This window comes from Podarcis tiliguerta (assembly GCF_965153285.1).
Source record: "Podarcis tiliguerta genome assembly, chromosome: 8".
Taxonomy (NCBI): domain Eukaryota; kingdom Metazoa; phylum Chordata; class Lepidosauria; order Squamata; family Lacertidae; genus Podarcis; species Podarcis tiliguerta.
In genome coordinates, this window is record NC_139541.1 from 26,352,092 (window position 1) to 26,496,270 (window position 144,179).

The 144,179-nt window shown below is 45.3% G+C and overlaps 1 protein-coding gene across 5 annotated transcripts; it reads right to left on the minus strand.

The window, feature by feature from the left end:
• Positions 1-2,026: 2,026 nt before the first annotated feature.
• AJAP1 (adherens junctions associated protein 1) lies at positions 2,027-120,699 on the minus strand. 5 transcript variants are annotated; one of them, XM_083452226.1, is made up of 6 exons: positions 119,923-120,699; positions 73,403-74,139; positions 31,265-31,352; positions 23,788-24,030; positions 6,939-7,049; positions 2,027-2,524 (listed from the first exon to the last, which is right to left on the minus strand). In XM_083452226.1, the coding sequence occupies exons 1-6, from the start codon at positions 119,949-119,951 to the stop codon at positions 2,503-2,505; spliced, it is 1,230 nt and encodes a 409-aa protein (XP_083308352.1). In that variant the 5' UTR covers positions 119,952-120,699; the 3' UTR covers positions 2,027-2,502. The 5 variants fall into 5 exon arrangements, with proteins under 5 accessions (XP_083308352.1, XP_083308354.1, XP_083308353.1 ...); XM_083452228.1 differs by lacking the exon at positions 6,939-7,049 and adding an exon at positions 18,818-18,949 and having other exon boundaries at positions 119,923-120,696; XM_083452227.1 differs by lacking the exon at positions 119,923-120,699 and adding an exon at positions 119,198-119,290.
• Positions 120,700-144,179: the final 23,480 nt, after the last annotated feature.

Sequence of the window (144,179 nt, forward strand, 5' to 3'; positions counted from 1 at the left end):
TCATCGGAACACAAATGCACAGAAAACTTGCATAGGTTAATTTATATGTATAGATGCAAAAGAAAAGTTTCTGAGCAAATTAAGGTGATGGATGGCTGAGTGCTTACGAACACGCTCTTTGCAACTCAGCATACCTCCTCTCAAATACTACTCATATCCAAGTAATTTTTAAAATAAAAGCATCTTTTTGAAAGGGTCAGGATATCTGTGGCCCAGTGCAAAATGCTTGGGCCACTTCCTAATCATGTTCATAGTTTAAGAAGGAAAGTAGAGAACCTTAGCATTTTTCCTTGGCTTGCATGTACTGCTCTTGGTAGTAGTGTATGATATGGTCCGATCAGTCTGTGTTCTGACTCAGAGTAAGTCTTCCTCCAAGCATTTCCTGTTTTATGGTTGTGTAGACTTTTCATCGTAGTCTCATTCTGAAGATCGAGTGGTGCCCGTGGAAATTCTCCCTCCTACATAACTCTTACAGGAGTCTTCTTCTGAATTTTGTATTTATTGTTTATTACTTATGGAAAAGTGGTTCCCACCTTTCTCCAAAGCTGCTCAAGGCAGCTTACAAAAATTAAAATCAACAATACAATCAATAATAAACTATCTTAGAAACATTTTTTAATAAAAAAAGAAAGAAACCCAGTAACAGCAGCCCAATAAAACAGTTTCAGCAGGAGTTTTTTTTTAAAAGGAGAAAAGAAATAACACAGTGTTAAAAACACAGGGGAGGACACAAGGTGGACCCTATCTGGTGCCTAAGAGAGAGGGATGATGGCTCCAAGTGATAACTTGCCTAGGAAGCGTATTCCACAATCACAGAGCCACCACACAAGAAGACTCTCTCTCAGGTAAGTGAGCTACTTAACCTCTGTAGGACAAGGAGATCCTTATTTGATTATTTGAGCTGATAGGCAGGTTCAAGTGGAAGGAGAAGACCTTCACCTATCCCAGCCCACCAAAAACAACTAGAGGCTTTGGAAGTCAATACAAGGACTTTGAATTGTCCTCAGAAACAAAAACCAGCAAACTGGTGAGGTAAGCACTCATCATGTTCTGGTCCAGTTGATGTTCCCAAACACCTTTCAAAGCCCCTCCTCCCCCATACAACACATTGGCTTATTTTCCTTTGCTTTTGGTCACCTGGCATACACTAGCCTTTCTCCATGAAGTTCTGAATGTGCAGATAGTAATGTAGTTTTCAAGCATCTTTTCCCACACTGGCTCATCTGCCATGGATCTCTTGTGTGTTGACAGAAGGTTCTGAAGCAAATGCAAAGATGACCACCAGAACTTCACACATCAGATCTATTGGCCATTGTCATTGCCTTGAGTGAACTTGAGGGGCTGTTTCTGAACATGGCCCCCACGCTCTCCTGTGGATGTGCATTGCAGGGGAAGATTTCTGTCTTTCAAGAATGTGGCGCCACCATTGCTGACCTTCTCATCAAGGGATCCTCAATAAGATTAAAGGAACCCCAGGGAACACAGTCTGACAACCTTAACCATGTCTACTCAAAAGTACATCTCTTTAAAATCAATGTGACTTACTCCCTGTTAAGAATTTTTAGCATTGCATCCTGAAACCTATAGGCATGGAGAAATGTCATAGCCTGAATTGGTTCCTTCTGCACACTGAAACACTCTGTGTTCACACGGGATCCACTTTTGTTAAATTCTTTTGTTAAATTCTAAGAGCTGTAATCAACATGGATTATTCAGAGAACGCTCAATTGCCTTTTCCCAACCCCGGGATTGTTGTTGTTGTTGTTGTTAAATTAGTTCTCTTGTAGAAATGGGCTTTGAAATGCAGGTGTCAGCATGTATGTTTGTGAAAACTAAATTTCTGAAGTAGAAAACATCCATTTATTTAAGTTCATATATACTAAGCGTGTCAAACGGAATCATATTTATAACCCACAACACCCATTTCTTTGATGGTATTAATTATTTTTTTAGAAAAAAACAACAACCCAGAACATTTAAGATTTTTTTTCCAAAAATTTGCTACAGTACAAAAAGTGTTTGTGTTTATATATATATATATATATTATATGTATAGTAACCAGAAATACTGACTTTATTAGAAGAGATATTCCTCACCCTTGCTTTCACTATATATTTTTTTTCTTTTTGACATGTATTCCGCCCTGCGTCACCTTCTGAAGACGTTTCCCCCAGGCGAATCATGGCACATTATGGTATTATTGGCACAGGTTCAAAAATAGAGTCACAGTCCACACATGTCCCAGACTGAAGCCATGACTCTGTTTGGCTGGCTTCCATCTTCTTTCTTCCATCTTTGCTTGCAAGTTTATTCTCTCCCCACCCCAGACCCCACCCACGACCATCTTCTCCCATGAAAAATAATGCACTCCTCGAAAATTCAATCACTCGTAGGGTCAAATCCCTTTTTTATTATATAAAAATATATTTGGCTGTTCTTTGAGTCTTCCATCAGTAAACACAAATGGTAGGTATAGGTAACCCATTCCTTTTTTTTTTTTTTTACAGGTTCACCAATGGAATCCTGTTAAGGACAAAAAGAAAATATTAAAATTAGCAGCATCCCACAATGATCTACAGTTTTTTTGGGTTTTTTATTTTTTTAGTATTAGCCATGCATTAATTTTCAGTGGCTATCACCTTCCTTACAGCTTATTTTCGCCTTTAATTAAATTGACCAAATTTAGAGAAAATCAACAAAAACTCAAATAAAACAGTAGCCATGCACATAAGGACCCTCCGCAGACCAAATATACAACCATCCAATGTAAAATGTAATTTTATTTCCTCTTTAAATAAAAACAGAACACGAGAGAGAGTCTAACCAAGACATGCTGAAATCAGATCCGTTGGAACCAAAGCTACATAAATTAATTGATTCCATGGGGTTTAAATCTGAGCATGACTTGACATTAGATCACACCCAATGAAAATAATAATTTTTCTAGCCTGGTTAAGGTAGGTAACAATATGTACAGAAGCTTGAAGAAATACTTTTCAAATTATGGTTGTGGTTGTGTTGGTTCTGTATCACCCCTTTCTGCCACAGGAGCCCAGGGAGACTCACAGCATGCAAAAAAAAAAAAAAAAAAAAAACCCCTATAGCACCATATGGAAATATTGAACTGTTTGGGACCCTTCACACAGATCTTGAAAGCCTGGACAAGCAAACACATCTTTGACTGACAATGAAAAACTGTCACTGTGGGAGGGAGTTCCACAATTGGTGCACTGCCACCAAGAAGACCCTCATTTAAAACATAAGAACTCATTTGAAGTCCCTCATTGAAAACATGAGGGCCTCCTGGATCAGGCCACTATCCCATCTACTCCAGCTTCATGTTTTCACAGTGGCCAACAAGATGCCTCCTCTGGGAAACCCTCAGGTAAGAGCTGAGGACAAGAGCACTTCTCTCTCCCTTCCTGTGGCTCCCAGAAATGGGTAGAGTGGTACCTCAGGTTACATATGCTTCAGATTACATACTCTTCAGGTTACAGACTCCGCTAACACCTAGAAATAGTGCTTCAGGTTAAGAACTTTGCTTCAGGTTGAGAACAGAAATCGTGCTCCGGCGGCGCAGCGGCAGCAGGAGGCCCCATTAGCTAAAGTGGTGCTTCAGTTTAAGAACAGTTTCAGGTTAAGTACGGACCTCCGGAACGAATTAAGTACTTAACCCGAGGTACCACTGTATTCAGAAGCATTGCTGTTTTGGACAGTGGAGGCAGAACATAGCCATCATAGCTAGTAGCACAAGAGCCAATTCCTGGGGGCAGAGTTCCCTTTCCCCCCACAAATAAAATATTTGAGAGGGCCAGGCCTCCCCAAAGTTGATGGGCTGCATCATGTGATCGATTATGCGGGGTGGGGCTTACCTGCCCCTTCCCCAATATTTTATTCAAGTTGGCACCCCTGGCTAGTTGCCTTTCATAGCCTTCTCCTCTTCAGGAGTTTATCTAATCCTCATTTAGAGCCATCTGAGTTGCTGGCCATCATTGCCTCCAGCAGGAGGTTAGTTCCACAGTTTATCTATGTGCTGTGAGGAGAAGGACTTTCTTTTCTCAGTCCTGCATCTTCCCACATTCAACTTCTTTGGATGTCATGAGTTATAATGCTATGTTAGAGGGACAAATTTGTGCCGCGCCCCACTTTCTCCATGCCTTGCATAATTTTATAATCTTCCATTGTGTCACCTCTTACTCGTCTTTTCTCCGAATTAAGAAGCCTCAAAATGCTGCAGCCTTTCTTCACAGGGAAGTCGCTCCACAATACCTGTCGCCATGGTGACTGCCGTGCCCCCACGCACCCTCAGACACAGACACACAGACACACAACTCCCCTGTATCACCTTCTCTCTTTGTAAGGTGACCGCCCTGAGCTGGGTTTCTGTGGGGTACATCTAACATTCCCTTTGTTCCTTCCCCCCCCCCCGAGATACTATATACAGTGGTACCTCAGGTTACAGACGCTTCAGGTTACAGACTCAGCTAACCGAGAACTAGTACATCGGGTTAAGAACTTTGCTTCAGGATGAGAACAGAAATAGTGCAGCGGTGGTGCAGCAGCAGCAGGAGGCCCCATTAGCTAAAGTGGTGCTTCAGGTTAAGAACAGTTTTAGGTTAAGAACGGACCTCCAGAATGAATTAAGTTCTTAACCTGAGGTAACACTGTACCTGAATATTTCCCACATCTAATGTAGCCATTCAAGGGGCATGTGGTGTAAGGCAATGATCTATCAGGGCAGAAATAATAAATATAGGTCTCTATGATCACATACTGCAGGGTTTCCCAAATTTGGGACTCTAGCTGATTTTGGACTACAACTCCCATCATCCCTAGCTAGCAGGACCAGTGGCCAGGGATTATGGGAACTGTAGTCCAAAAGCAGCTAGAGAGCCAAGTTTGGGAAACCCTGACATACTGGACAGAAGCATATGATTTACGTTTTGAGTTATCCTATCTGTTACTTTGTCTCATGTGGCTAATAAAAATGCAGACCCGATTCTATTGAAAACAAACCTCTTGCCATCCAAACTCTCTCTCCATCTCCAGCTCTAACTCCCACTCCAGCTACCACTCACTCCTAAAGTAAACTGACTCCCTAAACTGTCTCCCACCAGCATTCAAACTCACTTTCAAACTCTCATTCAATCACCATTCACTTCCAATATAACATGCACGCTCTTTCTCCCCCTTGCAACCTAACAGATACTTTAAATCACATTTATGGTACTTTAATTACACCAGGAGCTGTTCTCCTACTTGCTGTGTTCACCAACCTTCCCCCCCATTTCTCCTGAATTAACCCCTAGAGCTTCCACTTGCCACCCCAGGCAACTAATAAGCTTCCTTTTCACCTTCCTAACCCCATTTCCACATGCAAATCTAGGATTGTGATGTGGCACTACTAATCCTCCAGTGGGGGCTGTGTGATGACAGCCTTGCATTTTTATGTATATAGGAAGATATACACACAATATTGTTTACATAAACACCAGAACATCACAGTGATACCCATCAGTGGAACTCCAAGCAGGGTCACCCCAGCAGATCTCAGGGCACAGCTTGGCATAATAATAATAATAATAATAATAATAATAATAATTATTATTATTATTTATTATTATTTATACCCCGCCCATCTGGCTGGGTTTTCCCAGCCACTCTGGGTGGCTTCCAACAAAAGATTAAAAATACATTAAAAACATCAGTCATTAAAAACTCCCTTAAACAGGGCTTCAGATGTCTTCTAAACATCAGATAGTTGTTTATTTCTTTGACATCTGATGGGAGGGCGTTCCACAGGGTGGGCACCACTTCCGAGAAAGCCCTCTGCCTGGTTCCCTGTAACTTCGCTTCTCGCAGTGAGGGAACCACCAGAAGGCCCTCGGCGCTGGACCTCAGTGTCCAGGTTGAATGATGGGGGTGGAGACGCTCCTGGTAGGTATTAGGGAGCAATGTCACCAGCCCACACTCACTTAAGTTAACCAGTTATGGCCTATCAAAAAACAAAAACTGAATAACAACTACATACAAAGACAATCCCAAAACCAATTCTCTTCCGATACATAAAAGAGCTTCCCTAGACCAGATGAGACTACAAGTTCCTCAATCGCTCTCCTACAAGCCGTGGGATGTGAGACCACACTTTCCCTCCCCACCAACCCTGTGCTAGTACCCCACCTCCAACACAGCTAGACATCCAAGTGTGCATGAGGAATAATGTTCAGTTGCGGCATGCATGCATTCAACCCTACAGACTTACAAGCCAGCTTGCCTAGTCAATTTCCTCGACAAAATCAAGAAACCAACATTGTAATTAGAACCTCCACCCACTGGATTTTATGCCCTAATATCTAGTTCAGACTTGATGGGCTTGTGTGGATATCTGATGGTATCAGAGGTGAGGAGAGGGGGCTAGGTTGGCTGATGTTGGGGTTAGGCAATCAAGCAATATATCATTTCTTATTATCTAGTCACCTGGGAAAGTTCCTTTTCATCTCAGGCTACCAACAAGTGATATTGTAAAAGCTATCTAATTTTAGTGCCGCATTGAAACATCTCCTGCATTTTTGACTATTGGTCATCAATTAATGAGAAAAGAACTTAAAACAAAAATACAGCACTTGATTGCAATGAAAAACCAAACCAAACCTCAAAGCTGTTTGCAAACAGAATAAAGCAATGAAATTATCAATAAAAACTGTTAAATTTAAAACATGTCAAAATACTAATTAAAATTAACTAAAATAGATTGAAAGAATATGTCAACATTCTACGTATCTGAGTGGGCTTGCCTAAAAAATGTTTTGAGTAGGTGCTGAAAAAAGTACGCTGAAGGTGCCTGCCTGATTTTAATGAATAGAATTGCATTCTATAAGCAGGTGGAACATTTCAATGACATTCTCATGAATGAGGTGCTGGGTTTTTTGTTACTTACCTTATTTTTGAGGTGGTCGAGGGGTGTTTTGTGAAGGTCCTTCCATTTGCTCCACAAACCATCTCATCAGCGCTCTGCAATTTGCACCCTCCCTGGTTTCCCATGCTCAGCCTAGGGGAAGACATCATGAGGTCACTCCTCCGGCTGGGCTTTTTTTTTTTCAGATCAGGAAGTGTGGGCAGTCGGGGAAGCTGCAGAGTGCTGGAGAAATGTTGACTGCGGGATGGAGGGGAACCCCCACATACCACCTTCAGCCACCTTGGAAAGCTAAGGTAAGCTCCAAACCCCATACCCTGGTAAATTCTTCAAACAGATCTAGAGCACCCCAAGAACAAGATGGGGTCTAGCAACATTTTGGAAGACAGATTCCCAAACAGATCATAGAATCATCGAATTGTAGGATTGGAAGGGACCTCAAGGATCATCTAGCCCAACGCCCTGCAATGCAGGAATCCTTGGCAGGTGGCCAACCATCCTCTGTTTAGAAACCTCCAATGAAGGACAGTCCACCACCATCCAAGGTAGTCTATTCTGTGAAACTGCTCTTACCATCAAAAAGTTCTTCCTAATGTTTAGTTGGAATCTCTTTCCTTGCAATTTGAATCCATTGGTTCGGGACCTACCCTCAGCAGCAGCAGAAAGCAAACTTGTTCCATCTTCCATGCGGCAGCCTTATAGATATTTGAAGATGGGCATCACATCTTCTCTTCCCCAGCCTAAACATACTCAACTCCCTCAGCCATTCCCCAAAAGGCTTCATTTCCATAGCTCTTGAACATCTTGGTGCCACTGGTTTAATTATTGCTTTGGTTAGAGTTGAGGCATTAGCCTGGAAAATACCTATGGATCCCTTCCAAATATGTAATCCTGCATATGTGAGGCTTAGTATCTGGTAGGAGAAACCTGCTGAACCAACCCAACCAGTACCTTTGTTGTGGTAATAACTTGGCCGGCTAGTTAAGTCCTGCCACGTACATGTCCAAAGAGGTTGCCATAGAGACACATGAGTGAGCCTTTTCCTATCTCACCCGGCTGGATGCCACATTATCTGGAGATGCTCAGGTTGTATACATGTATACAGGTTGCATACATGAGTAAGTAAAACCGCACACATATATATCATTACAGCCTCCTCTGACTTTCATTCCAAGAAAACCAAACCCTGGGGAAAGGGCTGGCATTTCTGGAACCTCTTTCCACTTGGGGATTGGAATGTGTGCAGCATTATGATGGATAGGAAACACAGAAGCTATACTCACTGAAGGGGTTGAGGCATAAAATGCATCTTGGCGGTTCTAGGGGTTCAAAGAAGCAAGGAGGGCAACATTTAAAATATGACATCCCTGCTCATTTGCACTGTGGTTTTGATGGGGAAAGGAGAGAGAGAAGGGGAAGCACTGTGAACATTTTATAAATAGGGAAGCGGGGGCAGGAGGGGAATAACAAATGCTGCCACCTTGCAGTGATGCAGAATTAAGAAAGACAGGGGATTTCCCCATTGAGGCATCAGGTCTGTTGCTGGGAGAACAGGAGGCTGAACTAGATAATAAAGAAGAGCCTGCTGGATCAGGCTAATGACCCATCCAGTCCAGCATCATGTTCTCACAGTGGCCAGTCAGATGCACCAATGGGAAGTCTGAAAACAGGATCTGAGAATTATTATTATTATTATTATTATTATTATTATTATTATTATTATTACCCTGCCCATCCAGCTGGGTTTCACCAGCCACTTGGGGTGGCACCCAACAGATTAAATACAAAACAAAACATCAAATATTAAAAACTTCCCTAAACAGGACTGCCTTCAGATGTCTTCTAAAAGTCAGATAGTTGTTTATTTCCTTGACATCTGATGGGAGGGCGTTCCACAGGGCGGGCGCCACCACCGAGAAGGCCCTCTGCCTGGTTCCCTGTAACCTCACTTCTCACAGTGAGGGAACCACCAGAAGGCCCTTGGAACTGGACCTCAGTGAACAATGGGAGTGGAGACGCTCCTTCAGGTATACTGAGCCAAGGCCGTTTAGGGCTTTAAAGGTCAGCACCAGCACTTTGAATTGTAGCCTTCTCCCCTACAGTGGTTTCCTGCAACTCACATTCAGATGCATGACTTCCTCTGAACATGGAAAAAAAGCCATCTTTGCTAGTAGCCACCAATAGCCGTACCCTGCATGGATTTGTCAAATCCTCTTTTAAAGCCATTACTGCCTCCCGTGGGAGCAAGTGCCATGGTTTAACTACGTGCTGCATGAAGAATCATAGAACCATAGGATTGCAGAATCGTAAGGGGTCTCAAGGAACTAGTCCAACCCTCTGCAATACAGGAACCACGGCTAAAGAATCCCTGACACATGGCCATCCAACCTCTGCTTAAAAACCTCCAGTGAAGGAGATTCCACCATCTTTCAAGGTGGTCCACTCCACCATTACTCTGTTATCACCAGGTTGGGCCCTGCTTTCCTTTGAGGACTTTATTTGACGTGTCCTGAATCTTCCAACAGATGGGCCTTTGGTCTGATCCAGCAAGACTAACTGCTTATGTTCTTATTGATGCAACTTATTGACATTATGCTATGATTTGACTCAGCTGAAAACTACAATGATGAAGCTGCTCTGAAAGCTCAGCTTGTAGTGCTGTATTTGCGGTCAGGGCTGGCCCACCCATGAGGCAAGTTGAGGCAGTGGCCCCTCCAGACAGCTGGGAGGGACAGGAGATCCAGCCTCCAAGGAGAGCATCGCTCACTGCCTCCTATGCTTGACAGCCACTGCCACTTCCTCCACTGAACATCCATGCAGCACCAGGTGGCAGGGGATGCATGGCAGCAGAGGGCACATAGTGGTGGTTGCAGAAACAAGGGCAGCGTTTTCTCTTTTGCTTCCAGCAGCAAAAAGTCCTGGGCATTCCTGTCTGCAGTGGCCTCTTGTAATGCCCCAGTAAGCATCCTTTGATTCAAAATGTCCAAAGCATGAACCAGCCCTCATGAATGCGACCTCCTCGCCAGAGGAAGGGAAGCAGCAGCACATGGCCCCGATCCTGTTCTGAGGTGTTCACCTCTCCTCCTCCTGACCACTTAGCCCACAAGTGTGCAATCTGGGTGCGGGTGAGAGAGAGGAGAGGTCTCTAGTATCACTACACATTTAATTTAGATTAAGGGACGCGTTAGCAAAACCGTAAATCATCATTAGAGTTACATCTATTGAGGATTAGCCGACATGCAGGAGATAAGTACCATGTATTGCAGCTAAACTTTAATTACATTTAAAGTTAATTGCTGTTTGTGCAATGGCTAGCAGGCTAGACTCAAAAGGGGCACACCCCTCTCTCAACACTGCCATTCATATCTCTTTTTTGAGGGGGAGGTTTAGAAAGAGCTCTGTTCATGGTTGTGCTGGAGGTCCTTTTCTCACAACCTGCTTCGTGGCCTTTATTGAGAGCCAATGGGGTGTAGTGGTTAAGGTGTTGGACTCGGGAGATCAAGGTCCCGAACCTCTCATCCTAACCTACCTCATAGGGTTGTGGGAAATGAATGAGGAGGGGGAGGACCATGTATCCATCACATTGAGCTCCTTGGGGAGGGGGGAGGGATAGAAATGCAACAATTAAATAAACAAACCAGGGAGCAATGACCTTGCCAGGTTACCAACCATAAAGCAAACATACAACAGGAAGCCAGACCCTGGAGCTAAAATGATTCAGAGAGAAGTGGATGAAGCAAAATTGTACATTTCTCCATCTCAGCCTTTGCCAGTCTGGTGGCCTCCAGATCTTCTGTGCTACAACCCCTTGGTTGACAGGAGTTGTAGTCTGGAACCTTGTGGGGGGCGGGGAAGCAAAGGCTAGCTGATTGAAGCATATTTCATTTATAACCAAAAAAGACACTATAGTAGACTTGTAGCTTAAAATCATGGAGATGGGTTGGATGGGTGAAAGGTCCCACAGATTGTCTCCAGGCTCGCCTCTTATTCCCACCTCCATGCCAGTTCATCTCTCGGGATCTGATGGGTTCCATCCTATCCCCATTCCCTTCAGAATAAAGCTACATCATCAAGATGAAAATTCTAAGTACAAATGGGAACCACAAACCACTGGGATGGACACTGCTACCAGCAAGTTGAGGAAAAAAATGCTCCCCAACATTGAAAACAACTGAAAAGCTCCAAGTTGGGAGGGGGGTGTCTGAAGGAATTATAGAACCATAGAATTGTAGCATTGGAAGGGATCCCCAAGGATCCTCCAGTTCAACCCCCTGAAACGCAGGAATCACAACTAAAGAATTTCTGACTGGTGGCCATCCACACTCTGTTGAAAAGCTTCTAATGAAGGAGAGTCAATCAACTTCTGAGGGAATCTGTTCCACTGTCGAACAGCTCTTACCTCAGAAGTTCTTCCTAATGTTTAATGCTGGAGGAGACTCTTGAGGGTCCCATGGACTGCAAGAAGATCAAACCTATCAGGAAATCGGCCCTGAGTGCTCACTGGAAGGACAGATCCTGAAGCTGAGGCTCCAATACTTTGGCCACCTCATGAGAAGAGAAGCCTCCTTGGAAAAGACCCTGATGCCGGGAAAGATTGAGGGCACAAGGAGAAGGGGACAACAGAGGACGAGATGGTTGGACAGTGTTCTCAATGCTAAGAACATGAGTTTGACCAAGCTGCAGGAGGCAGTGGAAGACAGGAGTGCCTGGTGTGCTCTGGTCCATGGGGTCACGAAGAGTCGGACCCGACTAAACAACTAAACAACAATAACAACAAATGTTTATCTGGAATCTCCTTTCTTATCATTTGAATCCATTGGTTCAATCCTTTGGGACAGTGGAAGACAAGCAACCCCTGCTCCAATATGGAGTCCTCTCCTACCTCACGTTGACTTTCCAGTTCCCCAAATCATGCTGTGATCTGAAATCTTAATTAACAGGCTTCTTCCTGATACTTAATCTCCAGCCCCACCACCAGCGCAACACAGTTCTCTGACTGCCCCCCAAGACGAGATGAGCTACTTTACGTGGACTAATACTAAAAAAGCTTTTGTTGGCATCAGGCAGAATCAGGCCAGGACACCAGGTACCTCCAGCTTGCACAGTAACAGTAACCCAGCCTGATGCTGCGGCTTATATCACTGTGCAATGCCAAATTGGAACCCCCTTGGAACATCCCCTATACCACAAGCTGTCCTGCACACACACACACACACACACACGTAACAATTTGATCTTAGCTGAACCACCAGATCTGGTTTCTCAGCACTGTGCAGACACTAATAAGCGCTGCAGAATGAAGCTACAGAGACAGAGACGTGTCAGTAGCAACCTGTATATTTATTACGCTCTTAACAGCTTTTCTCCATGGCCTCAATTTGCAAACTAGGTCACTCCTTGATGTGGAATCTTCTGTGACTTCAATTTGGTGCCTTCTTAGTCAAAGGAAGAGGAGCAAGAGTCCCTGGGATGGCAGCCAAGCAGATATTCACAACTGGAGGCCCAAAGGACTTATGTGGGCTCTTTTATGCTTCTTGAGGATTTTTTTTTTATCACCTCTTCTCATCCAAATTACGGTTCTCAGGGAGCACCTCCTCCCATAAGCATCTCTCTCTGTTTCCTTAGAAAGTGAAATGAGGTCTTGTTGCATTTCTTCTTCTTATTTCTTGGGGGCACTTACAGCCCATCTTTCCGGGTGAAAATTAAAACACCCAAGGCAGAGAAAACGGCTGGTAAGGTGGGGGAGGAAAGTTGCTCTGGGACTTATTTCAGAGCAGGAACGGTGCTGTCATCAGCTGGGGAAGGAGAATTGGGAGGGGGGAATCAAAGGCTGGGAACATCTTTCCTTTCCTTTGATGTGCTTCCTGCTTCATGCTGATAGTTCAAATGGTTGCATTTTTTGGCAGGGTTGCTAGCATTTCTAATGAAAAGCTAATGGTTGCCTTTCAGCTCACACTGAAACCTCAATAGGTTTGCTTGGAATTATGCTTGGTCCGGTGCATCGGTGAAAATGCAAAATGTCAGCCGAAGAAGAAGAAGAAGAAGAAGAAGAAGAAGAAGAAGAAGAAGAAGAAGAAACTTGTGCAAAAGGAAAAAAGTAATGTAAACTATTATTTCTACTGGTAAGCTCCACCTAGAGAACCTGAATAAATTTAAGGAGTCTTTCCAATTTCTCCAGAGAATTCCCTTTTCTACATGGCTCTAATTCAGGGTTCAGGCATAAGGTTTTAATAAGAATAGAGTTAGTGCTTAGTTGAACTGACTGTTTAGAGGAGGGATTTTTGGTGGCATTGAAAAGTGACCACTTCCCCATTTTATCATTTCTTGGCAATTTTGCAAAACGGTGCCCTCACTTGCCATTTACACTACCTTCACTTGCAATCTCACCCACTCTGTCCCAGGGGCTGGAATAATACACACTTCCATATCAATATATTATAAATATTATTAAAGAGCTAATTTCCCTTGTATAGAAATGTTGCAGACTTCACAGAGCATGTCCATCGACTTTTGAAGGATGTAAGCAATACTCGGGGGTTCTTTTCTTTTCTTGTTTTCCCCTGGAACTACACAGAATAATATTTTATAGGTCCAGAGCTGTATTTGGTTTTTTGCTGTAAGATCTTGCCGATTTAACCAAGGGTTTCTTCTCAGGAAGGATATTGGAGAGAATGTTAATAACTAACAACAGATGGACTACAGGGTTCCCACAGGGTCCAAAGTTCCAGGAGGATTTGATTGGCTGAATTGTTCTTCAAGATGCAGCATTGATGGGCTGGTTATAATAATCTATAATAATTTACAGAATATGTGGAGGTGGTTCTCAGGGTACAGAAGGGACTTCTGAACCAGATGCCTGCTACACACCTGTTTGTTTGTTTTTAATGCCACGTAAGAAGCAGAACAATGTTCAGTTATTTAATGGTTTTTAGTACAAGGAAAGGGGCCTTTGGGATTTCTCCACCTTCCTGTTCAGGTGGGACAACATTTGCTGTTACAGCTCAGCAACAAAACATATTGGGCTGTCCCTGCTGGTAGTAGGCGAATGGCAGCTAGTTCAGCAAAAGTAAGGTCTCTCCCACCCCCCACCCCCTTCCCCTGCTCTGTCTTGGAGCCTTACACCAAGCCAGCTCATTGGTCCATCTTCATGTGTTCCCAACCTGGTGTACCTGACAGGCACCATGATGCCTTCAAAGGCCTTCCTTGATGTCCCCTGGTTGAACCATACTCTGCAGCTTTCATTCTTTTCTTTTCTTAAAAAAAGAGATTTCTAGCATTTTTAGAACCGGCAATATGAGCCCAAATGTACAGTCAGCATTTTGTGTGAGACACTGGCCAGCTCAACCATTTCAGTGTTTTACTTTGGCCCTCCACCCACAAATATTGCCTCCCACTGGGGGGGAAAAGAAAATATCTGGAAAAGATTTCTGCAGACACCGTAGCTGAAGATGCCTTCGGCATGCCAAACATGGCCCTCCCCCTAACAGGTGTACTGAGATTGTTGTTGTTGTTGTTTAGTCGTTTAGTCGTGTCCGACTCTTCGTGACCCCATGGACCAGAGCACGCCAGGCACTCCTGTCTTCGTACTGAGATAGATGTATTGATGGTCTGACTTCGTACCAGGCAGCTTTCTAGGCCCCATCCTCATCCTGAGCCTCTGACAATCTCATATTTCATCTCAGCAGCCCCCGAAATAGCTGTGTGGAGCAGCTTCAGCGGAGGCCGTTAACTTTTTATTCTCTTTTCTGTTCTAATCTAATTACCTTTTTGTAATGCTCAGTGGCTGGGCATGATGTTAAACGGGCAATTCCGAGCAAGTCACAGTTAGCGAAGGCTGGAAAATTTCATTTAGGGGAGATCCGTGATTCATTATGATGGTACGGGGAGGGGGCAGATTCGAGACTGACCAATTAATTTGCTCGACTGCTTGGCTGAAAACTGGCCTGGCTACCCTACAGTGAAATGGCGGGTTATGTCTAATAGCTTTTCCCTTCCCGCTGCAGTCTACAAGGCCACCTTCAAAGGAACAACATGAAAGACACCGCAGATACTAAAGGAGAAGGAGGGGGGGAATGGCTGTAACATTTCTAGTATCATCAGACCTCAGTGGGAATTCGGAATCATAAGAACAAAGAAAAAAAAGAAGAACACAAGAAAAGCCCTGCTGGAAAGGCCAATGGTCCATCTAGTTCCAGCATCTTGTTCTCACAATGACCCACCAGATGCCCAAATAGGAAACCTGAAAGCAGGACCTGAGCACAAGAGCCCTCTCTCCTCCTGTGATTTCCACCAACAGGTGCAGTGGTACCTTGGTTTACGAACTTAATCCGTTCCAGAAGTCCATTCTTAAACCAAAGCATTCTTAAACCAAGGCATGCTTTCCCACAGCAGTGGGGGACTCAATTTACAAATGGAACACACTCAACAGGAAGAGGAACATGTTCTGCTTCCAAGGCAAAGTTCACAAACCAAAACACCTACTTCAGGGTTTGCAGCGTTCTTAATCCAAGTTGTTCATAAACTAAGTTGTTCTTAAACCAAGGTACCACTGTATTCAGAAGCGTTATTGCCTATGACACGTATTCAGAGGCAGAGCAGAGCCATCCTGGCTGGCAGCCACCCATAGCCCTCTCCTCCATGAATTTGTCTAACACTCTTTTAAAAACCATCTAGGCTGGCGGCCGTTGCGTCTTCCTGCAGGAGTGAGTTCCATATTTTAACTATGTGCTGCATGGAGGAGCACAAATCTGTCCTCAATCTTCTGACACTCAGCTTCCTTGGATGTCCACAAGTTGTACTGTTGCTACCCATTTTCTCCATACCATGCATTGTTTTACAAATTCCGATCATGTCCCCTCTTACTCTCCTTTACTCTAAACTAAGCTTCCAAGCCTTGCCGCTCCACCTTGACCAAGCCAGAACATCAGCACATCTGTCACAGAATATACCTTTGGAGGAGGACTGTGCCCTAAGCAGTAGCAAAAGGGACAAATGGAGATCACATGAATGGATCTGTACCACCATGGTGCCCACTACTGAAAGAGAACTCACAGTGGTGAAGACACCACCCCCGCATAGCTATCAACTTTCAGATTTGAAAATAAGGGATCAGCAGCCTCACCTGTCCCGGGGACAGTCTACAGAATATCTAACAATCCGGGATAGCAGTGGGAAGCAGCGGGAAACGGTGCTGGAATAAGGGAATTTCCCGCAAAAAAAGGGAAGGTTGACGGCTATGCACCCCCAGCACAACCTTTGCATAACCACACACACACAAATTCACTCATACTCATGCAACCCTATGGTGGCCACACCCTGTGTGTCTCATTGACACTGACTGCCATGACCCCATTACTGCTATTCCCCAGGCATCTCCCCAGGCAGGTCTTCAAACCTTATGCTGCACACATGTGCTATTTGGTATGAACCCAAGTGATGATCATAGAATCGTAGAACTGTATACTTGGAAGGGACCCCAAGTGCCATCCAGTCCAACCTCCTACAATACAGGAATCACAGCTGAAGAATCCCTGAGAGCTGGCCATCCAAACTCTCCTTAAAAACCTCGGTCAAAGGACAGACCACCACCTTCCAAGGGAGTCTATTCCACTCTCAAACAGCTCTTACCGCCAGCAAATTCTTCCCAATGTTTAGCTAGGATCTCATTTCTTGCCATTTGAATCCATTGGTTGGGGTCCTTCCCTCCAGAGCAGCCAGAAACAAGCTCGTCCCACCTTCCATGTGAAAGTCCTTCAGATATGTGAAGGTGGTTATCAGAAGGGTGAGGGCACACAGCACACAGCCCCCTGGGTAGGATGCCTGCAGAGAACACTCACAGCCTTGCTGTGAGAAGACCCACCTAAGCTGGGTTTACTTTCTCCTGGAAGATGCAGCTGGTGATGCAGAGGTAGAGCCTAGATTTTTGTGTGTGGGGTTTCCTTGCCTGGTCTCCTGCCTTCCTGATGCCCTGCTCCCTGACAGTCATGGACCATTCATTCCAACCCTTGGAAATTCATGGCTGTCTGAACCCGACTCATCCAACACCCAAGTCCCTCTGCATAGACCTGATTTATTGATTGAGTCGGGTGGACAGCCGTCCTATATGCCCACCCAAAATGTCACTGGGTATGTGTGGATACACCCCCACCAGGTCCATGCAGCGCTTGTCTGAGGTCCAAGGTGGAGGTCTTGTTAGAATAAAGTTATAAACTCAAGCAAAAAAGCAGCCAGTCCCTGTTGAGGGCCTCCACCTGGCTTAGCCCTCTGAGGCCTGGGGCAAGTGTACCCAACTGCACCCCATCCCTGCACGGGCCTGCAACCCACCTCGCTAGGATCTCCTACATCCAGTTCCTTTTGTCTTCAAATGGATATACTGTGGGGTGAGGCAGAATAAATTGCAATGAGCTTTTATTTTTAGAATGAAACCAGTTTCTCCAGAAGTGCTTTTCATGAGCAAAAAATAAAAATACACAGTAGGTTGAGATTGTGTTTGGGAGCGGGAAAGGACTCGGTTTCCATGGATTCTAGAATAAAATGTCATTCGTACACAGCCTGCAATTCCTTTCCTCTGAAATGATGCTCTTGAAGGCACATAAGGAATGGGAGGCAGCAAAAGCAAACTGTGGGTGGGTGTATCCCTGGGTAATGGAACCACTGGAAGACCAGAAAAGTTCTCCCACTTCTTTCGATGCTTCAGAGGCTTTAGCCAAGTTAACCCCTTGCATATGTGCCTTCCCCTACTTTGCTGTGCTGTAAATCACAGCATGCAAAAACAGAATAGTTTTCTCACCTTGCCTAAGAAACCTTGCCACAGTTTTCTGTCTCTGGTTCACCACAAGACCGAGACACCTGAACAACTATCATTATGGATGGAGAAATGAGTTTGAAGATAAAGTTTAATGGTTGGTTGGTTGGTTGGTTTTGTGGGTGGGGTAAACTTTGTACCCCCTAAACTCCAGTTTTGCTCCAAATTTCCTACTGGATGATGCTGTGAACCACCCTGAGATCTACGGATGAAGGGGGTATACAAATTAATTAATCTCTAAAAGAAGCTGAATTATTTGTGGAAGGAAGGGCAAATTTTGGAAGGTGATTTTGCAAAACAAAACAAAACAAAAACCAATGCCTTTTTTTTCCCCTCCTCTGACTCACCCCCCTCTTCCTCTCCATCAATCTAATTGAAGGACTGAGGACCTGTAGTCCTTCAGATTTCGCTGCAATACAGCCCTCATCACCCCTGAACATGGGCTACGTTGGTTATCCAACAGAAGTAGAGTTCCTCAACATCCTCCCACCATCCCTGTTTGAATTTAGACCATGTGCTTTTGAGATGCCTGTACAATATTGTTACCCATCCTAAGCACCAAATAAAAAGGCATGTGTGTGTTCTATTACAGAAGTGGCAAAACACCAGACCCTCTCCTTGTTTCTTTACTAGACATTTTTTATAACTAAATGTTTAGGAATCCTGACTTGTAATCAATTATTACAAAACAATCTGAAGCAATAACATCAGGTAAGGAAATGAAAGCAACTCATTACAATAATTTAAATTCATCTGAAACATGCTTAACGTTAGTTGTTCCAATGCCACCTCTGCATGCAAGCAATTTCAGCCCTGCTGTGATAAGCGCCTTGCGTAACTGCGATAATCTAAAACAGATTAAAAACAAAGGTTCGATAGATTAATGTAGCAGCAAATGTTTGGCGTTTGCAGAGCAAAAGTCGTGCTCGCTTTCTCTCTTTTTCTTTTTCTGTGTAAACTAGCAAGGCATTTTAATTAAAAGCATCGGGGAGCTCCCTTCGATCACAGCAGGGGTGCAATTGGAAAGTGTGGGAGGGATTTCACTGGGCGGACAGATTGGTGATTTGGGAATAAAAATGGCGGAAGAGAAGGTACGTACCAGGAAATGGACACATGGCGTCTGCCCTGCCCCCAGGAAATAAAACAGACTTCGGCTGGTCAACAGGAGATTTCAAACCATTTCTCAGACACAAAGGCCACAGGGATTAGATGCCGATCGGAGGAGGAGGGTCTGCAGCAAGCAGAAAAATCGACTGGCACGTGGCAATGTGTAACACACAGCAAGTAAATCTAGCTACGTCTGCAGCCCAAAATCAGCCTTTTCTTTTCATATTTTGAGTGGGGACAATAATTTCAAAACGATGCTTTGGATGGTTGTATTGGCTTCTGCGGGTGTTCCAAGAGGAAAGTGGAGGTTTTTTTGAAGGTGTGGGGGGAAAACCCACCCCAGATTAAAACAAACAAAATCCCCAGTCAGTATTGGTATCCCATGTCGAAGGATAAAAGGTAAAGGGACCCCTGACCATTAGGTCCAGTCACGGACGACTCTGGGGTTGCAGCGCTGATCTCTCTTTATTGGCCAAGGGAGCCAGCGTACAGCTTCCGGGTCATGTGGCCAGCATGACTAAGCCGCTTCTGGCGAACCAGAGCAGCACACGGAAACACCATTTACCTTCCCGCCGGGGTGGTACCTATTTATCTATTTGCACTTTGACGTGCTTTCGAACTGCTAGGTTGGCAGGAGCAGGGACCGAGCAACGGGAGCTCACCCCGTCGCAGGGCTTTGAACTGCTGACCTTCTGATCAGCAAGCCCTAGGCTCTGTGGTTTAGACCATAGCGCCACCCGTGTTCCCTCTGTTGAAGGATACAGAGGCTCTAATAGGCATATTAATAACCATATAGGGCTTATAAGGGCAACTGACGCCTCGATCCCTACACTGAGATGTCTCAGATAGAGGGGAAAGAGTCATATTTGTATCTTATGTTGTGGTTTTGTGCTTTTCCAATGAGCTTTGCAGACACAGTCATAGGCTGTTTAAGATGCCTGCTTGATACCAGGCCAATGGCTTTTGGCCATGCAAAAAACTGAAAAGTTGTACCCTCTGATTTCCTCTGTAAAAAAATTGCAAGACCAGCAATTTTGCCAAATCTGAAAGAATTGAGCAGAGACCAATAATTCCCAACAAAGCACCACCTTTAGACAAAAATCATATTCTCTCTCCCCCCCCCCCCGCTTTTTTAAAGATAGAAATAAACCGCAATGAACCCTTTCCAGCCAATGCACACCTGCCAGGGAAGAATACAGAAAGAGGAGCATAAAAATGGAAAGGCACCTGTAGGAAACGGTTCTCCACAGTTCACAGGTACAACAGGAAAACACAGACACACAGACACATAGGTACGCCCTTCACCCCCACTTCCCCAAAACTGCCACTCTATGGCTCCCCACGCATTGGTTGGCTGCGGCTCATATTCCAACATCACAAAGACAGGCACACAATGAAATGGTTGAAAAATCCTTGCCAATCTTCTGCCCACCAGGAAGCCCACATCTTGGCACTTCAGCTAGTGTCCACAACACCCACACAGATTTCCACAAGAGTATTCCCACCCATAGATTGCAACTTATCCCACCCCCCAATTCCTGGGGACCCTGCAGAATCTGAGTGGTGTCCCCTTTCCCTATTTAAGTTCAGTTCTAAATTTGGACCAACAGGGACGAAGCAGTGGTGTGGAGATTTCTCAGAATCTTAATTGGGTTTAGTAGATGAAGTTCAAGCATGCTTCAAGTATGCAGCAAATGTTTGGTTGGAAATCTTTGCACTGATCATCAGCAAGACTCTTCTAAAGCCAAATAAGAAGAAGAGTTTGGATTTGATATCCCGCCTTTCACTCCCCTTCAGGAGTCTCAAAGCGGCTAACATTCTCCTTTCCCTTCCTCCCCCACAACAAACACTCTGTGAGGTGAGTGGGGCTGATCGTAGCATCGTTGGATGTACTCCAATTGCATTGGGACTTGTGGGATACTACAATATCTGTGGACAGGCAGGCAAGGTTGAACTTAAAATTGCCTTTGTGACATAGCCATCAGTTCCCAATAATCAGGTTACATTCATAACATTAAATTCTGGATGCAGTGGGCATTTTTTGCCTGGGAAGTAAGATGATTGAGAAACTTTTCCTATGTGAAATGGGAGTTGACCATGGAAGCATGGCAACAGCATGAAAAAGGCAGCATGCAGATTGGGCAAAAAAAAAAAAAATCAAGGAGTGGCTGAACAACACAGGATCATGTTTGCTGGCTGTGGCTTTAGTGGGATGGTCAAAGGGAATCAAAAAGATATAGAGAGAACATATAGAGTCTGGGTGGGTTTCAGTTCCATCAAGCAAGAATTCGATGAGTGGGATAGGACACACAACTTGGCAAAATTAAGTTGTCCAAGGGAGGCTTCCAGAGGAGCAAGGGCAACACTCATCTGCCTGGAGTCCTCCAGATGTTGATCACCTCCTGAGCCTAAGTCTAACAACATTTGGATGGAATTGGGTTGGGAAGGGTGCTTTATATCTATATATCGGGGTGGGGAACCTGTGGTCCTCCAGATGTTGTAGGATGTAGGTCCCCTTCAGCCCCAAGAACATGGCCAATGTTCAGAGATTGTGGGGATTATAGCCCACCAACATCTGGGTGTACGTGTGTGCACGTTAGTCTAGATATTTACAATTCTTAGAAAGTCCTCATAAGTGTTGATATAAGAATTGAACAGGAGTTCCATTCCTGCCCCCAAAACTTGCTTTTGGTAGTAGCATCAACAACAATGGCATGGGACTGCCTCCCCCAGCCTAGGACCCTCCAAATGTTTGGACTACAATTCCCATCATCCCAGACCATTGGCTGTGCTAGCTGGGACTGGTGGGAGCTGGAGTCCACCCATTTCTGTAAACGCCAAGATGGGGAAGGCTGAGTTTATGCCTCTCCTAGCAATCATCCACCTCTCCTGTGGGAGGGAGGGGATTCACAATGGATAGTATGATTCCAATGTCAAACACACACACACACACACACACACACACACAAACATTGACAAAACCCTCAGAGTTGCATGCAGTTGGCCCCTAAGCAACTGAGAGTATATTTCATCATGGCTGCTTTGCTGGTCATTCAATCAGATGCACTCAACAGATTACAGGCTTCTGAGAAAATGCTTAACATTTCACACTTATGGGGCAGTATTCAACCAAGTCCTACACAGATTCAGTGAACTTAAATTACCCATGTCTATTAACTTCAGTGAGTCTACTCTGAGCAGGATTAGTGTTGAATACTACACTCGGTGTCTATCTTGCCCTCCCATATTCAGTGTGATGAAATCTCAAGCTGGACAAAAGAATCCCCATCCCACAATTTCACATTAACCACAGTGCTTACAAAACTTCACTTCACATTAAGTAGAACCAGTAGAACAAATATTGTGTGTGGGAGACAGAGGAGGAGTTGTGGGTGTGTGGGTGTGTGGGTGTATTTGTGTGTGTGTTGGGTTGTCCCAGAGATCCTTTTCAAACTGAGAAAACAATAGTTGCAGAACGTCCTGCAAACAGGACTATTTCAGACAATAAATTTTGATGTCACGTTGGAGGAACACACCACAAAGTGATTCCCTCACCCCTCAATCTTCAAACTGAAAAATTATCTTATTATAGTTTCTCCAGGTTTTTTATTCCCCTTCTCATCCCATCATAGAGGTTGGAATGTAGAGAAGTGGTTTAATAGATAAGGAGTGAATAGTGACCACCATCGCTTGACACTCACTCAGAAAACTAGTCACCAAAGGGTTGTCAGTTGTTTGGATTCACCCTGAGTTACACTGAATGGAACATGAAGTTGGGAAGAGAGATCTATGATCAGCTTTCTGGTTCAGTCCCTGGACAGATTAACGTAGGGCAACTCTTCCTGGCAGACTATGACACACAGATTGGTTGCCTCTCTGTTTTACAATGGGGGGCATTGAGCTGTTGTCACATCTAATACAGACACACATTGAAATCTTTGCTCTAGTGTTGAGAATTTCAACATGTATCTGGCTCAGGGCATATAGGATAAAACTGTTGTTCGGGGTGTACATATATTAGCCAGCGTGGTGCCCTCCAGAAGTTGCTGGAAATCACCTCCCATCATCCCCCCTTGACCATTAGCCATGCTGGCTGGAAGTGTTGGGAGTTTTAGTCAGTGGAGACTGGAAACGGGGAGAGTGGAAGGCGAGGAGGCCAACACTGGGAGGAACCAGAGCTAATGGCAGGCAGAGCCCGAACTAATGATAAGTAGATAGTCACTAAGGTGTAGTGGTTACAGTGTCAAGCTAAGAATTTGAAACCAGGGTTCAAATCCCCACACTCAGCCATGATGCTCCCTGGGTGACCTGGGCCAGTCCCTGCCTCTTAGCCTAACCTAATTCATGGGGTTCTTGTGAGGATAAAAGAAAAAGGACTACATGCACCACCTTGAGGTCCTTGGAAGAAAGGTGGGACACAAATGCAATAGTTAAATAATAACTATCGTGCCGCCGCCTCCCTGCTGAGTTCTGTAAAGGCAACACTCAGACTTAGAAGGAGGGAAATGTCGGCCGGTGCATGGGCTGGATGCAGTTAAGAAGGCAGGTGGTGAATGGCTGAGGGTAAGATGGGGTTGGTGAGGAAGTGCCCCATTCTCCTTAATGGGCCTACCTCTACTGGTTGAAGTCCAGCAAAAACTGGAGGGCTCCACAATGGCTACCACTGGTGTACACAGAGGTGGGTGTGGTCCTTTTCAGTCAAGGTATGAGTGTAAATATATAGGGGAAACATTCAATTCTATCTGGACCCCTGCTTTTGCCAGCTTTTCTAAGTTTCCCTCCAGAGGGAAATGCGACGATGTGGAAGGAGGCACTTAACAGTTTTACCTTACTTGTGCTTGTGTGGGAGAGACAGACAGACAGAAAGAAAGAGAGACTCTATTTTGCTCATGATGTCAACCACCAAATCCAATATCCACTAAATGCAAATGGATGAGTCCGAAGGAGCTTTTGCTTCCTTACCTATTTCCATTGAAGGATGTTTTATAATCCCCTGGGGGAAGTATTGTCTCCTCTGCGTAGACCGGCACTGGCGTCCTCACACATTCATGGGAACACTGTAGCGTCTCATTGTAGGCCGTGAATATATCCAGGTTGCTAGGGACTCTGGCTGGGGTGAAGTCCGTCAGATTCTGACAACTCTCTTCCTGCTGGTTGATTTTACGCTGGTGGCTGTTCCTCCTCGTGTTCCCACTCTGGGCACAACTGCAGGTGGAAGAGAAGAGATTTTGAAAAAAAGGGAATGGTGTGGTCCACCAGGAATGCGGCTCGGACACATTTTACCACATCGTAACAACTAAGCTTCAAGGGATGCGGGTGGTGCTGTGGGTTAAACCACAGAGCCAAGGGCTTGCCGATCAGAAGGTAGATAGTTCGAATCCCCGCGATGGGGTGAGTTCCCATTGCTCGGTCCCTGCTCCTGCCAACCTAGCAGTTTGAAAGCACGTCAAAGTGCAAATGAATAAAAAAGTACCACTCCTGCGGGAAGGTAAATGGCATTTCCGTGCACTGCTCTGGTTTGCCAGAAGCGACTTAGTCATGCTGTCCACATGACCCGGAAGCTGTACGCCAGCTCCCTCGACCAGTATAGCAAGATGAGTGCTGCAACCCCAGAGTCGTCCGCAACTGGACCTAATGGTCAGGGGTCCCTTTACCTTTAACAACTAAGGTATTATATTCAAGAGAGTAAGCAGTGCTCCATGTTTGGGTAGGCAAAAAAAGGACCATTTGCAATGTGACTCTCAATGAGACTTTGCAAAAAGCACAATAATTCTTCATCTCTCTTTCTCTCTCTCTCTCTCTCTCTCTATATATATATTTCGCCCATGGGGCTATGCATTGTGATGGCCACCACCTTCGATGGCTTTAAAAGAGGTTGGGAGAGAAGGATAACAATGGTGACCAGCCATGGTGGCTTTGCTCTGCCTCCAAGCTCAGAGGCACTAATGCTTATGAATATCAGTTTCTGGAAACCAGAGGGGGGGTTTTACTCAGGCTTGGGTCCAGCTTGCAGGTTTCCCACAAGTATCTGGAAGGTCACTGCGAGAAAAAGATGCTCCGGAGGGTAGGACCCGAATCAATGGATTCAAGTTACTACAAAATAAGTTCCAACTAAACATTAGGAAGAACTTATTGATTGGAAGAGATGTTTGACAGTGGAATGGACTCCTTTCTTGTGGTTAGAGCGGTTCAACAGTGGAACCTTTTCTCTCGGAAGGTGGTGAACTCTCTCCTACATTGGATATTTTTTAAGCAGAGGTTGGGTGGCCATCTGACAGGGATTCTTTAGCTGAGATTCATTCTATTACTAGGCGACCATTGGCCTGATCCAGAATGCTTTCCTTATGTTCTCATAAGGAATTACTTGTGTTACATGTTCAGTAAAGGAGACCCTCAGAACACCAGACCATTTGACTGAAAAGCAAACTCCCTTTAAAGTTGTCAAGGGAGTTCAGGTCCTAGTTCGTCAACTGGCTCCTCCAGTTAGAACCTTAACATTGTAGAGGTGGGAGGGACTCTAGGGGTCATCCCCTCCAATCCACCGCAATGCAGGAATCAAATCTCCAGACAGCCACAATGTTTAATAAGTGACCTTGGGCCAGTCATAATGCACTACTGTAAGTTAGTTGGAGGAAAAGGTGGATTAAAAACAAAATCTAAATAAATAAGGAAGAAAGATACCAGTTATGAAAGAACAGCAACTTGGATTCCTGAGAGAGAAAACTCTATTATCTCCTGCTAATTATACCTGCAATTTCAAATTTAATTATTATCCTCCAGTATCTGAGTAACGTTGGCCTCTACCAAGTGATCAGGTTTCAGAACTATTTTTTGTGTGTATGTATTTATCTAGCATAATCAAATTTGAATTTTAAATGGAGGCCTTAATAAGGAAGGGAAAAATCACAGGCCTGAAGTGCGCAGGGAAGAAAGCACCGTGGATTTCGTATGCACCAGGATCTTTCAGAATGCAGGATACATCCTGCCACTCATGATGAACTCAAAGTCTGCCCCTTTTAAAAAAAATTGGGAGGCAATTACCGTAACTCCCCTTTGTTATTATTCATTATGCTTTACCCTGGCTTGCTTGGCATTGCATTGCATTTCACTCTTCCTGTTTTCTGGTGGGAAAATATCTAAAAATTTGGAAAAATCTAAAATTACTTCCACAGCATACACCAAAGTTTGATTTCTTCCACTTATCTCCCTGCACCCTGCATCGTGCTAGTGAAGCATCCCTAAAATAGTGTCAAAAAGCAGTCATTGTGTTCACACATATACACAGAGATGGGCTTTCCTGAAAATTTAAATGTGAATTAAATAATAATATTTTTGCATACATTTGAGTCACATCGTATACTGGGGTTACATTCCAAGGATAGTGCACATATGAAAAAATTGCATGCAGCCCAAATTACCCTTTTCTGGCTGGCAGGTGTGGGGAAGCCCCATGGGGAGACCTTTTTCGGTGTCTCTGCTGCTTCCCCTCACTCCTCCACCTGTGAGTGAATGGTAGAAGGGAGGAGGAGGAGGGAGGAAAGCAAAGAGAGGAAGGCAGACATGTCCCAAAAGGGCCAAAGGAAAAGGCTGGAATGGCTCCTGGAATGGAGTTGCAACAGAGTTTGCATAGTTGAAATTGCATAAGTTCAATGTGCGTTAGATGTGACTCAACTGTACTGCTTTATTGCCCAAAGTGGTTTACAAGTATAAAACCAATTACTAAAATAAACGAGCAAGCAAGCAAATAAACAAACAAATTTAAATCCCCAACGAAACATGGATTTCCCCCCATTTTCTGTCTCACTCCTTGATTTGGCCAAGAAGAGAATTGTTGTTACTAGCTTTGCTAAAATGGCAAACAAATCTTGCACGTTAACTACGCTATTATATGCATTATCATTCCTAATATTATAGCATATTTTTTATATACACACCCACTCGCCAGATTTTCTAAGATAAACAACGCGTAAACAGATTCACAAAACAAACAACGCTAATTACTTTGCACAAATACCTCTGTGTATCCATAGCTGTAAAATCATGTTGCAGAATTAAAGTGACTTATGGGACTTAATCACTTAATATATAGATATAAATATAGATATAGTTGCATATAATGTTGCATGTAATGTTCCATAAAATTGGATACATTACATAATCAGATACTACATAAAACCAGTTCTCGGTCAAACTGAAGCTTCTAACTGCATTCAGCTGACCTACTACATTCCAAGCACTGATTCTTAAAAAATTATATTCCACTCTCCCTCCACGATGCTTGCGCAGGGTGTGTGGAAATGGTTTTCCCTCTCCACATTTTATCCTCCTAACACTCCTGCAAGGTAGATTAGTAAAGGTAAAGGGACCCCTGACCATTAGGTCCAGTCATGGCCAACTCTGAGGTTATGGAACTCATCTCACTTTATCGGCCAAGGGAGCCGGCATACAGCTTCCGTCATGTGGCCAGCAGGACTAAGCCGCTTCTGGCAAACCAGAGCAGCGCACGAAAACACCATTTACCTTCCCACCGGAGCAGTACCTATTTATCTACTTGCACTTTGACGTGCTTTCGTACTGCTAGGTTGGCAGGAGCAGGGACCGAGCAACGGGAGCTCACCCCGTCATGGGGATTCGAACCGCTGACCTTCTGATCGGCAAGCCCTAGGCTCTGTGGTTTAGACCCCATGCAAGGTAGATTATTATGAGCTATTTGGTGGCAGCCAATCCTGTGTGAGTAGCCTTCCACTCTTGCAGTGCACCTTACCCTTCCTGTTTTCTCCCCCATCCAGAATCTTCTCCAAACAGATATCCAAACCTCCGGTGCAGAATATGAGATTGTAGGCAGGAGGCTGCATGGGAAAGGTGAGCAGACCCTCCAAGTCTCCCTATTTTCCAGGGACGTCCCTGATTTAGTGAAGCCGTCCCAGTTTCTGAATTGTTTTATTGTGTTTTTATATAGGTTGGAAGCTGCCCAGAGTGGCTGGGGCAACCCAGTAAGATGTATGGGGCATAAATAGTGAAATTAACATTACGGAGTGGGATGTCCCTGTTTTCATCAGAGAAACACTGGAGGGCATGGGAGAGGAGTGGGGAGTTACACTTTGCAAGCAGGGGTCTGTTGCATGAGCAGAGTGACAGCATTGGATATGAGTCCTAGTGACTGACCCAAGTTAGCTTCATGGCTGAGAAGGATTTGATCTGTAGAATCATAAAACTATAGAGGTGGGCTGAACTCCAAAGGTCATCGAGCCCAACCCTCTGTGATGCAGGAATCACAGCTAAGGAATCCCTGACAGGTGGCCATCCAACCTCTCTTTAAAAACTTCCAATGAAGGAGAGTCCACCACCTTTCAAGAGAGAACATCCCACTGGTGAACAGCTTTCACCACCAGAAAGTTCTTCCTAATGTTTAATCGGGATCACCTTTGTTGTAATTTGAATTCAGTAGTTTGGGTTCAACCTTCCGGAGCAGCAGCAAACAAGCTTGCTCCATCCTGCATATGGAAGCCCTTCAGTTATGTGCAGATGGCTCTCATATCACCTCTCAGTCTTCTCTTCTCCAGGCTAAACATCCCCATCTCCTTCAAGCATTCCTCATAAGGCTCGGTTTCCAGGCCCTTGTTCATCTTGGTTGCCCTCCTCTGCACACCTTCCAGCTTGTTCATCTTCTTCTTAAACTGTGGGGCCCAAAATTCAGGCCTCAGGGAACTTATATGTGGCAATGTTCTAAGAACACAAAGCGACGTTTTAATTCAGTTGGTTGGTTGTTTTTTCCTGCTGCTGCTTTCCTTATAACACCCAAGTAGGATTTGAGCTCACAGATGCCTTTGATTTGGAAGATGGTTTTGGCGAAAATGCTGGCATGTTTCACCCCGGGAATTCTCCTTAATCCCTTTTGACAAGCCCAATGGGGGCAGATGGGGCAATGGAGAGCGATCTTCCTGGATGACTTTTCCAATTTACTTGCAGTCTCTTCATCTGATTCAGCCCCCATCACTTGAGGTGAGTGTCAGAACAACCGGGACAAATTATGCCACGGAATGCCACAGGTTTGAAGCTATTAGGGAAACATATTTTTCAAGCAGGGAAGAGGCCTGGGAGCAGCCTTCGAGAGAAGGAAAGCTGCACAACCGTCTAACTCCTTTCTTTCTCCCAGAGGTGCATCACATTATTAGAGTGAGTAAGGCTGACCTCAAAGTAGGTCAGATTGACTAGGAAAATAGGTAACGGCAGCAGTGCCTGGAGCTAAGACGTAACCCATTTTACTATATGCATAGTGGATGTCAGAGAAGAAAGGCCTGCAAATGAGGCTGGATGAAAACAAAAAAGCTTGGAGATGTGAGGCATGTAAAACAGCCTAGTCCTTGCAAGGCATTTAGGTGGAGGGGGGCTCTCTGCTTGAGTGCGGTCGCTTCCATTAAATGATTGGGGAAATGCATAAATAAATAAATATTTAAAAACTGAGTACATTTTCCCTGAACTCATTAGAAGCTCAGAGGAGACTGAATTTTGCAAAAAGAAAGATGGGGCAATTGTAACAGAAATATAGGGCAAAGCAGCAAGGGAGGGAGGATAATCTGTCCTTGGAGGATGCTGCCCCCTGTGTCTCTGCATGAGTCACCGCTCTGGTCTTGCTTCTTCCCAAACAGGAAATGAGTCATTTTGCCTCCAGCATTGAATCAGGCACATATGGATATTTTGCTCCACCCCAGTGAGGAGGTGCCATAAAAAAAAGATTGCTCTTAGGGAAAGAAGATTGACACACACCTTGTTCCTGACACAGGGCGTTGCCCTTTACATTTCTAGCTACTGTAGCTCCTCCATGGGTCCCTTTGCCCGTCTGCATTCCTGTCATGTGCCATCCTCCCTCATATTTTTGTAATGATGAGCAAGCCTCCTGGTGCAGCAGGGCTTTTGCCAGCGCTCCAAGACAAGGCCAGCTGTGTTACTATGTCTGCTTTGCCCAAAATAATAGACCTCATAGAACCGTAGAGTTGGAAGAGGTCACTAGGCAGTGGGGTTTTTTTTTTGGGGGGGGGGGAGAAGGCTTAGCTAGTCCAACACCCTGCAAGGTGGAAATCACAGCTAAGGAATCCCTGACAGATGTCCACCCAAACTCTGTTTAAAAACCTTCAATAAAAAAGAAGAAGAGGAGGAGGAGTTTGGACTTGATATCCCACCTTTCACTCCCCTTAAGGAGTATCAAAGCGGCTAACAATCTCCTTTCCCTTCATCCCTCACAACAAACACTCTGTGAGGTGAGTGGGGCTGAGAGACATCAGAGAAGTGTGACTAGCCCAAGGTCACTCAGCAGATGCATGTGGAGGAGCGGGGAAGCAAACCCAGTTCACCAGATTACGAGTCCACTGCTCCTAACCACTACACCACGCTGGCTCCCAGCTGGTGGTAAAGGAGAGTTCACCACCTTTCCACTACTCTTACTATCAGAAAGTTCTTGCTAACACACATACAAACAGCCCCCTCACCACCACAAACACCCACCCTTCCTCCCCACTCCTGCATGGCAGTAGGGAGAGTCCATCCTTCCCACCACACTGCCCAGCATATCAGCTCTGGGAACAGTGGTCAAGGAGGAGGCATGCAGTGGGTTCTCAGTGTCTTAGTCTGTAACAATCTCCCCATCAGCTGCTCTGCCCAGTTAATTGGCACTGAGGACAGCTGAGGAGCGTTCCCATCTGAGGACTTCAGTCAATCATCTGTGCAGTGGGGAGTGTAGAATGGGTCGTGGAGGCCACCCTGAAGTCACTCAAGGGCTGCATGAGGTCTACATCCCTCAGATCACACATATGGGTCTTCAGGAAATCAAATCAAAGGGAGGAACGTGTTCTGACCACCCAAACAGAGGAGGAGTCCACCCCACAATTCCATGCAGGTTGATGCTGAAGGGTGATCAAAGACTAGGAGACTAGAAAGCAAATCAATGACTTAGCAGAGAAATAATGAAGAAACCGTGGCCTGGTCCAGATTTTTGCATTGTCTCTTAAGAAAATCAGATGGGCCTGCTGGATCAGGTGAATGGCCCATCTAGTCCAGCATCCTGTTCTCATAGTGGCCAACCAGAGGAAGCGCACCATCATGACCCAAGCACAAAAGCACTCTCCCCTCCCTCATTTTCCTGCAACTGCAATACAGAAGCATTACTGTGTGTGACAGTAGAAGTAGGATATGACCATCATAGCTAGTAGCCTTTGATACCTTTGTCCTCCATGAATTTGTCCAATCCTCTTTGAAAGCCTTCTTAGTCTTCTTCAAATTAAACAGCCCAAGTCTCATCAAATTTTATTCACGGGACTTGCTTTGCATACCACTGGCTAAGGTTCAGGTTGCGATTGAATTGCTAATAGCCCAGTATCCTGCTACACAGTTCCCTCCTTTCAACCCACATACAGGCCAAACTCATGTGGTGGAAGATCCTTACCAATTTTTTAAGACGAGCGTCGTTATCAGAGCAGCAATGACCATGATGAGGGAGACGGTGATGGTGATAATCTGATGGACGGCCAGACCTGTAGAGGAAATAAAAATAAAGGGAGAATGGAGATGTATACTGGAAGCAAAAGAAATCTTGAATATGCAGTGAGTGAACCAACCCTCCCCTCTACAAGCACCTAGACCCAAGTGGGAAGGGATGTCCAAGCTTCTACTTGGGCCATCAACAGTGGAGGCTGGTCCATTGTGGTGACACCAGCCTGTCTGTCCTCATGAAAATGGGGCATTTTAAAGGTGGGAGAGGTTGGTTTTTGTCTCTTGTTTTATTTCATAATGATAATTTTTTAACTTATTATTCTAAGTTCTTATCTACCCTTCATCCTAAGGTCCCACAGTGGGTTAAAAAAATTCAAAATACGTCATTGAAGTATAATTTGTTACTTATTTATTTATCTAACATTCTTATCATGCCTTTCTCGCAAGCTGGGATTCAATGTGGCTTCCACCATTTATTTTCTGCTGCTAATGAGGAACGGCCAAAGGAGCTGTTTAGCCTGGAGAAATGAAGACTGGTAGATGATATGAGAGCTATCTTCAGATAGCTAAAGGGCCATGCCATGGAAGATGGAAAAAGCTTCTTTTCTGCTGCTGCAGTGCAGGGTCTGAACCAGTGGAATAAAAAAAAAAAATGAAATCACAGCTAAGCATTAAGAATAACTTTCTGGCAGTAAGAGCTGTTTGACAATGGAATAGATGGCCTTTGGAGGGTGATGGCTCTTCTTCATGAGAGGTATTTAAGCAGGGGTTGGATAGCCATCTGCCTTGAGCTGTGATTCCTGCAATGCTGTGGGCTGGACTGGATGACACTAGGGGTCCATTTGAACTCTGCAGGTCTATGATTCTATTTTAAAACATCATTATAAAATGCAAAAATTATATACAGTGGTACTCAGCATCATCTGCACCTTCGTTTCCAAAGGCGTGTCTGAACAGGAGGGTCTTAGCCTACCAGTCGAAGGAAAACCAAAGAAGACTTAATTCTAGTTTTAGTTTGATCCTGAGCCCCCAAGTGTTGCTTTGTGGCATAAACACATCATCTGTGCTTCTGTTTGTAATGGACCCAGTGAGTTCAAACCCTGCATCCAGCCTTGCTAGGGCATGGGGGTTATAGGTGTACTGTCTATGGGGGCATAGACCTTGTCCTCTACAAATTGTTCCAAGAGGGATTCTTCATAGATGAGTATAGACAGAGGGTCCCATGTTGTTGTTTAGTCGTTTAGTCGTGTCCAACTCTTTGTGACCCCATGAACCAGAGCACGCCAGGCCCTCCTGTCTTCCACTGCCTCCCGCAGTTTGGTCAGACTCATATATTTTTAAAAAACTTATTTATTGATATTAATTCATAGCTATACAAAAATACAAACCCATTACAAAGTATCTTTTTTTATATAATATTCTAAGATAAAATGGCCGCTTAGTCTAAAAAAGAAGAAAGTCAAAAAGAAAGAAAGAAAGAAAGAAAGAAAGAAAGAAAGAAAGAAAGGAGAGAAAAGGAAAACCCTCCTTTGGCAGTGCGTCCCAGACTTGATTCCCCCACATTTCGTAAGAAGGAGAAATCCAAGACAGGGTTAGCTCAGAGGAAGCAGGTATCACACTTTGCAGCTTCAAACCAGTCACCCTCTGCAGCTGATGGCTGTTGTGACATGCCTTAACTTCCGAGGATATTTCCTGTGCCATTCAGGCAGAGAAGTGTCATAATAGAGAGCAGCTATTTTGCTACTTGTGTCTTTCTTTGTCTTGCTGCAGAGGGCCACCGTCGGCAAGAGTCATTCATGTTGATTAACTCCTCTCTGGGCCATCAGCGATACTATATGATCAGCTTAACACAGACAATTGGAGCAATCTCAGTCCCAGAGAGCACTAGAGCATTGCCCAATCTTCTACTGCTTAGGTTTTCAGGTAGAAGCTAGCCATTTCAGCTGGATCAAATTGTTACCCACCCCTCAAAAATCTATTCCTCTTCACTGCCATTATTTCCTCTCTCTTTTTCAGACGATACTTATTTTATTTATTTACTGCATTTATATACCAACCCATTTCTCCAAGGAGCTCAAGGTGACATATACCCCTCATTTAATTCCCACAACAACCCTGTGAGGTAGGTTAGGCTGAGAGGCAGTGAGCAGCCCCCAAGGTCAACCAGTGAGCTTCATGGCTGAGTGGGGATTTGAACCCTGATCTCTCCTGGTCCTAGACCAATGCACTGCAACACTCAAAAATAAGACAGCTGTAAGCTGCCTTCTCTCAAGCTCAAACTTGGGACCTTCAGATTATGAGACTGATGCACTGCCTCCTGTGCACAACTTTTATGGCTGCTTCTTATGCCTTCTTGCATTAGTCACATTGATAGTTCCACCCGCTTGGCCATCATAACACTGTATAGTCAACTGGAGCTGCCTGCATTATGACATACTGAAGGCAAGTGAGGGCAATGGTTTAGGGTAATTGGGGGCCATGGTGAGTGATGTCAATCTCAGTATACCACCTTTTTTTCTCTTCTTGCAATGTGTGCTGGGGAAAAGTCACTGAAGAAAGGAAGTGTTGTTTGCAACTGATGTAAATGTTCTTTTGGTTGTAACTGATCACTCCCTGTCCTGTTACACAGGTGCAGAAGAGAGTGAAAGGAAGGGTCAGCAGCAGTGATTAATTGTAAGAAGCCCACAATCAGGATCCAAGTGCAAGAGCACTCCAGTATATCTGAAGGAGCGTCTCCACCCCTATCGTTCTCCCCGGAGACTGAGGTCCATCTCTGAGGACCTTCTGGTGGTTCCCTCACTGCGAGAAGCCAAGTTACAGGGAACCAGGCAGAGGGCCTTCTTGGTAGTGGCACCCACCCTGTGGCACGCCCTCCCCCCAGATGTCAAAGAAAACAACAACTACCAGACTTTTAGAAGACATCTGAAGGCAGCCCTGTTTAGGGAAGCTTTTAATGTTTAACAGACCACTGTATTTTAATATTTTGTTGGAAGCCACCCAGAGTGGCTGGGGAAACCCAGCCAGATGGGTGGGGTATAAATAATATATTAGTAGTAGTAGTAGTAGTAGTAGTAGTATCATCCTTTTCTGTGGTTTCCAGCAACTGGTTATCATAAGTATACAGCCTCCAGCCAAAGTATCATCACCATGTCTAGTAGCCACTGATAGCCTTTATGTCCTTGAATTGGTCTAATGACTTTCTGTAATAACCGTTTGTCTAAACGATGATTTGTCTAAATGACTCAGGCTCCAAATACCCGAGAGACCTCCTCCTTTCCCACAGAGCCTCCCAAGTGCTAAGATTGGCAGAGGGGGCCCTCTTGGTAGCTCTTCAACCATCAGAAGCTCAGGGTGATGATGGCTCAGGAGAGGTATGTCTGGCACCTTTGTAATTCAGCTTTCAGCAAATGCTGAAGATGCACCTGAGATGGATATCTCTAGGACCCTTGGGAGGTGGTGGACTATCCTTCACAGAAAGTTTCCAAACAGAGGTTGGATAGCCATCTTTCAAAGCTCCTTTAGCTGTGACGCCTGTATTAAAAGGGGGTTGGACTCAATGAACCTTGTGATCCCTTCCAATTCCATGATTCTGTGACCCACCTTATTTCTTTTAATTTTGTAACTGTTTTTAATATGGTATAATATTGTGTTTTTATATCCGTGCTGTGTTTTAATTGCTGTGACCTGCCCTGGGATCTTAGGGTGAATGGTGGATTATAAACTGTAACAAGAAGAGGAAGAAGAGGAAAAACCATAGAGTTGCCCGGATAGCTCAGTCAGTTGAGCACATGACATATAATCTCAAAGTTGTGAGTTTGAGCCCCACATTGGGCAAAAGATTCTTGCATTACAGGAAATGGATTAGATGTCCCTTGTGGTCCCTTTCAACTATAATTCTATGATAGGATACCTAATAATAAGTTGCCAACAGCCCTGGCAATGACTAATACCTACACCACCTAGCAATTGGGTGATGTTGGTAGTAGTAGCTGAGATCCCTGCAAATGCCAGCAAGCAGAGATGCCTCTTAGGAAGCACCATGGTCCCTTCTGCCAAGATGCATCACAAGTATCAATCAAAGGCTCAGAGATGCGGATGCTGGCAATCTCATATAATAAAAGCCAAGGTCACCTTTGTTAGCGTGAGTCACTGAGATGACTGCTGCCAAGCTGTTTGGGTAATGATAGCTGCAACTGACTCTTTATTTTCTTGCTCTCCTTCAAGTTGTTTTGTTAGGTCGGGTAGTCTAGAGGAATAACAGGCGACTCAGACACGTACAGAACATAACACTGCTAGGAATGGGGCTCCAGAGAAGGTAACTACAGTCAGGGGCTACGAGAGCAGAACCACTGACCACCAGAGAATTTGCCAAGGCCATCAGAGCTCCCTAGCTATCAGGGAAGAAAAAAAATAATAATTTGGGGGGGGTAGGATTTTCAAGGGGGTTGCTAGGACTTTTCAGCACAAAGCTCAGTATTTTCAGCAAAAAAGTTCTGGATTCGGACCTCTGATCCAGATTAGGGAACATTTCAGTTCTCTCAGTTTTTCATCTCTACAGCCTTAAATTTACTTCTTCATATTTCTGCAGCCATTTGTGAAATTTCTTTAAAAAAAAAAAAAAAAATCCTCCCGAAAATTCATTGGTGCAAATTTCTCCTAATGAACAGATTTTTTTTGTGTCTGAATTCTGTTTTGACAAACTGGCAGATTTTTGCAAGTGATATAGTGCATTTTGAAAGTTGTTTTTCACAGATACAGTGGTACCTAGGGTTACAGACACTTCAGGTTACATACACTTCAGGTTACATACACTTCAGGTTACAGACTCCGCTAACCCAGAAATTGTACCTCGGGTTAAGAACTTTGCTTCAGGATGAGAACAGAAATCGTGCTCCGGTGGTGCGGCAGCAGCGGGAGGCCCCATTAGCTAAAGTGGTACCTCAGGTTAAGAACAGTTTCAGGTTAAGAATGGACCTCCAGAACGAATTAAGTTCTTAACCTGAGGTGCCACTGTTTCTCCATTGGTACGAATGCTTTCCCCTAATATATGCATTTTTTCAGACATTATTTGGTTGGCACACGGCATTGCAAAATTAAGATACATGCAGGTTTTGAAGGATGGCTGTGCTTCGGTTCTCATGCTGTTTTGGAAAGCACAAAGTTAGTAAAATTACCTTTCAATGCAAACTGGATAGCTCAGAAGCAGAGGCAGTAATGCTTCTGAATACCAGTACCTGGAAGCCACAAGAGGGGAAGAGTGCTCTTGTGCTTGAATCATGCTTGCAGGCTTCCCAACACAGTGGCCACTGTAAGAACAGGATGCTAGACTTCTTATGCTTTTAGTCATGACACCGCTCCCTGAGCCCACCCAGTTACCACATTTTTTTATATTGCTATGATGATTTAGTGATAGTTCCTTTTTAAAGTTCTTTAAAAACTTAGTTGTAAATCACCTAGAGCAGGCACGTCCAACTCCCAAGAGACTGCAATCTACTCCCAGTATAAAAACACTGCTGCTGAGCTTTTTTTAGGGAGGAGAAAGCCTATATTTGGGGGGGGCAAAGTTGTTGAGCTTTTAGAGGGGAGTCACTCACCTAATACAGCATCGCTACTGTAAACAACCAGACTGCAGAACTCGCCACCACAAATAGAAAAAGATTAATGCCCATTTGACGCAACACTGAAACATGGAGAAAGTGCCAGGGGGGGGGCAGAGCCTTTCACTGCTTTTCTTTTCTTTCACAGCAATCGCTGTTGGGCATCCCTGACCTAGAGATTGCCCTATATAAAGCAACTATATAACTAGCACTAATACAAAATTCTACTCCGAGCAGAATCAGTTAAATAAATGGAATTCACCAACATGCCCGGTAACATTCACTAACATTCTGTCATTCTATGATTCTATGAACATGTCCATTAATTTCAATTCTTCTCCTCCGCTTTGAACTTGGTTGGATAGTACTCAACAACAACAACATCATCAACAACAATAACAACACTTCCATAAACAGGAGCAGCATACCAGATGCTGTGGACAAGCAAAAGTGACAACTTCTGTCTTCATATTCTACTTGTGAACTTCCTAGACACATCTGCTGCCCGCTGTTTGGAGCAGGTTACTAGGACTGAATGACAAGATGTGGCAGATTGACTGGGGTCCCACTATCAAATATAATTGTTGGTCTCTCATCAACATTTTGATAGCCTCTCCTCTCTTCCTCTCCCTTCTGGAAACACATACATTAATATATTTTTTACAGCAGCACACTTTGCCTTTTTATCGCTTTAATTGAACATAATGCCAGGCGCAGCCAGCCAGATCAGCAACTGTCCATAAAATCCTCTATTTGTTTCCAAAGCTGAGGGAGGAATGACACGTTCCATCTCAGCCTCATGCCTTTAAAGTCTGGCAGCTGCCTATGCCAGTCTCAGCCAGGAGGGAACAATTTGCAAGATTGGAGTTTTGAGCAAAAGGAGAGTGTTTAACTCTATCCTCCGCAACTCCCTCCAGCCCTATATTTACATTGCAAATCCCTTCTGGGTGGAAAACATTTGGAAGGTGGAGGGTAGGATTTGCAGAAGGGGTAATGGCAGACAGGAGAAGGGTCTCTCCACAGCAAATTGCACCCTCCTTGCTCAGTTTTCTCAGATGGTTTTAAAAGCACAAAGCAGAAATCCAAGGTGTGGTTTTGCGCTACTACAGGGCACGGGGCTCCCAACTCCCATCAGCTCTTGCCAGCATGGCGATTGGTCAGGGAATGATGGGAAATGTAGTCCAAAAACATCTGGTAGTCCAACATGCGGTGGACCACAAGCTGAGCACCTTACCAGTAGTAGTTACTCTCCTGCAATAGACATCTGGTTGGCCATTGTGAGAACAGGACGTTGGGCTAGATAAGCCTTTGGCCAGATCCAGCAGAGCTCTTCTGGTATTCCTAAGGTTCAGTTTTGGAAAGGGGGCTTATAATGGCAGTGAGGGGCTGCTCACACTAAGGAAAAACCCTGCTGGATCACGCTTAATGATTATTTAGTCTAGCATCCTGTTCTCTCAGTGGCCAACCAGATGCCTCTTCTGGGAAGCCCACAAGCAAGACCCGAATACAAGAGCACTCTCCCCACCAGTAATTGGGACTCAGAAGCATTGCTGCCTCCTCCCCCTAAGCCACCAGTTGTGTTGATGGCCTCAGTGACATATTCACAGCAGTGGAAGTCTGGCTGGTGTCACTCATTCTCCCCTGAATGCCTCTAGAAGGGATAGTAGAAGGGATAGCATTACCCTCTTCTTCCTTCCAGAACTACTGAAGGAGTCAAACTGCAGCCCAACTGCAGCCTTGGCCCCTCTGTATCAGATACTGATTTGGGAGTGGGGTTTGTGGTTTGCCCTCATAATATGGCCTTAAAATCAGTAAGAGAAAGAACAGAGGTGGCGGGGGGAGGGGGGGTGATGTGTTTGCAAACCATATCCCCGCAGTGGCTCCCGGTGCAGTACAGGGTCAGGTTTAAGGTGCTGGTTTTGACCTTTAAAGCCCTATGCGGCCTAGGACCCATGTACCTATGGGACCACCTCTCCTGGTATGCCCCGCAGAGGAACTTAAGGTCCACAAATAGCAACACTTTGGAGGTCCCGAGCCTCAAGGAGGTTAGATTGGTTTCAACTAGGGCCAGGGCCTTTTCAGCACTGGCCCCAACGTGATGGAATGCTCTGTTCACAAGAGACTAGGGCCCTGCAGGACTTGACATCTTTCCGCGGGGCCTGCAAGACAGAGCTGTTCCGCCTGGCCTTTGGTTTGGACTCGGTCTGACCCTGATGTTTCCCTCCCTTTATGGTTTTGATCTATGGGCTACTTTTAAAATGAGGCTGCATTTTAAGTTGCATTTTAACCTGTATTTTAAATTGGTTTTTTCCCCCTATTATGTTTTTACTGTAATTTTACTGGTGTTGGCTGCCCTGAGCCTGGCTCTGGCCAGGGAGGGCGGGGTATAAATAAAATGTATTATTATTATTATAAGAAGAAGAAAACATAAGGCAGCTCTAGAGAATGCAAATGTGTGTCTTTTAAGAGAAGGCGTGCAGTTCTGGAAGACATGGAAATGCAGCTTGGCCATTTTGCTATGAGGGCTGGCTTGGGTGTCCCGATGGCTTTGCTCAGCCTCCATGCTTGGAGGCAGTAATGCTTCTGAATGCCAGTTGCTGGAAACAGCAGGAGGGGAGAGAGCTCTTTTGCTTGAATCCTGCTTCTAGGTTACCCATATGGTTGGCCACTGTGAGAACAGGGTGCTGGACTAAATGGGTCATTAGCCTGATCCAGCAGGCTCTTCTTATGTTCTTTCATGGCCATGCCTCCGGCTGCTTGGGATAATTGTTGCTTTAATGCTCTCCCTTTAATGAGATATGGCATTTGCCGCTGTTCCACCAAAAGGCCTTCCCCCTGGGAACTGCTGCCCAGGAGCTTGAAAGAGTCGCAGTGGGGAAGATATTGCCTTTCAGCTTCCAAACGGGTGTCCATTTTCCTTCCAGCTCTCAAAGCAACCTAGCAATTTCCTCAAGCTTTCCTCAGTCCATGGAGACTTTAATGAACCACTGAGATAACCACTCTCCTCCTGCTGCCAGGCTGCATTAAAACCCCAGTCGGCTAGCAGCTGGACCCTAACTTAGCTTGGAGGTGTTTCTCTGTTTACAGATGAGGCTCTTCCGCTCTTGCACTCCTGGGAGTAAATTAAACCAGGAGATTTGACACAGCTTTGAGCCTGGCATGTACCACGAAAGGCTGCATAAAAAGCAAAAAGGTGTTTCAGAAGTTCTGAGCGTTAACAAGATTTACCTTGAGACATTACTCGTCACTTTGAGAGCTGGAAGCATAACTGCAGCATCAATTTGCCTGCCCTGGAGTTCCAGGGACCTCTCGCCACCACCATCATCTGTATTAAGAACATAAGAAGAGGTCTCCTGGATCAGCTCAGTAGCCCATCTAGTCCAGTACCCTGTTCTCACAGCTGCCAACCAGATCGCTTTAGGTAGGGTTGCCATATTTCAAATAGCAAAAGCAAAATCCCTGACACCCGCTAAGGTGTTGAGCTGTTGTTTTTAGGAAGATACCAAGATGGTTGAGCTCCCCCCCAAAACCTACCCCCCCAATAGTGACATTAAACTTTTGGAGCTGTTTTCACTGCTTTTCCCATTGTACAGTGGTACCTCGGGTTAAGTACTTAATTCATTCCGGAGGTCCGTACTTAACCTGAAACTGTTCTTAAGCTGGAGTACCACTTTAGCTAATGGAACCTCCTGCTGCTGCCACGCCGCCAGAGCACGATTTCTGTTCTCATCCTGAAGCAAAGTTCTTAACCTGAAGCACTATTTCTAGGTGTTAGCGGAGTCTGTAACCTGAAGCATATGTAACCTGAAGCATATGTAACCCAAGGTACCACTGTATTGCCATACATCCGGGTTTTCCCTGACGTTTTGCGGATTCGGCAAATTCCCCCCAACAGTTTTTACACTCGAAAACCAGGACATGTCAAAACCAGGACGTATGGCAAGCCTAGCTGTAGGAAACCCACAAATAGGACCTGTGTACAAGGCCATTCTCCCCGGCTGTGGTTTCCAGCAACTGAAATTCAGAAGCCTTCCTGTCTCCGACCACAGAGGCAGAGCATGGCCATCAATAGAATTCTCCTCCATTAATTTGTCCAATCCTCTTTTGAAAGCATTCAATTTGTACCCACCCAGTTCTACACCATGACCCCAAGCACTGGGCCAAACTTTCTGCTGAGCTCTCAATCTGACACCTCCTAATCAGAAGCAGTTATGGAAAACAAACACCCCTGCTTGTGTTTCCATCACACACCCCTGACTTCTACCTCTCCCACCAGCACTATCCAATGACTGAATGTACTCTGCTGTGTTAGGTCAATGAGGTGCTGCAATGGAGTGACCTGCTGCCCACACTAAGCCTCTAGTTTAGCTTTTGAAGAGCTGCTCCATTTACAGGATGTTGACACCTTTTTCAGTTAGGTGCTGTCCACACTGGGTTAGACAGGGACCACTTAAGAATAAATTCTACCCCTGGCATCTCCAGGTAGTGCTGGGAAAGACTCATCTGCAGAACCGAGGAGAGCTACTGCCACTCAGTGCAGGCAGCGCTAAGCTAGATGGATCAATGGTTTGACTTATTACAAGGCAGCTTCCTGTATTCTAGGCTGCTGAATTAGTCTGCTCTTTCCACCTCTTAGGAAGTTCCATCCTATTGGTTGGTGTAATGAGTTTGTGATTTGCATTACACTGAGGACTTATCCACACTTACTTTCCCTCTGCTCTTGCTAGGCATGGTCCATGCTTTAAAGCTCCATGTCTGAGCACCCCCCTTTTTGTGTGTGTGTGTTCCAGAGCTTTCCCTGCAAAAAAGACACTCTTTAAAGCTCAATCGGAGCAAACAGCAATCCATGGACACTTAGCTTTTAAGCACAGACTCGTGCCTGGGAACAGCGGGGCAAAGGTTAAGTGTGGATAAGCCCTTAGTCAGATCACTGGTCCTTTTAGCTCTTTCCCTACACTATACTCTCCACACCGACTTGCAGTGGCTCTTCTGGCTTTTGGACAAAAGACCCTCTCAGCCCTACCTGGAGACATAAAGTAAAGGTAAAGGGACCCCTGACCATTAGGTCCAGTAGTGGCCGACTCTGGGGTTGCGGCGCTCATCTCGCTTTACTGGCTGAGGGAGCTGGCGTACAGCTTCCGGGTCATGTGGCCAGCATGACTAAGCCGATTCTGGCGAACCAGAGCAGCACACGGAAACGCCGTTTACCTTCCCACTGGAGCGGTACCTATTTTTTTACTTGCACCGATGTGCTTTTGAACTGCTAGGTTGACAGGAGCTGGGACCGAACAATGGGAGCTCACCCCGTCACAGGGATTCGAACCGCCGGCCTTCTGATCGGCAAGTCCTAGGCTCTGTGGTTTAACCCACAGCGCCACCCGTGTCCCTACCTGGAGACACAGAATCATATACTTGTAGAGTTGGAAGGGATCCTGAGGATCGCCTAATCCAACCCCCTGGAATTGAGGAACATGCAGTTGCCTCACACAAGGTTCAAACTTTTAGCCTTGGTATTATCAGCATCATGCTCTAACCCAACTGAGTTGTCCAGGCTGAGTGATGGAACCTGGGATCTTCTGCACGCAAGGCAGATGCACCATCACTAAGCTATGGATGCTCCTAACAAGACACAGGAGGCTACTTTGTACCAAGTCATCTAGCTCAGTAATGTCTGCACTGACAGGCAGCTGCTCTCCAGGATTCCAACTAGCTGCTTCTTCCTGGCCCGTGCTTGGAGATGTCAGGAGGAGAACATGATACCGTCTGCATGCAAAGCACGGGCTCTATCTCTCAGTAACAGCCCTTCCTGTTGCTGCTCCAAGCTCTAAAAGAAAAGAGGCTGAAGGTACCCATGATCTTCATTTATGGGAGTGAAAAATATTGCTTCTTCATACTCTCAGGTCAGTGTTCTGATCCCAGAAATAGGTTATTGTGAATTTCCAATAAAATGAAACAACACTACACAAGTTGTTGTAGCAATTCAGCCTATTGGGCGATGAATGGATGGCTTCAAACTCCAGGTGAGACATCACAATTCTGAATCATAGAGAGAGAGAGGCAGTAAAAGAGAAGAATGGTCCACAAATACCTACTAACCTTAATGATCAGTGCGGGAAGCCTTGCTTGTGATTTCCCCACCAGTGATAGTTCATCATCTTCTCTTTTAATGCCTGAGATAGGAACATAGCTGTCAACTTTTCCCTTTGCTTGCAAGGAATCCTATTCGGAATAAGGGAATTTCCCCTTAAAAAATGGGAAATGTTGACAGCTATGGATAGGAATGTCTCAGTGGGTGTTCAGATAGGAAACTCCCTCCCTTGGGAAGTGTGACTGAACCCCCACCTTGATGGTTTTAGGCAGCAGTTAAGAACATCTATCTTCAACCAGGCGTGTGCATGTGTGGTTAAAAAAAAAAGTTGAGTTTCATTGTATTATGGTATGTTGGGGACTACTCTGGCTTCCACTGAGATCAGACTCATCATTATCATAAAGAGGAAAGTTTTAATCTATTCCTTTTCTTACGCTATTTTCACACCATGTATTTTGCGATTCCACTTTAAACTACATGGCTTCCCCCACAGAATTCTGGGAGCAGTAGTTAGTTAAGGGTGTTGAGAACTCTTAGGATATCCCAGGCATAGACAAACTCAGCCCTCCAGATGTTTTGGGACTACAACTCCCATAATCCCTAGCTAACAGTACCAGTGGTCAGGGATGATGGGAGTTGTAGTCCCAAACATCTGGAAGGCTGTTTGCCTATGCCTGGGATATCCCCATTCCCCTCCAAGAGCAGCAATCACATACCCTCCAATATTCCTAAGGGAAAATAGGAACATTTGTCACTCTCCCTCCACTGACCCTCCTTGACCCGTTTTTGGTGTTCCCCTCTGCCCCACAGAGTGAGTACCATCACCAATACACCAGCGGGACACAGCACACACACCCTCCACCATCCTGGAGGGAAAAAACCTTTAATCCTTATTGTATTGTATTGTAGATTTACCAAAAGAAAAATACACACCAATACATAACTTTTATAAAGGGGCAAGATTAGACGCAGATGCACAAAGCATTTAAAAATAAAAACAAATCGAGACTTTTTGTGTGCTCGGCTCAACTCCCCCTTTCCTTCTGTCCAGGGTGGCCTTGCCGTCTGCCCCTCAAAACCTGTGTGTCACATGAGGCTGGGCCTTGGCAGCAGCCGGCTCTCCTATTCCTCTCCCACTCTTCAGCAGTCGCTATCAAATTTCTCTTTTACAGGGAGAACATTCAAACAGGAAATCATCCCAGGTGAAGAGATAGCTTTGCTGGACATTTAGCTTGGTTCTCTCACCAGGGTACCACAGATCCCCATATCGCTTCTTACACTTATCTATCTTCTGGGTGATGCTTCCATTGGAAATCCACACACACCCCAATTTCCCAAGCAGTTATGGAATTCGCTGTTCAGGGGTCTTCAGAGTGATGGAGGCAGAGCCAGGCATCAATCTATTAGGGGCTGGTCTAAGCTGGCAGCATTAAATGGTCTCCATGTCCACTGTGGAGAAGTATTAGTCAAACTCTAATGATTTACTGTCACTCTCGGTTATGACCCTGGCACCATAATAAAACATCCCTCCTTATGTCCCCTGAGCTTCACGACTTAACAGCCTGACACTGTAGAACAGGGGTCAGGCCCAGGGGCTTAGTGTGGCCCTCCAGGCATTTTTATCTGGCCCTCAGAGACCTCTACAGGCCACACCCTGCCTCCCAAGACTATGCCCTTTGTGCCCTCCTCAGATGCTTTGATCTGACTGGAATGTGCCCTTGAAGTGTGGCAATTCCCCCATGTATCTGAGGGGGTGCCATCAGCTGGGCACATATCAACACATGGGGTGGGATTGTCTAGGGATTGTTCTTCCTGAAGCTGAGTTGGAATCTCCCTTCTTCATTCGAGACCGAAGCCAAACCTTCTAACAACCACCACCCTCCACCTTATTCCCTGACCTACCACTTGCCAGAGGCAAAACAAAACAAAACAACACACACACACACACACACACACAATAAATATAGGGAGTTTCACAAGTAATCATGGGTTGGACTTGATGGTCCTTGGGGTCGCATCTAACTCTACAATTCTACGACTTTACATTGAGTGAATCATACATCTTTTACTTACTCCTATTTCTACAAGAGTTATGAACTCTGTCCTGCTTCATTCCGCCCCCCCCCCAAAAAAGAGGATTCCTGCATCAAATTGACAAGGGTGATAAAAGTAATGGAGACTTTGGAGCAACTTTTACAAGGCATTTCTTTCCCCTCTTAAAAAGGACCATCAAACTCACAATTTAGTGTCTCAGCCAAGGGAGGGATTTTGTGGAGGCGAATCCACTAAGAATGAGGATGGGGAAAAAATGGTTATTTCAAGTCCTCTGACACTTTCGGAGTTCCAAAAAAAATCATCCCTACTAAAAACCATGATGTGAAGTCCAGATGAAAAATAGCCTTCTTGAGTTGGGGCTATTCAGATGGTCATTAGCTGAAGGGAGGGGGAGAGAACCTTACAGCATTCTTCCCAAAGCTAGTGCCTTTCGGATGTTTTGGACTATGACTCCCATCATCTGCAGCCATCATGGGCATTTTGGACTACAGCTCTCATCAACCCTCAACCAGCATGGCCAATAACTAGGGTGATCGAGTGGGCACTTGTTTTAGAAGGGATGCCTGACACCCTCTCTAGGGCTGTGTACACATGATGCTTTCCCGTAACGTATGAATTTTTGGTTATACGACCGCATTACAGCATTTGGAGGAGGACACACTTGAAAAGACAGCTGTGTTTTACTCTGTCCAGGAAGTGCAAATTGGTAGGTCTGCATTAACAGAATCATAGAATTGTAGAGTTGGAAGGGATCCCAAGGGTCATCTAGTCCAGTCTGAAGATGGTCACCTCTGTCTTCCCTAGAAACTAAATGAATTACTCTCCCATCCATAATCTTGAGTCATCAGTATCTCCACCAATATGAAACAGGGATAGACAAAGCATATTCTTTCCACCTGATGTCACTTTTGCAAACATGCATTCTTATGACCATTTCATCTCATTTCTTCATTCATCTGCAAATTTTATAAAAAACAAACAAACACCAAATGTGGATTTAAATTGCGAAGTTCAGTCACAAGCTGACCTGAATTTAAACACACATTTTAAAACACATTCTAATCTCTCTCTCAGGTCAGCCTGCAGCAGAATGAACAATGGATGGATTCCTCACAAAGCTCAATGTACAAATATATTTTTAAAAATGAAAATGAAAGAAGAAAGAAAATGGTATGCAGTATTTTTATGAGCAATGACAGAACATCGCTCACTCAGAATTGGCTTGGTAATTGTTCCAGGAAGTGTAGATTGGATTAGTTTGTATCAGATCTCACAAGGACTAAATTCCTCCAAAAAAAATCGCACCCCCAAACCCTGATGTACAAATGCATTTTTAAAAAGAAAGACAAATTTATACATTATTTTTATTACCAACTACTGGACACCCCTTACTCAGAATTGACTTGGTAATTAATTGCTTTTGCTTCTAGAGTTTGGGGGGGGGAGTCTACATTTTTTTTTTTAGAAATGTCTTCCAGCTAAGGGAGTATACACTGATGGTGTAGCAGCTGTGGACTTTATTGTATCTCCACCACAACCACCCCACCACTGCCTGTAAGAGATGTCCACTTGGAAATGCACCCACTATTATCTTATCTAATGAAATGTGTTTTCCTGCAGCCTCCCCCAACTCTGTGCCCTCTGGATTTTATGAATGACAAATCCCATTATCCCTGACCATTGGCAATATCTTCTGGTACTGCTGGAAGCAGTCGTCCGAAACATTTGGATGGCACCAGATTGAGAAAAGCTGCTTTAGAATACGCCTTCATAACGTCATGCCAAAAGGATGTTTCTGTCCTTAAAAGCTCAGCTCTGTTTCTTTAATTTTTTTTTCCTGAATCAAAATCTGTCAGAATGAGTTTCAACAAGGCAAAGCTTCAACCACTGAGTTGGAAATGGCATTACATTCTTCCATATGTCGCCCTCTTGAGCTGAGACATCTATGGGCTAAAGAATGATACATCAGCAAGCATTATTGCATAAGCAATCAGATACATATACTGCATGGGCCTTCAGATAGGATAGTTCAGATAGTTCAGACTATTCAGATAGTTTTAGCTTCCGCTCTGAGTTGCTAGCAGAAGCAACAAATCCTAGAGGGTCTGCTTGATCAGGCCAACAGCCCATCTACTCCAGCATTCTATTGCCACAGTAGCTAAACAGATGCCTCAATGGGAAACCCACAAATAGGAACTGAACCCAAGAACCATCTCCCTTCCTGTGGTTTCCAGCAACTGGGATTCAGAAGTATTATTGCCTTTGACAATCGAGGCAGAGCACAGCCGTCATGGCTAGTAGTCATCAATAGTTGAGTCCTCCATGAATTTGTCCAATCTGCTTTGAAAAATATCTGGGTTGGTGGCCATCACTGCTTCCTGTGGGAGTGAGCTCCATAATTTAACTGTGCACTGTGTCAAGAAGTACTTTCTTTTATGTGTCCTGAATTCAGTTTTATTGCGTGTCAATGAGTTATAACGTTATGAGAAAGAGAGAAAAACTTTATTCTATCCACTTTCTTCATGCCATGCATCATTTTATGAACTCAGAACTATCGTAGAATCAGAAGAGAATCATGAGGGTCATTTAGTCCAGCCCCCTACAATGCAGGACTCTTTTTGCCTAATGTGGGGCTCAAACCCATGAACTCGAGATTAAGAGTCTCATGCTCTACCAACAGCTATTCTGTGGGCTCTAACTTGTTTCTCTTGAGTGTCATTTCTCTAAATTAAAAAGTCCCAAGTGATGCAACCTTTCTTCATAAGGGAGCCAATTCATTCCCTTGGTGGGGGAGGAGGAAGAGGAAGTCAATTTACTTCTTATCAGCATTAAGGAATTATGCGGCATCCATAAGGCAGTCGGAACCTGGACGGAGTCATCTGGAGTTGTATCCAACATTACTCTTACTTAGAGTAGGTTCACTGAAATCAAGCAACATGACTAAAGAAAAAGAAATTCACTTCAGTTGGACTACTTTGAGTAAAACTTCATTGGCTTCAAACAACAGGTTTATGACGTGATGTTGTCATTTCTGCAGAAACCACCCAAATCACCTCCAACTCTTGTTGGGAGCAAGTTGCTCACTTGGAGCTCTCCGAGGTGCTAAACCAACTAACCTGCCTTGTTCTGTAGCCTCTACCATGGGAGCAGAACAGGGCAGGCCCTTGTAACTATACAACAAAACAGATCACTTGGCTCACAGCTAGTGGTGTTGCTAGGTATTTAAAAGATTTAGTCTATGGGCTCATCCACTTAAGACTTGAATTGGTAATTCTGCTCCTACTCAGAACAGAAATTCACGGGTATGACTTTGTTCGGCAGAGTGGTGGAAAAGAAGTTGTATAGATGAATGTGGAAATTTATTGTTTGTTGTTTAAAGTGGAAATTTAATAAAAATGTATTGGGGGGGGAGAAAGAAATTCATGGGTATGACTAATGTAGGTCCACAATGTGTAGAACTTGCAAAAATAAATGTTGTAGAATGAATGCCAGATAATTCCCCATACAAATTATGCCAGATAAACTCGTCATTATTTGCACCCCACCCACGATCACCCTAAATCAATCCTATTCAAACCATTTAGCTTTAATTAATTTCCCAACAGAACCTGGTCCAAATTAATTTAATCCCATTACTCCCAAATCATCCCCAGATAAAGCCGTTTTAAATTAATTTAATCTCTCAAATTAGTACCCTGTTCAGTAACCCAGATAACCCTCCCAATCCAACTTTCCCCAAACCCTTTCCCCACCCAGAAACACTCAGAAAATTATTCTTGGCCCATGCCCCATAATCCCACCCTGGCAATATCCCAAAGGCCCACAGATGATGGAATGGAGAATGGAACATCCTCCAAGAATACAGAAGTCACCCATTACTGGTTTGGACAATTGAGGTTAATGGTGTGAGCTGGTGGAAAGAGGGATAATTAAGTAACTAATTCTGAGGGGCTTAGTAATGGGAGAGAGTGCTTAATTGCATGTTAATTACCCAGGCAGCCAATTGCCTCAGGAAATTACACAGAGCAAAGTGTATCATCACCAGTACACCACAAGGATGAAACTGCTAAACTGAGGTTCACACAGACTTGGATTAGAGGAAGTGCCATCAACATTGCCCTGATAATCACAGAGGGAGAAGAGAAACACTCTCCATCTACCTGTCAAACCTGATGGAGCTCATGCAATTTTCTAGGGTGATGGCAGGATGTGGGGGCTAAAAGATTCATTCAAGAGTTAAAGACTTCCCATGCAACAGTGAGCAATTGTACTTTTAAAAAAAAAAACTGGAAACAATCTCCAGCGGTTTATGCTATATCATGACATATTTACAGCAGAAGTTTATAAGAAAGAGAGTGAGAGTGATGTATGAAGGGAATGGGATGGGAGATGAATTATTGTAGAATCATAGAATTGTAGAGTTGGAAGGGGCCCCAAGGACCATTTCGTCCAATCAGCTACAATGCAGGAATCACAGCTACAAAATCTAGAAGAGAGAGCCATCCAAACTCTGTTGAAAAACCTCCAATGAAAGAGGGTCCAGCACCTTCTGAGTGAGTCTGTTCCAGTGCTGAACTTTTCTTACTATCCAAAAGTTCTTCTTAATGTTTAGCCAGAACATCTCTCTTGTCAACTGAATACATTGGTTTTGATCAGGGTTTCCCAAACTTGGGTCTTCAGCTGTATTTTTGGACTACAACTCTCATCATCCCTAGCTAGCAGGACCAGTGGTCATGGACTATGGGAATTGTAGTCCAAAACAGCTGGAGACCCAAGTTTGGAAACCCTTGTTTAGATCCTACCCTCTGGGGCTGCATAAAACAAGCTTGCTCCATCTTTCTTACCGATCAACGTGCAGGAAACAGAGAGGAAGAGGGGGATTTGGTCCATATATATAATCCACACCTGTTGATAAAGATGTGTATATGCTAATAGGAACATAAGGAGAGCTCTGCTGGGTCAGACCAAGGATGGCCCATCTAGTCCAGCATCTGGTTCTCACAGTGGCCAACGAAATGTTTGTGGGAAACCAGCAAGCAGGAACCGAGCAAAAGAGCAACTCACTCCCCCTGTGGTTTCCAGCAACTGGTACTGAGTAGCATTACTGCCTCTAACCATGGAGGCAGATCATAGCCATCATGGCCAGTAGCCACTGTTATCCTTCATGAATCTGTGTGATCCTCTTCCAAAGCCATCAATGTTGGTGGCCATCCCTAGCTCTCATGGGACAGAGTTGCACAGTTTAACAATGTGCTGCATGAAGGACTTTCTTTTATGTGTCCTGAATCACACAACATTCAGCTTCATTGGATATCCATGAGAAAAGGGAGAAAAGCTTTTCTTTATCCACTTTCTCCATAGCATGCCTCATTTTGTAAACTTCTATCACATCAGCTATTGCTTGTCTTTTCTCTAAACTACAATGCTGCAACTGTTCCTCATAGGGAAACCACTCCATCCTCTTGACCATATTGGCTGCTCTTTTTTGAACCTTTACTAACTCACACTGACCAACCAGATGCCTCTGGGAAGCCCCCAAGCAGATCATGAGGGCAACAGCAGACTCACCACTTACGGTCCTCAGCCGCAAGTATTCAGAGTTATAGTTAGCAGCCATTGGTATGCTGATCCTCCATGGATTTCTTTAAACCCCTTTGAAATCTGCATCCTATGTGGAATTGCCAGTTTTTGATAACACCCCAAAAAGACTGGTCTGAATCTGGAATGGTTGGGTCTGGGTTAGGGATAATCGAATAGGTTGAAATAAAAGCAAATATTCACACCATCTAGTGCAGTTGTTTTTCCAGGAAAGATATCCAGATCAATGAAATGGTTAATTTCCACCTGAAAATCAAAACCCTGAGCATTTTTAAGCATAGCTCCATTTCCTACCCTTCAGGGCATCTCAGCTCCATTGACTTTGAAGCCTGCATTGATATTGGAGGGGAGAGGGGCACGATCACCACTGGCATGATTAATTTCTGATGAAAATTGATTTGGGACCGAGTTTTTCGCTGAGCTGTGGCCATAAAATCTGATGTTGCAACTGCAGGAAGCAGAATTTCCTAATTAAAAACAAAGAAAACTTCTGTTCCCTCAAGGGCCTCTCTTGCAAAAGTGTTGGGTTAGGAAAACTGTATTTTGGTCTTTTCCCCACAATAAAATGATGTGAGCTCCAAAGCTTTCATCCTGATGTTTTACATGGAGCAGAACCTCTCTTAAAAAGATCCACTGCTCACCGGTTAGGGATACAGAATAAATTTGATCCATTTTGCATTTAAAAGCAAACGTTCCTAATTTGTACCTTCTGAAATAAGGCGTAAACTGAAAGACATGCATCCTCACATTTCTGCAGAAGTGCAAAAACAAAATTCTTTAGCAGGAGACGGGGAGGGAGCTTAACAAATCTCGCTATTCAATGTGAGGTTCAATAAACCTAAGATTGTTTGGGTTCCAGAGGCAGCTGTCAGCCCTTGCAAACTATGTACCTGAGGAGATTAATGGTACATCTTTATGGACCCTTCCCATCTTCCTGCCCAAACTCCATTCCTCCTATTCTCCTTTCCCCTTCTTGGATGCCCAAAACATACTAACCAAGCTCCGAATGAGAGAGTAAAAGTTCATCTCCACCAGAGCAGAGTCCAGGTCTCCGATTGCCTCCAGAAGAATGTAATTGACTCTAACAGAAGATGTCAAAATAATCAGAAAGGTTACATTTGAAAGAGCAGGTGCTTCAGGGACCTCTGAGCTTTGCAATGTTTGAACAAATTCATTGTGTGTTCGACAGAGTCTCTCCAGGCCTCTCTTCCTTCTTCACCCAGACTCTTTTCCTACATTTTACTTGCTTTAGACAAGTCATTTTCAAGCTATCTTATAGAGAACCTCCGTTAGAAGTTCCTTTGTCATATAGGGTGGTGCTGCACAACCATTCCCTGCAAGGCTGAACTTGCATAGGAGCACGAGGAAACTGCCTTACACTGAGTCATACTGTTGTTGTTGTTTAGTCGTTCAGTCGTGTCCGACTCTTCGTGACCCCATGGACACCAGGCACTCCTGTCTTCCACTGCCACCCGCAGTTTGGTCAGATTCATGTTTGTAGCTTCGAGAACACTGTCTAACCATCTCGTCCTCTGTCGTCCCCTTCTCCTTGTGCCCTCCATCTTTCCCAACATCAGGGTCTTTTCCAGTGAGTCTTCTCTTCTCATGAGGTGACCAAAGTATTGGAGCCTCAGCTTCAGGATCTGTCCTTCCAGTGAGCACTCAGGGCTGATTTCCTTAAGAATGGATGCGTTTGATCTTCTTGCAGTCCATGGGACTCTCAAGAGTCTCCTCCAGCACCATAATTCAAAAGCGTCAATTCTTCGGCGATCAGCCTTCTTTATGGTCCATCTCTCACTTCCATACATCACTACTGGGAAAACCATAGCTTTTACTATACGGACCTTTGTTGGCAAGGTGATGTCTCTACTTTTTAAAATGCTGTCTAGGTTTGTCATTGCTTTCCTCCCAAAAAGCAGGTGTCTCTTAATTTCGTGGCTGCTGTCACCATCTGCAGTGATCATGGAGCCCAAGAAAGTAAAATCTCTCACTGCCTCCATTTCCTCCCCTTCTATTTACCAGGAGGTGATGGGACCAGTGGCCATGATCTTCGGTTTTTTTATGTTGAGCTTCAGACCATATTTTGCGCTCTCCTCTTTCACCCTCAATAAAAGGTTTTTTAATTCCTCCTCACTTTCTGCCATCAAGGTTGTGTCAGACTGTTAGTTGTGTCAGACTGTTAGTATTCTCTATCCGGACAGCCAGGAGCTCTCCAGCTTTTCAGCCAGAGAGGTCATTCCCCAGTCCTACCTGGAGATACCAGATGCCTTCTGCATGCAAAGAATGTGCTCCACCACTGAGCTATTGTCTTTCATCTAAAAATAAATTAAGATTCCAGTCCTCATTGTATATTTGTTGGATATGGCTAGGTTGAGAATTGCCCCAGGATGGAGAAATCTGTCAGATTTTTCCATTCTCATTTGGTTTCAGAAGGTCCTGCATATTGCAATTTCAGAAAAGCTGACTAATTAGATGCATGTTTCATGACTCACAGCCAAGCCAATGGACTACACCATCACACAGTGGGTGTGTATTAATACTCAACTTTATTTGGTACTGATATCCACTATTAATAGCCCTCACTGTTCCTGTGCAAACAATAATTCTACTTTCTTATCTGGCTTTAGATTAAACCTCTTCATATTCTGATGCCATAGCCAACCATGTACTATTGCTCTATAACAGCAAGTCACCACCTGGCTCTGTTTTTGTTTTGTTGTAAATTATTTTGACTACTTAATAAAGATAAAGGTAAAGGTAAAGGTACCCCTGCCCGTATGGACCAGTCTTGACAGACTCTAGGGTTGTGCGCCCATCTCACTTAAGAGGCTGAGGGCCAGCGCTGTCCGGAGACACTTCCGGGTCACGTGGCCAGCGTGACAAAGCTGCATCTGGCGAGGCAGCGCAGCACACGGAAACGCTGTTTACCTTCCCGCTAGTAAGCAGTCCCTATTTATCTACTTGCACCCGAGGGTGCTTTCAAACTGCTAGGTTTGCAGGCGCTGGGACCGAACGACGGGAGCGCACCCTGCTGCGGGGATTCGAACCGCCGACCTTTCAATCGGCAAGCCCTAGGCGCTGAGGCTTTTACCCACAGCGCCACCAGCGTCCCACTTAATAAAGATATATATATATATAATTCCAGTGCTCATGGTTCAGATAAAAGGATGAAGAGTCCAGCATCTAGTCCAGCATCCTGTTTTCACAATGCCTGTGAGAAAGCAGCAAGCAGGACTTGAGCACAAGAGCCCTCTCCCCTCCAGTGGTTTCCATCAACTGGCATAGCGAAGCATCACTGGCTCCAACTGTGGAGCCAGAGCACAGCCATCATGAAAGCAGCCATCAGTGGTCCTCTCCTCCATGAATTGGTCTGAGCCATCCAAACTGATGGCCATCCCTGCTTCCTGTGTGGCCGTGAGTTCCACATTTTAACTATGTTGCTGCATGAAGAAATTCTTTTATCCATATTGAATTGTTAACAGGTAGCAGATCAAAGAATTGTAGCGTTGGGTGGGACCCAAAAGACCATCTAATCTACCGCACTGCAATGCAGAAATAAATGGTTCGATTAAATCACTTGCAAAGTGATGCATGTTGGAGCAAAAAGCTCTTAATTTCACATACACACTCATGGGGTCTATTAACATAAATCAGCATTTCAGCTCAAGAGTGGGTGAAGCTGCTCTTGCAAAAGAGGAATTGACTTTTCTCTTCAGAGGAGCGAGCATGCCGGTGAAATTTGCTAGTTTGCAAATAAGCAGGTGCCTTTCCGGCGCTTTCCTCTCCCATAGCAAGGTGACCCTGTCAAGGCTCCCTCCACCCGATTTCCCACAACTTGAGGATGGGGGGGGGGGTCACGAAGCAATGCAACGGCCCCTTCTCTCAGCTGACATGGTCAAGCCCCACTGGGCACCCTGTCATGCGGCAAAGACCTCGACATATAGATCCTCGGGAGAAAAAGTCCCTACCTGGAGGTAAATCAAGGGGAAAATGAGTCAGTTGACCAGTCAATAAAAGACCCGCTCTTTTACAGCTAACTCAAGCATGAAAAGAGCTATCTTAAGCCTCTGATAGAGGTTTCAATCAGTGCAGAATGCAGCCTCTTAAAACTAGAAGAATCAATAGGCTTTTCTAACCGGCATGGAAAAAGGAGTTTGTCTTCCTCTCCTCTTTTTTCTTCTTCTTTTCTGCCGCTCAAGTATTGATGGGCGAGAGCAAACGAACAAGCTTTCGCTTGTCACTTTTAATACATGCAACAGTTTAAGGGAGTGCCATGGAGGTGACTTCCAAGAGCCATGTGTCAACACCCCCCATAGAGTTAAGCCTTGGGGATGCAGATTCCATTTGGAGTAAACCTGCAATGCTTTCAGCTTCCCCCATCACCACCTCAGGCTTAACTTCTTCTTTCTTGTTCTTCATAACTTTAAGTGCTGGAGCTTCCTTTTTCTTAACTTTGAGACTCTGTGATGGCTAAATATACGTTCATACGCAGAACAGCTCTGCCTGCCAGGAGCAGTAAACATTGTGTTTCTACATTTTTTCAACAAGACTGTTTTTGCACTCTGCTACTACACACACACACACACACACACCAAACTGCAACACACTCAGCCTAGGGGTGGAGGATAAATTTGTACAGGTTGCAATTTATTGCAAACAGATCTAAGGCACACTTCAAAAACTAAGTGAACCAAAGCACAGCTCTCCTTCAAAATTCACATTTCTCTGAATTTTTGATACAGTTCTCCAACCCAAAAGTTCTTCCAGGGACTCCTGCTCAACAGTCCCGGGTGTCATTAGCAGTCAGCTTTAAGCCATGAAACTGACCAACTTGTATTCTGCTCCTCCAGAGGAGAAGCCTTGAACCAATGGATTCAAATTACAAGAAAGGAAATTCGGGCTAAATATTAGGAAGAGCTTTCTGATGGGAAGAGCTGTTTGACAGTGGAATGGACCCCCTTGGTGTTCTCTCCTTCACTGGTGGTTTTGAAACAGAGGTTGTATGGCTATCTGCCAGGGATTCCTCAGGTGTGATTCCTGCATCACAGGGATTTTTGTTTTGCTAGATGACCCTTTGGGCCCCCTCCAACTCTAAAATTCTATTATTATTATTATTATTATTATTATTATTATTATTATTATTATTATACCCCCTATACCCAGAGGTCTCAGGACATTTCACGAAATGAGGCACTTGCATCCAGATATTTGACTCCAACTCCCAATCGTCACTGACCAATGACTATGCTGGCTGGGACCAATGGGACTTGGGAGTCCATTATCTACAGCTGGGGTGGGAAACTCTTCAACCATCCAGATATTCCTGAACCACAACACTCACGATAAATTCAATAAACAACAACAACCATTACTAACTACTGGCCGTGCTAGCTGATGGGACTTGGAGCATGACAACATCTGGGGGGCCACAGATGTTCTCCATTCCTTGGCTAGGGTTTCCTCTCAAGGGACAATCCTTTCTGTGATCCCACCTTCACTTCTGTTCCACTCTCCTCTAGCCAGCACCTGATTTCAGCACATTTCAGGACTGATTATGTCAATTAGCAGCAACACCTGTGCTGGCTTCTACCAAGCCTAATCAGCCTAGGCAGACGGTCTTCCCAGGCCTGACCATTATTTTTCCCTTTGCCCAACGGGTGTGTGCGAGAAACAGATGACTCCCTGCTGCTCTTATTAATAGCAATAATCATACCAGGACACCAAGAGATCACTCCTGACCTGATTCTCCCCTCCCCTCTCTCCGCCATTCCAAGGCAGCAGATCTTAAGCAGATCATTTGCTGTGAGCAGCCCAGGTTTTGCAAGAAATCCACAAATAGGTTCCAAAAACCGCAGGACATTCTTCTTCTCTGACAACACAGCGGAATGTTCATTAGTTCCCTCACACACTGTAAAGCACACACACACAACTGAATAAAGTTATATTCCTGAATGAGCTTGCGGGTGATGCCATTAGCACACCAGGTGGTCACAACATGACAGGGGAAGCAAGCTATGCACCTGGTCTTGGGGTTTTGTTTTGGTTTTTTGAGAAATGAAATGTACAAACCTGCACCTGCATCTATTCTACCAACCCTCTCCAATTAGTCGCCATGGACTGCTATCCATCATAGAATCATAGAATCATAGAGTTGGAAGAGACCACAAGGGCCATCGAGTCCAACCCCCCGCCAAGCAGGAAACACCATCAGAGCACTCCTGACATATGGTTGTCAAGCCTCTGCTTAAAGACCTCCAAAGAAGGAGACTCCACCACACTCCTTGGCAGCAAATTCCACTGTCGAACAGCTCTTACTGTCAGGAAGTTCTTCCTAATGTTTAGGTGGAATCTTCTTTCTTGTAGTTTGGATCCATTGCTCCGTGTCCGCTTCTCTGGAGCAGCAGAAAACAACCTTTCTCCCTCCTCTATGTGACATCCTTTTATATATTTGAACATGGCTATCATATCCCCCCTTAACCTCCTCTTCTCCAGGCTAAACATGCCCAGCTCCCTTAGCCGTTCCTCATAAGGCATCGTTTCCAGGCCTTTGACCATTTTTGTTGCCCTCCTCTGGACACATTCCAGTTTGTCAGTGTCCTTCTTGAACTGTGGCGCCCAGAACTAGACACAGTACTCCAGGTGAGGTCTGACCAGAGCAGAATACATCAGCCCCTTTAGTCCAGGAAAAGGAAGGTGACGGACACATGTGTTCGGCTCTAGCTTCCACTGCATATGTCTGCCTGTATTTCCACCTTGAGACCCTAAGATTGGTCCTGCAGCTGGATGAGGCCAAAGGGTGCCAACCTAGAACAACATCCTTCTCTCACAGTGGCCAGCCAGATCCCCCGAGTTCAAAAGCAGGACCTGAGCACAAGTGGAGGGCAGGTAGTCCAGCATCCTGTTTTCAGAGTGGCCAATCTGATGCCCCAGCAGGAAGCTTGTGAGAAGTGCTTGAAAGTAAATTTGATGCTGAGCAGGCACTTCCATTGACAAGGACATAGAGACACCAGTGCCAACAGGAGCAAACCTTACACATGCCCAACCCATTGGTGGAAGTGCCTGTTTGCTTGCCTAGAAAAGAGATACCTCTCAATGGCTATACTAAGGCTTGTGCCTGCCTCACTCTTCAAAGAAAGAGGTAGGAGGGTTGGAGCTTGCTGGATCAACAACTTATCTCATGCTTAACAATGAAATTCATCTGCATTTCTTCAACAAATTACAAATTTCTTTTTAAATAATGCTTGTTAAAATTATTCAGCGTCAAATTGTTCCTAATAAACCTTTTTCTGTGTAGTTTGAATAATCTATACATTTCTGCAGTAAATGTCCTCATTATATAATGCATTTTTGTATGTTGTTTTCACTAATAGATTGATTTTTATGCACGTTCCCCCCCTAATATAGCTGCATCTTTAAAAGCTTTCTTCGGTTGAATAACTGCATTGAAAAATTCAGATATGTGCAGATTTTGAAGGATGGCTGTGTTTCAGTTCTCATTTTGTTTCAGGAAGTGTGACTTGGCTTTGAGTGGAAAATGCATCAAATTCCTCCCCTCCCCTCTCCCTCTCCCTAAGGCAAAGTGTTGACTCCTGGCAGGTCCAGGCTGGCAGATTGTGCAAACAGAAATGGAGATGTTGCTGCATTCCATGTGAGCTTTGCCTCTTGCCCCAGTTACCCTTGCAGAAATCGAATAAGGATGCTCAGTTTCTTGACTACCCCTCCTCTGGTATCGGTGCCTTTCTCAGACACCCTGCTGCAGAATTTCCTAACCTGGTGCTATCTGTATGTTGTTGGACTTCAACTCCCAGAATCCATGTCCCTTGGCCATGTTGCCTGGGCCTGAGGCAGCCCTGGGGGTTATGAGGTTGGAAGAAGCTGCCCTACCCTTCCCAGTTACCAGCATGCCTATCACAGCCCAAAGCTAATGTTCTACTATGCCATACTGCTCAGAAAACCCTTTTATCTCTGAGACGTTACAATAAGAAAAAATAAAGAATCATTCCATCATTTCACATGTTAAAAGATAAATATCCTAACAGAGAGGTGAGGCAGCTTTTCTCAGCTTCACAAGCAAGCTTCTGGGGGCCAAAGGCCTATACAGTAGTACCTCAGGTTACATACACTTCAGGTTACAGATTCCGCTAACCCAGAAATATTACCTCGTGTTAAGAACTTTGCTTCAGGATGAGAACAGAAATCGTGCAGTGGCGGTGCGGCGGCAGCAGGAGGCCCCATTAGCTAAAGTGGTGCTTCAGGTTAAGAACAGTTTCAAGTTAAGAACAGACCTCCAGAACGAATTAAGTTCTTAACCCAAGGTACCACTGTAGTAGGTGGGGCCATAGGCAACACAGAGAGTGGACCCAGAGTCAAAAGTAGGCAGAGCAATCAATGCAACTTTTGCTGTTACACAGCAAGGCAGATTTCAGCTACTGGAAGCCAGAGATTTACACACACACACTTCTATCTTCCATGGACACTTTCCAGCCACGAAAAAGCACTTAGTGGGGGTGCAATGCAAGGCTTATTGGGTATGGCCTGGGCCAAGAGGTGTAGCCTTAGAGAGAATCCCAGAGGCCAAGGAGAGAAGATTGGAGGGTTGCATTTGGCCCTTGGGGTGCATGTTCCCCTCCGCCCGTTTCAAAACAGCCAAAAATACATGTCCTAAATAAACACAGTTCTCTTTAAATTGAAGAAGACGAACACAACAAATCGTACTATTCAGCCGACCAGATTAAGAGGGACCGACAAGTCTCCATTTCCGAGCATCTGGTGTCTCCACGCGGAACGCAAAGCCTCCTGCACCAAATGAGAGCATCTTGTGGGATGCGCACAGCTGTCACCTCACACTTAGAGCCTCGAGATCCGCAGCCTGAGATTCGCTCTGCAACTTCAGATCAACTTAATATGAAGCTGGCTGAAGGGACTTCAGAAATTGCAGGACTCCTGGTATAATGGGTTTCATCTCTCTTTGCTTTCTTTTGCAAATTATTGAGCACACTCTGCTTTGCAGCACCTTGCCTTTCGTGATTCGATGCTTTTTCATAGGATTTCATAAGTGTTCGCAGAAACTTTCACGTGCGTCTTGCATCATGAATTTGGGCCACATAACTGATGACATCTTTTGATTTATGTAATTTTACATCATTTTAATATACAGTAGGCCCGCAACTGATACGGGGATTGCAACTAAAGCCAAAAACATGTAAAGTCATAATCCATTGGGTTCAGTGGTGGATGGAAATGCCAGACATTTTTCCTGGAACCCCACCCCTTTCCCACTCCTCTTTTTTTTTTTTTAAAGTCATGCTTATAAAGCTGAATGTGCATAAGTTAAATGCACGTAAGTTGCAGGCTTATTGTGCACAAATGATAGGGGTGTATGCAGAATGGAGATTACTTGTGTAAAGTGAAGCTAACATAGCAAGATTTATTATTGCCTAAAAGGGGGTTAAAAATAACATTAAATAATATGGTCCAGGGCATCATAATCCTGCAAATGCTCATAGAATTTTACTCTATGTGCATTCACTTTGTTGAGGACCTGAAATGACAAATTATGTAACATTTTGTAGGTACCTAAATAATTCAGATTTTGCTCACATCCCTAGATAGGATTATCCATGGAAATTCTAGGACCATAAAGATGGTCTGTTTAACTGGATGGGTAACCTTCAGACTCAACCTCCCTTGCCATTGTCTGTTCTTAGACCTGAGTCAAAATTACTCACTTTTTTGGGGGGGAGGGGGGCTGCAGCAGGAACAATTAGGGATGGGAGGATCTGTCAATTTCAGATTCGTGTCCCCCCCCCACTCATTAGTTCTTCACATATCAGTTCTTTCCATATCAGTTTGCAATTTTATCTTATATTACTAATATTAATATTATTTTAAAAAACAAGTCCTCATGGAAGTTAATCAGGACTTTTGTGTGACGTTCAGTGGCTTTTGACCCCATTTGGCCATGGCATCTTTCTGAAGAGGCTGTCTGAATTGCAGGTGGGTAGCACTGCCTTGCCGTGGCTCCAGTCCTACTCGGATGGTTGTTTTCAAAGGGTGATGTTTGGGGAGCATCATTCCACCCTGTGGAGCCTTCCATGCAGGGTTCCTCATGGTTCAATTTTATCCCCAATGCTGCTTAGCATATGCATGAAACTGCTGAGTTGGGCCATCCAGAGTTTTAGAGTACATTGTCAGAAATATGCTGATGACACACAGCTCTGCTTCTCCTTTACATCTGCAAGTGTAGCACTGGACCATTGCAATGGACTGGATGAGAGCCAATCAACTGAAGCTCAATCCAAATAAGACAGAGGGACTATTAGTGGGTGGTTCCTTAGGCCAGATGGATGGGAGGTGGCCTGATCTTGATGTGGTCTGAAGGAGCGGGTACACAACTTGGGGATCCATTACTGTCACTTGAGGTTCAGCTGGTCTCAAGGGTGTGGAGTTCTTTCCATTTGGCTGGCAGCCCAGCTGCACCCCTATCTGGACAGGGGTGGCCTAACTTCTGCTGCCAAGGCTCTGGTAAGCTCTAGGTTAATTACTGCAATGTGTTCTGTGTGTGGCTGCCTCTGAAGACAGTTTGGAAACTTCAGCTGGTGCAGAATTCAGCGGCTAGGTTGCTCACCGGGGCAAGATGGTTTGAGCAAACAACACTGATCCTGGCCCAACTGCACTGACCACAGGAGCCAACTCCTAGGGGCCAAGGGGACTTACCCCCCCAAAAAAAATTGAGGGGGGGGCAGGCCATCCCAAAATTGATGGGCATTGCCATTCACATGGTGCATGTGCACTGCATCATGTGATCGATTATGCATGGTGGGGCTTACCTGGGCTTCCCCAATGTTTTATTCAAATTGGCACCCCTGGCACTGACTGCCGATTAGTTTCAGAATCCAAATGTGCTTTATAGAGTGTAAAGGAAATGTTTCAGATAAAGGATCAAAAGGAAAAGTCTTTGTCCTTCCCTGGCACCTGAAATTTCCCCTTTAACAGGTTTCCTTTGACTTTGATTTTAATTAGATGTGCCACACTCCCCGCTCCATCTCTGGTGCTGTAGTGGCACCAATGTCATCAACCAGCTCTCGGTGGAATTTTGTGAATGTCAGCAACTGAATGCACCAAAGGTTCAGTCTTGACAAGGACGAAAGAGGCAGGAGAGGCGTCCTTGGGAGCAGTGTCTAGGCAACGTGGCAATGCACAAAGCCAGCCTCCATCCAGTTCTGCTTTGTAGGTTTTATCCGATCGCACGTAGGGAGAAAAATATGGATTACTGTGAAGATCAAAAAGCATGCATAAGAACATGAGAAAAGCCTGCTGGATCAGGCCAATGACCCATCTAGTACAGCATCCTGTTCTCCCAGTGGCCAACCAGCTGCCTCTTCTGGGAAACCTGCAAGAGCAACTATCCCCCCCCCCCCCGTAGCTTCCAGTAACTGATATTCAGAGGTATTGCTGCCTTCAACTGTGGAAACAGAGCACAGCTGTCATGACTCGCAGCCATCAATAGCCCATTTCTCCATGAATTTGTCCAGTCCTCTTTTGTACACCCAAGCTGGTGGTCTTCACTACCTCCTGTCCATTTGAAAACAAAACCACACTTAGTTGTCCAGAATATCTTACAATAGGGTCACCAATACTGCTTGAAAATAGAACAGTTCCTGAGTACTCACTGGAAGGACAGATCGTGAAGCTGAGGCTCCAATACTTTGGCCACCTCATGAGAAGAGAAGACTCCCTGGAAAAGACCCTGATGTTGGGAAAGGAGAAGGGGACAACAGAGGACGAGATGGTTGGATAGTGTTCTCAAAGCTACCAGCATGAGTTTGACCAAACTGCGGGAGGCAGTGGAAGACAGGAGTGCCTGGCGTGCTCTGGTCCATGGGGTCACGAAGAGTCGGACACGACCAAACGGCTAAACAAGTGTTGGGATATGAGTACTACGCACCTGCGAACAAGCAGCTGGATGTTTACATCACATGATGAAGCTGACCGTGGGACAGGAAGTTCCAGGGAATTCACAGGAATTTGTTCTTTGTGTAACATGAGACTTTCCTGTTGCTTGTGTGAAGGAAGTCTGAGTGCAGTTGCTCAGAGAAGTCTAAGTGAACGGACATGTTTTTGTACAGTTGTACAGTTAGAAATAAACTAGAGATGAAATAGACTTTCTGACTATCTTCTTTCTCCTGCTGGTATGCAAGGAAGAAGGGGGTGTGCACCTTTCACGCAGGGAGGTGTCGCCTATCAAGATCTCCCTGGACTGCCGGGATGCCAGCCAGGGTAGATCACCGGCAAACAAGCCCCTGGAGCCTGGGAGAGGGGTCAGCCTCTCCCGAGGGGGCTAGTTTTCCAACAACAAGTACCTGGAGATGAGGGACCATATCTCAGCTCAGCCATGAAGCTAACTGGCTGATTTCAGACAGGTTATTTTCACCCACCCCTACCTACCTCACAGGACTGTTGGGAGGAAAGTATGCATTAAACCCTATGTAGCCCACTCCTCTGAAGAAAGGGGATGTATACTTTCCTGAGATCTTAAGCGCATTCATGTGTTATTATTTCCCCCTGACCATAAACAATGATACTGATCAATACTGGCCAGTTGATACTGGCCTGGTGCCCACATGCTGAAAATCAATAACTGCTGGGATCTGTGAACAGCTGCCCCTTGTGGCAAATATAATGCCATGAAAAACCTTAGTTTCAGATATTTGCTTATGAAGTCTGAGCTGGCAGTGAATGAGCCGGAATGAGACCTTGCGGGTGCAGTGGATAACCTGATGAAGATGTCAACCCAGCGTGCAGCAACTGTGAAAACGGCAAATTCCATGCAAGGGAGCACTAGGAAAGGCATAAGACTGCTGATATCACCAGGCAGTTAAAATGATCCATGATACAATCTCACCTGGAATACTGGCCTCGAAAAGGATATTGTAGAGTTGGGAAAGGTTCAGAAAAGAGCAACCAAAATGATCAAGGGGATGGAGAGACTCCCAGGCAAGGAAAGGTTGCAGTGTTTTGGGACTTTATAGTTTAGAGAAAAAGTGAGTGAGAGGCGACACGATTGAAGTTTATAAAATGATGCATGCCATTGAGAAAGCAGATAGGGAAAAGTTTATTTTCTCCCTCTCTTATAACAATAGAGTCAGAGATGACTTACACAGCACAGGAGAGGAACGAGAATCTGAGCAATTCAGCATTGCTCTTCCCTATCTGCAATCCGGCAAATTAACTCTGATCATCTCCTTCTGATGTCAGCAAGCGGGAAAGGAGTCTGCTCAGGGCCAATCTGCATGCCACTGCAATTAGCGGCAGTCAGTCGATGATGGTTCGAGCATTGCATTGCTGTGGTTTCCTCCCCTCCCCTCGTGACTCAGACCTGTCAGATGTTGGTATGGAACAGCAGGATTATCCTTTGTCCAAACCTTAACCCTTGGGTAAAGCATCAATTAGCAGCAACCTGAGGTATCTGCTTAGAAAACACCAGCAGAAGCAGGAGGAGGGGGGATCTGGAGATGCTGAGCGCATCATTTTGGTTGCAGAGAAGATTAGAGAAACAGCATTTTCCAGGCCTTTGAAAGGGCTGGTGGGGAGGGGGCGGAGAATGATGCTTGTGTTTCCCAGCTGGAGAAAAGAAGAGATATTTTGGTGAAACACGTAACGGTCCATACCAGCCAATATTTCACAGGAGGCAAAAAGGGAAAGCTTTTAAGGATGTGTAACACTTGAGGTCCCATACCAGGATGAGCCCTGGACACCCAATTTACAAGTGGCTGGGGGGTGGGTCTAAGTGATGCCTTCATTCACCCCCACAATCCATGGGCTGCACCATTTAGCAAGCAAAGAAAGCACCCGTGAGCATCCCATGACACACTGTTAATAGCTCAAAATGCCAACCATAAGCAGTGGCATGGTAGATTGCACATCACATCTCGGGCTCAATTTGCATAGCCCTATAAAAGAAGGGACACGAGTGACACTGTGGGTTAAACCACAGAGCCTAGGACTTGCCAATCAGAAGGTTGGCGGTTCGAATCCCCGCGACGGGGTGAACTCCTGTTGCTCAGTCCCTGCTCCTGCCAACCTAGCAGTTCGAAAGCATGTCAAAGTGCAAGTAGATAAATAGGTACCACTCTGGCGGGAAGGTAAACACCGTTTCCATGCGCTGCTCTGGTTCGCCAGAAGTGGCTTAGTCATGCTGGCCACATGACCCGGAAGCTGGACACCGGCTCCCTCGTCCAATAAAGCGAGATGAACGCCGCAACCCCAGAGTTGGTCATGACTGGACCTAATGGTCAGGGGTCCCTTTACTTTACCTTTTTATAAAAGAATGCAAGTAAATATGTGAGGGGCTTTGCCTGTGGAGAAGGGAGCATGCAAGATTTACTCCCCATGTGTCCACCCTCCACTCCAGCTCCAAGAGAAACCCATTCCCCCTCCCCTGAACAGGAGTCAGCATGCATAGAAATGATTGCAGGGTGTGGGGCTCACATGCATTCCCACCATTTGTCACCCTAGTTTAAGCCCTCACTGAAATTCTGTCTAAATTTGGGGCAGTGCTATGGCGGCTCCACCTTTAGAGTCATAGGAACTTGCATGGAAACAGTTTTATTTGATATAAGTCAGGGGAGTGGCTAATGTCGAGCCTGTAGCCTTATGGCATCAACTGTTTTCATAGACCTCAGAAGTCTATAAAGCTCTGTACAACTTAGACCCAGGCTATCTGAAGGACCGTTTCCCCTCATATGAACATGCCCAGGCTCTGAGTTCTTTAGGGGAGGAGGCCCTTCTCCCAGTCCCGCCACTTCAAAGGCATGCTTGGTGGAGATGCAAGAGAAGGCCTTCTTGGTGTCTGGCCTCAGACTTTGGAACACCTTCCATGAGAAAACAGACTGGCTCCCTCCTCCTTCTCCAGCCGGTAGGTGAAGATTTTCTTGTTCCAATAAAATCACTGATTTTAAGGAAAGTGCTGTGTCTATGATGTTTTCACTCTATGTGTGTGTTTAATTCTATTAAACCTTTAATTCTATTACTGTTTAATTGTTTTTTAAGGATGGTTTTTTTCCCCACCCCCCCCACACCTGTTTTATCTGTAAGCCACCTTGAGTTCCTGTCAGGAGGCAAGACCGGATATAAATAATAAGAATAATACGTGAAAGCCTAGTCAACAAAAGAGTAGAATTTGGTTGTAGAATGGGCTATACTGTGCACCTAAGAACATAGGAAGGTCCTGTAGCTGGTTCAATCCAAATTTTCTTCCAGCCCAGCATCCTATTCTCACAGGATGTCCAAGTAGGAGCCAAGTGCTAAAGTGTCTCTCCCCCAGCAAACTGGCATTCAGATACATCTACTGCCTCTGACAGTGGAGATAGAACAGGCATAGGCAAACTCAGCCCTCCAGATGTTTTGGGACTACAACTCCCATCATCCCTAGCTAACAGGACCAGTGGTCAGGGATGATGGGAGATATAGTCCTAAAACATCTGGAGGGCCGAGTTTGCCTATGCCTGAGGTAGAACTATTGTGGCTCATGGTGAGTTACTAGCATTATCCCCTGTGGCCAAATGGGGAGGCTAAGGGTCAAAAACAAGCTGAGGGGTTGCCCTAACCCTCATGCCTCCCATCTTATTCCTGATGAATTCGCATGGATTTCCCAAGCCGTTTTTTCCACTTGCAAAGGAGAAGGTATGAGGAAGACTTCGAGCTCACCTCATCTTCTTTGAGGAAGGGTTTTGAAAGCCCTTAAAAGTTGGTTTCTGAGCGTTGCTGGGGACCACTTTGCCAGCGCTTTTGATTCAGAGTAATTCCACCCACCCCTCGGTGAAGAGGGTGCAATTTCATTCCAGCTTGAGCTTCCTGTACACTATCCATCCCATCCCCACTACTAAAAATGCATGGTTCAGCTTAATTCCATTCCATCTCACTTGCATTTTATTGTAGGCTTATTTCCAAATGAAATGGCAATGAAAGAAAATGCATTGAAATTGCACACATTTTACAGATGCATAAGAACCCTGCTGGATCAGGCCAGTGGCCCATCTTGACCAGCATCCTCTTCTCATAGTAAACCAGCAACTCATGCAGAGACACAAGAGGCAGCCTTGTCTAAGGGATGAGCCCACCCTACCAGTTGAAGAAGACACAATTTTATTATTTCATTTACTTATGGCATTTATAGACCAGCTTTTTTTCTCCAGTGAGTTCAAGGTTGCATGCACGGTTCTCCTCCCTCTCAATTCAATCCCTCACAACAACCCTGTGAGGTGGGTTAGGCTGAGATGCAGCAACTGTGAATCCAGGTCACCCAGTGGAGCTTCATTGCCAAGTCGGGAGATTTGGACTCTGGTCTCCCAGGTCGCAGACCGACACCCTTGCAGCTATATTGCACTGGCTTACAATTTACTGCCCACAACAGAGGCTGAGTGTAAGGAGGTTTGCCCAGAACCCTGATTCAGCCAGGGACACAGTGGAAATCTTCCTCTCTACATTATTGCTTTGGGTTTCCAAGAGTGTCCAATTGTGTGCTTCTATGAGGCATCGGCCTTCTTTTATGGCACACAAGTGCGCTGTAACACGATATAATGTCTAACAAGATGTAACATTGTGTACTGAAGCCAAGATTATATACATCATGTATTATTGATCAAGAGGAACTCTCGTAAAGTTTTATAAAAAGAAAGTTGTTATTGGGTTTTTGAAAAGAAAAAAGAAAAGAGGGAGGGTGGTAAAAACCTTGCAATTTTTCTCAAAGTCAGGGATAATGCCTAGCAACACTCTCCCCTCCAGGGGAAGATCCTGAAATACATGCCCTTTCCTGTTCATTCCCTACAACAGAGCGATGCTCTCTCAGTATCAGCGTGTGGGGGCGGAACTTGCTCCACTTCAAACACATGTCGAACTCTGTTGCCAATAGCAACGGAGCTCCAGAAAGCCTGCTTCACATCCTCGGAAGTAGAGGCACCTCCCGGAGGGTGTTGGGGCAGGAGCAACGACTGAATCAGTAAGTGATCGGAATTGGTAGCAAGATGTCTATGAAGGGTGAATGGGCACACGTCCCCTCTGTCCCTCCTCACCTAATCTCCAGGTTTCAGCTACAAATAGCATAGGAGGCGGGGGCCTCCCAGTCTGTGACCCCCTGCCTTTTTGTAGCAAACCACTCTAAGCAAGCTGATTATCCTGTAAGGTCCAGGTAGTGAATGAGATAGAAATTAGTTTATAATTTAATGCAAAGCTACCTAATTTGCATTTTCTGAGCCACCATATGAACAAAAAAAATATATGAACCCCCTACAGCAGTGAGTTCCATAGTTTAACTATGCACAGCACCCTTCAAAATTCACACTTCTTCATATCTGCAATTATTATTACCATAGCTGTCAACTTTTCCCTTTTCTTGCAAGGAATCCTATTCGGAATAAAGGAATTTCCCTTTAAAAAAGGGGAACATTGACAGCTTTGATTATTACCCACCTGTCACCAGCAGGTCACAGGGTGGGATACGACAATTTAAAACTGAGGATTGAAAACATTTGAAGCATATTACATTCACAAAGACAGGGCGGGTCCTCGAAAAACAAATATCAGGTACCAAAGGAAAGAGTTAGGGTTAGGAGTTAGCTCCCACTTCTGCACAGTCCTCCTCCTTAAAAAGTATATATAACAATGTGTAGTGCCCAAAGAAATGGTGTATATTACGGAATATAAACCTACGGGAATGGATTCTATAATGCACAATGAACACATCAGGAGAAAAGCATGTGCAAAATGCATGTGAGTTTTAAGGCAGGATGCAAGAGAGAGAGAGAGAGAGAGGTGTAGTGGTTAGAGTACTGGACTAGGACCCAAGAGACCCAGCTTCAGTTTTACACTTGGCCGTGAAGCTGGGTGACCTTGGGCCAGTCACTGCCTCTCGGCCTAACCTGCCTCACAGGGTTGTTGTGTGGATTAAATGAATAGGTGAGAAACATTCAGGCTGAGAAGTGGTGACTGGCTGGCTCAAGATTACTGGGTTATCTTCACAACAGGGATTTGAACCCAGGTCTCCCATTTTTATTCCATCTACACCACACTGGTTCTTTGCTCTTCTTAACTACCCAAACAAACACTGCACAGATATAATCTCATCAAAAGTCCATCCATATAATATTGGAATCAAGCATTATGTGTAGCAGCACCTAACCACCAAAACTCTGTCTTTCTCTCTCTCCCCCTCTCCCGCTATCAGACAGGCTTTGTAGTCTTTCCAGTGCTGATTGAAAGTGTTCCTTTTTCAACCAGGCTCTCAAGTAGAGAGGTATTCAGTTTTTTAAAATATATATATATATAATATAAAAAACCCCAGTCTGTATGAAATTTGAAATTGTTTTCATCCATGGAATTGCTTTTCCACATGTGGAATTGTTTTAATTGCTTTTATGTATGAAGTGCTTTTGTGTAGGTTTTTATTTCTGCTGTTTTTGTTTCTTAAATCGCATAGGAAGCAATTCATAAATGAAAACCAACCAGTGAATAAAATTCCAAAGATTGATTGCTACCTCCTCCTGCCTGACTCAAGCTGGAACAAGACATTATTCACCTTGGAGCCACAAGGCTGCTATCAGGAGACGCGGCAAGCAAAATGATGTACTTTAGAGTTCCCGAGTCTAGAAATAAATTTGGATAAATTTCAGTTGCATCCTTAACCATGTTGCCATCAGGCATTTAGGATAATAGAATGGTAAAGGTAAAGGTAAAGGTAAAGGTAAAGGTACCCCTGCCCGTACGGGCCAGTCTTGCCAGACTCTAGGGTTGTGCGCTCATCTCACTCTATAGGCCGGGAGCCAGCGCTGTCCGCAGACACTTCCGGGTCACGTGGCCAGCGTGACAAGCTGCATCTGGCGAGCCAGCGCAGCACACAGAACGCCGTTTACCTTCCCGCTGGTAAGCAGTCCCTATTTATCTACTTGCACCCGGGGGTGCTTTCGAACTGCTAGGTTGGCAGGCGCTGGGACCGAACGACGGGAGCGCACCCCGCCGCAGGGATTCAAACCGCCGACCATGCGATCGGCAAGTCCTAGGCGCTGAGGTTTTACCCACAGTGCCACCCACGTCCCAATAGAATGGTAGAATCACAGAATTGTGGTGCTGGAAGGTTGCCCAAGGGCAATTTAGTCTAACCCCAAGCAATGCATGAATCACAGCTAAAGAAGCCCTGACAGATGGCTATTCAAACCTCTGTTTGCAAACCTCCAGTGAGGGAGAGGCCACCACTTCCTGAAGGAGTCTGTTCCACTGTTGAATGGCTCTCACCATCACAAAGTTCTTCCTATCATTTGAATCCATTGGTTTGAGTCCTACCCTCCAGAGCAGCAGAAAATAAACTTGCTCCATCTTCCATGTGATGGCGTCAGGGAGTGACAGACTCTGAAGGGTGTGTGGCGCAGGCAGAGGACCAGCAGAGTGACCCCGAAGAAGGGAGCAGTGATTTATGGTGTGTGACGTTTTTGCCTGCAAGGCAGGAATCAGGGGAGGGAGAGTCAGGGCAGACTGAGAGAGAGGAAGGTGTGCCAGGTGTGCCAGAAGAAGAAGAGGCTGTTTAGCCAACAGACAGGTCACTAGACTCCCCACAAAGCTCCCCCACCCAGCATCTCCTAAAACCAGGAGGGGCTTGAAGTGGGAAGGGCAGTGGCACCTTCCATGCAGAAGTCGCAGCTTGTAGGTGGGCAACCTTTCAGGGAAATGTATATAAGCTGGCAAAGGGGAAGGTTTTCCCTGTTGCTGCAACTGCTCCACAGGGCCCAGATTTGTGGACAGCTGCCTAGAAGCATGGGGACACCGGTGGCACTGTGGGTTAAACCACAGAGCCTAGGACTTGCCCATCAGAAGGTCAGTGGTTCAAATCCCTGCGACGGGGTGATCTCCCATTGCTCGGCCCCTGCTCCTGCCAACCTAGCAGTTCAAAAGCTTGTCAAAGTGCAAGTAGATAAATAGGTACCACTCTGGTGGGAAGGTAAACGGTGTTTCCGTGCACTGCTCTGGTTCGCCAGAAGCGGCTTAGTCATGCTGGCCACATGACCTGAAAGCTGTACGCTGGCTCCCTCAGCCAATAAAGCAAGATGAGCGCAGCAACCCCAGAGTCAGCCATGACTGGACCTTTACCTTTACCTTTACCTAGAAGCATGTGTGCATGGCTATCCAGAGCATGGAGGAAGCTGCTGTCAATGTTTCTCTTGCCAATAAAGAGGTAACTAACAAGCATGTGCCTTCCTTATCTGGGACAGGCTGTGACAGACAGCCCTTTGAGTACTTGAAGATGACTATCACATCACCTCTCAGTCTTCTCTCCTCCAAGCTGAGCATACCCAACTCCCTCAGCCATTCTTCATAGCCATTCTTGATCAACCCGGTCACCCTCCTCTGAACACCTTCCAACTTATCATAGAATTGTAGAGTTGGAAGGGACCATGCGGACCATCTAGGCCAACCCTCTTGCAATGCAGGATTCTTTGCCCAAGGTGAGGCTTGAACCTGCAACCTTGAGATTAAGAGTCTCATGCTCTACCGACTGAGCTATCCCAATATCCAGAACTGGACATAGCACTCCAGGTTGATAGTGCCACACAATGAGTAGTCAATACAGCAACCTTCTGATATTGTGGTGTACAGCCCCCATTGTCTCTGATCCTTAATTTATGCTGGCTAGGCCTGATGGGAATTGTAGTCTATATCCGGAGGTGGCTGCACTGGCTAAAGAGCAGATGCAAGACTGCTGCTTTTCCTTTTCGTTTCAGCAGCCCACCAAACACTCCTTTTAATGCCTAGTTCAGTATTCAGGGAAAGGAATAAGTTAATATCTATTTCTCCCTAGAAGATGGGTCCATTAGAGAAATTAATCTGGGTATAGATTATACTGTAAATTCCAACAATTCCTCTCTTTCCCTTTTATTAAAGAGAAGCATCTTTCTGGGCTCTACGTGTCACAACCAACATTCTCTGCGATTTAATTTACTTCATGTGTGGCAAAGGGCCTTCCAGTCTAAACTTCGGTAATAGCAAACATAATTTGCAATAAATGGAAAGTCCACTTCCAGCTGCTGAGCGAATGGAATCGGTGCGTTGCGCTGTGAGGAATGAGCATGGCGCTTAGATTCGATTACAGGGCTCCCACGTGTGGATTTACTGAGCTTACGGACAAACCCCCTTTAAACCCCCAGTGAGTACCACACATAAAAATGAAGGATCAGAGGGAGGGAAGGAGGGAGTTCCAGTTTGCTTAGTGGCTGAACATTTTCCTTGAAACTCATTTCATTCCATTTTCAACTGTAATCCTTTTGTTCGTTTGTTTCTTTACTAGAAAACTACTCCCAAGAAGGGGTCCATGATAGAAGTTTATAAAAGTATGCATGCAATGCATGGAAAAAGTGGAAGGAGAAAGGGGTGGGGTTTCCCCCCTTCTCTCATAAGACATTAGAACTCATGGACATCCAGTGAAACTAAATGTTGAAAGAGCCAAGGCAGACAAAAGTAAACCCTTCTTCACACAACACATAGTTAAACTACGGAACTCCCTGCCACAAGACGCAGTGGTGGCTACCAACTTGGATGGCTTAGAAAGGGGATGAGACAAATTCATGGAGGAGAGGACTATCAGGGGCTACTAACATTGATGGCAATGCTCTGCCTCCACCATCAGAGGCAGTAATGCTTCTGAATACCAGTTTCTGGAAGCCACAGAATGGGGAGAGTGATCTTATGCTTGAATCCTGCTTGCAGGCTTCCCATTATAGGTATCTGAGTGGCCACTGTGTACTAGATGGGCCATTGTTCTGATTCAGCAGGCTCTTATTGTTCTTTTATGTCCAGGTCATTAGAGGGCTCAGGGGAAAGACTATGTCTTTTTGCCACTTGAAACAAAAGGCTAAAGAGTTGCCTCCTTCGCCTCAGGTGCAAAAGCTGACCAGACTGGGAGCTGAGTCTTCCTTCAACACTGCCAACATGATGGTATCCTTCACCACACTGGAAGTCAACAAGGAAGTTTAGAGGGAGCAGGGATTGGCCAACTGGTACATAGACACCTTTCTTCCACCATCTCTCCGCCAATGCCCCCTGCACCCCACCCCCCAGTATCTGCCATCTGAGGCAACTGCCTAATGACAGGACAGTCCTAAGTAACTTACCAGCATGCAACTGTGTTCAAGAAAATTATTTTGGTATTAAGGAAATCACACTGTGGGTTTTCCATAATGGGTTACAAAATGGCAGAGGGGTGATGAGGATCAGGTGGGCTACACAGATGGGCTAAGCAGTTAATTCTGTCCCATTTCAGTCTCAATACTAACAACAAGAAATTGAGTCTTTGGTGTCATTGGCCCAGTATGGTGTAATGCTCAGCGAACAGAGGATTCAGAAAGCTCCTTCTGTGCCAACTTTTAAATACTTGCTGAAAACCTTTCTATTCTTTCAGGCTGCATACAGGCAATTGATAATACAGCTTTCCACAATCGTTTCCTAATTCCAGATTTTAACTTTTTTTATATGGCTTTTATTGCATGGTTTTATATAAAATTGTTGTGAACCACTCTGATATCACGTTCTATGAATTGGTGGTGCGTGTGCGTTGCATTTCTGTTACGTAGTATGCCCCTTAACCTAATCACAATAGACACCCAGTGTGTTTGTTTGTTTTCCCTCTTGGGTCAACAACTGGAAATGAAATGCAACATTTGCACATGTGCAAGCAAATACATACAGATCTAAAAGCAATCTATAAATATACCTGAAGTGTCTCCTGGGATCTTGGGCGGAGGGGCACCAACCTCTTTTCTGTTCCCATCAGAAGTGGCAGGTGGTACCATTGTGCTAATCACACCGGGGTTGTTCTTGGGCGTGCCAATCCCACGGCCAGGTCCTTCTGGCTGAACCGTCGTGGAAGCTGCAGTTGTGGTGGTGATCGTGGTGGTGGTGGTGGTGGAGATGGTGGTGGTCTTGTGTCGCAAAACAGAGATGGTGGTGGCACTGCCATAAATTCCCGAGAAGCTCTCCAGGGTTTCCAAAGGGCTTGTGGACCCCCAGACAATCACCTCGGTCTCTGGAGTGGGCTTGCTAATCGCCCGGAGGTACCTTTTCCTCCTCCTCAAGTAAGTCTGGTATGCTGTACTCCCGTCTGCCAGAGAAGGGTCTGATCTGGCGGGCACAAAGTGCTCGGGGTGCCCATTTTCCCAGAGGAGGTCCGTGGCTTTGTGTAGACGTTTGGAATGATACGTACTGGCCAGCTGTCCGTTAGACCGTTCCAAATAGGGGAAAGCATGGTTCCCCGGAAGCCCATAACTCCTGGCCTGCTGCCCGGATCTAAGACTCCACAAAGGACTATGCCAGAATCCATGTCGGTCACGGTGACCCGGTCTTTGCAAGGGCCTATGACCGTGGCCCAAAGATTCACAAGAGGTGAAATCCATGGCAAGTCGGAACATGGCTATTAAAATCCAAGCATGGCTTCGTACAGGATAACCTGACCTGCAAATAGACACAGAGCTGTGTTAGAAAGAAGCAAACAAACAGAAAAGTCAACAGAGTTCATTCAAGGGGAGTGTTGCAAGATGACGCACTGAAACTCTCCAGACTGTTGCTCATGGATCTGGCAGTTCTGCTTGTCTCTGAAACCTTATCTCACATGAGTGGCTAACAAATCAGAGAGTGGGCTAGCTCTGAAATTTCTTCCCTGGCACACAAACCTTTGGGTGGTGAAGATTTGTTGGATTTCAACACAGGTTGCCCTTTAAATGTGACATTTTACATGGTTGAGTCAGCAAGAGTGGAGTCCAAGCAGGACTGGACCATACTGTTATCCCAAATGTGCAAATTGGCTCAACGCTTTGGGTTAATGAGCACTTTTGTTTCCAGAGCTGCTGGAACACCTCCTCAGACACCTTAAAGGTCTCCCTACCCACATTTGCCAAAATGTTTTCCCAAAATATATCTAGTTAATGCCCACAATATTGAACAGATGACATTTCTTCATATATATATATATATATACAGAGAGAGAGAGAGAGGTACCTTGGGTTACAAATGCTTCAGATTACAAACACTTCGGGTTACAAACTCCGCTAACCCATAAGTAGTACCTAAGGTTAAGAACTTTACCTCAGGATGAGAACAGAAATCATGCAGCAGCAGTGCAGCAGCAGCAGGAGGCCCCATTAGCTAAAGTGGTACCTCAGGTTAAGAACAGTTTTGGGTTAAGAACAGACCTCTGGAACGAATTAAGTTCATAACCTGAGGTACCACTATATGTGTGTGTGTGTGTGTGTGTGTGTGTGTGTGTGTATATATATATATATATATATATATATATATATATATATATGACTGTCATCAGGCTGTGCCATAATCCTGGATTTGCACAAAGTCAGAGGGCAGCCTCTGGTGAAGGATTTGTAGTGCTTCATCACAGTCTTGGGAGTTGCATGGCCAAGGTATGGCGGGGGAGCAAAGGAAAAGTCAGGATATAAAATTGGGTTTTAAACAACAGCCGAGGTTTGATTAGAGCAGGGATGGAGGTACACAGAGTAGCTGTGATGCGATATGGGGGAGTGCCTGAAGGGGTTGTGAGGGGATTTGAGATTTGGGTGTAAAGAGAGAGGTGGGGCTTGGCAAGGAGGTTGGTGGGTTGGTGGCAGGTAGGCAAGGTTGGCAAGCACTATGAGAAGGGGTGGTAGCCCCTAATGAATTCCATATTTGCTATTTGACAGTTGACACGCAGTAGCATTGATGGATGACATACACAAGCATTTTGCAGTTTTCAAATGCCACTTTCAAAACTGGATATTTGGGCAAAATCTGAATATCGGTGAATCTAACCCTGCTTCCCATTACCCTGGAAGCCACAGGAGTTGACAGTGCTCTTTGTCCTCAGGCCCTGCTTGTTGGCCACTGTGAGAACAGGATACTGGACTAGATGGTCCTCCTTTGGCCTAATCCAGCAAGGGCTCTTCTTTTCTTCTGAAAAACACTGGACTATGGGAAGGGAAGGCAGGGAAAGTCACTTTGCCATTGCCACCCACAACCAGCCTTGCTTTGTGGGCCCACAGCATTTACTGCTGAGAGATATACTGCCCTTCAATGCAGAGGTTCGATTTACATCTAATAGCCATCAATCCCTTCCATTGTTCCTCTCAGCAATAACCAGGTTGACTCACTGCCCGGGATTGCAATTTAGCAGCCCTGAGATAAGCCATTGTATTTTTCCTTCCATCCAGCACATCCAGTAGGCTATAAAACTTACTTTTTAAATGAAATGAAATAGAGATGGAAGAGAGAAGGGAGAGAATGGCTGCATTATGTCTTGCTGACTGGGCATGATGCACAATCAGATCTGGCATGATCACGCAAACTGTTCGGAATGGCTCTGGGACCTCAAGGGCCTGACACAGCTTTGTGAGACTGCAAAATCCTATCCTGGAAACTCAGCCAGTCTTGGCCACATCTGCCGGGCAGTGAAAGGTCAACAAGATCCAGCTAGTCTCTCTGCGGAAGTATGAACATGAGAATGCAAGAAGAAGCAACCCATCCACTCCAGCATCCTGTTCTCCCAGTGGCCAACCAGATGCCCCAATGGGAAGCCCAGAAGCAGGACTGAGCACAACTGCATTTCTCCCAGCTAGGTGTCTTTAGGAAAGGGACTGAACCTAAAACTGCCAGGATCATAATACTATTACAGTGGTACCTCGGGTTACAGACGCTTCAGGTTACAGACACTTCACATTATAGACTCCGCTAACCCAGAAATAGTACCTCGAGTTAAAAACTTTGCTTCAGGATGAGAACAGAAATTGTGCTGGGGTAGCGGGAGGCCCCAGTAGCTAAAGTGGTACTTCCGGTTAAGAACAGTTTCAGGTTAAGAACGGACCTCCAGAACAAATTAAGTTCTTAACCCAAGGTACCACTGTATACAATTCTATGGTGCAGCCACAGTTGGTATACGGTGTGCAGTTCTTGTTGGCTTACCTCAAGAAAGGATATTACAGTGGTACCTCAGGTTACAAACACCTTGGGTTACAAACACTTAGGGTTACAGACTCCGCTAACCTGGAAGTAGTACCTTGAGTTAAAAACTTTACCTCAGGATGAGAACAGAAATCACGCGCTGGCGGTGTGGCGGCAGCTGGAAACCGCATTAGCTAAAGTGGTACCTCAGGTTAAGAACACTTTCAGGTTAAGAACGGACCTCCGGAACAAATTAAGTTCATAACCAGAGGTATAGAGTTGTATAGAGTTGGAAAAGGTTCAGAAAAAGGCAACCCAAAATCATCAAGGGGGTGGAGTGAATCCCCTATGAGGAAAAGTTCAGGACTTTTTAGTTTAGAGAACAAGTGTGTAAGAGGTCACATGATAGAGGTTTATAAAATGATACATGGCATCGAGAAAGTGGATAGAGAAATATTTTTTTCCTATTTTCTCTCTCTGCCATCACATTGGAACTTGTGGACATCCTGCGCAATTTAATGTTGGGAGATTCAGGACATGTCAGGCGTCAGAGGACCCAAACCCCCCACAGTAGGTTGCTAGGAATGGATGAGACAAGGAAAGTTCTTACCGCTGCTTTTTATTCAGTATTCACAGAGAGAGGCTTAGAAATGCAGCCTCTTGGAGTAATGGTGTTGCTCTGAGTGAAACACACCCACCCACCCCCGTCTCTCCCACTTCCTCATGAGTCATCACTACCAGTGCTGGAAAGGGCCTTTTGCCTTTGAGCTCTTTGCTCTCCTACTTCCGAGGTCCGCCATGTTCTGGGAGAGGAGGGGGGTCTGGAATGCTTTCTAAAGACACTGAGTCAATCAACTGTCTCTCCCCTGGTGCTGCTTCTTCCTCCTCTCCCATTATTTCCCAGTCCCGTCCCCCCTCAACTGCCTCTCAGCTGTAACCTCCCTCAAACCCCGTTGTAATTCTGAACTGTCTCCTCCTTCTCAGGAAGGGTCAGACTGGGGAGGCAGTCTCCACCATTCCTCCTCTGCCCAGTCCCTGACAGGACAAAGAAAAAGAAAAAAAGAAAGTAATTCTTCACATGACACATAGCTTGTGGGAATGTTCAAGGATGCAGGAGAGGATATATTGTCTGATTATATCCTTTTCCAACTTGTGTTAACAAGTTCTACAATTTAGCAGAGTAACATCCCCCCTTTTTAAACTTGCAACGGATGCGTTTGCTCAGGCTCGCTAAAGCCTCTATAATAACTGTTCTGGTATTTCCCCCTTATTCCTTCATAAAAGATAAGACACGACACAGTCTTCTACAAATGTATAAAAAAAGGTTTACTCACACATTCTGTTCACAATCAGATCCCAGAAGGCAGACTTAGCTTAGAAAAGTAACATATACTTGGAAACTATTCCATAAGAAAACAGTCCCTTTGTCCTCTCTTGGCTGGAAGCCAAGAGGGCATCTTTGGCTAAGCAGATGTTGCTTCTTCGATGCATGTGGAGAAAGAGAGAGATGGCTGCCCTGCCCTGTGCTTTCATTGTTACCTGCACAGGTGAGGCCACATCCACCTCTAGTCACATGCAGAGGAAGTCTGTCCCAGCCCAGAAGGAAATAGGAAGTTTACCTGCTGGCTGGACAAACATTCCTCCCCATGTATAAACATGTTCACTCTAGGAATGTTGTACTTGACTGCCCTTGTGTTTCACATCCCACATAGCTAAGCTAGGGAACTCAATCCCCCAGGAGGCAGTGGTGGCCACCAACTTGCTTGGATTTAAAAGAGGCTTGGAGAAATTCATGGAGGAGAAGTCTATCAATGGCTACTAGTTACAGCAGTTAGGCCTTTATTCAGGCAGCGATGTTTCTGAATACCAGCTGTTGGAAATGAGTTATATACCAACTATGGGGGAGGGAGAAAAACTTTCCTTTATCCACTTTCCCTATGCCTTGCATAGTTTTATTAACTTCTATCATGTTGCCCCAAAAGAGCACTTGGCTGGGGCACCCACCCAACATTCGTCCAGTCCTATTTGGTTCAGTGATGGCAGGGAGCACTTCAAGGTGATAACAATCTCAAGCCAGAAATTCTGGCACGCTCTGCAGAGGAGGAAACTATTGGCTCTTCAGCACCACCACTGATGATAGCCAATGGGCAGTATTGCAGCTACTGTCCTTAGGTGTGCTAGGAAGAATGCTTCTTTTTTTAGAGGCGGAGATGGTTCATTTGGGTAAATGGCATTGATAGAGGTGTCAGGGATTGCTTTGAAACTCCCCCCCACACACACACACACATCTCCAAATGGGCCCAATGAGTCCCCTCACTGCCTTTGCCACCCCTTTTATGGTGTCTGGGAAACAATAATTGAAAGACAAAAGAGGGAATCATTCTCCTCTGCTGCAAATCTGCAAGGAAAAACCCAGGCATTGCTGCGGGTGAGTCGAGTGCAAGTTTCCAGAGAGAGCATTAAAGCAAGGCTCTTCCTTAATAAAAATGCCCAGCCTTGCTGTCATTTATAATGGCCCGTCAGACTCAGACTTGAGCCCCGGCTAACACCGTTAATGTGATTTGAAATTTCTCCTTGCAGGAGAGGAAGACAGCCAGGGCACAGGGTTGCCTGACAGGGCATCCATCTCCAGGCTCACAATCACCACAGCCCCAAGTATATAACTTCATTCTCTCAACCCTCATGGTGTTTTAACCTCTGTGTCTGCAGACTGGGCAGTCTGTATCCTGTCCACACTACGTAAGCAATTCCTTTTACAACTGAGCAGCAACTTACAGTTTGGTCTGGGTTTATGGGGTAGCTGGGGAGGCTCTAAGACTTTGTTCGGTCCACAGTTTTACATGGAACAACCCCAATCACACCTCCTGGACTAATACACATATCGGAATGCAGAGATCCCTTCTATTTATTGCACTCCTCCAAATTTTGAAATACAGCTTTCAGCTCAAACAAGGGACCAAAATGCCTATAAAAATGCACATTTCGCATTAAAATGCATGCTTGTAAATGAAATTCATAATAACTATGTTTAGTCTAGGTTTCCCCTCCTATATACAATATTGTACGCCATTTTGCCTAACACAGTATGCAAAACGTTTTTGCAAAGCAACTTCTTCTACGCTGCTCTTTGGTGTTATTTTCCCCAACAGATGCATTTTTAGGCAAATTTTACCCTAGTATGTGCATTTTTGTACCCATTACTTGACTGGAGAACCACATTGCAAAATTCAGAGGAGTGTGAATTTTTGAAGGATGTCTGCATTTCAGCTCATGCACTGTTAGTTAAGTGTAAATTAGGTAGGTTTATCTTTAAAGGTGAACTGAATCAAATTTATTCCCCATCCCTAATTTAAAGGCAAAATATGACCTTTTTTTGCTGTGGTTTGCTTGTTTAATAATAATAATATATTTATATCCTGCTCATCTGGCTGTGCTTCCCCAGCCACTCTTAGCAGCTCCCAACAGAATATTAATAATAAAAAAGTGACAACATCTAACATTAAAAACAAGGGTATTCACCAACTGATGCTGAAAGAGGATGGAATGAATATATGAATAAAAGCAAGCGAAACTGATGCGGAAACAGAATAACCTGATCCATCCACCAACCCCTACATGTACTTTATCCTGCCTCTGCTATAGTGAGCAAATCTGAGGGGGGAAATCGCAGACGATTTAGAATGGGGAAACTGTGTGTGTGGGAGGGTCCAGCTGTCTCCCCTGATGGTTGCAGCAGTGACTGCCCTTGTCGAAATCAGCTCCCACTCAAAAGATGCTTTTAGCTCTATTTAGAAACTGTAGGGGATGATCCAGTTCTGCAACCTTTGATGTCAGGTAACGTTTGGTCCTAATTAGGAGGCCTCAGCTAAGGTCAATCACCAGGTGCTGGAGTTCCAGGAACGGGAAGAGTAGTGGGTGCGGTCAGTCTGTGTGGACAATGGTAGGGCCAGACACAGGTTCATAGTAACAAAAATAGGAGAGGAGAGGACAACTCTCCAGAGCAAAGGAGTAGGCACTTAGACAATGTCGTCACTAGGACTGTGCATCAGATCCAGCTGAATCCCAGATCCTGAACCAAATTTGGTCGACTCAGGATTCAGCCAGTTTGCACCAGGTCAGGTCCATGCAAGATCCAAGGCTGTCAAAAGAGTGGGGAGGTCTGGTAGAGAGGAGAGGAGAACAGAGAAAAGGAAGGAAGCCTACATACATTTCTTTTCCCCATGACCCTGAATGCATGTTTAACGGGAGTTTGCAAACCCTCATCCAAAATTAACAGGTATCATTGGGCTGTTTTCATTCATGCTCATCTTCATCCCACATACAAACATTGCAGATCATATCCAGTGCTAATCCTTCTCCATGTAAACCCTTTGGAATTAATGGACATGACTAGCCTCAGGCCATTCATTTCCATGGGTCTACTCTGAGCACAACTAACGGTCAATGCAACCCTATCAATGTGACTGCACGGCTGCATTAAAATTCTTGTTGAGAAGCTTTTGCTGGTGCATGGGCAAAGCACCACAGACAAGGAATCTTGATGTAGTTATGCATGCAGTCGAATAGCAATGCAAGAGCAATTCATTGGTGCCATTGATAGTGTAGAAGGTAAAGAATGCACTGCAGGCTGCAGGAGTGGTTTTTTGTAAGGGAGGGGGCAAATTGCCCTAAAGAGCGCCCTCCTATGGGTTCACCTCTTCCTCATTCCTGACCCTCTTTCCTACATATGCCCTGCCTGCTTGCTCAGAGGCAAGGAAGGAGCTGATCTGCTTCCTTACTCCAGTCCTGGCTCATTTGCATATACAACAGAGGCAGCAAGGAGGTCCAGTAATGGGGCCAGAGGAGAGGAGGAGTTGGTAGTGGTCTCATTAATGGTGGGTACAATGACCAGTGCCCATCAATGTTGAACCCTTGGTGCCAGACCTGGAGAATGACAGAAATGTGCAACCCACCCACCCACAATGTTCTATACAAAATCCAGACATTTAAACAACAGAGACCCAAACCAATGGATTCAAATGGCAAGAAAGGAGATTCTGACTAAATATCAGGAAGAACTTTCTGAGGGTAAAAGCTGTTTGACAGTGGAATGGACTCTCATTCATTGGAAGTTTGTAAGCAGAGTTTGGAGGGCCACTGTCAGTTGTGATTCCTGCATTGCAGAGGGTTAGACTAGATGATCCTTTGGGCTTCCTTCCAAGCCTACAATTCTACGATTCTATGTTTCTTTGAAGGCATCAGAGAGTGCCAAATGCACCCGTTTTCAAAAACAAATTCCAAGGAGAAATTTGAGTGAGGAAAATTCCGGAAGCCTCTGCCTTGCTCTGATGCTTCCCTCGTAAGTGCATGAACTAAGGCTCACTCTCTATTTGTGAGGGTCCGTTGGATATCGGTGGCCATCTCAGTCAAGGGGAAAGGACATCCTTTCCTTGAGGTGGCTGGCGAAATCAGCTCATTGGGAAATAAAGATTTCCTATCGCTGTCTCCAAATAGTTTAGTAGTGTGTTGCCTAGACAACCAGAAAACTCCCACACATAGCTATTTTATTCGGGAAGACATCCTGTCAACACACACCATCTTTCTCTCTCTTGTGTGTTCACACACACACACACACACGGGTTTGTGTGTCACATGATAATAATGATAATGATAATGATAATGATAATAATAATAATAATAATAATAATAATAATAATAATAATAATTTATTGTTTGTACCCAGCCACTCTGGGCGGTTTCCAACAAAGATAAAAAATACACTAAAATGTCACATATTAAAAACTTCCCTGAACAGGGCTGCCTTCAGATGTCTTCTGAATGTCAGGTAGTTGTTTATCACTTTGACATCTGATGGGAGGGCGTTCCACCACACGGCGGGCGCCACTACCGAGAAGGCCCTCTGCCTGGTTCCCTGTAACTTGGCCTCTCGCAGTGAGGGAACCAACAGAAGGCCCTTGGAGCTGAACCTCAGTGTCCGGGCAGAACGATGGGGGTGGAGACGCTCCTTCAGATATACCGGACCGAGGCCGTTTAGGGCTTTAAAGGTCAGCACCAACACTTTGAATTGTGCTCGGAAACGTACTGGGAGCCAATGTACCAGGTCTTTCATGAGATCCTCTGCAACAGATAACTGTGGGGGCGTCAATCCTTCCCAACCCAAATTCTGCCTTACCAGGAAATAGGGAGGCTTTGGGCAATTTGCTTGGCTAGGTCCATCCTTGAGATTCATTCTCCGCTGCCTGACAAGGGGACCATAAACTGTGATGTTAATGGAGATGAGTGAGCAACCTTGATATGGTGTTTTGAAGGAGGAAACTCATTTCTACTTCATGTCAGTAGAATTGCTTTGGACAACCTGGAAAGGCTATAATAAGCTGGCCACTGGCCATACCTTATCATGGGTGATGGTCTAGAGTAAGGATGGAAGGGTGTGCTTCTCCTCAAACTGGAAAGGATCTACCATTTGTGAGAGTTCCAAGTAAACCCTTGCAAGGCCCATCCAGAAGAACCTAAGAATAGCATGATGGGTCAGGCCAATGGCCCATCTAGTCCAGCATCCTGTCTCCAATTCTGAGTGCCATAATTTAAGAAGGATGTTGGCAAGCTGGAACGTGTGCAGAGGAGGGTGACCAGGATGGTCAAGGGTCTGCAAACCAACCATGAGGAATGGTTGGGTATGTTTAGCCTAGAAAAGAGGAGACTAAGAGCATATATGATAGCCATCCTCAAATACCTGAATGGCTTTCACATGGGAGGAAACTTGTTTTCTCCTGCTATGGATGGTAGGGCCCAAACCAGTGGTTTCAAATTACAAGAAACACTAAACATCAGGAGGAACTTTCCAATGTGAAGAGCTGTTCAGCAGTGGAATGTTCTCCCTTGTAGGTGATGGAGTCTCCTTCATTGGATGTTTTTAAGCAGAAGTTGAAGGGCCATCTGTCATGGAGGCTTTAGTGAGATTCCTGCATTGCTGGAGGTTGAACTAGATGACTGGAGATTCCAGCTCTACAGTTCTATGATTCTATACTTTCTTTTAAAGGTAAAGGTAAAGGTACCCCTGCCCGTACAGGCCAGTCTTGACAGACTCTAGGGTTGTGCGCCCATCTCACTCAAAGAGGCCAGGGGCCAGCGCTGTCCGAAGACACTTCCAGGTCACGTGGCCAGCGTGACATCGCTGCTCTGGCGAGCCAGCGCAGCACACGGAAACTCCGTTTACCTTCCCGCTAGTAAGCGGTCCCTATTTACCTACTTGCACCCGAGAGTGCTTTCGAACTGCTAGGTTGGCAGGCGCTGGGACCGAACAACGGGAGCACACCCTGCCGCGGGGATTCGAACCGCCGACCTCTTGATCGGCAAGCTCTAGGCGCTGAGGCTTTAACCCACAGTGCTACCCGCGTCCCTCATACTTTCTTTTACCTGTCCTTAATCTCCAAACTTTCAGCTTCATTGTATCACCCTTAGTTCTAGCATGATAAGAGAGAGAGAAAAGCTTTTCAAAGCCCAATTTCTCCATCCCAGGCATCATTTTACAAACCTCCGTCATGTCACCTCTTTCTCACCTTTTTTTGTAAACGAAAAAGTCCTGAAAGTTGCAACTTTCCCCCATAGGGGATTTCTTCAATCCCCTTGATCATTTTGGGTTGTACCTTTTCTGAACCTTTTCCAACTCTACAGCATCCTTTTTTTGAAGCAAGGCAACAAGAACTGCACACAGCATTCCAAATGTGGCTGCACCATAGAATTGTATAATGCTATTATGATATTGGCAGACTTATTTTCAATTCCTTTCCTAATGATCCCAAGCATGGAATTTGCCCTTTGCACAGTTGCCGCACGCTGGGTTCGCATCTCCACGGAGCTATCCACTATGTCCCCAGGGTCTCATATATATAAAGAGTGGACTCCGTTTTCCAGCTAGGAATGCTGGGAGTTGCAGTCCAGCAACATCTGGAGGGTGCAGGTCCACCACCCACAATATACAGTCAGCAGTTTGAAAGGCGCAAGACACATAAAGCAATGAACAGGAACAGCAATTTTTAAAAATCCTCATCAGCCAAATGCTTTTCTTTCTTTATTGCTGATGCTTTCTTCTCTTAAGTGAGCATTAATCTCCCTTGCTTCATTTCATCCTTACATGAACCTAGGAAACGAGGTGAGGCCAAAAGAGGCAAGTCTACCATCACCTGCTATAACCCATCCATTCCAAGTCCCCAGTAGGGGGCAATAATTGCTGCAATCAAGTCATAAGGACTAGAAACTTTAAAAGGAAAAATTGAAGCTGAACTGTATTACATGATGAATTCCAGATGAATGCTAGGGATGGACAAATATGTCAATTTCCCCTCCCCTCAACCCCACCGCCTAGTCTTTCAGCTTGCCCCATTTCCACTTCAGTTTATATTACGACCCCAGCTTGCCATCTAGCCACAGACTTAATATTCTCCCCCTACTTAACATTATGCATTTTTAGAAGAACAGCCTAATTGAATATAAAGGAATATTTATTTAAAAGAAAAGAAAAAGAAAGACTAATATATATGTGTGTGTGTGTGTGTGTGTGTGTGTGTGTGTGTGTTAAGCCATGCTAAAAGAACTCAGCCCTCCTCTCTTCTGCATTTCTAGCATCTTGTACGATGGAGAGAGGGAGAGAGAGAGAGAAAAGATTTTCACCCTTGGCTGCTAAACAAGAAAATAGGTATTTTCCATGTAACAAATTAGGACGGGCAATCAGGCAAACTTATTCGGGCAAAAGAGCTTTCTGGCAATTGCTGTAATCAGCAGGATTCAGGCGGGCTTATTCTGAGGTTAGCTTTACTTAGAGTGCTTTGCATTTTTCTCGTTTGAAAATGAACATGGTCCCTCCTTTTAGAAGAGGGAGGACACCCCCCCACACACACACAAAAAGGAGAGCACACAGAGAGAGGCATCCCCATCACCCATTTTTAAAAGACTTGATTGTTCTCTCTGTTTTGTCTTTCTGATCCCAGCTCAAGGATGCTTTGAGTGGAGCTGTTGTGTCAGAAATGGATCTCCCTGCCATTAAGTCGTGTGTTTTTTCTCTTCAAGAGTGGCTTTAGAGGGTCATCAAAAAGTTTGCCTGAACCAAAACAATTTATTTCATTTTGTGCTCAGATTTGTCTACATCAAAGAAAACATACAGAGATTTCCCCCTCTCCCCAAACAGAAATAGTTAGCAGCTTATGGGTGGTATTTTGCTTCTTGCCAACATTTAGGCTCCTTTTCCTTCCTCCTGTGTCTTTGCCTTCATATTCCTTCTTTGCTCTTCATGCTATTGGCTGTGGTGAATGGTGAGATTTTGGCTGGTGATGTTTCTATGCTTCATTTGGCATGATGATATTATGGCTGTTTGTCGCTGGCAAAGCGTTGCCGTCCAGATGTAGTTGAACTACAGCTCTCATTGTTGACCATTGAACTACTGCTCTCATTTGACCATTGGCTATGCTGGCTGGGGCCAGTAGGAGTTGTGGCCCAGTAACATCTGGAAGGGAACACATCAGCTACTCCTGGCCAACACCATCCGGCAGCATGCCCCTGAGAGTCAGAGAGGAGGGCTTCCTAGTCCTACCTGGAGATGTCTGGGGTGGTTCATGAAGGTTCCAAAAAGGGCCAACAAAATTATCAAGGAGATGGAGAAACTCCCCTATGAAGAAAGGTTGTGGCATTGGGGACTTTAGAGAAAAGGCAAGTAAGAGGCAGTAGGATAGGAGTTTATAAAATGACACCTGGCATAGAGAAAGTGGATAGAAAAAAAGCTTTTCTCCCTCTTTCCTAACAGTAGAACAAGGGGACATCCAATGAAGCTGAATGTTGGAAGATTCAGGACGGATAAAACAAAGTCCTTCTTTGTGCAGTGCATAGTTAGACAGTGGAACTCACTGCCACAGGAGGCAGTAATAGCCTCCATCTTGGATGGCTTTGAAAGAGATTGGAGAAATTCGTGGAGGATAAGACTGTCAATGGCTACCAGCCATGATGACTATGTTCTACCTCCGTGGAGGCAACACTGCTTGTGAATACCAGTTGGAGACCACAGCGGGGAGAGATTCTTCTTGTGCTCAAATTCTGCTTGCAGTTGGCCACTGTGAGAACAGGATGCTGGACTAGGTGGGTCATTGGCCTGATCCAGCAAGCTCCTCTTACTTCCTTGTGGAATCTAGGCCTTCTACATGCAAACTATTTCTTTAACACCACAATTGCAAAGTGTTCCACACCCTTCCACTGTATGCCTCTGTGAAAGGATTTGTGGAGGGGCAAAATATGCCCTCTCTGGCTTCAGCTAAACATTTATTATTATTTTTTAAATGTTCTCAATAAACGCTTTGTCTGTGTGAAACATTGGTTGACACTGTCCTTATTAAAACAGCCAGACACACAGTTCTAACAGTACAATGTTGCTGTGCATTAGCTGGGCACCCAGGCATAGTAGACGGAAGCGTCTGCTGTTCCCTGGTGCTGACCCCAGCACTCCAGCCCTGAGAGCTTCTGGACCTCAACATCCTGAAGGAAGGCTGCCAAAACCACAAGGTTTTAAAGAAAGCAGGGGAGAGCAGCACAGTGTCCCCTGAATCTTGTGCTCTCAAGGTTTCTCTAGTTGCTGAGATTTATGCTTTGCTGACCCAGGGCAGAGGGTCAAAGCGGTTGGATACTGCCTTGGCTGAGCCAGGGAGAACAGCTTTCTTCCCCCCTGCCTTCCTTCCAGAAAGGCTGCCATTCTGGTGACATGCCTGGATTTTAATTCACTCAGCAATGCACTTCAAACACTGCAAAAGCCCACGAACCCAGAAAGACTGGGAAGTGTTCCATTTCATTTCAGTCAGTCCAGGCGCCGGCTTCACAGCCAAACACACAGCGAGGAAGCAGGCAGCTTGTCAGTCAGTCTAGGCAGATCTATGTGCGTCAAGGTGGATCTGGCTCACACCCACAGGCAGGGAGCTAAATTCCACCATGTGGTTGTCCTTGCAAGTACACAGCCCCTGCCGAGAAAAGGTTTATGGAAGCCCAAGCTGCAATCAGTCTTTCTGATTCCAAATTCTGCTGGGGGCAAAGATGAGGGCTACCTCGGCTGGATCATTTCAAGGGGCTCATGTGTGTCCACATCCCACTCTGCTGCTCCAGAGGGTAGGAGCCAAAACAATGGGTTCAAATGACAAGAAGGGGGATTCCAGGTAAACTTTAGGAAGACCTTTCTGATGGTCTGATGGCAGAACAGACGCCCTTGGAAGGTGGTGGACTCTCTGTCATTGGAAGTTTTTCAACAGAGATCAGATGGCCATCTGTCAGGTATTTTTGAGCTGCAATTCCTACATTGCAGGGGGTTGGACTAGATGACCCTTGAGGTCCCTTCTGACTCTACAATTCTATCACTCTTTGCTTCTATTAAACAGCAAACTCGGTTCCCAACAGCTTATCCTTATACACCCAAAAGAAGCATGCTGAATGCCGAAGGTTTGTGAAACTAAAAATACAGTATGTTTAGAGGTGGGTAACTGAAAGGGGTTAACCTTCCACAAAGCAACCCAATGAAGACTGAGCATGCTCATTGGGGATGGAATGCTGACGAAATGTGGAATGACAGTGGGCATGGCTGGCTGGGTCCCTGAAGAGAATCATTGTAAACTGCAAAACTGTGTTGAAGGTTCCCACGTGTTTATGCATCTTATACACATTCAGATGCTGCAGTTTGGGGAGGGTGCAGGATAAATTGGGTGAACAAAAAAACAAAACAGGAACAATAAACTCAGCTGAAAAATTCTGTTCGGCTGGGTCAGGGAGGAGATGATGTAATCAAGAAGACAGAGTGCATATGGTGAGCAGCAGGATGGAAATGAGGACAGCGGGGGGCAGGTCTTACTGGGGATCCTGCAATCTGCCTTAAATCTGAACACAGGCATCCGTAGGAATGCAGATGCAAATGCAAAAGTTGGGTCTGAGCATAGGATCAAGTATATACAGAGGCAGAGGCAGTCACACTGGGAGCAGTGGGAAAGGGTGTGTGGCTTTAGTGGGATCAGGAGACAAGGCCAAATTATCATCAAATGTTGGCAGATGTGCCTGTCACCTCCAAAATGGGGGACCTGATACACCAGGGTTCTCCTTGTTTTCTTACTATGTAGGCAAAGCTTCTGGACGCTTGGTGAAATGTGATGGATGGGGACCAGGTGATGCACAAAAATGTGACAGAATCGCTATAATTCAGTGGGTCAAGTTTTGACATGCAGCTGGGGAGAGATAGGTTCAGATTTCTCCTTAACCATGAAACTCGCTCAAAACGGAGCCTTGGGTAGGCCACTTGCCCATAAGCCCAGCTTAGCTTGTTCCACATAGTGGCATAAAAAAAAAAGCAAAGGCAATTCAACTGAACAGACCACACAAATCCTGGCAGAGAGTCATCAGAATGAATGTGGGGTACCTGATTTGTCACCAAAGAGCCTCCCACAGGGATAAGTGGGTCAACGGGTTAGCAGAAACCCTTGTAGGCAATTAAGTTTTGTGGGTCGACGTGCAAGGCTGCCAACCTGTTTACGACAACAGCATCAGAAGCATCTCATATAAATTTTGCTAGGGAAAAAAATTATTAAAGAAAAGTCATTAAGGAACTCTTCTATTTTCTTTTCCCATCATTTTCCTTTCTCCCTCCTCCTCCTACCTTCCATTTAATCTGCAAGGCTCACTGGCCCGCAGTTGATAGGTTTGAATGTGGGGAGTTAACAGACGGTGAAATAGCTTCATCTCCAGTGCCGCTGAAAGTGGGGAGAGAGGGAGAGAGCTGGCCTTCACTTCATTCTCAGGTGAGGGGAGTCAAGGTGAGGAGAGGGAGCATGCAGGGCCAGTAGCCACCTGGCCTCAGGTTAAGGATGGGGTATTAAGAGGACCGTGAGCTTACTGGGACCTGACAAAGCATTTTTGTTGTCGTTTCTAAAAGGCACTCTGCTCCACATTTGTAAGAACTCAGTCTTTTACTGTGGCAGCAGCTACACTTTGGAACTCCCAGCCGATTGATATCAGGCAGGCTCCTTGACTGTACTGTTTCTGGCACCTGCTAAAAACATATTTGTTTAGGTGCACCTACCCAGATGTTTAGAAGTTGATGCACATCTGCTTTTAGTCTACTTTAACTTTTTGAAAGTATTTCCGTAATTTTTTCTTATTTGTAATTTGTAGTGTTTTATCTTTTTTGTAAACAGCTTTGGAGATTTTTTACAGTTGATCAGTGTATGAATTTTATGAGATGATGATGGTGATGATAGTCACTCATTGAACCCAAATCCGTCTCTAGGCCTTCTATAATTAGTTTCTGATCTAGACCCTCCCTTTAAGTATAAAGAGCTAACTACAGTGCTGTCCACCGCTACCCATTTTGAGATAATCTCCCACTGAATACCAGTTGCTGGAAACCACAGCAGGGCAGATTGTTCTCCTTGGGCTTGGATGCTCCTTGCAGGTTTCCCATAATGGGCATCTGGTTGGCCACTGTGATAACAAGTTGTTGGACTAGATGGGCCACTGGCTCTTCTTATCTTCTTATGGAAAGACCTTCCAAAGTCCGCCTCTGATGGGATGGCAAGGGGAAGTTTGGGATGTGCCTCTTGCTAACAGGCTGTTAAAAGGTCAGATTGAACATGATCATTTTGACAAGACTCTGGTTCCCATGCATCAGCTACATAAACAGAAGCAACAACAGTGTCCTTGCTCTGTTTTCCTTCTTATATGTGACAGGGGCATGCATACAACACCCTACAGGTTTTGTTGAAGTTGATCAATGCCATTTTAGTATAAAACCCATAAAACATCCCCAAAAAAGAGAGCAGGGTGAGTGCTGACATATCTCCCCAAAAGCACAAATCAACAAATGTTTCCCTGGGATGGTAAACATAAAGGATAATATAATTGTAGAGTTGAAAGGGTCCCACAAGGGTCATCTAGCCCAACCCCCTGTGAAACAGGAATCACAATTAAAGAATCCCCAACAGATGGCCAAGCTCAGATCCATCCTGTCCACAAGGAACTGACATGGTGACACTTTAAGTGTGCTGTTGCCTGGCTGGAAGGTATCCTTGCACTCTGATATTGCACCCCCCCCCACAGCTGGATGATGGGGGGGGTGTAGAAGCCAGCCTACTATACATAGGTAAAATCTATAGCAATCCCCCCACCCACTTTTGCCTGTGGCCCTGCCCACCACTTGCAAGTGGCCCCCAGAAGGTCACCCAGAAGGGAATGTGGCCCCAGGGCTGAGAAAAAGGTTCTCCCTCCCTGGCTTGAGACGTGCTGCACCAGCATTGGAGGGAGGTGGCAACATCTGGGAAATAAAGACAAATGTTTCATACCCACCAGAGCAGATATTAACTTGCTAGCCTAACCCAGCAGGCCTCAGGTTTACCAAAGCCACCTTCACAATCAGACTAGGAAAATGTGTCACGATGGAACGCCAGGGAGCTTATAGAAGGCCACAGCCTGAAATACACAAAGCCAGGAGGGTTGTTGCCTCCCCGCTCCCGCAGACTGATCCGACTGCTATTATTTGGCAGCTGTTCTGATCTGCCGCTGCGGCAGAGGATTGTCTACACCACGCTATCAGAGGACCCTTGCTGTTCGGCCCCGTCTCCCCCACAAACATCAATAGCCTGACAGTTGCATCCTCTGGAAATCGCCGAGTAGGAACAGACCGGCTTTAGAGCTCTGCTTTCGCCGCCTCATCGCCTCTTTTATTTCTTTCCTTGCAGCAAGAGAGGCAGGGGAGAGCAATTTGGCGACAGTCCCCTGCTGAGCCGGGAACATTGAAGGGAGATCTGGGAGAGGGAGGGAGGGAGGGAGATGCCTTCCTTCAAGAAATAACAACGAGCGTCTAGAACTGGCAACCAGCAAATCCTATTAGCTGTTTGCACTGGTTCTGGGCCCAAAAAGTTCCTTTCCATTTTTCTGCCCCCCCCCCCCAATAGGTTGCATCTCATGTTAGTCCTGCTCAGAACAGACACACAGGAATCACGAAATGATAGAGTTCATTTTTTAAAATATCATATTAGCACAGGGGCTGGTTAACTACAATAATATGTCCCCCCCCTTTTTGCAATGTATCTTTTTGTTGTTGTTCTGTTTTGTTTTCTACATGGGTACTGCTTCTTGTTTCTTCTTCTTTCTTGTGTCTTATCATACTCCGTGCACTTGTAATTTTGTAATTTTTTATTTTTCAATACAGAATATATATATATATTTAAAAGGGTAGAGTTGTAAAGGACCCAAAGGGTCATCTAATCTAACCTCTGCAATGCAGGAATCACAGCCAAATGTTCTTAACAAGGGTCCCTTAATTTAGCTGTGAGTCCTGCATCAGAATAGCCAGCTGGATCATCCCAGTTGGCTCATCTGGTTCAGCTTTCTCTTCTCACAGTGGCCACCCAGATGCCCATAGGAAACAAGCAAGCAGGATTCAAGTCCCTCGCCCTCTTGTGGCTTCTGGCAACTGATATTCAGAAGACGTGTTGTCGATGTGGCTGTTGCTTTAAGACAAACTCACAGAGGACCTCTAGCCAGAGGATACTGGCCACGTGGCTGGTGCCTGGGAGGTTAGTTCAGTGCAAACTGAGTGAGAGGTGCTAATACTGCCTGGGCAGCTGTTCTTTTAATCAATACATAATTTTTGTTCATCCAATTGCCTCTGCAACATTGGAAGATTCAAGACAGATACAGTGGTACCTCTGGTTATGTACTTAATTTGTTCTGGAGGTCTGTTCTTAAGCTGAAACTGTTCTTAACCTGAAGCACCACTTTAGCTGATGGGGCCTCCCACTGCTGCCACCGCGCAATTTCTGTTCTCATCCTGAAGCAAAGTTCTTAACCTGAGGTACTATTTCTGGGTTAGTGGAGTCTGTAACCTGAAGTGTCTGTAACCTGAAGTACCACTGTAAAAGAAAACACTCCTTCACACAAGACCTAAGCTATGGAACTCGCTCCCACAGGAGGCAGTGTAGGCCAAGCAACCTGGATGGCTTTAAAAGAGGATGCAGCAAATTCATGGAGGAGAACAAGGCTATCAGTGCCTACATGCCATGATGGCTATGCTCTGCCTCCATCCTCAGAGGCAGCAATGCTTCTGAATGCCAGTTGCGGGAATCTGCAGGAGCTAAGGGGGACCCTTGTGCTCAAACCCTGCTTTCCTTTCGTAATTTTTCAAATGCAATTCTTTTCTTCATTAATAATGGTTCCCCCAAGCTGCAGGAGAAATTTGAATTCAGTAGGAATCACTTATGAGTAGAGGTTTTAGGGATTTGTGCTGCTAAACAACATTCTCCAAATATTATTTTTTTTTAATCCAAAGGATAAAACACCTTCCTGGCTTTTAACCCAGAAATAGAAGAATATAGCCATAGAAAAGAATGCATTGGGCAAAAAGCAAGGAATAAAACTCATTCACTGATTCCTTCGTATGGCATGTCACAAGAATGTCTCTGTTTCTATGTGTGACACTGTGGGTTGTAGCACAGGGCACCTAGGTTTGCCACAAATTCTCCCACCACCTGAGCTTAGAAACAAGACCAGCATCTGGAAACATCCACCTAAACACTGCGTGCATTTATTGCAGTGTGGACCAGGCCACTGGGTTTTTCATCACAGTGATGGCAACCTCCCCCTTCTCCCATCATTGAGACTTTGGCTTAAACAAAGGGGTTTTGTGTCCACAGAAATCTGCACCTGCCTCCTGGATTGAATTAGCTCTGCTCCTCCCCCCCCCCCCATCCCTGGCATACACAACACATGCCAAACTGGCAGCAGTTACACGAGAGGGAGAGCGGCAGACCCTCCCCTTGTTGTGTGGTTTGGCGCAGTAATATATTTCTGAATCCCTCTGGCATGCGCTCTTGCTGTCCCGATTTATGAGGATGTGTTTATTTCCCACGGTTTGCCCATGGCAAATCACTGCCCCCATGCTGTCCATAACAGTTGCCTTTTAGGGATACCTTGTAAGGGTTTGAGTGGCGTGGGTAACTTGCCCAGAAACAGGGGCCTCTGCAGTCAGAGAGCCAGTGTGGTGTAGTGGTTAAGAGCGATAGACTCGTAATCTGGGGAACCGGGTTCGCGTCTCCGCTCCTCCACATGCAGCTGCTGGGTGACCTTGGGCCAGTCACACTTTTCTGAAGTCTCTCAGCCCCACTCACCTCACAGAGTGTTTGTTGTGGGGGAGGAAGGGAAAGGAGAATGTTAGCCGCTTTGAGACTCCTTCGGGCTATCAAATCCAAACTCTTCTCAAAAAGTTAACTGTCTAAGGTCCCATCCGCACCATACATTTAAAGCAGTATACTACCATTTTTAAACAGTCATGGCTGCTTCCAAAGAATCATGAGACCTGGGCTTTGTTAAGGGTGCCAATGGTTGTTAGGAGAACCACCTAGTCCCCTCACTACAATTCCCAGAGTGGTTTGACAATTAAACCCTTTTCCCTGGGAACTCTGGGAATTGTAGCTCTGTGAGGGGAAACAAGAGGTCACTCTTAGCAACCCTTGACATGCTTAATAAAATCTAGGTTCCATGATTCTTGACTGTTTCAAATTGTAGGATATACTGCTTTAAATGTAGTTATCACCCCCCTTTTTATTTTTTTAAAGGCCTATCTAAATTATTTCATCTCTATCAAGTCATAGCCCTCTTATTTCTGCATCCAGGCATCTGTGGTGGATTAAGTCATAAAATCAGATCATGCAGTGAGATTTTACTCTTGGCACAACACTCTATGGAAGATCACTGGGCAGTGACCCTAAAATGAGCATTTTCTGTTGTTGCTGAAGCATCACTTGCTTCAGAGGTCTTGCAAATACATCTCTTTTTGCCTGGGCTTTCCCTGACCTATTAGATTACTCCTTGTTATTACAGGATTCCTGTTATTGTATAGACCCATAGAATTGTAGAGTTGAAAGGGACCTCAAGGGCCATCTAGCCCAACCTCCCTGCAATGCTGGAATCGCAGCTAAAGAATCCTTGACAGATCGCCATCAAACCTCTCTTTAAAAACCTGGAATGAAGGAGAGTCCACCGCCTTCATAATGCTATTTATTTGTAGCTCTCCTTATGCGATTTTTTTTTGTTAGCAATTATCTTAATTATGACAGTAAATGAAATGCCTTTAAACAATCAATAAAAATTATAAACAAAGTGTTGTATCCAATGTTAGTCCTACTTAGAGCAGACCCACTTAAATTTGTGGGCACAGTTAACTTAGGTCCATAAATCTCAATGGGTTTAATCTGAATAATAATAAATAATAATAAATAATTATTTATACCCCGCCCTTCCCGGGGCCTTCCCGGGGCCTTCCTCAGGGTGGCTAACAACAAATTTAAAACACTTAATTGCTGCAACAAAAAACAGCATAAAATACAGTATAAAATGTGAATAACAATAAATTCAGAATTCAAAAATCAATTTAGGGGGGAAATCCATCCAATAAACATTAGATGATCACCAGGGCTAGCTGGCTAAATTAGTCCTATTTGGGCCAGCAAGGAGACCAGGGGAGAATTAGCTGTGGGATCCCAGAGTGGGTAATCTTCATAAAAAGGGGAGGAGGAAGGAAGGAAGGGGAATAAAAGATCAGACTAAGTTCAAATTGAAAGCCAGGTGGAATAGCTCTGTCTTACAGGCCCTGCAGAAGGAAGTTAAATCCTGCAGGGCCCTGGTCTCATGGGACAGAGCATTCCACCAGGTCGGAGCCATCACTGAGAAAGCCCTGGCCCTGTTGGAGGATAATCTGACTTCCTTAGGACCTGGGACCTCTTAGTGGCATTTAAAGGCACATTAAGGTGATTGTTCCATCAGTGTGAGTATTTCTGCTTCCTGATGGAGGCAGTGTGATGTAGTGGTTAGAGTGCTGGACTACTAGGACCTGTGAGACCAGGGTTCAAATCCTCCAACTTGGCCATAAAGCCCTTTGGGTGACCAGTCACTGCCTCTCAGCCTAACCTACCTCACTGGGTTGTTGGAAGGATAAAATGGGGGTAGAGAAGCACATGCACCACCATGAGCTCATGAGCACATGCACCACCATGAGCTCCATGCACACAAGAACTTATTTGCGTCCCACCCTGTATGTTTCAGAAATGTATAATTAGAGCCTAAAGAACAACCCCCCAAAAGTTATCCTCAAAATTCTCCTTTGTACACAAACCCTGGGAACATTTCAGATGGGGAGAATTGCTTAATCTTCCCACTCTTGTTCATACAACTCTGAACTCATCCATCCCTTTGTCTCAGTGATGCTACACCTGGAAATCTGCATATCTGCCTGCTTAACTTTACAGGAGATGTTAAAACAATGCCATTTTAACAAGGCCATGACACCCAGTTCATCAAAAGTCAGGCAGAATTTTGCATCTATGTCCTCACAAGGGCTCCTGGAAGAGTCTAAGTAGATGGCTCTCCATCTCTGAGCTCCCTGCCCTTGAATCATCTGCCTTGGAGGCCTCAAGTGCAATGGGGGAAGTCCCAGACAAAAGAGTCACTTTCAGAAAGAGGCTGCAGAAAGCTTCTCACTCACCCTTAGCTGCTTTACCAGTCTTACGTAATCACTTAGCTTTTAAAGAGGAAATCTAAAGAGGTTCTATATTTTATAAAAACAAACAAACAAACATCATCGCAAAACACGAGACTGACGGCAAAGCATTCAAAAAAGTAGGGCCTTGGAGGACTTTCAGAACATGCAGATAATCGCACATTGTGGACTGCAAAGCCCAACTACGGGAGCTGTAAAAGTTCGGTGCTTTTTTAGAGGGGAGGAAAACATAGATTAGAACTGAAATTGCCCCAAATGTGGGCCAAGTACACCAAATTTTAGGAGAGAAGTAAAAGATGCAGGGGGGGGGGAATAGCATGAACCACCTATATCAGGCCCATGCAGTGTAAGGGAAGTGATGTAGCCCAGGTCTAAAAGATCTGTTTTGCATGCTGAAGGTCCCAGGTTCAGATCTTGGGCTTGGAAAGTCCCCTGTCTGAATCCCTGAAAGTCCCTGCAATTTGAGAAGGTTCTTTCATTCCTGATACCAACCTTGTAGACAGTTCCCACCAACTGTGGCTTTTGCCTCAAAATCCTGATACATCTCTTTTGCATTTCAAGGATTTGAGAGTGGCTGGTCTTGTTTTGCCATCTCTGTACGGAGTTTCTGTTTTGTCTCGAAACACCAAATTCAGCTGGCAGCATGAACTTTCCTTGGCAGGAGTCTGCAATTAAGCTTGGGTTTGCAAACTGGCATTGGCTCACTCTTTTGCTTGGGGATGGCCAGCAGAAGCCTGCTTGTCCATGGGTGAAAGTCACTTTCCTTAGATCAGTTTCACAAGACAAGGAGATAGACCACCTACCTGTGAGCTGCTCTGGATCTGGCCTTCTCTGGCCCCACTCCCATCTTGATTGAGAGGGCAGGGACCTGACCAACTCCAGCTGCAAAGGTTGGTTCTACTGAGCAGGGGGTTGAACTAGATGAGCTTTGGGTCCCTCCCAACTATACAATTCCGTGGTTCTATTATCAAGATGCTGATCATCCAGGCAGAAGGGTAGTGAGTTCTTTGATGGGGCCTCCTAACAACTCTCAACAAACTGCAGCTCCCAGAATTATTTGGGGCAAGCCATGACTATTTAAAGTTGCAGCATGGTGCTTTTAATGTAGGGAGTGAATGTGGCCTTTGCATTACCCACCCTGTGACTTTGTGGTGGATGATGTGATGCAAAAGCTAATTAGAACAAAATGGTGGTGGTGGTGGTGATTTAATACCCCCTTCCAAAATTTTGATTGTAAGCTCTTTTGGGGAAGAGAGCTGCCCTTTATTATTGCTATTGTTCTACTTTTGCTAGTTCATAATGCCTACTGATGAGCAGGAGGAATGGAGCTGGGTTCTGCCCTGTGCTCTGACACTTCTTTTGTGGCATCGTCTTGCCCACATTCTCCACGACTCCAGCTGTTACCGATGCAGTGTAGGAGCCAACCACAGGAGAGTGCCAACCACCTCATCAAGGGAGCATTTCAATTGGCCTGTAGTCAAGCATGATCTCAGTGGCCCTCTGAGACTTGCTCTCTCTCTCTCTTTCCCTCTCTCTTGAATCAAGTTCCTTAAGCAGCCTCGCCACTCAAGTTCATTGCTATATTGATCTGGCTGACCTAACTCCGAGGCATTTTCTTTCCCAAGTGACAGGGGTGTTAATTACAGATTACTGACCAACAGCAGCTTTGACAGCCGCAGAGTTCCAGCCCTCACCTTGGACGCCAAAATTAATCCATTGCCACAGTGCATTATTTCAAGCTGGAATGGAAACCTCAGGTTTGCTTCTGAAAGCCATTTCCTCTCTCCTCAAACGTGTGTGGTTAGTAGAGAGATATACTGTATACACCCATCATGTGTTCAGAAGCAGCCTTGCTCGGAATATAGGAGAGGGATATTCCCTCAAGGCTCTGCTTATGGGCTTCCCACTGGCTTCTGATAGGCCAATGTGATCAACAAGATGCTGGGCTTCTCATCTATTGGTCAGATCCAGCAGGGCTCTTCTTGTGTTCTTACTAACAGTGATAGGAGTAGAGCTTCCATGTACAAGAGCAGGGTGCATCTGATTGCCAGGTACTGGGAACCAAAAAAGGGGAAGGACTGCTTCCTTCATGACCCACTGTAAGCTGCCTAGAAGTATCTATCTAGCCTGCTGGAACCCAGCCATGGTCCAAGGCATTTTTCTGCTTTGCCAAGACAAGACCTTTCCTCCATTCTGTGTGGCAGTTGAATCTGACTTCAGCACCAGTCTCTGGACAGCTCCCTCCACCCCATCCAAGGACAACAATCTAGTTTAGCACCTCATTGGGGCAGTTCCCTGGCTGCACACAAGCTCCATTCAGCAACACCTGACAGCTGCTTCACCCACCACCCTGTCTGGTGCCTCCCCATACCCCAACCAAACAAATGTTGCAATGCAGCACCTCCTTCTCCTCCTACCCCACAATAGTCTTCCCAGATGTGACCTGGAAGATGGAGCAAGTTTGTTTTCTGCTGCTCCAGAGGGCAGGACCCAAACCAATGGATTCAAAGTGCAAAAAAGGAAAGTCCGACTAAACATTAGGAAGAATTTTCTGATGGTAGGAGCTGTTTGACAATGGAATGGACTCTGTTGGAATTTGGTGGCCTCTCCTTCATTAGATGCTTTTAAACAGAGGTTGGATGGCTATCTGTCAGAGATTCTTTGGTTGTGATTCCTGCATTGCAGGAGGTTGGACTAGTCTGTGTTTCTGTGAGTGGTGATGCTAAGTCCACTGTTCTCATGCTCATAGTCTCCATTGACCTTCAAACCCAAGGTATACACTGGCATTCCAGAAATCTCTCACAACTCAGTATTTGTGGTGTGTGAGAGACGTTATTGATATGCTTTATGGGTTGCTTGTTGCGTGCTATTGCTGGTACAGATTTATTTTTCTATTGATTTTGCACTTGCTATTGCTTGCTGTTATATGATTGCTGTTATCATGAAATTGTTATTGCAGGGGTAGATTTTGTGATGTCTTGATGTTCTCCTGGCTGCTTTAAGATTTTTTTATTTTTGTAGAGGGGGAGCAAGCAAATAAATTGCAGGTGATAGAGTCACTGAGAGTGCACCCTGAAAACATGGCAGGGATCTATTCACTTGGCAAGCAAAGATAATGGGTTCCTTGAAAGCAGAGCTGAGTGGAAAGTAGATCAGGAGCTACCAGTGGATCTCTAGGTGAACTGCAATAGATCAGCAAGTGTCTCAGACTTCTGAGTCTTTAACAGCAGCAGAAACAACAACAAAACTACATTCCAATGCAAACTTACTTGCCCAATCCATGCTGAAAAAATGGGACTTTGTGATTATGAGTGCATGTTATTGTGCAATTTTTGCAAAATATGCACATTTTTGCAAAGCTATTTGGCCAAACATAATGCACATTTCTGTTATTTTCTCTAAGATATGCATGTTAGAGACACTATATCCCAATTATACACATTTTGTGTACATTACTTGCCCTGCATAATTCAAAGAAGTGAGAATACCAAAGAATGGCTATGTTTTGGTTGGCATATTGTTTCAGAAAGCAAGAATTGGGTACTTTTGCCTTTAAATGCAAGCTGAATCCTCCGTCCATTGTTAAAAGTGCCCGGCACAACATGCTGTTTCATAAAATTGCATTTTTCTGAATTTTGTTTGCTTTTGAATGCTGTCATTCTAATGTAGATCTGTCATTGCAAGTGATCACAACCAATGCAGTATGTAATGGACTCTCACTCTGTGGGCCACCATTTTGTGACTGGCTCTACCCCTGTCATAATTTCGCACTCAGCTTTGGTTAGTGGATGTCCATGATCTCAAAGGGGTGTGTGTGAGCAGATCCCATGAGCCTGAGACCTGCCTGAGCTAAATGATGCACAGTTTGTAAACCACGGCCCTAAATCCCTCTTTAATTCTCCTGAGAGATGCATCAGCATCCCTCCCTCCAATATTTATTTCTACAATTTGGAAAATGCTTTCCTTTCCTCCTTTGAAATGTCTCATCCAATGCTGAATAAGGCAGTATTAATTAGGCAGGTCTTTATTCCCCCTCCGCTTACTTCTTGATGAACAAAAAAAAAAGGAGGGGGAATGTGGTGAGATTTAGTGCTTTCGCATTCTCAAGGCTGACGCTGATAGATATGGCTTGCTTGAGGAACGTGCCATTTCCCTGGAGCCAGACGATGAAAAATGAACCAGCATTCTCTGACAGGTTGCTCTGCCCTGCCTGAGAAGTCCCCGGCCTTCTCTCACATGTTTATTGTCTGTCTAATCAATTCAGAAGCCAGCCCAATTTTTCTACCCAGCCATCAAGCTCTATCTCTCTGTACCAAAAGCAAACAAATCAGTATTTAAGGTTTGTTTTTTGGGGGGATGAATACCGAAAGCAATTTGACCCACGAGGCAGCAATGCTTCTCAATACCAGTCACTGGGAACCACAGGAGGATGGAGAGCTCTTGTGCTCAGGTCCTGTTTGTGAATTTTCCATAGAGGCATTTGGTTGGTCACCGTAGGAACAAGAATCTGGAGTATATGGCCAATTGGCCTGAACCAGCAAGCTCTCCTTATGTTCTTATGTTCGTGGCAGCTTGCTTTCCCTAGGACAGAAATTCGACAGTAGGAGAGACAGATCATTTCTCCTGTATTTTACCTGCTCCCACATTTTGGCTAGAAGAAAAATGATGAGGTGAAAGCAGCAATATTGCAACTATTAACAATGTAAGAATGTAAGACGAGCCTACTGGATCAAGGCAATGGCCCATCTTGTCCAGTATCCTGTCCTCACAGTGGTCAACTAGGTCCTCTTCTGGGAAACTCTCAATCAAGACCCAAGCATGAGAGCACTATCACCTCCTGTGGTTTACAGCAGTTTTGGAAAGGACTACCACAGAAGGTAGCAGACTCTACTTCAACAGAGATTTTTAAACAGATGTTGGACAACCATCTGTCCAGGTTTCTCTAGTTCTGATTCCTACGTTGCAGAGGGTTGGACTGGATGATTCTTGGGGTCCTTTTCAACTCTATAATTCTATTATTCTACTTCTTTAAAGAAATATATTGAACAAGTATGGTTGACATTGGAGCTAAATCCAAAGGGCAGCCTATAAATGTTTTGAAAGAATGGGCTAACCCTAGAAAATGAGACATGAGACCAAGACTCCCTTGTCAAGAGTATGTGCAACAAAAATCATGCAAATTGTGAAAAGTAGAACAAAACTGAAACCAGTGGTGTCGTCTGGCAAAAATATGGCAGGACTCTCTCCCAAGTCAGCACCTGAGCTTCTCCCATGCCCAAACCTCTGGTTCTTCCTCCTCTGGCAGAACTTGCCATTGCCATGCCATCCTGGCACCAGGGGACCCAGGGCAAAGACTGCCTTAGTCTTTGCAAAATCCTACTAGTACTAATTTAGGTCCACTGCCCAGAGACAATTTTCCAGTCCATGACTTTCTCAAAGTAGAGAGAATTCTGCTAAGGAAATCCAGGAAGAGAAACCCCAACACATTGCAGAATACTGTCCACTCAACAAAGGGAGTTGTGTGGCAATCTTTGTCTATGGGTCACATCCGCAAATTAGTCTTCCGAACCATGAATGGAAGTCAAGCACGGGACATTATTCTCTCTCTTTTTCTAGAGCAAGTGGGTGAGTCACTGGGATTACAGGCTGCCCCCAAGGCATGACAACTGAATCAATTTCAGAGCCAGAAGCAGAAAACTGGTAGACTTGGAAGTGTGTGTGTGTGTGTGTGCAGGGAGGGAGGGAAGGAGGGAGGGAGGAAATCAAGAAGGAAGAAGACAGGTTTTGCTGGTTGTAAGAGGACTGTAAACTGCTGTTAATCTGCTTGAACATACAATCTTGAACCAAGATCTTGCAGTTCCTATTTTAAACTATTTAATGTCATGAGCCCTGTCTTCTTCTGTATCTGGTCATCAACATTTCATGCCAGGGCACCCTAGGGGGAATCATGAATCACAGAATTGTATAGCAAGGGTCATCTAGTCCAAGCCACTGTATGGCAGGACACGGGTGGCGCTGTGGTCTAAACCATGAGACTCTTGGGCTTGCCAATCAGAAGGTCACCAGTTCAAATCTGCATGACAGGGTGAGCTCCTGTTCCTCGGTCCCAGCTTCTGCCAACCTAGCAGTTCAAAAGCATACCAGTGCAAGTAGATAAATAGGTATCACTGCGACAGGAAGGTAAATGGCATTTCCATGCACTCTGGCATTTGGCACAGTGTCCCATTGTGCCAGAAGCAGTTTAGTCATGCTGGCCACAAGACCCGAAAAGCTGTCTGTGGACAAACGCTGGCTCCCTTGGCCTGAAAAGTGAAATGAGTGCTGCACCCCATAGTCACCTTTGACTGGACTTAACCACCCAGAGGTCCTTTACCTTACCTTACCTTTACCTAAGAGATGAATCACAGCTCAAGAATCCCTGATAGATGGCGATCCAAACTTTGTTTAGAAACATCCAATTAAGGAAAGTCCACCGCCTTCCAAGTGAGTCCACTGTTGAATAGCTCTTACCATCAGAAAGTTCTTACTAGTGTTTAGTCAGAATCTATTTTCTTGTCATTGGAATCCATTGGTTCAGGACCTGCCCTCTAGAGCAGCAGAAACAAATTTGCTTCATCTTCCATGTGACAGCCCTTTCAAATATTCAAAGATGGCTCTCATATCATTTATCTTCTCCAGACTAGATATACTCAGCTACTATTACCATTCTTCATAAGGCACAGTTTCCAGACAGTTGATAGTGAATTATTTCAGTGATTAAATCAGGGGTAACTAACTTGTGGCTTTCCAACTGTTTCGGGGATAAAAATCCCACCACCCCTATCCATTGTCCATGTTGACTGCAACTGGTAGGATCCCTGACAACACTTGGAGAATCCCAACGCTAGTTAAAAAGATTATATGAGCGCAATGGACAGAGGAGACTTCCTACTGCTTCTCTGAAGGATGCCCTGCTCTGATTGTATCTCCTCCAATTAGAGGTATGATAGGGGGCAACTAGAGAAAAGGGCCTTCTTTGCAGTGCCCCTCTCCACCATTGTGGAATCTCTCCCTGGCACTTATACTGATGTCAAGGTGATGCTACACGACAGCCTTTTCATCCTTCTAGAACCAGGAAAGCCGAAGTGGTGTCCTCAAATGATGTTGGACTACAACTTTTGTCTTCCACGACCATTGGCCATTGTCTATAAATCATCCATTATTTAGTCACCAAGTGCAGTCGAAACCATTAGTGGAAGGACTGATTTGTGAGGCTGCAACATTTCTACACAAAGGCTCAAGGCATGTGCCTGCCTGGGCAAACTGGCAGTTTTGTGTACAGAGACAATCTTGTGTACCCACAATACATTCACTTTTAAACCAAGGATCACCGATTTAACTCTCTCCCCACTGTTCTCTCATACACAAAGGAGTGAGCTCAGAAATTCATCTCCTCTAAGCTGTCTCGTTCCAGGCAGTGTTTTTCAAGCAAGGATGATCTCTGTTACAGCAGCAGGAGAAAAGGTGAACATGAGTCACCATGGCTGTTCCTTCATCTTTCCTTGGCTTTTTTTCTTTTTCTTTTCCTTTTCTTTTTTTCTTTTTTCTTTTTTGTCTATTTGTCAAAAGACTCAAAAATATTGTACCGGTTTGTTGGGCACACAACTTTAGGGGGGATCTAATTGCTTTGTGAGTCAGAATTGCTGGCATTATTTGCATCTCATTAACAGTCACAGGAAAAAAAGAAATTAAAATTAAAGCTAATGTGTTCCCAGAAAAAAGAATGAAATGAAAGCATTTATTTCATTTTAAAAAATCTTTTGCAGATCCTGTTGGGTCTTGTGGACCCCTTCTCTTGCTTTAACTGTACCAATCCATCCCTTTTCCACTCCTGGAATTGTGAAGCCTACAGAAAGTCACAAGAACATAAGAAGAGACTGCTGGATTAGGTCAATGGCCCATTGAATCCATCATCCTGTTTTCACAGTGACCAACCAGATGCCTATGGGAAACCAGCAGGCAAGATTTGAGTAGAAAAGCAGTGTCCCCTTCTGTGGTTTCCAGCAGCTGGTTCTCAGAAGCTACTGATAGTGGAGGTAGAACATAGCCATCATGACTAGTTACAGCTGATATCCTCCATGAATTTGTCCTATCCTCTTTTAAAGCTGTCTAGGCTGGTGGCTGTAGGGGCATGGGTGGCTCTGTGGGTTAAACCACTGCGCCTTGGGCTTGCCAATCGGAAGGTTGGTGGTTCGAATCCCCACGACGGGGTGAGCTCCCATTGCTCAGTCCCAGCTCCTGCAAACCTAGCAGTTTGAAAGCATGTCAAAGTGCAAATAGATAAATAGGTATTGCTCTGGTGGGAAGGTAAACAGCATTTCCGTGAGCTGCTCTGTTTTCGCCAAAAGTGGCTTAGTCATCCTGGCCACATGACCCGGAAGCTGTACGCCAGCTCCCTCGGCCAGGAAAGCAAGATGAGCGCCTCAACCCCAGAGTCGTTCGTGACTGGACCTAATGGTCAGGAGTCCCTTTACCTTTACCTTTAGGCTGGTGGCCACCACAGCATCCCTCAGCTGGTGCAAGCAGTGACCTGTCCATGGTCCTGAAAATGTTGCCTCCCATAGTCCTTGTTATCCGGGACTCTGCCCCATCTATTATCCTCACCCTCACAGGATTCTCAGCACTTGTTTGGATTATATCTACCTCTGCTGCTGTTCTTACCACCTGCTCACTGAACCTTCAACCCCTTAGGCAGTATTTGGGACTTCTTACATTAGTAAAAGGTGATGTGACAGAAGTTTATAAAATTATGCCTGGCATGGATAAAGTGGATAAGGTTTTGCTCCTCTCATAACACGAAAACTCCAATGAATCTGAGTGGTGGAAGATTCAGAACAGACAAAAGGAGGTACTACTAGACAAGAAAGCTTTGCTCTGCCTCTATGGTTGGAGGACGCGATGCTTCTGAATACTAGTGGTTGGAAACCATGGGGTGCCGGCTGCTCTTGATCTTGCGTTCTGCTTGAGGATTTCCCATTGGAGCATCTGGGTGGCCACTGTGAGAACAGGATGCTGGCCTAGCTGGGCCATTGACTTGATCCACCTCTTCTGATGTTCGAATGTCCTTATATGTTCTCTGGAGAGAGCTAGGATTGGACATCGGTACTAGAAACCACTCTAAGGGAACGTTAACAAGCATTTCCCCCCAAAGGATAAAAGAGGGGCTGCCCTGGTTAAACTCAGGCAATTGGAACATACGTGCTCTAGCATGGAACTTCTCAGTTAACACCAATGCTCTTCAGTTTCCATTTATAGAGATACAAAGCAGTGCCTGAGAGCAAGTTCTAGCTGCTCTCTTCCTTAAATCCCAGTTCCACGGCAGCAATGGATTCGCTTGCTAAAAGCACTTGGCTGATGTCAACAGCTGATTGCTGAGAGACTGGGGCTAAATTCCATAAAACTCTGTTGTTGTTTTATTTGCTTATAATAAAAAGCCCTCAGAAATGGTTGCAGCAGTTACAGCCTGGCTGGGATTGCCTGGAACGCCAGAGAGAGAGAGAGAGAGAGAGAGAGAGAGAGAGAGAGAGAGAGACTCAGCAACACTCATTCTGTTTTAAACCCTTGGGTTGTTGTGGTGACTGGTGAGAAATAATGACTGCATTTACTAGGAACTGGAATATCTTTTTTTTCCCTGGACATTCTGCTGTCATGGCATGTTCAGGGCCCCTGGGGGAATCTTATCCACCTCTTAGATTGGCTAGAGAGCTGGCCATCCATCCACTGGATTATCAGGCAAAAAACCCCAATACATGCATCTGTTGTAATCAGCACTAATTGATAAAGGAAAAAGTGAGGGAGAGTTCATTTTCTTGGATGCAGCAACTGGCTGCACTGTCTTGCTTGCTGTGCCTTAGGAACTGAAAAAAGCCCTGATGCAGGAAGGGAGAGAGACAGACCTGAGATTGAGAGTAGAGAGGCTGAGCCCTAAACAACAAGCCTCTTGTTCTTCCCTCATTCTGCAGCAGAAGATTAGGAGGGCAATAGGGCCATGCAGAAAAGAAGAAGTCAGCCTCATCTAACTTATCCCTCTATCAACTGTCACCTGGCAGCAAGCTTCCCATCTGGCTACAGCACAGGGGAGAAGAGAAGGGAAGCGGGACCACTCCATCGATCCTGCTAAGAGACAATCTCCTATCCCTGAGCTGTTTCCATCCCACCTAAGAATTTTGGGGACAAGTATCAGAGCTTGCTTTTTCTCCCCTCCTTCATCTTTCCTTTTGTCATGGTAAGCATGAGGACATGGGTCCCTCAGTTCATCAGCTATCTATAAACCATTCTATCTGTCCCTTTCAGCTAAAAGTACAGTAAAAAACACTGTAGATAAATAATGGTTTCTTGAAAGAAGTTGACTTCATAGGTGATGGTTTAAAGTTTTAAACAAACCATAGTTGAGATTAACCTCAGCTTGCTAGATGAAATGGGAAGATTGATACTAGAGTGAGGTCACAAATTGGTGAGTATTACTTGCCATTTAAAAAGTTCTGGGGATGCTTCTGTGCCTTTAGGAGCCTTTTGGCTCCTAAAGCCCTTTCTCCCTGCTTGCCTCCCACATCTATTGTGAATGAACATATAGGTCTTAAGCAGTTGGTCTCTTACCTTTCTTGCCCTGATCTGGCCACAGTGATCCATGCGATGGTCACCTCCAGGCTAGATTATTGTAACTCGCTCTACGCGGGGCTGCCCTTGAAGCTGACCCAGAAACTCCAGCGGGTGAAGAATGCTGTGGCGAGGCTCCTTATGGGGTCCTTGTTGTGGGATCACATTCATCCAGTGCTTTACCAGCTGCACTGGCTCCCGGTGGAGTACAGGGTCAGGTTTAAGGTGCTGGTTTTGACCTTTAAAGCCCTATGTGGTCTAGGACTGCCTCTCCTGGTATGCCCCGCAGAGGACCTTAAGGTCCATAAATAACAACACTTTGGAGGTCCTGAGCCTCAAGGAGGTTAGATTGGTCTCAAATAGGGCCAGGGCCTTTTCAACACTGGCCCCAGCTTGGTGGAACGCTCTGTCACAAAAGACCAGGGCCCTGCAGGATTTGACATCTTTCTGCAGGGCTGTTCCACCTGGCCTTCGGCTTAGACTCACTCTGACCCCTTATATGGGATTTGGTATATAAATTTTCCCTTGGGTTTTTTTGCTGGCCCATGTAGGGCCAGCATGGATAGCTGGCTCAGGTGAATATCTGATGTTTCCTCCCTTTATGGTCTTGTTTTGTGGGCTACTACTAAAATGGGGCTGCATTTTAAGCTGTATTTTAAGCCATATTTTAATTAACTTTTTTCCATTACGTTTTATTGTAATTTATATTTGGTTAGCCATCCTGAGCCCAGCCACATTTTAATGTGTCTCTCCCTAATTCATTCTTCCAGAAACAATATCTGCACCAGAATCTAGGTATCCTACAAAATTCTCACCTCTTCAAAATTTTTCCAAGCCCCCAAGCCCCGAAGCTCAATTAGAGTGACTTAAAATACATTCTTGGCAAAAAAATAACTTACAAAAATGTATTGTATTATGGGGAATTACATACAAAAACTGTATATTAAGCAGAACAGCATACCAAAAATAATTATGTGTATTAGGAGACATACGCATGGGTGAAATGCTGATGAATTTTCCTGCAACTTTTAAAGATGAACAAATAACAAAGCAATGTGGAAATGTGGTGAACAACGGTGGCAAAAGGAGAAACAACAAAAAAACTGAAATTGACAGATTTTTCCACCCCTAATGACATTACTGCAAAGCCTGCAGCATGCGTGAACATGTCCAGAGGGCATTCCTGGTAAATTAAGTGGACCCAAATTCTTTAATTCTGGGAATGGAGAAAAACGGGATTCTAGGATTTGCTGGAGCCTGGCAAACCTTTTCAAAGATATAAGAAATGGTCTCCTGGAAGGAATGCTAAGAAATTGCCTCCCCCTGCAAACACGCACACTTCCAGCAACAATAAAAAAATGTCCTGGATGCCTGCCTGCAAAGTGCATTGTGTCAGTAATGCCTGGTGGAGTTGCTCTTCAGAATTGATCAGCAGCTCCCTTCTCAAGACAATGCAGTTGAGCCTTCCATAAAATCTCAGGTTTGTTTTTTGTAAAAAAGAAGCTCTGCATGTTGGCCAGCACAAGCTGCGGCTTCCTGCCTTCCCTCGAGCTCTGTAAGGTTATGGTGCCTTGCAGATCTACACGGAAAATAAATAGTCCACTTTAAAAGCACGGAGGGTTGTGTCTTTGTGCGCCTTGTTTGGAGGCATTCCTGAATTTTAAGATATGAGATGAGGACAGTTTGTCTGTGATTAAGCCACCATCTGGTTTTACCTCTTCTTTGAGGTCGTCCTCAACCTTGGGAGGAGGCAGTTTCTTCCCCCAGCTTCCCTTAGTGGTAAGTAAAAAGCCCAGCAGTGGCTCACAAAGTTCATTTCCTCAGACAGAACCATGTGCCACGTAGAATCGCAGAACTGAAGGTCATCTAGTGCAACACCCTGCAATGCAGGAATCACAAATGAAGAATCCATGACCATCTCTGTTTAAGAACCTCCAAGAGTCGTCTGCCTGTTCCACTGTCGAACAGCTCTTATCATCAGGATATGCTTCCTGATGTTTAGTTGGAATAATAATAATAATAATAATAATAATAATAATAATAATAAATTATTATTTATACCCCACACATCTGGCTGGGTTTCCCCAGCCACTCTGGGCGGCTTCCAACAGAATATTAAAATACAGTAGTCTATTAAACAATAAAAGCTTCCCTAAACAGGGCTGTCTTCAGATGTCTTCTAAAAGTCTGGTAGTTGTTTTTCTCTTTGACATCTGGTGGAAGGGTGTTCCACAGGGCGGGTGCCACTACCGAGAAGGCCCTCTGCCTGGTTCCCTGTAACTTGGCTTCTCGTTGCGAGGGAACTGCCAGAAGGCCCTTGGCACTGGACCTCAGTGTCCAGGCAGAACGATGGGGGTGGAGACGCTCCACCTTTGTCATTTGAAATCCACTGGTTTGGGTTTCAAATGAAACCCAAGCTTGCTCCATCTTCCATGTGACAACCCTTCAGATATTTGAATTAAAAACACCCAATAGAGCATCTTGAAACACAGCCATAAAGATAAAAAGGCAGAGCTTACAGGTCCCACTCCACCGAAAGAATCCACGATGCCACCTAGCAAGTTGAAAGCCAAAGGGCCAGGTAAAGATAAAATATTTACCGAGTGCCTAAAAGTAGAGGGGGTGGGTGGGAATGATTGCACCAGGCACAATCATTCCACAGTTCCACATTCTAACACTGAACAGGCTTGATCTTGTGTCACCACCACCAAGAGGGCACACGAAGAAAGGCCTCAAATGGTGATGATATTTATATATTTATATTCCATCTTTTCCCCCAGACTGGGACTCAAGATGGCTTTTAAAAAAATAACTAAAACAACACAGATAAAATGCAGGAAGCTCAATGCACAGGAAAGGTAATAGAAAGGAATTAGACTATAATCGAATTAAAATGATTTAAAAACATATCTACTAAAATGCCGATGGTTGAAAGCAGCACCGCACTATGAAAATCCCTTTTTTAAAAAAGTCTTCTCCCAAAGGACTGTTGGAATAAAACCATGTTCACCTGCAGGTGGGTGGACAACAAGGAGGGAGCCAGTCTGGCTTCTCTAGGAAGGGAATTCCAAAGCCTGGGAGCAGCCACTGAGAAGGCCCTCTCCTGCATGCCCACCAAATGTGCCCATGATGGTGAAGGACTGAGAAAAGAGCATCCTCTGAAGATCTCAGAGCCCAGGCAGGTCCATATGGGGGAATACAGTTGTTCAGATAGCCTGGGCCTAAGATGTTTAGGGGTTTATAGGTCTTGGAATTGTGCCCAGAAACAAACCAATAACCAGTGGAGCTATAACCAGATCCCAGTCCACAGTCTGGCTGCAGCTCTTTGGAACTAGTTGGGGTTTGGGGTCAGTTCATGTGGGGAGAGGCAGTCCTTGGGATCTTATGGTCCTGAACTGCATAGGTCAAAGTCAGCACTTTGAATTGTTTTGAAACCAAAGCAACTTACCAATGTCAATGGATCTACTCTGAGTATGACCTAGCTGGGTAATTCCCCTAAATTTTCCTCCCCCCATTTATACGATATACTTATAGAATTGTAGAGTCTGAAGGAATCCCAAGGGTCATCTAGTCCAACCCCCTGGAATGCAGAAATTACAGCTAAAGAATCCCTGGCCATCCAGGCTCTGCTCAAAAACCTCCAAGTCTCTAATGGATCCTGCAGTCACCAATTGTATGTGGTTATGCCTTCTTAGCTGTGTCACCCATAATGTGGAAATCTCTGTGCCAATGTATCCATTTGACTGCCCACCCTTCTGATGGCACTTTGCTGACAGTCATCATTGGCTTCAGAATTTCTTGCTAAAATCTTTCCTATGTGTTAGACAGCATTGCTGCTAAGCTTAAAGAAAAAGGACCCCTGGGCGGTTAAGTCCAGTCAAAGGTGACTATGGCATTCATCTTGCTTTCAGGCCGAGGGAGCCGGTGTTTGTCCACAGACAGGCTTTCTGGATCATGTGGCCAGCATGACTAAACCACTTCTGGCACAACAGAACACTGTGACGGAAACCAGAGCGCATGGAAACACCGTTTACCTTCCTGCCACAGCAGTACCTATTTATCTACTTGCACTGGCATGCTTTCGAACTGCTAGGTTGGCAGGAGCTGGGACAGAGCAATGGGAGCTCACTCCGTTGTGGGGATTCGAACTGCTGACCTTCCAATTGGCAAGCCCAAGAGGCTCAGTGGTTTAGACCACAGCGCCACCTGTGTCCCTAAGCTACCCCTTATTTTCTGAGGAGCCTCCATACGATTTGGCATACTCATGATAAAGTGAATCCAAAGCTCATTATAATTTTCCCCCTTAGACCTGGGTCCTTATCTGTAGGACTTAAAACATGCACGCCCCAAGCCCCTAGGGGTTGAGAGGAGAACTCTGGCATGACCCACGGCAGCATATCAGGATCCTTTTAGGAGAAACACAGGGGGCGCAGGGGGGGACTCATTCATCATAAAGCCTTTCTTATGAATGACAACTGCATTTGTGTTCTCCTTCCTGCTGTCGCACTGTTTAACTGCTGTGTTAACACATTTTGGTGAGAATTTCTGATTCTTTATAGTTCTTTTCCCCCAATTTGATTTCTTAGCTACTTTGGGTGGCATTGATGGGACAGAAAGCGAGAGAAATGAACATATGAGTAAACAAACACATTCACGGACTTCCCTCTAGATATCACCATATGCTGCTGTAGCAGGTAAATGATGGAAGTCTCTCCTGCAGGAGGCAGTGATGGCCACCAATGTGGATGGCTTTAAAAGAGGATAGGGCAAGCTGATGGAGGAGGAGAAGGCTATCAATGGCTACTAGCCATGGCAGTTATACTCTGCCTCCACAGTCAGAGGCTGTCATGCTCCTGAACACCAACTGCTGGAAGCACAGGAAGAAGAAGAAGAAGAAGAAGAAGAGTTTGGATTTGATATCCCGCTGTATCACTACCCTAAGGAGTCTCTAAGAGGCTAACATTCTCCTTTCCCTTTCTCCCCCACAACAAACACTCTGTGAGGTGAGTGGGGCTAAGAGACTTCAGAGAAGTGTGACTAGCCCAAAGTCACCCAGCAGCTGCATGTGGAGGAACGGGGAAGCGAACCCGGTTCACCAGATTACGAGTCCACTGCTCTTACCCACTACACCAGGCTGGCTGCTCTTGCGCTTGGGTCCTGCTTACTGGTTTCCCACAGGCATCTGAGCAGCCACTCTGAGAACAGGATACTAGACTAGATGGGCCACTGGTCTGATCCAGCGGGCTTATCTTATGTTCTTATGAAGGTAGTTATTTCCACATGGGGGCAGCCAATCATTCTGCAGCCCAACCCTTGGAAGATAGCAACACATGCATCACTGCTCATATTCTGCAGGGAATCAGCAGAAAAATGAGTTGCACAGAAACCAAGATGGCAGCTGCTGCTGTTTCGACAGCAGAAATTGGGTAGAATCACATGCCCCTGCTTCCCCCCTCCCTCCAGTCAATGATAATGAAGGGCTGAATGCATTGTACCAGGGATAGTCAATGATGTTCATTCCAGATAGCTCTCATTCTCCCTAACCATTGAACATGCTAGCTGGAGATGATGAAATTTAATAAATGAGAGCGGGTATGGTGCAGCTGTTAGAGCATTGCACTAGGAATCAGGAGATCTAAGTTCAAATCGCCACTCAGCCATGAAACTCCCTGGGTGACCTGGGGACAGTCCCTGCCTCTCAGCCTGATCTACCTCACAGGATTGTTGCGAGGGATTAAATTAGAGAGGGAGGCAAACTGTGCATGCCAGATTGAGGTCCTTGAAGGAAAGGTGGAACACAGATGTAACAAATAACCCTCCTTGGAGGTTGTTTATTTAACAGAGGTTGGGTGGCAATCTGTCAGGGATTCTTTAGCTCTGATTCCTGCCTTGCAGGGAGTTTGACTAGCTGACCCTTCCAACTCGACAATGCTATGCTTCTATGAAATCACACCTGGAGGGCACCACAATGGCTACCTATGCACCATTTTGTGGAGCTGCAGTGGTGCCACTCTGCCCGGCCTGCTGCCCTTACTAAGCCTCTGGGGCAGCTGAAAGGGTAGGTCACATAAGAAACCCTCATATCACACAACCTAGGCTTTATTGGGGAAGAGAAGAGGAACAGATACATTTTTTTTTTTCAGGTGGTAGCCAGATATCCCACTCCGCATCTCCATCCATGAATTCTCTCATGTCACTGAGGCTCCTCTGCTTCATTCACCCACACTCCATTTCTTAAGCTGAGGTAGTGTCATTCCTGGCTAAGGGAAGACGCAGCCATAATCTTTTCTGCAGCAGCTTATGTGTCCCCCCCCCCCCGTCCCCCGGCCAGCCGCCCCTCCCATCCTCCTTGGGAGAAACTGTAGCAATTACCTATTTTAATCAGATGGTGGTTACATAAGACTCGCCACGGCCCCCAAGCAGATGGGCAGACGGGCACTGGAGCCAGCGTCGCCGTGTATACAGACGCACAACTATCGGAGGTGTAATTGTTATTGACACGCATGAGTAAGGAGCGCGTTCTTCCCCAAAGGCCGTCGCTGGATGTCTCCGAATTGCTGGGCTATAACGGAGAGCACATGTTACAAGATCTGGATGCCAATTCGGTGGGGGGAGCAGGGAGAGAGAGAGAGCATCAGATGGACAGCAGGGTTTTAAAAACACACACACACACACACACACACACCTCCTGCATGCATAATGCACAACCGCTTGACCGCTGGAGGATAGAAGCGAAAACTGCCAAAACAGCGCTTCTCTGGAGATCAAGAAAGGGGAATCTCTGTGTGTGTGTGTCGCTGTTTCAGCTTTTCCTTCTCCTCCAGCCCAAGGCCCGGGCTCTTCTGAATAAAAGACAGCAAGGGGGATGCTGTCTGCTAAGCAACTGAGTCAGCTCCTCATTCCTCACTTCACTCTGTGTGTGTGTGTGTGTGTGTGTGTGAGCGTGCGCACACACAACACAAAGGAACACTGTGCTGATTCCAAACATTATTGCTGCAATTATTCAGAGGCTTGGGGGAGGGAGGAATGGCTCCCTGTTCAAAGAGACAGGATCTCCAGCAGGGAAAAGTTATTCCGTTGTTATTGGATCCTCGAAAGGGCGGCAAGTAGAATGTGCATGTCAATTAGAGAAGTGCGTGCCATGCAAAATTCCGCCAGCCCTATCGGAATGGTTTTCAGTTCCCAAATTGGCAAACTGGTCTCCTTTTCCCAACCTGCATGGGCTCATCTGTCAGTCTACTCCATCCCATTTGCCATGGACATTCACATTTGAATACATATTTTATAAAGAATGCCCTGGGAAATGTATTCATAGAACGGTAGAGTTGTAAGGGAGCCCAAATGTCATCTAGTCCCACCCCCAGAATGCAGGAATCACAGCTAGAACAGAGGGCCATTCCAACCTCTGCTTGAAAATCTTCAATGAAGAAGGGTCCACCACCTTCTGAGTCCACCGTTCTTACCATCAGAAAGTTCTTCCTAATGTTCTTCCTAATGTATTGAATCCCAGTCTGCTTGAACAGGTAGGCTCTACCCTGCATTTCCTTGAACCTGAGTATTATCTAAGCACGACTAGACTGTGGCTTTGCCCTAAAATGGACTTCTTGGATTTTTCTTATTTAATTTATTTATATACCGGCTTGATTGTAAGAAGAAGGAAAAAACCCTCAAGTGATATAAAAGATACATGGACGCTTTTACTTTTTCTTAGATTCAATTCTGCCCACTGTGCAGTTACCTGGTGAGATTCTACAAGCGCCACCTTCACAACATGCATTTAAAACATTGTGATTCCACTTTAAACAGTTTCTGGGTCCGTCTGTCCCTCAGAAAATACTCAGAACTGTAGCTTTTTAAGGGAGCTGAGAGTTATTAGGCGACTCTCGTTCGTCTTCCAGCCAGAAATACAATTCTCAGAGCGGTTCAACTATCCGTCCATCTCCTCACTCTGGGTATCATAGCCCTGTGAGGCAAAAATAGGAGCCCCTTAACACCCTTCGCAACCTACAACTCTCAGAATTCTTCCCCTTGGTCATTTTCTATTGCCCTTTTCTATATCTTCTGCAGAAACACACAAGTGGTTTTGTGTTGAAATCCTTGGTGGAAACTTATGGTGCTGAAACTGGCTTACATTTGCAGCTTGGACCTGCCTTACAAGAGGCTAAGGTTGTAGCTCAGAGAGGAGATGAAGCAAGGAAGTGATCAAGGGGCTTTAAAGAGAGAGAGAGAGAGAGTTGTTTCCTTTTTAAAAAAAAAACATAAAAATCATTTTCTTTTTCTCTCCTGCTGTTTCCATAACGCATTCTTTACAGCACCAAACAAACATTCAAGATCAGAAAACTAGCCCCAAGCTACCATCCCATTAGCTCTACAATAATGAATAATATTTTGGGTACTTCATTTTGTGTGTGTTCTGTTGTTCCTAACAAGTTTCATCAGGGGGCTTGTTCTGCGCCAGCTGTGCAGGGGGCTTGGAATTGCTTGTAATAAGCCAGGGAAACTCAATTCTGAAATGCCTCCACGCCACAAGGAATAAGGGAATATTCTGTCTGTCTCTCTCCTCACCAATGTCGAGGATTGCTAGCAATACTTTTTCAAAGGCTCCGAAAAGGCTTTCTCCAGCTAATGTGTCTTAGGAAAGCAGTAATAATATTTTATACCAAGTCAGATCAGTTGTCCGTCTGATTCAGTATTGCCTACCCTATCGGCAGCTTTCCAGGGTTTCAGGGAGTGTATTCATTCTACTTGGAGATGCCATTGAGGAACAATACCTCACCTTTTCATCCTATGAACTCAAGATTGTATGCATGATTCTACCTGCTCTTTATGTAATCTCAACAACAACCGTGTGAGGTATGCTAGGCTGAGAGGCAATGACTAGCCCAAGGTCACTCAGCTTCATGGCTGAGGAAGGACTCCAACACGGGTCTCCCGGGTTTTAGTCCTACGCTCTAAACATTACACCACACTGGCTCTCGCTATGACACTTCCTCCAAAGAGATGGTGTCCCACCTTTCAATCAGTTGGGTTACTCTTTTCTGCACCTTTCCAACTCTACAATATCCCCCTAGATAGGGAGCTGCATGCATAGGCAGGTTCTTCTGAGCACAATCCCCCTCAGTGGTTGGCACAGCAGCCCTTGTAAAAGTCCAAAGGCCAGCAATTACCCATGGTGACCTGATTCAGATCCACTTCTCTCATTGAAAACTCAACTGGAGAGAGCTTTCCAGATGCTCTCCATTCATTGATGGAGCTCGCTCCCACAAGAGGTGATGAGGACCACCAACTTGGATGGATAAGTTCATGGAGGAGAAGGCTATCGATGGCAACTTGCCACAGTGGCTCTGCTCTGTCTCCATGGTTGGATGTAGTCATGTTTCTGAATAGCAGTTACTGGAATCCTTGAATCCTGCTTGTGGGTTCCTCCACATGCATCTGCTTGGTTCCTGAGAGAACAGGGTGCTGGACTAGATGGGCCATTGGTCTAATGCAGCAGTCTATTCTTCTGTTCGCATGTTCTTATGGATCGGAGGCAGAACCTCTTCTGGTGTCCTCCTGGTCTCCATACCATGGTGGAACTCCTATTAATTTCACCACGGTGGTGAATTGGCATTTCAACATCCTCCTCATCGAAAGGGACATCCAGCTTCTGATCCAATAAAACCCCCAAGCACTTGCAGTATTGTGTCTGCAGTGATCTCTGGACCTTGCTATAACCACCAAAGATCAAGTCAATCGCACACATGCAACAACACTGCTTCAGTCAGAGTCCCTAGTTCACTAAGGGCATTTGCTTTAAACGGACTGATTTGCAGAAGAACAGGAGGGTTTAAAATGCACTAGCACCAACAAACACAACAATAAATTTAAAAATAGGATCATGTTTTCCCGTAACACCAGCCTCACTATATGACCATGAAAATTTACTACTTTTCATATGCTTTCCATTATACTGGTGTGGGGTTCATCACCCTGTAGCTATAGAAATACTTTGCTGGCCTTAACGGTTTGACGGAGTCTTTATTTTGGAAAAGAAGAAATGTGGTTTCTTCCTCCACTTGCAAATAATTGTTAGAAAGGATTGGTGTCCTATACATGCCCAATGATGCTGTCCGTGTCTCAAAAAATGAGGCATGAAGCGGGGAAATGAAACAGACCTTTCCTAACATAAAAGATTTGAGGAAAGCTCATTCCCCAATTTGCATTCCCTTTGAATGCAAAGGGGGGGGGGGATAGACACAAATATCAGTTTATACCTTTCTTGCAACAGCAACAAAATATGTGTTATATAACATTTCCACACCAGTGCTCTTGAACTGAGGGCCCAATTAACTCCTGCGTCCGTAGGAGTTTATTTGCCTGTCCACTGCACAAATCCATGAGCAGATTGTGAAATATTGTCCACAGGATAAAGGACTATTGGAGCAAATTAAGACGGCAATAGGCAACAGATCCCACCCTCACCACGCTATCTGGAGACTCTGCGGCTGAATGCGCAACACATGTGGGCAAAATTATCACAGCAGGTCAGCTTGGCTGGCTGGACTGGATGAGAGTGAAGGGTCATCTACTGTAGTCCACTGCTTTCACCCTTCCATAACACACAGGTGCTTTCTTACATTAGAGGACACCCCCAGACTGCACATCAACCCCTTGCTCATCAGGCAACCCATTTCACCCAGCCGGATTTAAATGTGCCGTGGACACAAAGCAAGGGTCCACACCAAATCCATTTGACAAGGGCATCACAGAGGAAGCTTAACAGAAAGCATCACATTTAACATCCAGGATGACCATGTCTTATGTTGGGTGCAGGAAGGTCTGAGGTTTGATCGCTGGCAATTTCTCCTAAAGGGATGAAAGCCTTGGACTTTTGGAGTTGCTGACCTCAGTGTAGAGAGATGGACCAAGTGAGATGGACCAAGGAACTGACCTCGCGTGAAACAGTCTCTCAAATTTATTGTAGATAGGGAGAAGACATGAGATGTTAGGTGGTGCAAATTTGAATGAATTGACCCATCTCATGGTAGAAGTCAGTAGAAATAAAGGAGTCTCGCTGGTCCCGCCATGGTGGAGGAAGGTTATAGAATATCATTGGCCCTGTGTGTCAGATCTAATGAGCCAGGGTCTCGGTCTACCTGATTCAAGAACAATTCTGTAATTCTCTAGGAAATGACAATAGGTACTGATTCACCATCAGATCAGTACCTGGCTCATCTTTTGATCTCATCAAGGACCATGAGAAAGCTATACAACCCTGGTCAGGGTACAGGGCATGAAAGCTCACTCTTATTCAACAGCACCCAATCAATACCTTTTGTACTGTTCAAATGTAAAGAGTTAAAAATTACTGAAGGGGGGGGAAGTATAATCTTTGCATCCCTTTGCCCGAAGAAATAACATTTTTACCAAGATTGCAAAACTAAGCACACCAAGCAATTGCTTCAAAGAAGGCGCAAACCTATTGTGAGGTGCCCATCTCCTTCCACACATAAACGGGAGTAGCATCCCCTCCCTCCCAAACCTCTCAGGTAGAAGTCTGTGTGCAAAACCAAGCTTCTTCCGTTGCCCTCTTTCTCCCCAATCCAGGAGTCTGCTGCATCCCAGTGGACAGACACACGAAGAACAATTTTGCTTTCACAAACTCCTCACCACACACACCCTTCACTCTACAGAGACATCGAAGCTCCCAGGAATGACAAGCACTTTCACCTTCAGATTGTGCCATCAAACTTGAGAGTGTGTGATTGCAGTTCCTTGGTGGAATTTGCACCCCCGTCCTTGCAAAAGACAGTCATTTAATCTGTTGCAGGAGAACTGAAGGCTGTTCCATTCCCACACCCATGCATTGAAATAATAATAATAATAATAATAATAATAATAATAATAATAATACACAACTGATCTCAAGTTGATGCTACAGCCAGTTAGAAAAATGCAACTTCTTTGCCCAGGAACTCTCGCCTGAGTCTTGCCAAGACTAACAAAGATGCCTGTGTCAATTGGAGGTGCTTGGGCACATGTTCCGGTGTGTGCGTGGCGGCTGTTGCATAAACACCCATGCAATTTATGGCTTCAATTCACGCATGTCTCTGCATGTAGATCCATTAGCCAATGGATAACAAGTTCCTACAAGAGGAACAGGGACAAAGGGACACATACACACATTGCCACATCACTTCACTGCACATATTCCATTCCTCAGCAGTCTTCTGGGAGCTGAACACTGTAACTGGCTGAAATTTGTGTTTGTTCTCTCTCTCTCTCTCTCACTCTCTCTCTCTTGCTTACCGTCTCCCCCCCACCCCCATGTCTCTCTCTCTCTCTCTCTCTCTCCTTTGCTTCTTCTAAGCAGGTGACCCTGAGAACTGTAACCCTGTGCCCACTTACTTGGGAGCCAGTCCCATGGACCAGGCAATCGAAAAGCTTCAGATCCTGCTCGGAGCCTCCCCCAGCTGAGATGTGCAGGGAGGATAATGCCCTCGCCTTGGGACTGTCTCAGCCCACATAAATACACACGTTTGCCCAACTGCGCAATGTGCTTGACCCCAATATATACAGTGAAGGTGGGGGAGAGGAGGAGGAAGATAGACAGCTTAAATTTCCCACTCGTAGGATTCCTGCTGGCTAGATCTGGGGGCTCTAACTGTGTCAGGGAGGCTAGCCCGCCACCCCAGCTCTGAAGGTCCCTGGGCAGGAGCTGCTGGCAAAGGTCCCCTCTCCATCAAGGAGCGCCTCTGCTTCCAGAACCAGGGAAGCAAATCCCAATCTCCAAAATCACACACAGGACACCCCCAGAAAAGTCTGGGCATAACTGGGGAAAGAGAGTCTTTGACTAACTGGCCAGCTTCATCGTCCCTTTGGCTGGGTAGAAGTTAAGCAGAAGGTCACCACCAGCACATCCTTCCACCAACCCAAATAGCACTTTTTAACATGGAGATATATATTGAAGCCCTTCCAATAACCTATATCCATATTTCCAAGTTCATCCCCCCCACACACACACACATACACACCCTGCCCCAGATTTTACCAGATGAAAGCATTTGTGTCACAAACACTCATATATCACCTTCCCTTCTCCAACCACCCCCACCCCCGTTGAAATCTCTTACCTGGTAGCTAAAAACCGATGTATCCACATTGTCACGTCTGGGAACCCAGAAAAAAGGGGGGATCAAATTTTCACAGCCCCAGCCATCTGTGCTTGGTTGGGGGGGGGGGTTACTGGATAAGAGGGGAGGGGAAGGGTTTTCAGGTTTGGATCAAGGGGGAGGGAGGCGATCAATAGAGAGAGAGGAAGAGTTTCCAAAAAGAGAGGGGGGGTTGATTTTTCCGGGGGGGGGGAGTATCGGCGGTTCCCCCTATTTCAACCCCTAAGGATTAAACGGGGGGTCGGTTGCTTATTTCAGACCCCGCATCGCGCTTTCCCCCCTCAAAAGTGTGCACCCAAGTTTGTTTGGGTTTGTTTTTTTCTCCGGGGAGGGAAGAGATGAGGTTGAAGGCGGGGGGGGGACGTTTGGGGGGTTCTACAAGGGGGGCAGTCCGTCCAACTCCTCCCCCAGCTGGGGGGAGAGCGCCTCGAGGGAGCCCCCCAGATCCATGGAAAGATGGGGGAGACGCCGATGTCCTTCTTGGGTGGATGGGGAGGGAGGGGTGAAGGAAGTGGTCAGCCTTGTCGAGGTGGGGAGGGGGTCGTCTGGGTTCAGTGGGGACGGCCGGATCGCCGCAGCGTGATCCTCAGCGGGGCAAGCTCAGCCCCGGCGGGCTCAGCAGCATCCGGGCAGCGCTGGCGGGGCTCCCGGAGTCCGTCTGCCCGTCCGCCAGCTCGGCTCAGCTGCTGCTGCTGCTGCTGCTGCTCCTGCCGCCACCGCCGCCGCCGCTGCAGCGCGTTGCCTTCTCCGATATCTCTCGCTCACTCGCTCGCTCGCTCCGCCGCCGCCGCCGCCGCCGTCGCGTGGTCCAGCCCCGCCTGACGTCACCCCCAGGAGCTAATAGGGGGGCTGAACCCCGTTATCAGTACGCAACCCCCCTTGCTCCGGCGGCGATGCCGGTGAGGTGGGGAGTCGTTCAGGGAGCCGCGGGAGGAGGCGCCTTCGCGCAGCAGGGCGGAGGATGGTCGCGTTCCACGAAGTCTGGTAGACTGCTTCTGAGCGAGGAGGACCGACGGCAGCTGGCAGATGGCCGGCTTGATCTCCACTGCAAACAGACCTGATAAATTTGGCGTGCTTCTTTGGAGTACATCAAGATGGGCTATTGGAAAATTGAGTCCAGTATACGATCAGTGGATATAATAACCCGATGAAGATGTCGACGCATCGATGTCGATGCAGTGTGAACAAGTTGTGGGAAAACGCAAATCCCGCGCTAGGGATCGTTAGGAAAGGAATTGAAAATAAAACTGCCAGTAGCATAAGGCCGTTGTGCAAATCTCTCGTGCGGCCGCATTTGGAGTAATGCTGTATACAGTTCTGGTCGCCTCACCTCAGAAAGGAGATTGTAGAGTTGGAGAAGGTCCAAAAAGGAACCACCAATATGAACAAGGTTATGGAGCGACTCCACTGAGAGGGAAAGTTGCAGTGTTTGGGATTTTTTGTTTTGAGAAAGAGTAAGAGGTGAAATGGCAGAAATATATTAAAATTATACACGGCATGCAAATAGAAAAGTTTTCCTCCCTCTCCCATAACTCTAAAACACCTGGACATCTAATGAAGCTGAGCGTTGGAAGATTCAGGACAGATAAAGGGAAGCCCTTCTTCATGCAGCGCATCGTTAAACTGCGGAACTCACTGCCACAGGAGGCAGCAACAGCCACCAACTTGGAGGGCTCTGAAAGAGGATTAGGCGAAATCACGGAGGGTAAAGCTATCATTGCCTACAAGCCAGGATAGCTATGCTTTGCCTCCACTTTCAGAAGCAATGAATGCTCCTGAATGCCAAATGCTAGAAACCACAGAAGGGGGAGAATGCTCTTGTGCTCCTGCTTGTGGGCTCCCCAGAAGAGCAGAGGCAGATTTAGGGGAGCGCAAGTGTTTCTCCCACACTGGACGTTGAGCTGAGAGGGCACTGCAGGGGGCGCCGCAACAACGACTTGGAACAGAAGGCAAGATGCGGGGGGGGGGGTGTCCCAAATTTTGGCACCGCTCAGGGTGTTGCTGGAATTTGAAAGACCAAAGTCTGCCGCTGCAGAAGAGGCAAAGCTGGTTGCCTCCATTGCCTTTATTATTTGGGAAACTTTGTCTGAGTCAATGCTTCATCATTCCTTTGCAGCTGCACTGTATCTTTGTACTTTTGTTTTTCCAGGCTGATACGCTTTATTGTTAAACTCCCCCCTTTTTCGTTAGGTTTGCACTTGACTGTTGTTGTTAATCGATAAAATAAAATAAGCCGACAGCCCTCTCCTCCATGAATTTGCCCAATTCACTTTTAAAGCCATCCAAGTTAGTGGTCATCACTGCCCCCTGTGGAAGAGAGTTCCATAGTTTAATTGGGTGCTGCATGAAGAAGGAGTTCTTTGCTGCTTCACAAAGATGCCCGCAGGAAGCCGAGAGGCAGGCCACAGAGGCAACAGTCCACTCTTATTTGTTGTCTCCAGTCTTGGTTTTCAGAGCTGAAATACACCTGAACCTGCAAGGTCTGTTGTCCTCTTATACCTGTCGATACACCTGTGTTCACAGGGCATTGGTTTCACTCTTTAGACCAGGGATGAGTACCTGGTGGCATCTCAGTGTGGTGTAGTGGTTAAGAGTGGTAGTCTCGTAATCTGGTGAACCGGGTTTGTGTCTCTGCTCCTCCACATGCAGCTGCTGGGTGACCTTGGGCCAGTCACACTTCTCTGAAGTCTCTCAGCCCCACTCACCTCACAGAGTGTTTGTTGTGTGGGAGGAAGGGAAAGGAGAATGTTAGCCACTTTGAGACTCCTTTGGGTAGTGATAAAACGGGATATCAAATCCAAACTCTTCTTCTCTTCTCTATTGGACCACAGTTTCCCTGAATTTTTGTTTCGTGTCTCTGTGTTTGAGAGAGACGGAAGGAATAGTTCCTAATCACTCTGCACTGAGACAGTATGTTAAAAAGTCAGGACCACCTCTTTTCCCACCACAAAAGTCTTGCAAATTAGCCGCAATTCTTGCATTGCAGGGCGGATGGACTAGATGAGCCTTTAGGCTTACTTCCAACTCTGCATTTCTAAGATACGGCAAAATTTTATTCAATATATTGTTGCACGTCAATTGTTTAAAATTGGAATGAACCAACACAATGATGAATAAAATACGGTGTGGACTGAAAGCAGAACGTATCGCTAAGCAACCTGATGTGACTAATACGACGCTATAAGTTGTCAAACACATTTCAACCATATGGTTGTCTTTGGTGGGAAATGTTGATAAGAAGATGAGCTGCTTGGGTGTGCGCACTGTTCCATATGTACATTCATATCAGGGCTGGTGCCATTGCAAAAATGAGATTGCAGAATTAATTTATTATCTCACTTGCACTCCCCCCATATAAAAACAGGTACATGCATTGTGCGATTGTTTATCACCCTTTTTGGGCTGCGTGTAGAAAAAGTTGCTAATAATGAATCACTTCGTGTTGCCGCAGAGGTTAATTAAAGGCTTAATCAGCCTTCTCCAGATTGGTGCCCTGCAGAAGTTGAGGGACTCCCAAGTCCCATCAGCCATGACTAAGATGGCCAATGGTCAAGGGAGCTGGGAGTTGTAGTCCTGCAACTATTATGGAAGTAATAGTGCCACTGTATTCTGCTCTGGTCAGACCTCACCTGGAGTACTGTGTCCAGTTCTGGGCACCACGGTTCAAGAAGGACACTGACAAACTGGAACGTGTCCAGAGGAGGGCAACCAAAATGGTCAAAGGCCTGGAAACGATGCCTTATGAGGAACGGCTAAGGGAGCTGGGCATGTTTAGCCTGGAGAAGAGGAGGTTAAGGGGTGATATGATAGCCATGTTCAAATATATAAAAGGATGTCATATAGAGGAGGGAGAAAGGTTGTTTTCTGCTGCTCCAGAGAAGCGGACACGGAGCAATGGATGCAAACTACAAGAAAGAAGATTCCACCTAAACATTAGGAAGAACTTCCTGACAGTAAGAGCTGTTCGACAGTGGAATTTGCTGCCAAGGAGTGTGGTGGAGTCTCCTTCTTTGGAGGTCTTTAAGCAGAGGCTTGACAACCATATGTCAGGAGTGCTCTGATGGTGTTTCCTGCTTGGCAGGGGATTGGACTCGATGGCCCTTGTGGTCTCTTCCAACTCTATGATTCTATGATTCTATGATTCTTCTATGATTCTATGATTCTATGAACCTCTGGAGGTCTTCAGGTTGCTCATCCCTGCGTTGAAAGAAGTCAACTGATGGGAGTTGAGCATCATCTGGAGTACCAAAGGTTCTCCTATAGAATTATAGAACTGTCAAGTTAGAAGGGATCCCAAGGGTCATCTAGTCCAAACCCCAATTATGCAGGAATAAAAGCAAAATAATTGCTGACATGCAGCCTCTGTTTGAAAACCGCAAATGAAGGAGAGTTTGTGTGACAAAAATCCTGCAAAGTTTGTTACAAAGCATGAAAAGTGGAGCAAGACTGCTCTAAAATCAGCTGCTTTTCTGTGTGGGGAGGTGCCATTTTATAGCACAACCCTATGCATATTTACTCAGAAGTAAATCCTGTTGACTCTCAGTGTGGCGATCCTGAGCCCTTAAGCTTCATTATATTCAAGAACAGGACTTCGGGGCTCATAAATCTTCACACATGCACATGTGCATAGGAATCTCCTTTGACCTTTCCTTCTGATATATATATCATCCTTCTGACATTATCCCATCACGCTCCCCAACTCCATTATGTTTGGTTTAAAAAAAGAGAAAACTTTAACAGCATTTTTAAAACACACCAAAACTAACCATACTTTTAGCCCAAAACCCAAGATGGTTTTGATCATCACAACAACCCTGTAAAGTAGGCTATATGGAGAGAAGGTGGCTGGTAGGTAGACCTCATGCTTGTCATTTCTAGATTCTCAAGTTTCTTCCCATCCATGTCCTGTTAAGACAGGATGGGAAACCTGCAGCCCTCCAGATGTTGGGGAACTGCAACTCCCACCGGTCCCAGCAAGCGTGGCCAAAGGCCAGGGATGAGAGGAGTCATAGTTTGCCAACAAGTGGCAGAGCATAGGTTCCCTATTCCTGTGTTAAAGAAACCAAGTGAGGGTGGGGGTGACACTGGCCACCTCCAATGGGTTGGAGGGACTTTAACTTCACTGGGTGGTGCTTGCACAGGGCAGGGAAGGGCAGAGCGGCAGTGCCTGGATGGGTATTTCTCAAAGGCTGACCAGGAGGCTGCAATAGAATTTCACTGTGGGGAACAGTGTCCTAACACTGGGCACATGGGTAGCTCGCAGGCCACTGCATTTTTGACAGTATTGTTGAGAAGATGCATGTTAAGACCTGCCGGTGGAACCAGCCTTCTGAAGATAGATAACCTTGGAGCAAAGACAGATAATCTTGAAGACAGATAACCTTGGAGAGAAGACAGATAACTTTTAAGTGAAGACAGATAAACTTGGAGTGAAGACAAATAAACTTGGAAATAAGACAGATAACCTTGACGTGAAGACTGATAACCTTGAAGTGAATACGGATAAACTTGGAGCAGAGACAGGTGGCCTTCAAGTGGCTGGAACTGAGGGCAGTAATCATATGAGAAATCTGGGACATTTTCTTCCAATAATGTCTCTCTCTCTCTCTATATATATATATATGCAAAATAAGTTGATTCTCATGTATCAAAAACCTGCAGTTTTATGAATTTGATATCTCATGTCTCATATCAACTACACTAAACATTTAATTACTTTGTTGTATAATATGGATCTCATGACTCACTTTTGTATCACTGCCTACAGTTGTGGGCAAATACCTTTGGTTAAAATCGTCTGGCTCATCTGCCTGTCACCCAGTCGCCTGTCTTCTTGAGTGATTGCCTGGGAAAGCTTTGGGTTGTGCAACAAAGGATGAGCCTGAATGCGCATTGAGGTCATTTTAAAAAGAAAAAAAATGAGAGTAAGCTTGGACAACTGAGTGTAGAGCTCAGTGTGAGATGTACCAAGCCAGGATTCAGCCCTGCAACACAGAAAAGTGTCATGGAGTTGCATGCCATTGAGCATGTGCAGAGCGTCAAAGCTCATCACTTCCTGTGGTGTTAGTATCAAGTAGCCACTCACAACTGTGTCAAAAGTGTCGAAATAAGGAAGGACTGTAGTTCCATAGTACAGCATCTGCCTTGCATGTAAAAGGTCCCAGCTTCAATCCTCAAAGGCATCTCTAAGTAGGGCTGGGAGAGATTCCTGCCTGAAACCCTGGAGCTCCAGCTGCTGCCAGCCAGAGTAGACAACACTGAGCAAGGTGGACCAATGACCTGACTTAGGATAGGGCAGCTTCCTATGTCCCTATAACCCAGCTGAGATAGAACTTGTCACATCTAGATAACATTATTAACAAAGTTTAGGCATTGCTTTGTGGGGAACACTAAGAGTTTCATTTTGTCTAGCACTTTGGCCCTAGTCTCGGCCAGCAGGATTGCTGGCTCAGCCCCATGATCATGGGTGCCTGGGGCAGTGCCAAAGTTTGTGGGGGCCCAGCCCCTTCATAGGGAATTTTGTGGATGTTTGGGCACCCAGGGCACCCAGGGCACCAAGGAGCCAGCACCTATGTCAACCAGCGAGGTGTGCCTGGATGAGCTGCAAGCCACACATGATGGGAAATAGCCACCACCTGTTGTTTGGCTGCAATAGCCAGTCCTCTCAGATATCCTGCTCTTGAACATGGAGGCTTCACTTAATTAAGACTTCTAACAGCCACCTGGGGCAGCAGCTTCAGACAGTAGCAGTGGCCTCTCAGCAGCTGCCCAGACATGCCACCTGCTGACAGACCATTAAACTTGAGTGGTGGTTATGTGTTGTAGGAAAACAGGTGGTGGATGTTGGAGGGGAAGGCGAGTGCTGAGACGCCTTAAGAAGGCAAGCTACGGACTGGACTGGTGGAGAGTGGAGGGTATCTAGGAAAGGAAATCTACCAGACATGTACTTCTCTTCCATTGCATGTTAAGAGCCGTCCTCTGTTCAGTCATCTAAGAGCACAAGGGGGTGGGAGAGAGAGAGAGAGAGAGAGAGAAATTGGGATCGGGCCGAACGGTGGAGTTTCCATGGCAACTGGGAGGAATGTTCTCACCCGGATCCCCAGAGAAGAGGAGGCAGCAAGGGACAGGGGCAAAATAGAGCAGGAGGAAGGCATTCAGGATGGGTCATGCTTCAGAGGGGTACAATATGCCCCCCCCCCTTTAAAAAAAACACAAAAACCCAGGGGGCTGTGGCACAGAGTCTCTGGCAGGCTGGTGCTTGAGTCAGGACGAAGGTGTTACATTCACGAGTTCTGACACAAGCGTTAAGGAAATGTACTTAAATAATAATACGTACCAAGCATCTCTCTCCCCCCCCCCCTTTTTGGGGGGGAAGGGTGTTGAAAATGCAGCAAAAACTGGAAGCAGAGTGGAGGAAGCCATATAGCAAGCCATCCTCAGGTCATCTTAACTCACCTAAGTCATAAGATCTGGGCTGTATCTATTCGGAACCTTTCACAAGCCTAGTCTTGGAGTCTTTACCCTGCCAGATAGTCAAACACCGTACCCATATTGCAGATAGCTGGGTGAGGCTAAGACACCTTGGACAGGATAAGGCAAGGTGATCTGTTGACTAGCAGGCACAGCCAGTGATTCTTTCAGACCAAAATGTTCAAGGTGATGGAGAGACTCTCATACGAGGAAAGTTTCCAGCTCTGGGGACTTTTTAGTTTCGAAAACAGACAAATAAGAGGGGACATGATAGAGGTTTATAAAACCGTGCAAGGCATGGAGAAAGAGGATAGAGGAAAGTTTTTCTCCCTCTTTTACAGCACTAGAACTTCATGGACGTCTGATGAAGTAGAATGTTGGGAAATTCAAGACAGGTAAAAGGAAATGTTCTTTTACAAATCATAGTTAAACTATGGGAGTCACTCCCACTTGAATGGCTTTGAAAGAGAAATAGACAAATTCCTGGAGGAGAGGGCCACTGACGGCTACTAGCCAGGATGGCTATGTTCTGCAGCCACAGTTAGAGGCAGCAATGCTTCTGAATACCAGTCACTGAAAACCACAGTAGGGTAGAACAGTTTTGCACTTGAATCCTGCTTGCAGGTTTCCAATTGGGGCACCTGGCTGGTCCGCTGCCAGAGCAGGATGCTGGACTAGATGGGCCACTGGCCTGATTCAGCCAGGGCCGGCCCACTCATGAGGCAAATTGAGGCAACTGCCTCTGGTAGCAGAATCCCAGAAACAACAGATCTGGCCTCCGATGAATGCATCATCTGCTGTTGCTTCCACTGCTAGAATGGCAGCGATGGCTATGGCACCTTTGAGGCTGGATCTACCTCTTCCTCACCAACCAACCTTCCCTCCATGTTGCCTCTACAGTGGCAACTGGTCTCCCAGGGTGTGGACCTACCTAGTGTGATTCAGAGCAGGCCCCTTTCCTCCCCACGGTGGCCTTTGATTCCCACTTCAACCATTGGGTAAGGTTGATATTCTTCCCCTTGTTCTGGTACGCAGGCTGAGACCCTACCTACCTGTGGACTCTCTTGCCAGAGTGGTGCATGCTCTAGTTATCTCCCGCTTGGGCTACTGCAATGCGCTCTACGTGGGGCTACCTTTGAAGGTGACCCAGAAACTACAACTAATCCAGAATGCAGCAGCTAGACTGGTGACTGGGAGTGGCCGCTGGGACCACATAACACCGGTCCTGAGAGATCTGCATTGGCTCCCAGTACGTTTCCGAGCACAATTCAAAGTGTTGGTGCTGACCTTTAAAGCCCTAAACAGCCTCGGCCCAGTATATCTGAAGGAGCGTCTCCACCCCCATCGTTCAGCCCGGACACTGAGATCGAGCGCCAAGGGCCTTCTGGGGGTTCCCTCAATGTGAGGAGTGAGGTTACAGGGAACCAGACAGAGGGCCTTCTCGGTAGTGGCGCCCGCCCTGTAGAACGCCCTCCCTTCAGATGTGAAGGAAATAAGTAGCTATCTTATCTTTAAAAGACATCTGAAGGCAGCCCTGTTAGGAAAGTTTTTAATATTTAATGCTGTATTGTTTTTAATACTCTATTGGAAGCAGCCCAGAGTGGCTGGGGAAACTCAGCCAGTTGGGCGGGATATAAATAAATTATTATTATTATTATTATTATTATTATTATTATTATTATTATTGATGTTGATCTTCACTCACCCTTCCTTCCCTGGTTGGGAGTGGGCACCAGATTGTGGTTTGCCTCGGGTGTTAAAATGTCTTGAGCCAGCCCTGGATCCAGCTGCAGGGTTCTTCTTACGTTCTTATAGGCAGCTTGCACCTTCAGAAGTTTCACGATTCCTCTGTTTCTAATCAGTGAATGTCTTGTTGCTTCCTGCTAAAATCCTGCAACTCTTCTTACCACAAATGTTCTCATTTATTTTTATTTGTTTGCCCTACTTTTGTTGTGGCTGCGGTTTTCCTACATTGTACATTGGTGTTATAGTCCATATTTTTGCATTTGCATTGTTGTTCATCATCTGGAACACCATTTGATTGGAAGGCAGGCCACAAATTTAATAAATAAATGAAGTGACAATTTGGTTGCACGGGGGGGGGGGGGGGGATCACAGACAGCATTGTAGGAAAAGTCTCTCCAGATGGGTTTCAGCCTCCTAGATGGATGAATGTATGGCAAAAGAAAACAATGTAGCTCCTTAAAGACTAATAAATTTATTATGTTATAGGTTTCCATAGACCACAGTTCTCTTGAGCCCTATATCTGATGAAGTGGACTGTACTCCATAAAAGTATATGACACAGTTAATCTTTAAGGTGCCAGAAGACTGGAAGCTCAAATGCATCCCCAAAACTGAGGATGGAGAAATTTTGGCTTGTTCCAATTTTGCATGTGTTTATTCATATTAGACATTGTGAAAATGGTCCTAAACTGGCCCTTACTCAGAGTAGAAATTAACAAACTCTCCACCACAAGAAAAAGTTTCAAAGCTGCAAACAGTCTTAAACTAGTTACAAAATAAATGTTGCAAAATACAAAATAACACATTGCTCTTAAACAAAGTAGCAATGCTGTCCAGCCTTCTTTTGGACCTTAATACAGTGTAAGAACTATCCTCCTTCTGGTCCTAGAGAGAGATCCTATACCAGCAACTCACTTGTACCAACACTGCTGAGCTGAAATGCTGACTCCTAGGAAAGACCAGGACACTAAGTTCTCAGGTTTCATCTCTTCCTCTTAGAGATCCCAGCCTGGATTTCCAGGATGAGACATCAGTCCACTCAAATGCCCAAATGAAAATATCCACCCTCTTTCTTGCCTCATGTGTTACAGTTATAAAGGTAAAGGTAAAGGGAACCCTGACCATTAGGTCCAGTCGTGGCCGACTCTCGCATTTATTGGCCGAGGGAGCCGGCGCACAGCTTCCAGGTCAGGTGGCCAGCATGACTAAGCCGCTTCTGGTGAACCATGGCAGCACACGGAAATGCCGATTACCTTCCCGCCGGAGCGGTACCTATTTATCTACTTGCACTTTGACGTGCTTTCAAACTGTTAGGTTGGCAGGAGCAGGGACCGAACAACGGGAGCTCACCTCATCACGGGGATTCGAACCACCGACCTTCTGATCGGCAAGTCCTAGGCTCTGTGGTTCTAACCACAGAGCCACCCGTGTCCCATGTTACAGTTATACCTCCTGCCTAACACAAACCTCTGCATGGCATTTTAAAGACAATGTATGCACATTAAACTTATATCCTTAACAATTCATACAATTTCTGCATTAATCTGTTTCATATCTGTCAGGGAACTGCCATCAGTACTGGAGGGGGAGAGCAAAAACCAGAGGGATTCCAGAGAGCGTTCAGGGATCGGGAGGAGCAGCCCATCTTCTGGGGGAGAGAATCAGCGTAGCACCAGTGGAGAAGGGGGGCAGCTGGGGGAAGTGGCAAGGTGGTCTCATGACTCCTTGCTTGGGACCAGCAGGGAGAGTAGGGGTCCTCCGTTGCCCACACCCTCCCTGCGCAGAAGGCTTCCGCGCAGAGAGGGTAGGCGAAGACTAGGCATCAAAGAACTTCTTTGCTGGAAGAAGTTTAAGAAACGCCCACTCACGGATTCTGCCAGCGATTGAGCCAGCCACGGGTGAGTGGCTGTCCGGACAGAAAAGGTTCACTTTGGCAACCCAGCCAGGTGTTTGCACCCAGCCGGGGAGATAGGCACCTGCTTACACACGAGCAACCCCTGGAACCATTACAATATCAAAACAATATTTTGGGTTATTTGTTGAAACAGAGCACACACACACACACCCTCCCACAAATAATAGTAGTGGTTGGATTGTATCAGGAATAAGAAAATAAAGATTATTCCTGATATATAGGAACAGCTGGAGCATAACATAGACTTTTCTGTGAAAACCTGCTGCTCAGAATTGTAGAAATAGTAATTGAATTCTAGGCCAGTCCCATTAGCCCTTGTTAAACAGGATGCCTCTGCCCTTAATACCTTTTTGGGGGAACTGCTCTTTGGCTTAATAAAGTGTTGAGACTAAGATTTGCTGCATCCATCGGAATATTTTATTCAGTAATAAGATTTAGAAACTCGCCCTTCACTAAGTGGTCCCAGGGTGGGATGCGTATATCATTAAAATCATATTAAATCCAAGGAAACAATCAGCAAAGCATAAAATAATCAGATTCATAATAATCTGGTCCACTAGATCCCGTGTTGCCAGGCACAGGGTACAAGTTGTAAGACTGATTGATGGGCAGATACCTTTCCCTTCGGTTCTCACCTTAGCTAAGAACCCAGCACCTGACCATAGAATCATGGAATTGTAGAACTGGAAGGGACCCTAAGAGCCATCTAGTCCAACCCCTGCAATGTAGGAATCTCAACTAAATCATCCATGACAGATGCCCATCCAACCTGTGCTTTAAAACTTCCATTGAAGGAGAGTTCACTGCCTTCTGGGGGAGACCATTCCACTGTCAAACAGTTCTTCCTGATGTTTAGTCAGAATCTTCTTTTTTTGTAATTTGATGCCATTGGTTTAGATCCCACCCTCCTGAGCAGGTGAAAGCAAGCTTGCTCCATCTTTCACATGACAGCCCTTTAGATATTTGAAGATGGCCACCATATCTCCTCTCTGTCTCCTCTTTTCCAGGCTAAACATACCCAACTCTCTCAACCATTCCTCATAAACCTTGGTTTCCAGATTCTTGGTTATCTTGGCCACCCTCCCCTGCACACGTTCCAGCTTGTCGATACCCTTCTTAAAATGTGGTGCCCAGAATTGGACACCAGATGTGGTCTGACCAAGGCAGAATAGAGTGGTTCTGTTACTTCCCTTGATCATGACACAATGCTTCTGTTGATGCAGCCTAGAAGAACATTAGAATTTGTTGTTGTTGCTGCTACATCACCTTGTTGACTCATGTTAAGCTTGTGGTCTACTAAGACCCCTAGATCCTTTTCACATGTACAGTGGTACCTCGGGTTACATACGCTTCAGGTTACATACGCTTCGGGTTACACACTCCACTAACCCAGAAATAGTGCTTCAGGTTAAGAACTTTGCTTCAGGATAAGAACAGAAATCGGGCTCCAGCGGCACGGCAGGAGCAGGGGGCCCCATTAGCTATAATGCTGCTTCAGGTTAAGAACAGTTTCAGGTTAAGAACAGACCTCAGGAACGAATTAAGTACTTAACCTGAGGTACCACTGTACTGCTAGTAAGCCAGGTGTCCCCCATATTATATTTGTGCAGCTGGTTTTTCCTGTCTTAGTGCAGAACCTTACATTTGTCTCTATTGAAATTCACTGGGTTAGTTTTGGTCCAGTTCTCCAATCTATTAAGGTCATCTTCCGACACTGGTCTTTCTTCTGTGGCATTAGCTAACCCTCCCAGAAGCTAACAATCTAAATTCTCGACAGAGGGATAAGTTGCTGAAGAAGAATGTGCAAATGAAGTTATGTTTTGGTTGGTCTTAGAAGGCAAAGGATTCATGGAAAAGGAGGGTTTGGCATCCCAAAGGAACCAATCTAGGGGAAAAACTAATGCAATTCTAGGCTGCAGAATTCTAGTGTCCGGATCAAGGAATGGAATAGTAATGGTGCTAGGGACTGAGATGCCTCTGAAGTTCTCCTCCTCCAGATTTCTTCCAAGGTTTTGATCTGATCTAATGAGGGGGCCAATGCATTAGTTCTCTGTTGGAAACGAGCAGGATAGAAGGATACTGCAGAAGGAAATGAGTCTATTATTCTATGAAATGGTTTAAGTAAACAGATGAGCATGCATCGCTAAACACATTCAAGAGACAGGGTGAAGTTAAGTTTGGCAAGTGGTAACAGTCAAGTCTGGCAGAGCTGAAGAACTTTGCTGCTTTTACTGATGCCTGTCTGGAAGAGACCTTGTCGTGCTGGAACCAGGCCCTGCTCATTTATTGCAACGCTGGGCAGGAGCTGAGAAGCCTTTGAAAAGTATCTCGTGGCTAATTTCTGTCCCTACATGTAAATATCAGGGGAATGTAGGTCTTATTTACACATCCTAGCTTGATGCTCATAGTGCAAATGAATCATTCCATTTCAACACTATAATCCGGGGGGGGGGGGAGTTGTCACTGGAGAGATGGATCTGCTCCCTCACCTATTTTATTATTCATCAGAGATGTCAAGAAAATGACAGTGTTGGTCCCTAGCAACCTGATGGTTCCTTTGAATACTGTCTGAGAAACAGTCACCTAGACGTGTGTGTGTGTGTGTGTGTGTGTGTGTGTGTATTCCCTTTTCTTGGAAAGGAACAACTTTTGTCTTATAAGGAAGGTACCAGTGATGGGGAAAATTCAGACAAACAGGGTCTGAAACATTCTCAAATGGAATGTGGATTGGAACGGATTGTTCTGCTGCAGCCACAAAACATCAGAAGAGCCTGCTGGATCAGGCCAGGGCCCATCTAGTCCAGCATTCTGTTCCCACAGGAGCCAACCATGTAGGAAACCAGAAAGCAGGATCCAAGCACAAGAACACTCCCTGTACCACAGGTTCAAGCAAATGGTATTCAGAAGCTTAACTGCCTCCAACCATGGGCATGGCAGACCATGGACATTATGGCTAGAAAATACTGGCATCCTCCATGAGCAGCCTTTTGGATCTGACCATTGGTCCATCTAGTCCAGCATTTTATTAATGTTTATTTATTTAGGGTGGGTTTTTTTTAAACTTTTTTTTCATACCATCTTTTATCTGAGGATCACAGTGCCGTTTACAATATAAAAACACAAGGATACATAACAAGCAAACAAAACCCCGGCACAGTTTAAAAGGCCGTGAATTGTTTCATTAGCCATAGGCCTGGGATAAGAGTGTAAACGAAGGCACCAGGCGAGCCTCCCTGGGGAGAGCAATCCACAAGTGAGGGGCCACCACTGAAAAGGCCCACTCTCCTGTTGCCGCCCTCCACACCTCTTGTGGAGGGGGCGCACAAAACAAGGCCTCAGAGGATGGTTTCAGGGCTCAGGTCAGTTCATCTAGGGAGAAGCAGTCCTTGAGGTATTTAAGGCTTTACAGGTCAAAACCAGCACTTTGAGCTGGGCCCAGAAATTAATTGGTAGCCAGTGCAGTTGGGCCAGGATTGGAGTTATGTACATCCTGTTCCCACAGTGGACAACCAGATGATGGTAGCAAACCAGCAAAGGAGGACCTGAGAACAGCAACCCTCTCCCCTGCCCCTTGGTTTCCAGCAACTTGGATTCACTGAGAACTGGAAGTTTCCATCTCCAGTAAATAGAGTTGTCGGGTTAATCTGGGGTTTTTAAGCACTTACACACACACACACACACACACACACACACACACTTAAAATGCATCAAAACTCTGGATTAAACCACACAGAGAGAAACACACAAACACATACTCACACCACTTTTCGCTTATGAGGCACCAAATGGGTGTGCAAATGATAAAATAACAACACTGTAAAATTACATCAAACTGCTTAATAAATACATGATAAAACAATGAGCAGAGGATAATTAAGCCCACATTAATTGCCAGCTAATGCGTGCGTGAATAAATATGTTTTTAACTGCCAGTGGAAACATAACACCAAAAGCGCCTGCGGTATCTCTGAGGGGAGAGAAATTAAATCTGGCTAATTGAATCAGTTTGCCCCAGATCATTTTCCAGAGCAGATGTGGACGTGTTTGTCTGGACTTTGAATTTCTAAGGAACATTTAGAATTTAGACACGAGGCATGGGGCACTCCAGATTCTATCCCCCCAGTCAAAGTGAGAAGCCCCTTCATCTAGTCACAGCCACTCTTACAGAATGCTTAACCCACATGATCTCTTTGCAAAATAATAAATGGATACAGAACTGATGTCAGAAATGGCAAACTCAAAAAGCAGTGGAGAAAAACCTCCCAGGACACTTGATAACTGACCTTAAGGTGACCGTATTAGAACAAAGGAACTTCAAATAGCTCACCAATGCAAGGATGTGCTTGTTTTCAACCACTGTTATTGTTTTTGTTGTTGTTGTGTGTATGAATGGCCACTGCTAATAGCACACATATTACTGTCTGTACTTTATGCATTTCATTTCCTTCTGACCTTAGGGTTTACAATCGCTCCCTACCAGATGTGACTGAAGCAAAGGAGAACCTCTGACCATAAGAGCTGTTTGACAGCGCACCTTGGGGTGTCTTCCAAATCTACACTTCTCTGCTTCTATGAGAAGTTCACACAGAGATCCATTCCAATTATAGAAACTGACTGGACAGGCCTCTGGGTATTATTTCAATACTGGTCATGGGACATTGCCCCCAACCATTCTTATGGGCAACATACCAGGTTAAGTGGAGCAGGGTGACATGGGACAGTTCTGGCCAGCAGTCATGGGAAGATGGAGGCTGTGACCCAGCAATATCTAAATGACAACTCATTAACTACCCTTGGAGTACCATAAACCACAGACAGGTCAATGCCCTCAAAGACCCTACAATCCCAGAGAAGATTAGAAAACATTCCTCTATGCCACAGGAGCGGCAAGGGTCCTAATTGCTAAAAACTGGAAAAAAGAAATTGTGCCAACAAAAAAGGGATGGCAAGACAAACTGTTAGAGCATATTGAACTGGCTAGAGTAAAAAGGTAACTGGAGACTACACTAGACAAGAGTTTCAAAAAGCATGGGGAAAATGCAGAGAATACTTCACAAAACAGTGCCTTAATATACATACCTGGACTTGTTTCGATTAATGTCTGCAGGAGACTTTGTGGATATTTAAGTTATAATTAGAAAAATCTTAATAATTATCCATAAAGGAAACAGCTTATAAGAAGTAAATAAGGAGGCCAGATACAGGATAAAGGAAGTTGTTTGTATTGTTGTATGTTATGCTTATTGTATGTTATGTTCACATTTAATGAGGGTGGATTTCTGTATTGGGGGGGGGGGGTTATGTTATGTTGTAAATAAAACTTCCAAAAAAGAAAAAGACCCTACAATCCCATGTGCCAGGCTCTGTAGAGGTTCCAAAGAGAGGGAACACAAGAGCATAAGAAAAGCCTGCTAGATCAGGCCAATGATCCAGGTCTAGTCCTGTTCTCACAGTGGCTAACCAGATGCCCCACTGGGAAACCAGCAAGCAGGCCTGGAGAATGAGAGCACTCTCTCCTGTGACTTCCAGTAACTGGTATTCAGAAGCATTTACTGCCTTTGACCATAGAGGCAGTGCATAGCCAAAATTCCACCACGAATTTTTTTTCTAATCCTCTTTTAAAGCCAACCAGGCTGGTGGCTATCACTGCATCCTGTGGGAACGAGGTCCATACTTTATCCAGGCACTGCGTGGAGAAGTCATTCCTTTTATCAGTACTGAGAAACAAAGGCGAGTCCATAAACAATCATTCCTGGACTCCCATCAGAACCAGGATTTAACAAGTCACCGGGTCCAATCCCCAGCACAACTCCAAGCCACTTTTCAGCTGATGATCTCAGGGAAGCGTGAAAGCAGGAATCTTCCAGCTCAGGAGGCAGAGTTCTCATTTCCAACTGTAAAGCTGGTTTCACACCCCAGATCCATCAGCAGATGCTGCCCCCCCTCTACCACCGTCCCCCAACAGCTCCTCACTACTTTGCTTTCTCTTGCCAAGTCTGCAAGGCTTCCTTCTGTTGGAGTTCCTGGCACTCATCCTCCAGCTTGAGTGCAGCTCCCAGACAGCTCATCAGTCCCAGCTGTTTCTCTTAACTGCCTAGGGTGCTCTTCTTCCTCAGTAGGTGGGCTTATTTAGGCCTTCAAAGACCCCCATCCTCATATCAAGCTGCTGAGGCATGGGGTTTGTTTTGTTTTTTTCCACTTCCCCATCATGGCTCCTGAGAAGCCCAATTCCACCCCTTGGATCTCAGTCGGTGATACCTTCAGTCTTGTTTTGTGCAGGTTATTTGGCGGGATGCAGAAAAATTCCGCATTAAAATCATATGCATTTTGTGGACTCTTTTTAACATAAAATATGCATTCCTCCCAATGTTTAAGCATTTTGTATGCACTTTTTACCTACAGTATCCAGCTACCATATTTTTCGCTCTATAAGACACACCAGACCACAAGACGCACCTAGTTTTTGGAGGAGGAAAACAAGGAAAAGAATATTCTGAATCTCAGAAGCCAGAACAGCAAGAGGGATCGCTGCACAGTGAAAGCAGCAATCCCTCTTGCTGTTCTGGCTTCTGTGATAGCTGTGCAGCCTGCATTCGCTCCATAAGACGCACACACATTTCCCCTTACTTTTTAGGAGGGAAAAAGTGAGTCTTATAGAGCAAAAAATACGGTAGGTTTTGAACTGAATAGACCCATTAAAATTAACAGGCCCAAGTTAGTTGTGTTGCTGACTTTCAGTGGATCTACTCTGAGCAGGACTAACATTGGCTTCAACCCCCAAACATAGCATAATTTGGCTAGGAGTTGTGTTGTGATGCACATGGGATCTGGTCAGTTTTCTGCAAAGGAGGAGGAGATAATGGAAACCAGAGGAATTGTTCTTACATCCCTACCTCACCCTGTACTCTAGGACTCACTACATGCTTGTGGGATTCAGAACAATCTGCCCTCAGAGGCATGCTTAACTAAATAGAAGCAATCCCAGGGCAGTGGATCATGCAGAGATGCAATAAACCCCCTCCGCTGACTGCTGATCATTCTTTGCTGGCATCTTGCACCTGGAATGAATTGATGATGGATTCATACCTTGAACAGGTACAAAGTAAAACTATCCATTTCTAGGGATGTATATTGGAGGAAGGCTAGAGCAGTGACTTACACAGAGACACAACAGAGACTGCAATATGTGAATGGGTACATATGACTCACTAGAGCCTTAAGATTGAATGCTTCATGAAGGTTTGGCTGAGAGTTTATGTGAGAGCAGCTCTGGAACTTGCTTCTACTGTGGGACAACTCTCTCTTCACTGGCAGTCTGGAGGAGAAATGTGCAGAGGAGGGCAACCAAGATGGCCGAGGATCTGGAAACCAAGCCTTATGAGGAATGAATGGTTGAGGGAGCTGGGTATATTTAGCCTGGAGAAGATAAGACTCAGAGGTGACATGAGAGCCATCTTCAAACCATCTGAAGAGTTGCTACATGGAAGATGGAGCAAGCAGGTTTTCTGCATTTCCAGAGGGTAGGAACCGACAGATTCAAATTACCAGGAAGGAGATTCTGACTAAACATTAGGAAGAACTTTCTGGTATCTGGCTGTGGCATGGGCTACTTCAGAAGGTGGTGGACTCTCCTCCATTGGAGGTTTCCCAACAGAGATTGGGTGGCCATCTGTCCAGGATTCTTTAGCTGCATTTCAGGGGGTTGGATTAGGTGACCTTTGAGATCCCCTCCAACTCTACAATTTGGTGATTCTAGTCCCTGAGCATGTGAAGAATGCTTCTCCCTTCTTCTAAAGCACGTGCAGAACCTTGCAGTTGGCTTCTGAAGAATTGGAGTCCCCTGCAAAGATGATGCTGTTATGTTTGGCTTCCCCACCACCACCTCATAAATGCCTCATGAAAAATGTGACTTTAAATAGCCATCCTACACAGTATTATGGAGCCCACATCTGCCCAGAGAGCCAAGTTTCCTCTGGTGATTTTTTTTTTTTTAAGGAACAACTCTCTTTTTTCTGCCATGAATACCCAGCACTGTGCTGCCCCACTCCCTTTCTGAAACCTTTTGTTCCCCCCAGTGAATGTGGGGGCTCAGGAAAATTGCCAGCCAGGCGGTACAATCCCTAGATCATGCCCTTGATGGAAGCATCTGCTAATTCGCCTGTGGGTGGAAAGAAAGATGCTGTCGTGGTTACCGTTACCAAGGAGTATCTCCGGATTGCAATCGGAAAGGAGGCGAGGCTTAACCCTTTCCTTTCTGCCTCAGGCGGAGTTGAGCACATCCTTACGGGGGGGGAGGGCAAGGGGGCATGAGGTTTTCAAAACGTGGTCCATATATGCAAGTCTCAAATGGCTTTGCAGCATTTACAGAGGGTGAATTGTCCCTTCCATGAAGGTGGGAGGCACAGACATGGTTGGTGACAGAGATTGGGGAGTCTCAGGTCCCTATTGGGCAGTGTGGTGGTGTAGTGGTTACAGCGTTGGGCTAGGACCTTGGAGAGACCCGCCATGAAAAGCTCACTTAGTGCATGGGTAGGCAAACTAAGGCCTGGGGGCCAGATCTGGCCCAGTCGCCTTCCAAATCCGACCCACGGACGGTCTGGGAATCAGCGTGTTTTTACATGAGTAGAATGTATCCTTTTATTTAAAATGCATCTAGGGGTTATTTGTGGGGCATAGGAATTCGTTCATTCCCCCCCCCCCCAAATATAGTCCGGTCCCCCCCACAAGTTCTTTTTTTAAAAAATTCTTTTTATTGAGTTTCTCTTAAGAAAAAAAAAGAAAAAAATCAAAAAGAAAAAACAAAACAAATCAACAGATTAATAAACAATATCCGTACATAACGCAGGAATGACATTCATTACCATTTTGGTCCTTTTCCTTAAAACATTATATTTTTAAATATTTAAACCTTTTCCCTACACCTCCCTTGACCTCCTACCCTCCCGTTTTCGGGTTTCTTAATAAGAAGTTCTTTCTTCGGTCCCCCACAAGTTCTGAGGGACAGTGGACCGGCCCCCTGCTGGAAAAAGTTTTCTGTCCCCTCACTTAGTGTGGCCTTTGGCCAGCCTCCTGCCTCTCAGCCTAAGTTGCCTCATAAAGTTGTTGTGGAGATTAAATGAGGAAGGAGAGCCATGCACACAACCTTGGCCTCTCAGATAAAAAAGGTGGGATATAAATGCAATAAATAATATTAATAATAACAACTCCCATCAACCCCAGACAGGAGGCACAATGATCAAAGGAGTTGGAGTTCAACAGCTGAAGGACCACAGGTCCTCCAACCGCAGTCCACAGACAGCTATTATCTACAACTCAAAAACTGGAACCTCCATGTAGAGAAGCAGTATACAGTGGTACCTCAGGTTACATACGCTTCAGGTTACAAACTCTGCTAACCCAGAAATATGGGTTAAGAAGTTTGCTTCAGGATGAGAACAGAAATCATGCTCCCGCGGTGCGGCGGCAGCAGGAGGCCCCATTAGCTAAAGTCGTGCTTCAGGTTAAGAACAGTTTCAGATTAAGAACGGACCTCTGGAATGAATTAAGTACTTAACCCGAGGTACCACTGTACCTCTAAATTCCAAAGGCAAAATACCACAGGAAGCAGCACATTTGTTTGGATCCTTGGGGACCTTTTTCAGATGCCTCATCATCTGATGTTAGGGAGGGGGAGCTAGCAGACCAGTTGTGGAATATCCTCCTAGAGAGGTTCAGCCTGGATAGTGATGGATGAAATCCATCTATTTCTAGTTTGAACAGTTTCATGTTCATAAGTCTGTTCCAGTTCATTTTCACATAAATTTGCATCTATTGTATTTGTTGTATGTGCAATTAAATACAGGTTTTCAGCATATTTTCTAACGTCCTTCTATTCTGAATTTTTAATGTGTGTCTTGGTTTGGTATTTTTTGTCTGAGATCTGCATCACAAAACATTGACGGTGTAAACACACACATGCACACACCGGACTGCACCTCTGTCCACTCTACTCACCAAACCCCTTGCCATTCCCCCAACATATTCCCTAGAGTTTCCCTTTCCAACTCATGCAACTACTGAGCTCTCTTTTCTTGGTCTCATTGGATTTTCTTCATGAAAATCCAGTATTGTAATGCAGCACTACAAATCTTCCAATGCGGGCTATGTGATAACAGCCTTACGTGTGTGTGTGTGTGTGTGTAGATTAGACAGTCAACAGACAGACAGACAGACAGACAGATACAGTTCTTTTTTCTAAAAAAATATTTAGGGGTACTCTCATTTTCCTACTCATATTGAAATACTGCCCCTCAATGAAGCCAAACTTAGATTCACAAGATGTTTAGGGACATGTGAACCCTTGCATACCCCCAGGGGGGGAAAAGCACTAGATAGATGATAGATAGATAGATGATAGAGAGATAGAGAGATGATACAGATAGATAGATGATAGATAGATGATAGAGAGATGATAGAGAGATGATAGAGAGATGATAGATAGATATAGAGAGATGATAGATAGATGATAGAGAGATGATAGATAGATATAGATAGATGATAGATAGATAGATAGATAGATAGATAGATGATAGATAGATAGATGATAGATATAGATAGATAGATATAGATAGATAGATAGATGATAGATAGATAGATAGATAGATAGATAGATAGATAGATAGATAGATGATAGAGATAGATAGATAGATAGATAGATGATAGATAGATGATAGATAGATAGATAGATAGATAGATGATAGATAGATAGATAGATAGATAGATGATAGATAGATAGATAGATAGATAGATAGATAGATAGATAGATAGATAGATAGATAGATAGATGATAGATAGAGATAGATAGATAGATAGATAGATAGATAGATAGATAGATAGATATAGATAGATAGAGATAGATGATATAGCAGCATCCCAATCTGCTCATTAGTCATGGTCCAGGGAGATGTGGCTCAGGTTAATTTGTACAAGAAATAGGAAAGAACAAATTCCTCAAGGCTCCCTAACTTGGTGCCTATGCTTTTTATTGTTCGATGCTGGTGCAGAAGATCCATTTATTTCCCTCTGCCTTCCCTGGCTGAGTTGTGCTGCTGGCCTCTAACATGTTTATTGCTTCACTCTCCCTGTTGCTGATTTTTCTCTTGCTCTAATGTACAATGTTTTGATTGTTTCATAGGTGTTAGGCTTCAGTGTAAGACCAGTGGGATGGAGGTGGGTTGCTTATCTATTTATAAGATTTGTGGACCGCTTTTCATTGTAGCATTACCAGGTTGATTTAAAGAATAAAACAACAAGATCATAAATAGCACACCACCAATCCTTTAAAAAAAAAAATCAGAGTAGAAGCAGTAATGCAAGGAACCAGGTGTTAAAGGAAACTCAGTTGGGGAAATCCTATGAAAATACTCTGAGTAAAACTATTCAGATGAGTCCCATTGATACGACTGGATCTAAGTTAGCAATGCCCGGTAATGTCAACAGATGTTATAAATATGGCTAATCGTGGATAAATCCAGTCTATATATTGTATACACACACACTGAATTAAGCACTAGGCAAGGAGAGAGTTCAAGAAATGAGGTGCAGAAAGTTGTGTTGAAGAGGATATCTGAAAATCATCGCTGAGCCTCGTTCGCCCATTTTCTCATTTTTTCCAGCCTTAAATTTGGTTATCAGTATTTCCATTGGAATCTGCGAATTTTCCTCGTGAAAATTCTTCAGCATTTTAAAGCAAATTTCTCCCAACATCATTTCTTTTAAGCATGCAGTTTTGCCTAATATACACATTTCCGCAAGCAATTTCTCCTGATACAACACCTTGATGTATATGTTACTTTTACCACTACATTCATTTTTAAGCATACTTTCCCCCTAATATATGCATAACTCCATAACAAATGCACTTTTCAATGCATTTGTCAGTGAAAGATGCATCTTGCATGTATCTTTTATGTGATATACTTATTTTTGTGTACCCTTTTGGCACACCGAGAATACACTGCAAAATCTTGAAATGTGTGTAATCTACCATCAATTGGGAGTTGCATTCTGATCCATGAGCAAGGATGGGGACTTTAGATAGTGTCAGCCTGCTGAGAGGACCAGGCAAAATGAATTCTCCTCCCCTGCTGCAGGGGGCTGGAGTAGATGACCCTTGAGGTCCCTCCATTTCTAGAATTCTGTGGTCCTATTATTCTGTTCCTAGTTGCTTCCATTTTGAAAGTCACATGATGTTATTTCAGAACTCCAAAATCTGCTGGGAAGAACTTGTGTTCCCAGGAAGTGAGGGCTTCCCCCGCCCTGCCCAGTTTGATTAGTAACAACCTGCCTTTCAGTGGCGCACTTCTGCTGTCAGTAGCCAACAGCTGCGCTTGCCCTTTATTAGAAAAGTCTTGACATATAAAAGCAGAAGCCTGCTGTGGCTCCTCCATGACCCTGAGGGCTAGTAACATGCTTGTTCCTTTGCTTTTTAAAAGCTAAACCGTCACTCATCAACTCCTACGGGTGAACACCGCGCAGGGAAATTATTTTTAGAAGATCCTTGTTAGCAGCAACCTCCCACTATCACCTCCTCAGTACAGAACCTTAAGGTCAACCACTTGGAAAGACTGAGGGTAAAGGTGCAAAAAGTAATCTATGTGAAAAAGAGAGAATGGCCATAGCTCAGTAGTAGGGCACCTGCAAGGGCTGCAGAATATCTCAGCATCAGTCCCCAGCATGTCAAGGTAAGATTCAAAGAGACCACTGTCTGGAAATCCTGGAGAGCTGCTGCCAGTCAGTGTTAATAATAATAATAATAATAATAATAATAATAATAATAATAATTTATTTATACCCTGCCCATCTGGCTGAGTTTCCCCGGCCACTCTGGGTGGCTTCCAAAAACAATATTAAATACAGCATCAGACATTAAAAACTTCCCTAAACAGGGCCGCCTTCAGTTGTCTTTTAAAAGTAAAATAGTTGTTTATTGCCTTGACATCTGCTGGGAGGGCGTTCCACAGGGCAGGCGTCGCTACCAAGAAGGCCCTCTGACTGGTTCCCTGTAACCTCACTTCTCGCAGCAAGGGAACTGCCAGAAGGCCCTCAG

Excerpts from the sequence above, each read along its gene's own strand:
- AJAP1 (XM_083452226.1), bottom strand. The coding sequence starts at position 119,951 with ATGTGGATACATCGGTTTTTAGCTACCAG. Across the intron at positions 31,353-73,402 it reads GATCCCAGGAGACACTTCAG|GTCTGGCCGTCCATCAGATT; the intron begins GTATATTTATAG and ends TTTCCTCTACAG. Across the intron at positions 7,050-23,787 it reads ACATCCTTCAATGGAAATAG|GCTGAGCATGGGAAACCAGG; the intron begins GTAAGGAAGCAA and ends GTCTTCCCCTAG.